At 34.8% G+C, this 121896-nt stretch overlaps 7 protein-coding genes across 7 annotated transcripts; 4 read left to right on the top strand and 3 right to left on the bottom strand.

The window, feature by feature from the left end:
• The first annotated feature begins 525 nt into the window (after positions 1–525).
• On the top strand, positions 526–3133 carry LOC131849549 (histone-arginine methyltransferase CARMER-like). The gene has a single exon (XM_059199633.1). The coding sequence runs from the start codon at positions 628–630 to the stop codon at positions 2224–2226; it is 1599 nt and encodes a 532-aa protein (XP_059055616.1). The 5' UTR covers positions 526–627; the 3' UTR covers positions 2227–3133.
• An 8106-nt stretch (positions 3134–11239) lies between these two features.
• Positions 11240–27200, bottom strand: LOC131849756 (trafficking protein particle complex subunit 12-like). The gene is made up of 11 exons (XM_059199872.1): positions 27007–27200; positions 26665–26918; positions 26339–26419; positions 25450–25530; positions 22589–22769; positions 17181–17338; positions 15883–16026; positions 14820–14966; positions 13452–13618; positions 12773–12896; positions 11240–11585 (listed from the first exon to the last, which is right to left on the bottom strand). The coding sequence occupies exons 1-11, from the start codon at positions 27134–27136 to the stop codon at positions 11337–11339; spliced, it is 1716 nt and encodes a 571-aa protein (XP_059055855.1). The 5' UTR covers positions 27137–27200; the 3' UTR covers positions 11240–11336.
• Positions 27201–27852: 652 nt separating this feature from the next.
• Positions 27853–44555, top strand: LOC131849697 (vacuolar protein sorting-associated protein 35). Its single transcript, XM_059199809.1, has 18 exons — positions 27853–27858; positions 28419–28499; positions 28840–28960; positions 29631–29824; positions 30515–30643; positions 31331–31416; positions 32162–32354; positions 33612–33740; positions 34342–34446; positions 34978–35126; positions 36200–36423; positions 37317–37422; positions 38552–38720; positions 39258–39355; positions 40070–40248; positions 41067–41200; positions 42518–42691; positions 43221–44555. The coding sequence occupies exons 1-18, from the start codon at positions 27853–27855 to the stop codon at positions 43377–43379; spliced, it is 2436 nt and encodes an 811-aa protein (XP_059055792.1). The 3' UTR covers positions 43380–44555.
• A 1405-nt stretch (positions 44556–45960) lies between these two features.
• Positions 45961–56747, bottom strand: LOC131849731 (protein LTV1 homolog). The gene is made up of 11 exons (XM_059199846.1): positions 56626–56747; positions 56392–56550; positions 55244–55363; positions 51983–52136; positions 50708–50821; positions 50243–50346; positions 49207–49347; positions 48510–48667; positions 47345–47492; positions 46366–46556; positions 45961–46141 (listed from the first exon to the last, which is right to left on the bottom strand). Exons 1-11 carry the CDS (start codon positions 56626–56628, stop codon positions 45964–45966), a joined length of 1470 nt encoding a protein of 489 aa, XP_059055829.1. The 5' UTR covers positions 56629–56747; the 3' UTR covers positions 45961–45963.
• A 309-nt stretch (positions 56748–57056) lies between these two features.
• Positions 57057–69584, top strand: LOC131849677 (isoleucine--tRNA ligase, mitochondrial). Its single transcript, XM_059199789.1, has 12 exons — positions 57057–57256; positions 58502–58624; positions 59930–60297; positions 61505–61618; positions 62675–62877; positions 63829–63995; positions 64100–64333; positions 64829–64995; positions 66050–66188; positions 66826–66980; positions 67828–67971; positions 68726–69584. The coding sequence occupies exons 1-12, from the start codon at positions 57065–57067 to the stop codon at positions 69582–69584; spliced, it is 2865 nt and encodes a 954-aa protein (XP_059055772.1). The 5' UTR covers positions 57057–57064.
• A 14635-nt stretch (positions 69585–84219) lies between these two features.
• Positions 84220–87132, bottom strand: LOC131849845 (uncharacterized). The gene is made up of 2 exons (XM_059199971.1): positions 86933–87132; positions 84220–85235 (listed from the first exon to the last, which is right to left on the bottom strand). The coding sequence occupies exons 1-2, from the start codon at positions 87063–87065 to the stop codon at positions 84958–84960; spliced, it is 411 nt and encodes a 136-aa protein (XP_059055954.1). The 5' UTR covers positions 87066–87132; the 3' UTR covers positions 84220–84957.
• Positions 87133–107299: 20167 nt separating this feature from the next.
• LOC131849852 (uncharacterized) lies at positions 107300–114136 on the top strand. Its single transcript, XM_059199981.1, has 5 exons — positions 107300–107427; positions 108008–108171; positions 109303–109442; positions 113214–113326; positions 114021–114136. Exons 1-4 carry the CDS (start codon positions 107339–107341, stop codon positions 113289–113291), a joined length of 471 nt encoding a protein of 156 aa, XP_059055964.1. The 5' UTR covers positions 107300–107338; the 3' UTR covers positions 113292–113326; positions 114021–114136.
• Positions 114137–121896: the final 7760 nt, after the last annotated feature.

Below are 121896 nucleotides of genomic sequence, written 5' to 3'. Positions count from 1 at the left end.
TTGAATTCAAAACAGCAGCATATTATTTAACACTTAATAAACGTATACCAATGGAGGAGAGAGAATGGGTTTAGTCATGGGAACTGACGGCACTATTTTTCGTGGCCCAGCCATTAGTAGCACAGGGTGGATTGTAGGATACCATTCCATTATACTATACATATATTATAATTAATCAAATAAAAAGAAATTACACTCAAACGTGCGGCAAAAATTAAATAAGCAAAATTGTTGTCTTTGGATTATGTGCTGCTTATGGTACTACTGATTGAGTAATGCATCTTAATGTTTTATAAAAAAATTACTTAAAAAGCATTAAAAAATAGTCTACCAATTAAATATAAATTTAAATGTAAAATTTCTGTTGGCAATTAATTTTTATCATTACTATTTGAGATTTAATATCAAAACTAACATAGCTCTATGTAATTATTCTTTTGCCACTACTATATCATGTCATAAAAAAGTATAATAGCACGCTGCCAACCATAGACAAAAGAGGGAGGAAATTTGTAAGTGATCGATTTTACGCCGGCCTCAAACTTCTCAACGGCATTTTTCTTTGTTTGCTCGTAAACGCGTGGACAATAATTAAATAGCATCCGCGCGGCCGGTCCAGCTATTGCAATGGCGAACACGTTTCGCGGAGTTACGGTCTCCGCTGTAAACAATGACGGCACTCAGGTTCCGCGCTTCAATTTTCCCACAAACGTAAACGTGGATTATGATCCACAAGGGCTAAGTGTTAAAGTGATACGTGCTGATCCAGTGTTAGCTCAAGAGGTGCTCGAATTCCCCGTTCACAACCAGAGTGAGTGTTCCCGCGTCGTCGGCCAGTCGTATATTTTTACGATCGACAATGAAACTTTATTTTTCAAGTTCGCTTCTGAAGCCGACTGTCAGAATTTTCACCTGCTCGTCAGTAAAATCAAGGCGGGCCGGTCGTCATCCGTTTTCACAGTGCGCACCGAAGATTCGTCGGCGATGCAGTATTTCCAGTTTTATGGTTACCTAAGTCAGCAGCAGAATATGATGCAAGATTATGTGAGAACTAGTACGTACCAACGAGCTATATTATCTAATATCAACGATTTTAAGAACAAAGTGGTGCTGGATGTGGGCGCCGGTTCAGGAATCTTATCATTTTTTGCCGCGCAAGCTGGAGCGCGTAAGGTGTATGCAGTAGAAGCTAGCAATATGGCGCATCACGCCCAAGCTTTAGTACGCGCCAATGGCCTTCACGATCGTATCACTGTGGTAGCTGGCAAAATTGAGGAGATTGAACTGCCCGAGACTGTAGATGTGATAATTTCGGAGCCAATGGGCTATATGTTGTATAATGAGCGTATGCTGGAGACATATCTGCATGCTAAGAAGTGGTTGAAACCGAATGGCAATATGTACCCAACTCGTGGTGACTTGCACATAGCACCATTTACTGATGATGCTCTGTTTATGGAGCAATACAATAAAGCTAATTTCTGGTACCAAACTTGCTTCCATGGAGTAGATCTAAGTGCACTTCGTACGGCAGCTATGAAAGAGTATTTTAGGCAACCTATAGTTGACACATTTGATGTTCGTATTTGTATGTCAAGATCTGTGAGACATGTTGTTGACTTTCTAAATGCACATGAAACCGATCTACATCGGATTGAGGTACCATTCAGATTTGAGTTGACGCAGTCTGGTACATGCCATGGACTGGCGTTCTGGTTTGATGTGCTATTCGCAGGCAGTACACAGCACATATGGCTATCGACGGCGCCTACGGAGCCTCTAACCCATTGGTATCAAGTCCGTTGTCTGCTTGAAACACCAATATTTGCCAAACAAGGCCAAGCATTGACTGGCCGAGTGCTCTTATTAGCCAATAAGAGGCAGAGTTACGATGTTACCATGGAGGTGAATTTGGAGGGAACTAATATATCATCATCAAACACGCTGGACTTGAAGAACCCATACTTTAGATACACGGGGGCTCCAGCGGCACCTCCTCCTGGTGTTAACACTACCTCACCAAGTGAATCATACTGGAACTCTCTAGAAACTACTGGTACGTTGACGAATGGACAGGGTGTGATTCTTGCAGATGGAACACAGCAGTATTGCTCGACTCCTGACCAAACTATTGCTTACAGTGGCCACCCAAATATGATTAAAACAGTGATGCTACAAGAGGAATTCATCAAGAGAATCGGGATTAGCCAAAATGGGGACATATAATCCGCAAAGTCGCGCCGAGCGCGCCTTAGGGCTATAAGGAACCGTAATCGGTTGTGAACATTCTTCCGTTCAGACTTTGTTAGTGTTTAAGAGAACTTATTTATTTTGAATGAAGCATCACACTGAAGAGGACTGTATTTAGTTAGGAGTTAACTGGCCTTGTCTATGACAGTGAAATGCAATAAAACAGAGCGCCTTCTCCGTCGACATTTTGTTTTTACAGAATGACGCTTACTAGTGTAATTCGATGAAAAATCTGCTTGTATGTTAATTGTGGAAATTTGTTGTAAATATTCTGTGGTGATTAGGAAATAACGGGCCGAGTTAAGGGTTGCTCTAGAGTTAGCTAGAGATGAAGTACACTTAGTATAAGCAATAAGTGCTGATTTTTAATGATAATGCTTATCATTGTCAATACTCATTTATCATTAGAGCAGGCTCAATCATATTAGTTAGGTAGGGGAATCGAGTATTCTATTGAAGGCAGTTGGTGATGTAAGGAGTTTTTCAGTTTGGTCACAATTTGTCTATGGTCCATGTATCTCATAATAATTTGAATTTAGAACGGTATAATTGTGACAATGGCCATGCTGCTAAAACTCTTACTTGAAGGTCTAGGTTGGGTAGGATTCCATGTCTGCCGATCAAAACAAACTCTTGAGATTGTGGATAACATCTGGAGTCAACCACTAGATATTTCAATGATATTTTTATACATAGCCATACATAAAAGTTATGTTTCTGTAAATATTTTAAATGTAAGATAAAGTTAGTGACATTTCTATTTTTTTTTTCGCTGAAATTTATCAGTATTCGTTTGTGTTCCGTACCTTTAATATTTTGTAAGGTTTATTACATTATATAATAGCTATGTACCCAAATGATGATTATAAAATTATCATTAATTGTGATTACTAATTTATGTTGTACATGTGATATCGAATTATTAAATCAATTCATTTAAAATATACATTATTCTTGTCTTCAATACATGACAATATTTGTATAATCTGCATTGCAAAGTATTAAATAAAATAAACATAAAAGTTTAAAGTTAAACACAGAATAAAACATAGAACTTATAAACTTATGTATTACGTACTCAATAATAAAAAATCGAAGTTTATTATTACAAATTCAAAATTATCGTCTAATTTTTATTCATAAACGCTCGAGTCAATGGAAAATCGTGAACGCTTAACGTAATGTGATACGACCTTAATTGTAATATTTTTCCTGTTGTCATTGTAACATTATGACCAGCTGAGATCTACAATCTTACGTCATATAGAATTAAACAATGGAAATAAAATTGGTGCTGTAACTATTTGCACAAATAATAGATTTGTTATAACATGACTACCTCAGGATTTGGCAGACAATTGGAGCTTTTGGATCGTCAAATTAACGTCGAGGTATAAATTAAACATGATCTCCGATCGATCCAACATCCAATTCAAACGGGGATCGAAATTAGGACGGCTTGAGCCGAGGTTTAAACCTAGCGTACCCTCAGACTAAAGTTGTATCCGTCAGGCGGGAGTTGACCTTCAGGCGCTCCATAAGTTCGCGGGTTTGGAGTGTCATCTGCACTCGCTGCTTATCGTCCAGTGAAGCTGTAAAGGCCAGCTGCGGCCAACAGCATTTGAGTAGTCGGAAATAAAAAAATAATTTAACTATTTGGTTAACTTATTAATTTGCATTGTAAATCGTATTAAGTTGCAAAGTAAATTAGCATAAGACTCGACTGATCATAAACGGAAAAATTTTGACAAATGAATTGTATTTACTGTGATTTTTTTTAAATACAACTTTCAGCTATATTTTTGTAACTACACTCATTGGTTTTGCTATTTAAAAAGCAAAATAGTGATTAAAACGAAGGAGTATCATTAAATGTTATTTTTTGAGATTGTTATATTTTACACCTCGACGTTAAGTGATAAGATCTTTATTATAAATCTTAAAGCGATTGTCGGAAGGTCTCTAATAAATTGGCTATGTTAGTAGGGTTGCCACGTTTAGGAAAAATTCGCAGCGTCGTGCTGCCATATCACAATAAGGATTTGATGACACGCTTGTAACTATTATGAAGCATACGTTAGTTTAGTGGTAGGTAGTCATAGAACTTTTAGTTTCACGTCAGCATGAATGGCAACCCTGTTCGTAATACCTATAATAAAGCCAGACTCGCTTGCCATTAAATCAATTATGTTATTAAGAGCAATTCACTTAAACAAGTTAGAATTGTAAGGAAACAATTGAACAGAGTAAAATGACAACTTCATTTTTTTATTAATTAAAAACTAATATGGACAGTGTTGTGAAATGACTGTTTTGTCCCCCAGTCCTCTCCCTCCTCTCTCCCTCTACCCCGAAACCCCTCTCCTCTCTCCCTCTACCCCCAGAGTTTACAATCAATTACAATCTTGTTAATACCAACTTTAATAGATTTTTTTTTAATTAATGCGGTATGGACAGTGGTGCTAAATAACCGTTATGTTCTCCCCATCCCTCTTCCGCTTCCCTCCTAACCTTACTCTATGATCTCGTTGATGGAAACTTCAATGGTTGGATTTTTCGATCAAATTTAGGTTTTAAAGAAAAGCACTCAATGAGCAATGTCTATCAAATAGATATATATTTAGCGGTATTGAAATATTCAAGAAAAGAGCTTATTCCTTTTTAAAAGGCCAACAAAGTACTTGCAATTCCCCTGGTGTTGCGGGTGCTCGTGGGCGGGGGTAATCACTTACCATCAGGTGAAATGTCGTTTACCTCCTATACTATAACAAAAATCCTTTTTCAAAACGTGTGGGTCTTGTTCTTAATTTGTTTTTTTAAAGCACAAACTATAAGTAAATTGCGACTCTGTCCTTTTTTTATAGCACCCAAATAACACTATATCGTGATATTAATTTAACTATAGACAATTTTTTTTAAATGACTGTTCGATTGTTTCTAATAGTTGATTGTATTTCCCATACCAATTCTTTTTTCTTCCGATGTCATATACCGTAGAGAAAAAAAAGAAATAAACGCGAGGCAACGATTTTTATTAGTCATATAGATAATAAGATATCTTTTGTGATACATTGTTTCTTTTGGGTTGCCAGTACCCTTTTTCATCACATTTTTTTTACAGTATTATATACTGTTTTAGACTAGCAGGTCTATAAATAAATTGACCTCATATAATAAAAGAGTATTAAAAAATGCAATGCCATAAACCCCCTGTCCAATTACGACGGCCTGAGACGAGGTTTGAACCCCGAGCGGTGCCCTCAGACTAAAGTCGTATCTGGCTGGAGTTGGCCTTTACCCGCTCTATAAGTCCTTCCGCGGTTTTGGAGTGCCTTATACACTCGTCTCCATACCGTTCGGTACTGTAAACACCAGCCGTGACTTACAGTTTTGGAGTGATTTACAGTTTTGAATCTTCTGATTGGGTTTCAAGAGCAGACGTGCTATCAGCTGTGAATATAGCATCACAAAGATGTAAAGAGATAGTCCAAACGGTAATGAAACAGGAATAAAAAAGAACTGGAATTCCAAAATGGCCGTTTTGAATTGTTCATAATAGGATCTAAAATGATTAATATTAGCAATACATGTAGTTTTATATAGATCGAAAAACCCTAATACACCCCTATTAGGGTTTTTCGGTCACGAAAAAGCGTTACGGTAACACTGGGCACGTGCCCCCGGGCCCGCGATGAATTGCGGTCCCTAGTCTAGTCCGGTCCCTACTCCGTTACCAAACGATAACCGACAGCTACTATATTCTTGCCTGAAAATCAGGCTTAACAAATGCTTACCGACTATGGACAATTTGTTCGTTTTTGTTAAATTTTTTATAAATGTCTATCAAGAACTTGAACCTATGAGGGGTTACACATAACAACGTTTTAAAATTATTTTTGTCTGGTTTGTTTTGAAGGTAGTGTATCCCTAAAGAAACAGGTTCAAAAATGATTTTGTCTATTTTAAAACAATAGAGCTTTATTACTATGGTCATATCGTAATGTGCCCAGACCCCTAATAGCTGAAAGACGGCCCTGTGTACATTATATATCGCGTTATCCGTTGAAGTTTCACTTCTTTGTGTCCCAGCACATATTACTTTTTATAGAATCCGTAAAGTGGGCGTGTTTATATGAATTGCTGATCTCTCTATGACAATTGTTGAAAGAATCTCATTGGTTTATTAAAATGGCTCATTTTGCGGATCGCCTTCTTGATAAATTTAAAGACTGCACTGAAATCGGTTAAGCTGTTTCCTACATTAACGTGCAGAATCTATTATATAAAATTGTCGTGTTACAGTGCTTATTACATATTCACACACGGCTTGGCCTATTCTTATGAAATTTTGAGTGTAGATTCAGTCTGAGATTAGGATGTTAATTATTTTTCAGACTCCTAAGTGACAAGGGTGGTCTACCCCAAAAATTTTACTTATAGTCGTGGACAAAGTTTTTATTTTAATTTTTTTATTACGTACTATCCTATATAAACCATTCTACCAGATACGTACATAAATACTATAAATTGTATTGCATATATCAATCACTTAACAATCCTATAATGAACCGTCTGATTAAGTCTTATAAGAAGGCTTTGAAATAGTCACTTATTATGATTCATTTCATATAACCAACAGAAATATATCCTTCGGCATGGTATAAAATTAAATTTATTTCCAATCAAAAGATTAAAAATCTTCTACATATTGAACATACATAAAAACACATAGCATGAACACCCTTTTTTGAAGTAGGTTAAAATGTAGGGACTATTAACTGTTTGTCTATGTGAAGTGAATCATTTTACGAATCGGGTATGGTCAAGATAATATGTAGGATATTTCCTTCACATTATTGTCTCGTGAGTACACGTAAAGGATACTCATAAAAAAACAGATGTATAATAGTGAGTTGAGTATCAAATAGTTAATATGAACTTGTAAGGGGCTATCCATAACTTATGTTACAGCGATTTCAGTCATTTTTATCCCCTCCCCTTCCTCGACTCAGCCATAAGTCCCTCCCCCCACTCAGCCAGTAGTCCCCGTTCCCCCCACACAGCAAGGAGTCCCATTTCCCCTCTGACGTTTGAATTCCTAAAAAATCGTGTTTTAATATTTAAATTGAAATACGTTGTCACAAAATCTAAGGCTAGAAGGCTGAGAGAGGGGTCCTAGATTACAATGTCACACTTTACTTAATATATGACATCGAAGACTCAAATGGGTGATGACAATGTCACATTTTTTAACGTGTGACATAATTACGGATGGCCCCTGATTGTATTACATATTTAACATGGGTTTTTTTTCAATATGGCACTTTTTATTGAATCAAAGAGTAATGATGGTTGTGTATTTAGGTGAATCAATTGAATTATGAACTAGTCTTTGGGAGTTTGATGCTATGGATTTTAGTACTGGTACTGTTGGATTATGACTAAATATGAGGTCATAATAGTCTAGGATTGCATATTTATATATATTCATGCATATAAACCTTCCTCTTGAATTACTAGCTATGATCGTTTCATTCGCGTGAAATTTATAGCCTATTTGTAATTCTGATGTATAAGCTATGTTATTATAATGTTTCGTTAAAATACATTCAGTAGTTTTTGCGTAAAAGAGTAACAAACATTCGTCCATCCACTCGCAAACTTCCGCGTTTATAATATTAGTAAGATACATTAGAATAACATAGGCTGTGAATTTAAGAAACCGCGGACACAGCTAATAAAAAACATGATAATTAGTGTTTTAAATAAACACACTAAACCCGTTTGTAATGAAAGAATTTATTTATCTGTATTCATTTTAGATTTCGTACAAAATTTCGCGGCCTATCGCTAACAAGTCCTTACCATATCAGTACCGAAGTCTGTACCCATCAATGTGAAAATTGCAGTGTTTATTGTAAATCCTAGTTAAGTGAGCTTCGTCAGTGTAGATTTGTCAACATAAAAATATATACTAGTAATTTTATTGCTTGGGAATATATATTTTTATTTCTACTAATCAATTTGGAGTTGTATTGTTATGACCTTAAAGTTCATGCTTGCTCGTTTGTTCATGTACAAAAAGATATATAGTTTTTTTTTAAATTGTATATTTGTCGTTTGATATTTGTTTAATGGAATGGTGCATCCTTCTGCGCTTACGGTATACGCTGGCCGATCACGAGTGGAGGTGATAAGGCGAACATGAGGTCATATCAGCTCATCGTGACAAATTCACTAGGAATTTATCATGATTTCCAGGGGTGGGAAGCTCGTTGACTTGATTGACATGGTACATTGCTAGCAAGAAGTCATGTGGACTAACCACATTACTAACAATCCATTTCCGCCTTTCGTTTGATATTACTTTGAAAGATCTAGAAACCATTGCATGCCTGTATGTCTAAAATAACAACATCACGCCTTGATGCATGAACTTTACAGGTCTTAAAAAACAGAATAAGAATTAAATTTATTTCGAAAAACTTACGTAACATTTTATCTATGACTCCAGACTAGGCTATGCTCAAATACCAATAATAAATACAGTTATACTATTTGTTAGGGTTTTGGACTCCTGTTTAACAGACTATATATTTTTTTTATTTTTGAAAATAATAGACAAATCTATACTGTGTGGAGAGTTCCTTAACTATCAAAATGACATTAACGCCCTATCTGTGAGATCAATTACAGGACTTCTCAGTGTCCGAGTCCAAAAATTGGCTTGCAGATGCGAGGTTAAGCAATATCACTGCGAACCCAATGGGAGTTAGAACAATTTTTGTTATGTGAATCTATTTTTCAATGATAAAATGAATAAAATTTTGTGCAATCAAGTGTAATCGCACGTATCGAGTCCAGTATTACACTCTTTTCCAAAATAACGCACGTCCATAAACGTTCCTTATAATGACGATTGTATCTTACAATATTACAATATACAGAAAAGTTTGGACGGCAATTTTTGGTAATTATAACAAGTAATGCTATATGATTGTAGTTTGATTTTCACCTTAACAAATAACAGCCCAACCATCAACAACAAATAACTTCAAACAACAACCCAGGTCAATTTACACAGCGCCATCTAGTCACAAGTTAAACAGAGCTTGTGTTAATGGGTACTAGCACCCTTCAACAAATAACAACCCAACCATCAACAACAAATAACTTCAAACAACAACCCAGGTCAATTTACACAGCGCCATCTAGTCACAAGTTAAACAGAGCTTGCGATAATGGGTACTAGCACCCTTCAACAAATAACAACCCAACCATCAACAACAAATAACTTCAAACAACAACCCAGGTCAATTTACCCAGCGCCATCTAGTCACAGGTTAAGCAGAGCTTGTGTATTAACACAGGCTACTAGAGATCTAATATACACAGAGAATAAAATTAAGGCGCATTCGCATATATAGTAGCACATAGTAGCTAGCAAATACTAAATTATTTTTTTAAATACACATATAATAGGCTTATTTTGCAAAACAGCGGAGTAAGATTTGCTTTTCTGTTCTGTACTAAGCATGGTAATTGGCAGCCATATTATAGTTTTTTTTTTTCATAAATCTTCTATACAGATTCAGTCTTTATGATACAGAATTAGTATCTCAGCAGTAATAAAACAATTCATATATCTAACTAATATAAACGCGAGAGTTTGTGAGTATGGCTGGATGTTTGTTGCCGTTTCACGCAAAAACGACTTAGTGGATGGAAAACTGAAAAAATTGCTTATATATCAGAATAAGGGGCTTTAAAAGTCACGCGAGTGAAACCGCGGGCACAGCTAGTTAAAGATATAATAAGATTGTTATTGGAATATATATAAATAATTTAATTATAGGATAACATTACTTAAATTGGATAAGATTACTAAAAATACAGTTATCTAATCATTATATATCTATATCTATGCTTATTTATTAATATATCTATAATATTGGATAATATTACTGATTACCTATAGGTATATAGTATATATATATATATTTATATACTAGCTGTGCCCGCGACTTCGTTCGCAGTGGTTACCAAATACACTTCATATACCTATATTTTTTAGGTAAGGGTGCCAGCGATTTCATCCGCGTTAAATCTTATATATAAAATTCTCGTGTCAGTTTTCGTTCCCATACTCCTCCGAAACGGCTTGACCGATTCTCATGACATTTTGTGAGGGTATTGAGTAGGTCTGAGAATCGGCCAACATCTATTTTTCATCCCTCTAATTTTTTTTTTATTTTAAGGCAAAACAGCCTTTGCCGGGACAGCTAGTTTCAATATAAAATATAGCCTATTTGATGAGGAGAATGCATAAGTAGTTTCATCATAATCCGTTCAGTAGTAGCAGTCCGTTATCTGAAAGAGTTACAAACAGCCATACTCATAAACTTTCGTTTATAATATTATAATATGTAATTGAATGTATATTACATTATTAATTAATTTCATTACATAGTATAAAATAAAGTCGCTGTCGCTGTCTGTCCTTATGTATGCTTAAATCTTTAAAACTACGTAACGGATTTTGAAGCGGCTTTTTTTAACAGATAGAGTGATTCAAGAGGAAGGTTTATGTATATAATACATGTATATGTATTTTTTTTTGTATATGATAATGACATGGTCCACCCGCCTGCCCTAACGGTCTACGCTGGCGGGGCACCAGTGGAGGATGATAAGATGTGCATGAGGTCAGGTCAGTTGGCCCATCGTGACAAATTCACCAGGAATTTAACACGATGGTTTCCAGGGGGAACCGCGTGGAGGTCGACCTGACATGGTACATTGCTAGCGATGGGGTTATCAATCCACGTTACTAACAATACCCTTACCCCCATGTATATGTATTATATATATAAAGCCGGGGCGAGTAGCTAGTTCTTATATATTATATTTTATATACGGTAGGAAAAAAATTTACGTTCATAAATGGCTAAAATGTTCTACATGAAAAAAAGTTTTTTTAATTTGAACAGATCGCTCGACCACAAGGAAATTGGTTAAATGGATTATCAAATCAAATCTGAATTCACATCATTCTTATATATATTTTATTTCAGTCTTGGGTTACATCAATTGAGTTTCAAACACTCTAATACATTTGGCATTGTATCACTCTTATATTTGCACAGCATGTTCAGTAAATGTAGTTTCTTCTCGTGGGTTTTCGACGACTCCAGTTCGTATAAAGTGCAGAGATTGATTAGTAGACTCTCGTTAAGGCCGCGTTCTGGGTCCGAATTTATAGCTTTCTGGAGTACCGCGATCGCTTCCTTGAGACGTCCCATGTATAATAAACATATAGATATATTGTTGGCCACCTGAAAGTATATAATAAAAATTATAACCATAGGAAATACACACCGCCGTCTAATACGAAGATAAACAGCGTTACAGTCAACAGCAACCGTTCGCCATTGTGATCCATTAATGCAGTAAATATATTTTTTAAGTTTGTTATTGTACAATTTTGTTAGTTTGTAATCTTGTTAAGTTATTACCAATTTTTATGTTTACTGTGTTTGTAATAGCTTAGAACTTAACGTGCTATCGTCGTCGTCGATCTCTCATTATATTCATTTACTAATAAAGGCTATAACAAAATAGCAGAGAGGGTGGACTCACTGTCCCCTCTCAGTTATAGACCGTTTTGTCGCCCTCATTACTTTTAAATTTTATTATTGTATGGGTAACAATTGTATTACTTATTGTTTGAGACAAATAAAGATGATTATTATTCTTTTATATATTATATATGTTTTATATATCTCCTTTTTTACGGGGGTAATATTTGTTATTATTATTATTTCAGTGCATACAACGCCATCTAGTTTCCAACTGAGATAACGACCACATTTTTATTTAAATAATTATTTGTACGTAGCTTGTAGTAAACATATAAATAGAAAATATCATCGGTTAATTAGAAAAATTGCACAATTCAAAATGTACATTTTTTAAAAACAAGCATTTAAAGTTTTTAAATTTATAGAAATTATTTTTTCCTTTAAATATTTCAAATTTACACAGAAGTATTATAAATCACTTTAAAAGTATTTAGATAATGTTATGACATAGACATCCGCAAACAAAAGAATTTTGATTAATTCTACCCCCAAGGGGATGAAAGTTTGTATGAATCTCTGTCAATTTTAAACCGATCGGGCTGTGACTTTGCATGCATAAATCTACTATAACGTAAGCATCCCCTAAGAAAGGATTTTGATAAATTCCACCCCTAAGGGGATAAATTAACGCGAGCAAAAGTTAGTACAATATATAGTCTCTTTCTTTGTTTGTAACATTTGTTTTATCGTACAGTAAATACATTTAAAATAACTTAAGATACAACGATCTTAAAAAATAAGTTGTACTATGGTGGATTTATCCCAAATGAGGGATTTCTTCCAGTCAACCTTTGAAAGACTTGAAGGAATAGTGGAGCGGTGGTAAGTATATACATATAGAATATAATATAGAAGTTGTGGTACCGCCCAGTCACACTTACCATGATATTAGTGGGTTCCTGATCTGCAGCTCTGGCGAAATTGGTGTAAGCATCTTGGTACTTGCCGTAGGCGATGTCGATCAAACCCAGGTCTACATACTCCCGCACATCAGGAGTTGGGCATCTGAAAAAAACACCGTCATGAGTGTACCAGATTATTATTGCGCATTCGGTCGCATTTTTTAGATCTTCCTTTGTGTAGGACGATGGGCACAAAGTTGTCCTTTGTGCTCATCATACAACTTGATTCGATATAAATCTTATATATAGATATAAATATATAAGATTTATATCGAATCAAGTTGTATGATTATATAGATATAAAACTCGAAAGTTTCTTAGTATGGATGGATGTTTATTACTCTTTCAGACAAAAACTACTGAACGAATTTTGATGAAATTTTACAATAATATAGCTTATACACCAGAATAACATCATCATCATCATCAGCCCACTGCTGGACATAGGCCTGAATAACATATAGGTTATAAATTTCTCGCGGATTAAACCGCGGGCACAGCTAGTATAATAATAAAATATAACATGTTAGGACAATTCAGACAGCTACATCTAGTCCCACGCTAAACAGAGCACTCGACAACTGATATAAATACATAGATACATTTTTTAAATAACCGCTATAATTTTTTATTGTAATTTAAGCGGGTAAACACTAACAAATGATGCCTGATCTCCCTCGACTGTCCCTGATACACTAGCGCCGCGTCCACATGCCCAGCCAAGAGCCACAGTCTACACAAGGCACTGGTGACCGCCCGTTTCTGTACCGACGACGTGGCCTGCTGCTGCAAGGATATTAGTACTTTAGCAGCTTGACGGTAGTCCTGAAAGAAGAAACAAGGAAAATGTCAAACGAAACTAACACACAATTAGAACATGGTCTTATGATGTTAAGTCCATAATATGCACCTTTATTTTTGTATTTGTGCATCAAAGTTTTAATAAATAAATCATTACATAGTATAAAACAAAGTCGCTGTCGCTGTCTGTTCCTATGTATGCTTAAATCTTTAAAAATACGCAACGGATTCTGGAGCGGTTTTTTTTAATAGATAGAGTGATTCCAGAGGACGGTTTATGTAAATAATACATGTACATCCGTGCGACGCTGGGCTGAGTAGCTAGTTAATTAATAAATAACACAAGAATAGAATAGAAAATACTTTTATTCAAAAAACTCAAATTTAAGCACTGTTGAATAGTTATAATTTTTCTTTTAATCTACCGCTCATTCCGCAAGCTGTCTCATCACAAGAACGAGCAAGAAACTTGTGTGTTGCTCGTTTTAAAGTAATTGTTCTACATTACATTTTTAAGTTAAAATGTGTTAATAAAAACTACCAACTAGCACTAATTTATTATAGTCAAAATATTAAGTACACAATCAACTGATTAAATAATAATATAAGATTAAATCAGTCGTAGTGAATAGAGCAGACCAGTCTACAAGCAGCACTCGTTCACCATGAATGTGGTTTCACACAGCGCCATCTAGTCCCAAGGTAAGCAGAACTTGTGTTATGGTTACTAGATTGTTTGTATCGGACTGGGTGTTTTCTATGTATTTATAAAAAAAACTAGCTTTGGACCGCGGCTTCGCTCGCGTTAATTTATCACCTTAGGGCTGGAATTTATCAAAATCCTTTCTTAGGGGATGCCTACGTTATAGTAGATTTATGCTTGCAAAGTTTCAGTCCGATCGGTTTAAAATTGACAAAGTTTGTATGAAACTTTGTCTCCCCTTGGGGGTTGAATTAATCAAAATCATTTCTTAGCGGATGCCTACGTCATAACATCTACCTGCATGCCAAATTTCAGCCCGATCTGTCCAGTGGTTTGGGCTGTGCGTTGATAGATAACTATGTCAGTCAGTCACCTTTGAATTATATTTAGATATCTACGTATTTATATCAGTTGTCTAGTACCCATAACACAAGTTCTGCTTACAGTGGGACTACATGGCGCTGTGTTAATTGTCCAAGGTTATTTATTTATTTATTTAAATACTCAAAAATGTTGACTCACTTTAAGCATGATACAGCAGTTGACTATGGAATGCAGGATCCTGGTCTCCCGGCCGGTCCACAATCGTAAGGATTCATTGCGGTCCTGATCTGACGATATGAAGGCTGTGCCGTCCTCTGTTTTCCCATTACGTAGGTTTGATAACATCTGTGAACATGATATTGTATTTAAAAACTAGCTGTACTCGCGACTTCGTCCGCGTGGATATTAACAAAAAAATTAATTAGAGAATTTTTCTAAAATAAAAGTAGTAAGTTACTCCTTATTACATCAGCTACCTGCCAAAAAAAGTCCTGTCAAAATCGGAGCAGTCATTTCAGAGATTAGCCGGAACAAACAGACAGATAGACAAATATTGTAAAAAATCTTGGAGTATGCATCCTATTTATATTCATATACATGTAGTAAAAAACGGTTATTTCAATATTACAAACAGACACTCCAATTTTATTTATATGTATAGATGTGCTATTCAGATGTGGCTGTATTACTGTAAATTTTCATCATAATCAGACAATTGATATACATGGATACATTTTCGTAAATACATACATAATATACATAGAAAACACCCAGATCAATGCAAACAATTATACTCATAAATACAAATACTTGCCGTGCGAGGAATCGAACCTGCGACCATCGGAAAGTAAGACGGTAAATTGTACAAAAAATAAAAATTCAATGGTAGAGCTATATAACCTTTATCATTTAGGTATATGAAAATGAATATAAAATTTCATAAAAATCGGTCAAGCCGTTTCGGAGGAGTATTGTATCTTTTTTTTTCCGGACTACTCTAATGCTGTTGGCCGCGGCTGGCCTTTACAGCTACACCGGACGTTAGGGGGCGAGTGTAGATGGTACTCCAAACCCGCGGAAGGACTTATGGAGCGGCTGAAGGCCAACTCCTGCCTGACGGTACGACTTTAATCTGTGGGCAGCACTAGGGGTTCGAACCTCGGCTCAGGCCGTCGTAATATCGATCCCCGTTTCAATTGGACGGGGGATCGATCGGAGGGGTACATTGTCACGAGAATTACATATATTAGATTTAATTTACCTGTTGTACGATATCCAGCATCGCATACAATCTATCCACAGATACTTCCGGTTTGCCAGTGTGCCACGGCAGCTCAGCAATCAGTAGGCGCAATGAGAACGGCACGAGGGTACCCGTTCGATTCTCGTAGGTATCCGGGTAGAACTGGAAATTTATATAGTATTCATATTTTATGTCTAAAACTAGTATATACTTACAATACCTATAAATTTTATACAAAGTTAATTTTGGTAATCTTTATATATAAAAATTACGTGTCACGTTGTTTGTCCGTGATGGACTCCTAAACTACTGAAACGATTGCAAATTTGATTTGCACATTGTGTGCAATGTGATCCAACTTGAAAGATAGGATAGCTTACATCTCAATTTATAGTCGCAATATTATTTTATTGCAAATTATCTAAATATATATAACTCTAAGGTGACTGACGTAGTGATCTATCAACGCACAGCCCAAACAACTGGACGGATCGGGCTGAAATTTGGCATACAGGTAGATGTTAAGACGTAGGCATCCGCTAAGAAAGGATTTTGATTAATTCCTCCCCCAAGTGGTTAAAATAGGGGATGAAAATTTGTATAAAACTTTGTCCATTTTAAACCGATCGGGCTGAGACTTTGCATGCATAATGCTACTATGACGTAGGCATTCCCTAAGAAAGGATTTTGATAAATTCCACACCTAAGGGGATAAATTAACGCGAGCGTAGCCGCGGGTGAAAGCTAGTTTTTATATATAAGGAAACTGTTAGCCACAGCAACGCATGGCCGGGTCTGCTAGTATAATAATAAATCTGGTCAATTGATCACAGCGCCATCTAGTCCCAAGCTAAGCAGAGCTCGTATTATGTGTACTAGACAACTGATATAGAACCTTCAGCACATTTTTTTGTAAATATATCCTTGGAATGTTGTATCTCTGAAATAACACATTTTTTACCATAATATATAGCCATATCATAAATATTTTTTATTACACAACTCCATCTAGTCCCAAGGCAAAAAGCTTGTGTTATGGGTTAACTGATATTTAAAGTTTTTTTTTAAATACATATATAATATACATAGAAAAACACCCAGATCGATACAAATAATCATACTCATGAATACAATGTTTACACCGTGCGAGGAATCGAACCCGCGACCATCGGAAGTAAAACGGTATGCTAAACCGCTAGACCACCGAGGCCGATAAACAAAATAATATAAACCCATTTAATAATGAAATGAACTTCAAAATAACACCTAATTAAAATACATATAAAGTCTACTTTAGAATAAATACAATTAGTTACCTGATAAAACATGTCCGGTTTATTGAAATCCCCAAACGGCTCGGCCTCCTTGAGCAGCGGCTCATTCAGCCGGATCCTGAGCATCACAGAGAATCTTGTGAGCCACAGCTGCAGCGAGCGGGGCGTATGCTTCGTGGGGCGATGCATACGGCCGACGCCTGCGTAATACAACAAAAATATTTATTAGAACTCAAAAACAATATTTTACAAAGTAGGGTAGTGGAAGGATAATACTGGGTGACGGTCAACGCATACCTCCTTAAGACAGGGAAGTTAGCGTTCCGGTAGTTAATAACAATATATATATATATATATATATATATATAATAATAATAATAATAACCTCAGGACAATTCACACAGCGCCATCTAGACCCAAGTTAAGCTAGCTAAAGCTTGTGTTATGGGTACTAGACAACTGATACAAATACATAGATATTTTTTTTCGTAAATACATACATATTATACATAGAAAACACCCAGACCGACACAATCATACTCATGAATATAAATGTTTGTGCCGTGCGAGGAATCGAACCCGCGACCATCGGACCTAAAACGGTGTGCTAAACCAATAGACCACCGAGGCGTCATATATATATTTTATAGCACAGGAGACAAACGAGCTTACGGCTCAGCTGGTGGTAAATAATTACCGCCGCCCATGAGCACCCGCAACACCAGGGGAATTGCAAGTACGTTGTCGGCCTTTTGAAAAGGAATAAACTCTTTTCTTGAAGGTTTCAATATTGTATCGGTTCGTAACAGACGTATATACAGAGTCAGTCAGAAAGGGAAATAATGAAAAATGAACAGGACCTGTTTTGTGAAGGTTTTTTTTTCTGTACAACTTTTATTTAAAATTTTTCTTCATACTTCTTACCGATATCGAGTTATTTTGAAAAAAGGCGTTTTTTAACACTTTTTTTTAACTTTTTCTTCCCTTTCCCGTTAACAAAATTTCTTTCTGATATTATTATTCACGTATTGCAGACTTATTTTTATATATTGCGCCAAAATTGGTCACATCATGTTTAATTTAAAATTTTACTGGACTATGTGGTAATAATAATAATCTTAGGACAATTCACACAGCGCTATCTAGACCCAAGTTAAACTAGCTAAAGCTTGTGTTATGGGTACTAGATAACTGATATATTTACATCGATTTTTTTTTTAATACATACATATATACATAGTTAATCCCAAGCTAAGCAAAGCCTGTGTTATTGGTACTGGACAACTGATAGAACACTTAGATACATTATTTTGTAAATACATACATATATACATAGAAAACAAACAATCATACTCATGAATACAAATGTTTGTGCCGTGAAGGAATCGAACCCGCGACCATCGGTCGTAAAGCGGTGTGCTAGACCGCTAGACCACCGAGGTCAACAAGTTTTGTTCTACAACTTTCCCTGACACCAATTAGTTTTTTCGGTTCAAAATTGGTAACAAAACATGCAGCCCTAATACCAGCTGCCATCAGCTCTACAGTAGTAGGTAAAGATGCAACGTCATTGATATTTTAATAATGTAAAAGCTGCATGTTGTAGGAGGGGACTACGAGGGGATCGGCCCCCTGTCCCATTCTAACGATCGATATTACCCCGGGATTAGAGTGCCATCTGCACTCGCCCTCGTTTTTGTAGTGAAGCTGTAAAGGCCAGCTGCCAACATTAGAATAGACCGAAAAACAAATGCAGTTACACAAATATTAGTCGATCTATAGTCTATACATATAAACATATAAATAAAATTGGAATGTCTGTTTGTAATATTAAAATAACCGTTTTTACTACATGCATATGAATATGAATACGGCACATACACCAAAATTACATTTTTTTAAATTTTTGTCTGTCTGTCTGTCTGTTCCGGCTAATCTCTGAAATGGCTGGACCGATTTTAACGGGACTTTTTTTAATAATATAATAATAATTTATTTGTTCAAAAAACACAGTATAAAAGATTTGCCAGGTAGCTGATGTAATAAGGAGTAACTTAGGCTACTTTTATTCTAGAAAAATAAAGTTAAATTCCACGCGGACGAAGACGCGAGTACAGCTAGTCTTTATATATAAACTTACGTGTCACGTCGTTTGTCCGCAATGGACTCCCTAAACTACTGAAATGATTGCAAATTTGATTTGCACATTGTGTGCAATTTGATCCAACTTGAAAGATAGGATAGCTTACATCTCAATTTATAGTCGCAATATTATTTTATTCAAGAACCTTAGCCACAGCAAGTGGTTGTTAGTAAGTAAATAATTAACTATTCTATTCTCAGTCAAAATATAAATTAATAGTGAATAAGTTGTACTAATAAATATAAAGAATACACTTACGTTGTTCATATTAAAAATGTTTTAAATAAACATACTAAACTGCCATATAATATCCAATTCTGCACCAACAATTAAATAACGTCTTTATAAATATATAAAAAAAAATTTGACACTATAGAATTCACACAAAAATTAAAAACGTTTAAAAAAACACTTCGCAAGCTTCTTTACTAGTACACTACGAGAAATATTTAATAATGCACGAACAATTAAATAGTTTTTATAAATACATCTATAAAAAATGACACACTATTCAATTCACACAAAATTTTAAAAATGTAACGTTGAACAACACTTATTTCAAAGAGCAACACGCAAGTTTCTTGCTCATTCTTCTTGTGATGAGCCTGCGTTCCGAATGAGTTGGAGAATAAAAAAAATATGACTATTCAAAAATGTCTATATTAAGTTTATTTTAATAAAGATTATATCTATTTGAAACTTCATTATTACTGTCAAAATATCACAATCAAAGTAGGAAGTAAAGCGGTGTGAGTGCGCTATACCAACGAGGCCGATGTTTATATGTAGACTACCCTCATATTTATTAATATTTATAAATTTCAATAGTTTCCTAATAGATGTCACTATGTTGTCCTAAAAGTCGATATATTTGTGTTGTGCACACAGTATAAAGCATCCAGTGGATTTCTCCTTGTATAAAATGGTTACACTGTATAAAAAATATATTTCTCTTGAAAGGGCTACAGTTAGTCGACTAGCTGCGGCCTCAATAACACTATTATTATTACAAAAAGAAATAGAAATAGAAATAATCTTTATTCAAATACATTACAAGCACTTTTGAATAGTCATATTTTGATTCTACCACTCCTTCGGAATGCAGATTCATCACAAGAAGAATGAGCAAGAAACTTGTGTGTTGCTCTTTTTAATAGATGTATTTTTTATATATATTTTTTTATATTATTACTTGTTACTATGAATTATTCATTTAATTGGTAGATTTTATAACGTTTTTTTTTAAGTTTTTTCTTAAAACCTACAGTCGACAGAAACAAAAGACAAAACGTTTTAGAGTACAGTCTACTTTTTATTATTTTTGTTTCGTGTTATTTACTTTAATTATGCATTTAAAAGTGCCTACTAAATATATCTATAATCTATACATATAAATAAGTTTTGGAGTGTCTGTTTGTAATATTGAAAGAACCGTGTTCTACATGGATATGAATATAAATACGGTACATTATTTACAATTTTTTAACTGTCTGTCTGTTTGTTCCGGCCAATCTGTGAAATGGCTGGGCCGATTTTGATAAGACTTTTTTTGGCGGATGTAATAAGGATTAACTTAGGCTACTTTTATTTTTAAAAACATATTCTATTTCAGAAAAATAAAGTTACATTCCACGCGGACGAAGTCGCAGGAACAAATAAATAAAATTGACGCGTATGTTTGTAATTTCAAATTTACAACTTCTACTAAATTATGTACAGTACTAACATAAAACGAATGTCTGTCTGTTTGTTCTTGCTATTTTTTGAAACGGCTGGATCGATTTGTATAGGAGACTCTGCTTTTTACTAAATGCGTATGAAAGTAGGTATATATATGATAATTATATAAAAAAATTGTCTGTCTGTTTGTTCTTGATAATCTTTGAAACGGCTGTATTAATTTTGACAGGATTATCACTCGCAGATAGTTCATGTTACAAGTAGAAATTTTCACCCTTCATCAAGCCTTAATTTTTAATAGCGATAACTTAATATTTTATATTTGGATGAATAGCGGTGAGAAGAGATCTCTCTCTCGTAAAATATGTAGTTAGTGTACTACGAGGGTGGGTGCATCACCCAGAAATATTAGAGCAAATTCAGCTATGGGTACCCAATGGTTACTTGGGCGCGCGCCGTCATCCCGTTTCATTCAGTATTCCAATAGCCAGGACCAATTTACTATAATATTCATCTGTAAGCCGTGCTTTAGAGATACTAAACAATATCAGAAATTATATTGATATTTTTGATTGTAGTCTGCCGTAAATCACAGAAGCCATTCAAAAGTATCTAGAATTTTTATAATGTCTATATTATGTAATAAAATATGTTATGTTGTAAATTGATATATATATATATATATATATATATATACTGTACTAAGTTGCAACACCGATTTGGATATACTGTAATGGTGTTGTAATATTGAAATGAATAAATAAATAAAATAAAAAATTTACTACTTCTGACGGTCGCAAAAATAATTGTCTTAAAAAACAATAAACTTAAATTAAAAAGAAAAAGTTTAAAGGGATTAAAACGCCTTTGTCTCCTTGGTTTGTTTGGGCTATTGTCAGGTGCTTGCACCTGTAGCGCTGCGACGTACGTAGATCTATTGTGCTCGCATTTTTCAAAGTTCGTACTTAGACCCGTCAGGTACAAGAATTGAAGGGTGTTCTTAGGAGTGATGGTTTTTATCTCCTCAGTATTAAGTATACACTTTCCAAAGGAGATATTACGTTTATGCATGAGTGGGTACACAGGATGAGTACATGAAAAACCTTTGTCCTTTGTCGGGGACTATTTTTGTACCAAATTTCTTTTATTTATTATTTATTTCATTTAGACTAATAATGGCCCATATTATGAATACCTTACAGTCTAACATACATATATATATGAATGATATTAAAATTAATCTATACATATAAATAAAATAGGAATGTCTGTTTGTAATATTGAAATAACCGTTTCTTACTACATGTATATTAATATAAATATGGTCCAAATACCAAAATAACATTTTTTACTATTTTTGTCTGTATGTCTGTCTTTCTGTTTGTTGCGGTTAATCTCTGAAATGGCTGGACCGATTTGGAAGGGACTTTTTTGGCAGGTAGCTGATGTAATAAGGAGTAACTTAATTTTAGAAAAATAAAGGTAAATTCCACGCGGACGAAGTCGCGGGTACAACTAGTATAAAATGTATTTCAATCGGTTCAATAGTTTTGGCGTAGAAGACAGACAAACAGAACTTTTATACTTTATTACTTTTACAATATTAATACGGATGAAAAAAAATTACCTTGTCCGATAGCGGTGATCAGAACAGCGGTGTGGTTGATAGCGGCACGCAAGTACCCAGTTCTGAGGAGCTCCCTGAGGCCGGCCTCGTCTCGGCTCACGTGTTCAGCTCGGACTACGCCCCGGCTGCCCGCAGCACTCACTCCTAGGTACTTCACTGCCACCTCGTGCAATGCATCTGCCTAGTTGTTAATGTAATATAATGTAAAGCAACGCAATGCAATGTAAAATGGACTCTATTCTCCACACTTATCTCATTTGGCCCGTTCAGCATTGCGTTCGGATTGTTAGTATTGGGAACTAGTAACTCCCATTGCTAGCAATGTACCATGTCAGGTCGACCTCCACGCGGTTCTCCCTGGAAACCATCGTGATAAATTCATCTGGAATTTATCACGATGGGCTAACTGACCTGACCTCATGCTCATCTTATTTTATCATCCTCCACTGGTGCCCCGCCAGCGTTAGTCGTTAGCGCAGGCGGGTGCACCATGTTATTATCATACGGAAAAAAAAACTACCTCGTGCAATGCATCTGCCTAGTTGTGAATGTAATGCAACGCAATGCAATGTAAAATGGACTCTATTCTCCACACTTAGCATCTCATTTGGCCCATTCAGCATGTAGAGCTGTCAAGTATCTTGGCACTTTCTGTTATAGCATCAATTCCACCTTTTATATCATCCTAGCATTTGCCGGCGGCTTCGCTCGCGTTAATTTATCCCCTTAGGGGTGGAATTTATCAAAATCCTTTCTCAGCGGATGCATACGTCATTACATCTAACTGCATGCCAAATTTCTGCCCGTTCCGTCCAGTGGTTAGGGCTGTGCGTTGATAGATCGCTACGTCAGTCACCTTTGAGTTATATATATTTAGATTTTATTGGTCAATAAAGCCGAGACTACTAAAGTAGTCAGTCTCGTCTCAGAAACGCAGCCTCCTGGTGGCACTTTCTGTATATTAATACGTGAAGTAAAACCTTTGAATCCATTTTTACCATAATTGTGCGCGCGGAGGAGTGTGATAGTCGCCCAATTATATTAATATGACCTTGACCATATAATGAAAAATATTTAATAATCTAACCCAATAAAAAACAAATAAAAACGTTTCAGGTTTCTAGCTTTAAAAGTGACGATACTTCCATACAACCTCTCATCTCTTTCAACCCTTCTTTCAACCCCTTACAACCCTTTTTCCTTATATATATTTAATCACCAACCTACGCCCTGACTGCCGGCAGCGCTCACTCCTAGGTACTTCACTACCCCTTGCAATGCATCTGCCTAGTTTTAATATAGTTCAAAATCCAAATATCTTTATTCATTTAAATCTATTACAAACTCTTATGGTATGTCACATTTAACGTCAGTTCGGAATGATTTCGAAATGAGAAGTGACAAGAAACTCAGCTCGTATTCTTTTCAAATAAATCATACTCCTCCGGAACGGCTTGACCGATTCTCATGAAATTTTGTGAGCGTATTGAGTAGGTCTGAGAATCGGGCAACATCTATTTTTCATCCCCCTAAATGTTAGGGGTAGTCCACCTCCAAATTTTTTTTTTATTTTAAGGCAAAACAACGTTTTGCAGGACAGCTAGTATATATATACAATAATACAGATTCATTTTTAAATTCAAAGAGAGAATAGAGTTACCACCAGCTATGAGTATAATAATGGATATAAATATGATAAGGATTACTCGTTATACTGTAATTATTATATAAAATAAAAACATCTATTAAAAAGAGCAACACACAAGTCTCTTGCTCATTATTGTGATGAATCTGCATTCCGAATGAGTGGTAGAATCAAAATATGACTATTCAAAAGTGCTTGTAATGAGTTTATTTGAATAAAGATTATTTCTGTTTCTATTTTAATGGATTTTTTAGACTACTCTAATGCTATTGGCCGGTAGGAAAGGGGATTGTTGGTAATGTGGATCGATAACTGCATTGCTAGCAATGTACCATGTCAGATTGATCTCCACGCGGTTCCCCGTGGAAACTATCATGATTCTTGGTGGATTTGTCACGATGGGCTAACTGACCTGACCTTCATATTCATCTTATCATCCTCCACTGGTGCCCCGCCAGCGTAAACCGTTAACACAGGCGGGTGCAACATTTTAATTATAATCCCCAAAAAAATAGATCTCGTGGTTGCCCCTGGAAACTATCATGATAATTTCCTGGTGAATTTGTCACGATGGGCTAACTGACCTGACCTCGTGTTCACCCTAACATCGTCGTTTGGTGCCCCACCAGCGTATACTGTTAGCGTAGGCGGGTGAGACATTCCATTATCATCCATAAAAAATCTGCCTAGTTTTATTGTAAAGATGATAATATATTTATTGGAGAACTCTAATGCTGGTGGGGGAAAGAGGATTGTTACTAATGTGGAATAAATCCCCACAGCTATTTCTTTTTATTGGGTTGTTTGGGCTATTGTCAGATGTGTGATGTGCACTGCAACCTACATAGATCTATTGTGCTCGTCCTTTTCAAAGTTCGCTACCTAGACCCGTCAGGGACAAGAATTGAAGGATATTCTTAGGAGCGATGGTTTTTATCTCCTCGGGAAAGAGTGTAAACTTTCCAAAGGAGATATTTCGTTTATGCATGAGTGAGCTACAAGCACATAGGATGAGAAGCGGCGTTTCCTCTTCAACCCCATAGCTAGCAATATATGGTAAAATCAGATTGACCTCCATGCGGTTCCAGTGGAAATCATCGGGATAAATTCCCGATTGACCTGACCTCATGCTCATCCCAACATTGTCCACAAAATTCCAAGAACTATTAAAATGAAGCATCTTATCATGATTCTATAAATAATTAATTTTACTTACAAGTTCCTCTTCAAGCACTAACCCTGGCATTGTTAGAACCTCTCTTTCAGGAAAGAATGAGCCTTTAGGTGAAGACTGGGCCTGGAAGAAAATATTGCAAGTTGGTTGGTGGCTACATTAGGTGAAACAGAGATGGCCATTGAGACAACTGTAGTAAGATAATTATCAGATAAGTAAGTAAAGAGAGTAGGAAGTAAGAAAAAGTGAATGTATTTTATCATTTACAAGCTATACCCGTGACTTCATCCGCATGGAATTTAACTTTATTTTTCTAAAATAAAAGTAGTCTAAGTTACTCCTTATTACATCAGCTACCTGTCAAAATCGGTCCAGCCATTTCAGAGATTAGCCAGAACAAACAGACAACCAGACAAAAATTGTAAAATATGTTATTTTGGTGTATGTATCATATTTATATTCATATGCATATAGTAAAAAACGGTTATTTCGATATTACAAACAGACACTCCACATTTATTTATATGTATAGATAAAGTACAGTTATTACACCAATCCTTGCTCGGATGGATTACAAACCTTTGAATTTCTCTGCCTGTTCTATACTATAACATGCATATATTATACATATAAACCTTGCTCTTCAATTATTTAATTATTGACCTATCTATAGCTGAAAACGGCATTAAAATCTGTTGCATAATTTAAAAGATATAAGAGAACAGACAACTACGGAGACTGTTTTATACTATGTAAAGATGTCAAATAGAGTATATCACATTTTCACATTTAGCTCTGTATTTGGAGCATTGCGCATTGCAAGAGCTGACTCTTCCCAGAAGTATTTATTATAAATTGATCCTATAAACAATATATTGTAGTAACTTGATAGTGTATTAACCCCCTAAGACTGTATATGAATTTCCCAAACCTTCATCAGTGTCTTCTTGGCCTCATCATTAGGAATCCATGCATCCCTTCGTCTATCTGCTTCTTTATCAACTGGTTGGTTCTAGAACAAAAATTGAAAAAAAGTTACCCTTTATATGCTCTTAATTTTTATGCCTTTGTCTCATTCTGTACACTTTTAAAAAATTATTGTAGTAAATTCCAAAGAGGCTAAATCTGTATTCTGCTACCCTAGAATTACACTGGTATATCACTAACCAGTGTATACCATTAACACAGGCAGTTGCATCAGTCAATAGTTGTACATAAAAAAAAATGACAATTTAAAATTGGAACACAAAAAAATACCTTTATACTCAGAGCCTCCATGGCATCTGTAAGGAGAGCTGTACTCGTCATGTTATTTTTAGTAGGTCCTATTTGTGGTTCTGGACCTATTGTATCAAAGAACGTTGATGGATCAGGCAGGCTCGTTGCTGGCACGGAAGCAGATCCGCTGACAGTTGCCAAAACACTCGAAAAAGTAACATCTTGCGTATTTTGTTGGTTGAAAGAGGTCGTCATTGGTTGAGGAAAGACTTGGTTTGATGTTACCATGTCACCTATAGATTACAGTGATTAAATATAGTAATTATTTAGATTTAAACATAAGTAAACAATAACAAAAAAAATATTGATCCAAAACATTACCATCGCTTCCTCCTAAATAAACGCTTTGTATCATGTCCGACGGTGACGTACCAATTTCATCGAAAAACTGAGACGCGGGCACCACTTGCATATCGCCAAAATAATGGCTCAATGACGGCTTATTATCCATATTCTTATATTCTCAGTGATTATTTATTTATTTATGTGTTGTGACGCGATTACCTCATCGTAACTTGAATTGACAACTGAATGAATAAAATGATGATTGGCATTAATATCATTCGCGAATATATTTCTTATCTGTGGCTTCAGTAATCTATGGCCAGTGATGCCCGATTGTTTCCCCCAAATTATGTGTGGATGTGGTAAAGAAATCGGAATGATGTAGGAAAAATAATAAAAAATTACACAGATTTTCCTCAGCATGTAAATGCAGATCTAAAAAACACAAAGAAAAAGTTGTCTTATAGAAGTTATCTTAAACTCATCAAAGTAAAAAAAAACATAGAACCACATTACTAAAATGGGAAATGACTTGTTTTATTACGTAGAAATTTTCATTAAAACCAACCAAAAAGTTATCTTTAGTTTTTGTTTAAAGTTTAATTGTTTATTATGTTATATTTTAAAATATTTTTTAAAACTGTTATTTCACATTTAGACTCACTTAACATTTCTTATACACGTTGTATTGGGTTGACTATAAAAGATCATTTTTAGGGATAAGTCGTCCTTTATTAACATATGGATAGAGAAGTGCAATAAGGAATATAATTGTAGTGCAGTAGTTATTCTCATCACTGTAGCGTTATGTATGTTGTGATGAGGTGGCGCTACATAGTATATTATTTAATGTAGTATGTAGGTAGTGAGAATACCGGTAAAATGATTGTACTATTTATTAGACATTATTAAGTTTATTGGTAGTTGCTATAAAGTTTACTAATAACACGTCCAGTCGACGCGGAGTTTGGACGTAGACTGATTTTACAGTTAACTTAAATCTATGTTAATGGAGACGTAAACTAATGGAAGGGTCTCTAGTGTTGACGAAAATATTACAAGTGTAGGCACATAATAATTTATGGGAGAAACGTAGGTTGAGACCTGGTAATACTATCTGTGGTTGCCATTATCATTCATTCATCTCTTAATCTACTGTCAATTTTTCCTATCAATCAGTACAATAACAACACCTACTGGTTTATAGATTTTAATAAAACTCTTATCAGCAATTTCCAATAGCGGTTAAAGCATATTTTAACAGGTGTGCTCAATTCATTATCTCATCGATTCCGCAATCTGCATGTCCACTTACATTAAATATTCATGCCTCAAGTTAATCATCCATTTTTGTATATTTGGTCGAATGTTAGTTTAGTATTCTTTCGCCTTATTTAGTGATGGTTAATAATTAAAAAGTAATAAATAATTGGTTACTTGTTGTTTAGGCACAAATGACGAACCTGGCGTCTCCTGTTGAGGAGCAGGAGAAGCTTCTGGAAGAAGCTTGGAATGTGGTTAAAGTGCAGGTAACAAACTTTAATTAATTAATTTATGACTTATAAATTTTACTCATTTTTAATAATATTTAGAACTAAAAATAATATATATCAAATGTTATGACTTAAAAATAATTACTCTAGAATACATATCATAGATATTCTAATAAAGGTTTTTTATTACTGTTAATATATTCAAACTTGTTTGACGTGGATCTTACTCATGAATACAAACATTTGTATTCATGAGTATGATTATTGGTATTGGTCAGGCCGTTGTCTAGTTATAACACAAGCACTGCTTAGCTTGGGACTAGATGGCGCTGTGTGAGTTGTCCAGGATTGTTATTAGTATTTTTATTTGTTGCAGGCATTTCAAATGAAGAGATGTCTGGACAAATCCAAGTTAATGGATGCTCTCAAGCATGCATCTACCATGCTAGGAGAGTTAAGAACATCACTACTCTCTCCTAAAAGTTACTATGAGCTCTGTATCCTTTTTAACAACACAAACATTGGCAAACGAGTATACAGCCCATTTGATGGTAAATGGTTACCTTAACATATGAACGCGTGAACTACCAGGAAGTAAATTTTTTGCAGACTCTTAAGAAGCCTTGAAAAACTTCAAGCTGTAAATTCTCGAGAAAACCGTGGTATGAAATATAAGTAGAAATAATCTTGATTCAAATAAACTTAATATAAGCACTTTTGATACTACCACATGTATTTAATTCCATAATGTAAGTGTACACAGAAGCGTGACTCCTCCGAAACCTCACTGTTCAAGATCACTTAGGTTTCAGAATGTGGGGATTAATGCCTTGTCTATGGCAAGTGGTGTGATGTTTGTAATTTTAAAAATTAAATCAAAATAGATTCAGTAGTTTAGGATCCCATCCTTGTCAAATAAAAACAAAAATATATTATAAACATGTAAGTTTGTGAGTATGGATTATTACTCTTTCACACAAAAAGTATGGAACCGATTTTGATGAAACTTTACAGTAATATAGCTTATACATCAGAATAACATATAGGCTATAATTTGAAAAAGATATTATATAAATTGGGCGAAATATAATGATAAATGTCAAGGAAGCAGATAAAGTTGTATGGGTCACCTAGTATTAAGAAAAAGACCTTAACTCCAAATATCAGACATGGCAATAACAGACGAGCTCCGTCACCTCGAGTTGTATCTTCTAGAAGAATTCCAGAAGGGCCGTAAAGTCGCTGACTTGTATGAGTTGGTGCAGTACGCTGGTAATATTGTACCTAGGCTGTACCTGTTGATTACCGTCGGATTGGTCTACATTAAGACCAGTACTAACCTTAGAAGAGATCTGTTGAAGGTAAGAGGAATTCAAATATTAAGACAGCCTCGGTGGTCTAGCGGTAGCACACCGCTTTACTCCCGAATGTTGCGGGTTCGACCCTCGCATGGCACAAACATTTGTATTAATTAGTATGATTGTTTGTATCGGTCTGGGTGGTTTCTATGTAATTAATACTATCTATAATATCTATGTATTTACGAAAATAAATATGTATTTGTATCAGTTGTCTATTTCCCATAACACAAGCTCTGCTTAGCCTGAGACTAGATTGACCATGAATTGACCTGAAATATTATTATTATTATTATAAGTAATATTACAATTTGCAAGTATTCAAATGGGTATCGAAATCATAGCACTCTGTCCAAGATTCGAACCCCGTAAAGTCATGTCAGTCAGGCAGGAGTTGGCCTTCAGGTGCACTATGAGTTCTTCCGCGGGTATTGAGTGCTATCAGTACTCGCCCCCTTCTGTTTGGCGAATTTGTAAAGACCAACTGCGGCCAACAGCATTAGAATCGTTCAAAAAAAAGCTTACTCTTGTTTACAATTTCTTCATTAATAATAATAAAGATTTTTAAGATTTAATTAAAAATTCATAATGATTTGCTATTAAATGTAGTCCATTCAATTATATTTGAAATCAGACTATTTTAAGCTAAATCTCAAAGGTATTTCAGTTATTGACGTGGTAAATGGAATATAGGATTTGGTGGAGATGTGCCGTGGAGTGCAGCATCCGCTGCGCGGTCTATTCCTACGGAATTATCTGCTTCAGTGCACGAGGAACATCCTACCTGATATAGCCGAAGCTCAAAACGAGAGCGAAGGCACTGTAAGTATATTTAAATTATTTATTCATGTAGGAAATTTATTTATTGTTAATAATTTTGCAGTTCAAGTTTCTTGTATTAATATTTTTTTCGCTACTATTGAGTTCAGTCTATAGATTCAATTAAGAAGAACTAGTAAGAAAATCTACTCTTAGGTACCCGCAACTTTGTCGCCTTGGAAATAAACTTTTTTTATTAAAATAAATATTATTTCTAAAATAAAAGTCTAAGTTACCCCTTATAACAGTAGCTATCTGCGAGTGAAAGTCCCGTCAAAATCGGTCCAGCTGTTTCAAAGATTACCAAGAACAAACAGACAGACATCTAAGTACTGTCTATACTTTCATACGAAATTAGTGGAAAGCTGTTAATTTGAAATCACAAACGGACACTTTTATTTATATATGTAAAGATTTTGGTTAAGAGATATGATATGATCACTGGAATAGAGTATTATCATGGAGGTCAGATGATAATATGATGGCCATTTATATAAGCATACGGCCCATCCGATGGTATATGGTTACCGTAGCCTTTGGACGCCTGAGATACCAGGGGTGTCATGTGCGCGTTGCCGACCCTTAAGAAACCTTAATAGTGCATATAGCTGACAGTTATTATTTACCATCAGGTGGCCCGTCCGCTTTATTAGTTACCTAAAAGAAACTTATTTATTATCTCTGTTATAGGTCCGTGATGCAATCGACTTCGTCCTAATGAATTTCGCTGAAATGAACAAACTTTGGGTGAGAATGCAACATCAAGGCCACTCAAGGTAAGTTGATATTGAAACCTTCAAGAATAGAGCTTATTTTACCGTGTCCAATTGTATTAAAACATGCAGGACCTTACTTGTATTGTTTTCCTAATTATCGTCTCTCACACACTGCTGTTCTCACTCATCGTTCACAGCTTAGTGCCAGCATGACGCCAGCAGTGTGCGACAGAGGCGACGTAATACATCCTTCTCTTTCCCACATATAGTAGACTATTGAATTATGAACACATTTCTTTTTTAAAATGCGAAGTGACTAACACACGTACAGAATAATACTGTATATTCAGATTATCTATTGTTTATTATTAAAGTCAATCAGAATTAATTATTGTTGATTTCAAATTGGTAGGCGCTCTTAGGTGCCGTGTTTTTTTAATGAGTAAGAATCCCACACAACCTCTCGTCGGCTCTCTGACAGGGGATGGTCTTTTGATATATTCACACAATAAAATTAGACGGCCTCGGTAGTCTAGCACGCCGCTTTATTTCCGACGGTCGTTTTTTTCGATGGGTTTGATTCCTTGCACGACACAAACATTTGTATTCATGAATATGATTGTTTGTATCGGTCTGGGTGTTTTCTATGTATAATATGTATGTATTTACGAAAAAAACTATCTATTTAATTGTATTAGTTATCTATTACCACACAACACACAATACACAAGCTTTGCTTACCATGGGACTAGATAGCGCTGTGTATTTATGTATAAAAGAAGTTAGACCTGATGACGTTTCCCAGGGATAAAGAGCGCCGGGAACGCGAACGTTCCGAGCTGCGTATCTTGGTTGGCACGAACCTGGTGCGCCTCTCCCAGCTGGAGTCGGTCACAGTGGATGATTACCGTCGGCTGGTGCTGCCGGGCATCCTGGAGCAGGTGGTCAGCTGCAGGGACGCGATAGCTCAGGAGTATCTCATGGAGTGTATCATACAGGTGAGCTGCAGACTGAAGAAGAACTATTAGATGTACCTGATGAATAGAATAGAATAAATCAAATCAAAAATCATTATTCATGTAATTTGAATGGCAAACAAACTAACTGTCCAAAGGACCTATCTGGTGGGTCTGTTGAATAGAATAGAATAAAACAAATGAAATAAAAAATCATTATTCTTGTAATTTGAATGGTAAACAAACTAACTGTCCAAAGGACCTATCTGGTGTATCTGTTAAATACAATAGAATAGAATAAATCAAATCAAATCAAAAATCATTGTTCATGTAATTTGAACAGCAAACAAACTAACTGTTCAAAGGAGCTATCCGGTGTATCTGTTGAATAGAATAGAATAAATCAAATCAAATCAAAAATTCATGTAATTTGAATGGTAAACAAACTAACTGTCCAGATGATGGTTAGGGAATAACCATCAGTTCAGTATACAGATTCAATTGAGAAGTACTGGCAAGAAACTGAATTGACTTACTTTTTTTAAAAAAGCTAGTTTATTTTATTGTATTTTATACTGAAATAAACATTCATTTAAACACTTATAAATAGTCATTACCTTTTTTTAATTTACCGCTCATTCGGAAAGCTGTCTCATCACTAAGAAGAACGTGCAAGAAATTCGCATGTTGATCTTTTAAATGATTGTTGTAACTTTACATTTTTAAGTTGAAGTGTGTGAATACAAACCACCAATTAGCACTAATTCATTAGAGCAAAATATTAAATACACAATTAATGGGGTTAAACCTATGTTTATTACCAACCCTATAATAAATAGGCGAATCTAAATAAAATGTTATGGAAAGACTATATAGAAATAAAAGAATGTATAAAAATTGCGAATATTACGTTAGAGATTTTGGCATTTATTTGTGTTCTTATACAAAATATATATGTATATTACTAGCTGACTCTGCAAAACGTTGTTTTGGCGTATATATGTGTTCTTATACAAAATATCCATATTACTCGCTATTTAAAAATAGGCGTTGGTGGTAGAAAGGTGAAAATTTAGGGTTGTATGTCTTTTTTAATGCCACGTGATAAAAAAATTTTAATCAAATAATTTATGGGTGATCCACTCTTATTACTTGGGGTATAAAAATTAGTTATAAACTCAGACCTACTGAATATATATATACATATAAAATGTCAAGTCGTTTCGTAGGAGTATAAATACGAAACCTGTGACACGACAGTTTTATATATTTTAACGTATTTTTATTCTGTGATTGCAGGTCTTTCCAGATGAATTCCATTTGGCGAATCTGCAGCCTTTTTTGAAGTCTTGCGCTGAGCTTCAGCCGGGCGTGAACATCAAGAATATCATCATCGCACTTATTGAGAGATTAGCTGCTTATAGCCAGGTATGAGCTGCATTCATGTATTTCAGTGGCTAAACAGCTTCTTTGTAAACTGTGATTTAGTGGTAAGCAGCGATTTAGCAGTGAAATTAAAAAATAAAAGCTACACATATACCGTGATATCATTCATGCGTGGCTATAGCTAGAGGATTAAGATGGTGGGGTCTCGATACATATTACTTATTTTTCTGAAAGTAACACTAAAATATTTCAAGTGAACTGGATCATAATTTCCACTAAAATAATAATAACATATTTTTCTCATATTTTGTATAATTATGAAATCCCAGTCTTCTTATGTAGGTACAGAAAATACCTGTGATTCAGGAGCCAGTGTCCTCTTCCATAGTATGGTGTACTTGTAATGTGACTTATCGAGTGAATTAATCAGGATACTTTTATCGAATGCTTTGGTAGGCGTGCGTGCGTGCGTGCGTGCGTGCGGGCGTGCGTGCGTGCGCACAAAAAAAAATGTATTTATACCAGTTGCCTAGTACCCATAACACAATCTTTAGCTAGCTTAACTTGGGTCTAAATGGTACTGTGTGAATTGTCCTGAGATTATTATTATAATTCCCATTAAATATCATATCTATAATTTCAGAGAAATGAGGGCAACATAAACCTCAGTGTGGTGATGGAGGATGGTAAGGAACAGGAGGTGCAGCTGTTCGAAGTGTTCTCAGACCAAGTGGCAGCTATCACTCAGGTTTGTTTTTGTGTCTTTTATTATTTTTAGTTTAGGTTTCGTCGTCCCATAATCCGCAGAAGAGTATTGCCTAAAAGCAGGGGCGTACAGAACTCTGCCCCACCTCTATTCCCCACTGGGGCCAGGGTGCATGTTTGCGGAAAGCGACGGCCCAACTAAACGACCCCGAAGGCCTGTGCATGTATCCACACCCTTCCCCAATTGAGTAGAGTGAAATAAGTCGCCCTGACAACGAGAGAGGGCCTGCGTAGGGCTACAGGGCGATCCAACGCCGCCTGAGTTCCGGTAGAATATTAACACGTCCTTGAGACTCTGGGAATGGCGCTCGTAGATACACTGTGTGGCGTTTTAGTGGGTAGGGTTCCCACACACTCTTCGTCACCCTTTTGACAGTCTGTTGAAGATTTTCATACACAATAAATGGACTAAACTGGAATGGATCTCCGAAAACTAACTCAATAAAATATATACATGAGTAATGATAATTTTATTTGGTATTAAATTTAAAAAAAAAATTATTACTTCTACCAGACCCGCGTGGATATGCCGTCAGAGGATATGCTCAGTCTGCAGTTGGCATTGCTCAAGTTGGCACAGCGCTGTCACCCAGATAAACTCGGTTATGTGGACAGAGTGTTAGCGCATACAGATAAAATATGCGTAGACATACACCAGAATAGGTTAGTAAATCTGCACTAGTAATATAAATATTAACATATTTAGCATATCCTTTCGAATGTTCGACGTTGTTGTAGTAATAAGAAAGAAGACTAGGTAAACGGAGAAAATATATTAATAATGATGTATCAAAAACAAGAATGTAATATAAAGACGCACGATATTATAGCTTAATATTATCGCTTTCTACCGTCTACTATTGAATAGGTTAGAACTATAAATTCAAATACAAATTTAGAATATAAAATACATATCTGATTAGCCAGTTACAATAGACGTCTGTCGCAGCGATCGAAAATGAAGAGGCGCCAGCTGTATTTTTTCAAACGCATTTTAATCTTATTTTCTTTTAAATAAGGATAAAATTGGTTAAAAAAAAGTCACAGTTTTGTGGGCACAGATCTGTGATAAGACGGTAATAAGGTTTAAGAGGGGTGCACAGATCTGTGTCAAAACGTTCGAAGGGATATACTAGAGCTGGCAACCATCCTGTTTTTGCAGAACATGTCCTAGTTATTGTAGTATTCTGGGACGTCCTGAATAGCTTTAAGTAGCGTTATGGCTTTTAAACGTTAGTTTTAAAATTTAAAATAAGAGATACATAGTTAATTTTGATTGTTTTATTTCTATTTCACTGCCTCGGTGCATCAGCTTGTGCTAAGACACTAATAAATTCCATACTTCTCTGTCTTTCTTTCATCCGCTTCCTGGGTCCATTCTTATTTCTGATTGGCTGTCCTGTGCACTTCCATTTCAGTTTCTTGATTGTTCTGACTGCATCTGTCAATTTGGTATCTTTCCTTGTATTAGTAACTTTGACTTTGTCTCTAAGTTTGTAATAATTTTCAACATGCTTCTTTCTATGATGCATACTTTTATTTTATTTATATTTTTTGTTATGCATTAACTATGATTACCAAAACGGCTAATGAAATAGAAATAGTTAATAATACTGTAAACATTTGTATTATTCAAGATTCGAATCCACGACCATGCCATCTTGAGGTAGCGTGTTAAACCACTGCACTACCAAGGTAGGTACACGATAAAGTAATAATAAATTTATCACCAACAGCGGCAAAACGCATCTAGAAAACAGCATGCCAGTTTTTAAAGAGCTGATGAAGATACTAAAGCTACCAGCTGACCACTACAAGAATATCCTGACGCTGATCAAGCTGCAGAACTACTCGCCTCTTATCAAACACCTGAACTACACCGGCAGGATCATGATAGCTGTGCACCTGATCAATGATGTACTGGAGACTGATACCTTGATATCCACACCGGAAGATGTGAGTTTTGAACTTATATATAAAATTCTTGTGGCATTATACCGATTTTTATGAAATATTTATATGCACTGTATAGAGCACTGTACATAGTACATTCTATGATACAATTATAAATTATTATCTATATATCTACACATATAAATAAAATTGGAGTGTCTGTTTGTAATATTGAAATAACTATTTTTTACTATATGCCTATGAATATAAATACAGTACATACACCAAAGAATATTTTTTTACAATTTTGACAATCTGTCTGTCCGGCTAATCTCTGAAATGGCTGGATCGATTTTGACGGGACTTTTTTAGCAGGTACCTGATGTAATAAGAAGAAACTTAGCCTACTTTTATTTTAGAAAATAAAGTTAAATTCCACGCGGACAAAGTCGCGGTAACAGATAGTGCACAATATATACGCTGTTTTAGAATTATAATTATTAAAATCCCGTGCATGAACTACTATTGCCATGCACGTTTGTCATTCCAGTAATCATTAACTGTGGACTTTGCTCAATAAATATGATTCAACATATGTATGTATTTACAAAAAATATGTGCTTATAATTTTATTCCTTTGACATGTAAAATAAAATTCAAAATATCTTTTGTAGGTCTATTACATACTCTTATGATATGTCAAATCAACGGTCAGTTGGGAATGATATCGAGATGAGAAGAACTGACAAACAAAACTCAGCTCGTATTCTTTTCATGTACATTGTGATGTACATATTTACAATAATACAGATTCATTTTTAAATTCAAATATGGGAGAATAGAGTGACCAGCATATGCTATTGTGAAAGCAAATAGTCTAACCAGTCGAACCTGAACAGATCAGTCCTCACAAGCAGTGCAGTAAGTCTTGCTTAAATTAGTTTGTTACACACCAGGTAGAGGCAGTGCTGTCCATGTTGGATGTACTGGTCAAGGATCAACCTGATCAGCCAACTACGGAGCCCGATGTGGAAGACTTCATGGAGGAGCAGGGGTTACTGGCCAGGTAATTAACCTTCGGTAGACTCTTACGTCTAGTCATCCTCAAACATATTGCCGAGGTTATGGGAGCGCTTTTGGATGCGCCCAAGAGCCTAGGATCCTATCAAAAAAGGATATGGAGTTCATGGTAACTTTTTCATTGTCAACCAGACCGATACAAACAATTAAACTCAAGAAACATATGTTTGCATTGTACAAGGAACTGAACCCGCGAACATGGGAGGTAAGACAGTAACATCGACCAAATTACCAACGCCGTCTTTGTATGGGTTTAATAGGCACTGTTAATCTTTACATATAAATATAATTGGAGTGTCTGTTTGTAATATTGAAATAACCGTTTTTTACTACTTGCATATTAATATAAATACATACACCAAAATAACATTTTTTACAATTTTTGTCTGTCTGTCTGTTTCGGTTAATCTCTGAAATGACTGGACCGATTTTGATGGGACTTTTTTTGGCAGGTAGCTGATGTTTTAAGGAGTAACTTAGGCTACTTTTTTTTAGAAATATAAAGCTAAATAAGAAATATTAGTTAAGTAAATATAGTAAAATACAAAAGTAAAATCTTATATATAAAATTCTCGTGTTACAATGTTATTTACCATACAACTCTAAAACGGCTTGACCGATTTTTATGAAATTTTATATGCATGTTCAGTAGGTCTGGGAATCGGTTACTATCTATTTTTCATACTCCTAAGTGATAAGGGTTGGATACCCCTAACATTTTTTTTATTTCTGAGCATAATTTTTTATTTATATTTTTTTATTATGTGTCATTAAAAATACATACAACCCTAATTTTTCACCCTTCTATCACCAACCCCTATTTTTTTTTATAGCGTTATTAATTTATATGGCAAAACAACGTTTGCCGGGACAGCTAGTATGTATATAATTGGTAAAATAAAAAGGCTCACAATATGCCAACGAAAATTTATGAACAATAGAAGGCACCTACACTACCTTTCTAAATATAAAAATTCTAGTTAATTTTTCTATCAGTAACGGCCAAATATAAATTAACCAAAAGTTCCAATAGTCATACCATCAAAAGAGGTGTTAACTAGCCATTTAAGTAACATAAAAATAAATTCAAGAACTTGAACCTATGACTATTGCAGATTAATCCACCACCTCAAGTCGGAGTCAGCGGACCAGCAGTATTTGATACTGAGTGCAGCTCGCAAGGCTCTGCAAGGAGGCGGAGCTCGACGTATACAACATACCTTCCCACCGATACTGTTCCATGCGTACCGCCTCGCATTTGTGTACAAAGATCTTAAGGATCAGGTAAGAATTACGAATATTTAAAATCCATATTAATATTAATAATTGTGGCAAATCTAGGTGGGGTATCTCCACCTGCCGGGAAGAGATTTTAGATCTTGTTATGTTACATTTACTGTTAAACTACTTGGTTGAACATTTGGTAGGTGTTTAAGAATTACTAAAATTATTTAAATCGTGAACACTATAAAAGAAAAACAATGAATTTTAATTAACTTAGGCTACCGTTTACCATCTTTGATAATCTTATTGTTAACAATGTACCATGTCAGATTGATCACCACATGCTTCCCCCTGGAAACCATCGTGATAAATTCTAGGTGAATATGTCACGATGGGCTAACTAACATGACCTCAGGCTCATCTTATCTTCCACTGGAGCCCCGCCAGCGTAAACCGTTAGCGTAGACGGGTGCACCATTTCATTATCGTCCACAAAAAAATCTGTTTACCTTCAGATGGGCCGCATGCTTGGTTGCCATCATCATAGTATAAAAAAGAGCATAAAAGTTAAATTGAAGAATATGATTCTGTTTCCAGGACGACATGTGGGAGAAAAAATGCCAGAAAATTTTCCAGTTCTGTCACCAGACCATCAGCACACTGGTGAAAGCGGAGCTAGCTGAGTTGCCGTTAAGGTACATTTTATTTATTTATTTAACTTCAATGCGGCGTTATCTTTATTTCTGCTTTATTTTTAGATTAAAATAGACGATTCTTAATTTAAATAAACTTATATTTAAGCACTTTTGAATATTATTTTTAAACTAATCTGTCATTATGAAAGTTGTTATCATAAGATCAAGCAAGAAACTTGCGTGTTGCTCTTTTAAACAATTGTTGTGACTTCACGTTTTTAAATGGACATGTGTGAATATAAACTATTAACTAGCAGTAATTCATTAGTATTAAAGTGATTAGAGCAAACCAGTCCTTACAAGCAACCCCGCGAACACACTCGGAAGTAAACGGTGTGCTAAACACACACACCACCATCGAGGCCGTAAATGAGCTGTTTAACACTAAAATACCATAGAGACAACATAATGCCATAGTATATATATATATATCCACTTTTGTTCTGTCTCTCTAATTATCCATTCTCAGACAGATACTACTGTTCTCTCTCCCAGTTCTCAGCTTAATGGCCGCATGACGTCAGCAATGTGCGCTAAAGATAACATAATGCTTTCTCTATCCCACATATATATGTAGTACACTATTAAAATATTTGTCTTCCTAATTATCGGATCCCCGTACATTTCAAGTTTAATGGCCGCATGACGCCAGCAATGTGCGCTAGAGTAGACATAATGCTTCTCTTTCACACATATAGTATAACTCTCTTACAGATTGTATCTACAAGGTGCCCTAGCTATAGGCGAGATTGGATTCGCCAATCACGAGACAATAGCGTACGAATATTTATCACAAGCGTTCTCTCTATACGAAGACGAGATATCCGACAGCAAAGCACAGTTGGCTGCCATAACTCTCATCATAGCGACATTCGAGCAAATTAACTGCTTCGGTAAGTAAAAACAATAAAAATAATTTATTTTAATAAAAGACACGGTGACAATGTTATAAATATGTTTTTCTTTAAAATCTAATCAAATTCAAATTAAAAAACTCATTTATTCATATAGGACTTTTTAGCCGCTTTTGAACGTCTATTTTTTTTATATATTTTATATATTTTCCTACCGTCCAGTTCAGTATATAGATCCAATTATTATTTTAATTTGTTTACTTGAATAAATATAAAAATATATATATATTTTTGATTGTACCACTCTTTTGGACCGCAAACTTGTCACAAGAATGAGTGGAGCATAAATGACAGTATTCTATAGCATATAACCTTTTTACTGAATAATAATATCCCTGGACAATTAACACAGCGCCATCTAGTCCCAAGCTAAGCAGAACTTGTTTTATGAGTACTAAACAACTGACAGAAATACTTCTGGACAATTAACACAAGGCCATCTAGTCCCAAGCCGCGACCTTCAAAGCAGAACTTGATTATAATAATAATAATAATAAAAAACCAGACAGAAAAAATACTTAATTTTTTGTCACACAGTAAATATACATATTTTATAGGTATATACGAATACATAGATTTTTTTTTTTGTATACATACATATTATACCAGACCGATATAAACAATCATGCTCATGAATACAAAACAAATCTTAATCATACAAGGAATCGAATCTGCTAGACCTTCAGAACCGAGGTCGTCTGACTAAACCGAAGTCACTGATTAAACTAGCAAGACCATAAAAAGAAATGTTAAAATAATCTGTTTATTTGTTTGTATTTATGTTCTTCCTCATACAGGTGCAGAAAATGCAGAACCGATGCGTACTCAATGCGCGCTCGCTGCCAGCAAACTTCTAAAGAAGCCGGACCAAAGCCGCGCGGTTGCTTTATGCGCTCATCTCTTCTGGAAGGGCCCTAAGGATGGGCAGCAAGTACGTTTTTTATTTAGTGCTATACGCTCTAGTAGAATTTTATAACACCATGACCCGGCCTGCTGTCTCGTATAGATCAGAGTGCTGGCCCGTAAAGGCGACGGATGAAAGACGACTGCATCCAACTGAAATGCGAATGTTGAGAGGGATGTGTGGTGTGACAAGAATAGAATAGAATAGAATAGAAAATCATTTATTGAAATAAACTTAATTTAAGCACTTTTGAATAGTCAACATTTTTTAAATCTACCGCTTATTCGGAAAGCTGTCTCATCACAAGAAGAATAAGCAAGAAACTTGTGTGTTGCTCTTTTAAACAATCCTTGTTAGTTCACATTTTACAAGTCGAAACGTGTGAATACAAACCACCAACCAGCACTAATTTATTTAGGCTCAAATATAAAAACACAATAAGATTAAATCAGTCGTAGTGATAAGATAAGAATGGATAAGATAAAGAATTAATACATTAGATGTATGAATGTGGCGCCGGTGTCGTAGAGGTTGAAGAGTAATCGTCTATCGTGGTATGGGTACGTAATGCGTAGGAATGAATATAATATTTTACATATGAATGTGGATGGTTATAAGGGCAGAGGAAGGCCGAAAATTAGATGGGCTGTGTGAAAGATGATACAAGAAAGCGAGTAAATAGTGAGATGCTTGCGAACAGGAATGAATGGGAGAGAAAATCATTACGCCGACCCCAAATAAATGGGATAAGAAAGAAGCAGATGATGATGCTCCAGTAGGCTTGTAATTATTTGTACCTTTTACCAAAGGTGGTAGGCCGTAAATAAACGTTTGTGTGCATACCTCATTCTTAGCTCTTGCTAAGAAACTGTTCTGCAGTTTGGCGAGTCATTGTCTAAAAAATAAAAAATTTAATGGGTGACAATGGAAGAGTGTACTCGCCTGAGCTAACGGTTTGCGCTGGCGGGGCACCAGTGGAGAATGATAAGATGAGCATATGTACAGGTGAGTTAGACCATCCTTGTAAATTCACCATGAATTTATCACGATGTATTTTTGAATCAGTTGTCTAGTAGCCATATCATTTAGAACTAGATGGCGCTGTGTATTAATAATTTATTCAGATAGGACATTTTAGCCGTCTAATATATTACATTAATATTTTACCCTACCATCAGCTTCAATTAAATCAATCAAAATCTCTTTAAAATGTCTTTATTCATGTAGGTCTATTCCAGACTCTTATGATATGTCAAATCTACCGACAGTCTCAGTGCTTTCGAACTGAGAAGAACTGGCAAGAAACTCAACAATTATGTGTATTACTGAATTTATTTTCTACAGTGGTCGTTAAACGAGCCGTCCCGCGCTCTCGACTGCCTGAAGAAGGCTGCGCGTGTGGCGCAGCAGTGCATGGACGGCGGCGTGCAGGCGCAGCTGCTGGCCGAGCTGCTCGGACGGTACGCGCTGCTGAGAGAACGCGGCAACCAAGCCCTCACCACCAACCTCATCGACGCGGTAACTATCTTCTTTCTACTTGTCGATTCGTCCTCAAGAGTGAGGACGACCCCCAGCCTTGAGGAGGCCCATCCGGAGGCCACCAGGAACATTTTGCATCCAAATATCTCTAGGCATCTCTATACTGTGCCAAGAGGACCTACTTAACTATGCCACCATGTCGGTAATTATGACACCATGTCGGTAATTATGACAGCATGTCGGTAATTATGACAGCATGTCGGTAATTATGACAGCATGTCGGTAATTATGACAGCATGTCGGTAATTATGACAGCATGTCGGTAATTATGACAGCATGTCGGTATGACACCATGTCAGTCACCATTGTGTCATAATTATGACACCATGGCGGTAATTATGACACCATGGCGGTAATTATGTCACCATGTCGGTAATTATATCATCATGGCGGTAATTACGTCACCATGGCGGTAACTATACCACCATGTGAAACTTGTATATAGACTGTAAGTTCTTTACGTTACCTTTTTTGAATGAATATTTTAGTCTTTCTTCTCTCTTCTTAGGTAATACAGAAGATTCGAGAAGAGCTTGCGAACCTCGACCAATCCGAGGAGGTGGAACAGATCACCAAGCATTTCCACAACACGCTGCAGCATCTCAAGAACAGAATGGAGTGTCCCGACCCAGACGGGCTCGGCTACGAAGGCCTAGTACTCTCTTAGAAGTAAATTAATATTTATTTATTCCTCAAGTTTTATTATTATATTTCTTTATTACTGACTAATGAAAATAAGCCATGACTATTTGTCATCTAGAAAGGAACTTCTGTATTCGCCTATAATATTCAGTCCACATATTACTTCTAAGCAGAACTTTCAATTATACATAATATACATAGAAAACACCCAGACCGATACAAACAACCATACTGATGAATACAAACGTTTGCACCGTGCAAGGAATCAAACCGACCATCGCAAATAAAGCCTGCTACACCACGAGGCCGTCACTTAGTTTAAATAATCGTTTTCTACACACTTGCTCGTAAAGTTTATGTAATTTCACCGGTTTTCGATATAAAAAGCAGGTCATAAAACACGCGTGCGTTAAAAACGCAAATAGTGAAGTTATATACCATAATCGCATTATTTGTTATTATTTTAAATCAAATTTCGAATTGACTGCGAAAACAGTCAGTAGGCAACGCACAGATTTTTTTCAAAAGTGAAATGACTGGAAAGCAACAGTTTGTATCACAGTATTATGGTTATTTAATCAAGTGTGTTAAAAAACGTCGTACGTTATATGTGCGTATTTAACACTCTAAAACGTTCTATTACGTTCTCGTCTTCGGTGCGGGTTGAAATTCCATCCAGTAACCATCATAACGCACACTTATATCGTAGTATACTATTATAACAGTATTATATAATCGAAGCTACTAGTTTCCTTGCTATCAATATGTGAACTAATTAATATAGAGGCATAATACCTTAGTTATTTAGGAATGGACAAAGCCTTAGCGACATCAATATTACAATACACTGAGATCGCCATTTTAAACTTATAGTTATAAATTTTTCTTTTTAAAAACACATGGTAATGGAAGACATAATCATATAGAAGAGTGTGATGTATCTAACATATGATTTGCAATGCTTACTAGGTCCCAACACAGTTATTGTAATCAAATTGTGTTTTTTAAAGAAATAAACATGTTTTAATTTTTTTTTAAGTATATTCTGAGAAAGCTCTCTGCCCTCTTTATTAGTAGACTAGGCTGTACGGTCTAAGAGCCTTTGCCTGTCCATCAGTGAAAAGGAGATGAACGAATATGAAAAAAAAAACTATGCTTTTTTTTGTTCTTCATAGATAATACATGACAAGTAAGCAAGTCATGTACGATTATATTAATTGTTTGTACAATACAATTAAATTTTATAATAAATATATTACTATTATTTTGAGAATGAACCAGTAATGTTTTTATGATAATCATGTAATTTATAATGCCATAATTATAAATTGGCGCCAATAATAACGATCTATATATATAGGAATGTATGTTTTTTAATTTTATTTTTAAAAATCGATAATGGTTTGTTTTTGAAGCACACAGTTTATCCCATTGTAAAAAAACTGTCAACTTATTCGCTTCTGTGTGAAGGTATAATTATATATTATTTAAAATACTTATACCTGTAAACATAAAGAATAGTAATTCATGACCTAATTTAATTCTGTTAAAAGTAAATTCATGACTTAATTTACAGTAATTCTGTTTAAATGCATAGTCTTATCCTATATTTATGGCAGTATGTATATATTGGAGTGTCATATAATAGTACATTCCTACTAATGGATTCTTAATATTTATGTTCGATCTGTAACTTGTGTAAATATCATTAAAAAGGTGTAATTAGCAAATGTAAGTCCAATTAGTTTTAATGGATTTAATAAAGCAATATATTTAACGTTATTTGATTTTTATTTTATCCCAAATATTGAGTCTAGTAGATTGCCTATTCAGAATTTAGTCCTGAATTTGAACCTGGTCGAGATAACAAATCAGCCGGTGATGGAGACACCGAAAACAAAATAAATTATGGGGTAGTGCTTTTATTTTATCCCAAATATATTGAGTCTAGTAGTTTGCCTACCAACAATTTAGTCATGAGTTTGATCCTGGTCGAGACAACAAATCAGCCGGTGATGGAGACACCGAAAACAAAATAAATTATGAGGTAGTGTTTGTAGGGGGAATGTTCTGCTCTGATAACTATTATTGATTTATTTTGTTACTTAAGTAACGATTTATTTATGCCTACTTTGTTGATTTTCAGTTTGTATTCTCATAAAATTCTTAATAATGTAATTCTAAATATTTATTTAAAAGAGCAATATCTCTTTCTCTTCTCTCTTCTTCTCTTTCATCATAAAGTAGTCCACTGCTGGACGTATGCCTCTTGTTCCACTTTGTTCTATCTGTAGCGCATCTTGTCCAGTTCGGCCCTGCTGTCTTCCTGATGTCATCAGACCATCTGGCAGTAGGTCTGCCTACGCTTCTGTTTCCCATCCTAGGTCGGACATTAGGGATCTGTATGTCCATCTGTCGTCATTAGCAATATGCAAGTTTCTTTCTCGTCCTTCTTGTGATGAGTTTGCGTTACGAATGAGTGGTAGAATAAAAAAATGTGATTATTCAAAAGTGCTTATGTTAATTTGAATTAATTATTTCTATGTGTAGAAGTGAAGAACTGTCCATTGCTTTTACAAATATTTAAAAAAAATACAACAAACATCTCTTTAACATATTTTATTCCCCTGAATATTATTTCTATTGTTTAACATAATCTTCTCTTGCCGTTTCTTTTCTTCTTTAAACGCTTCCTTGTTCGCCTTCTTCTCTATTCTTCTCTCTTTTCTATACTCTTTGAGAAGGCGTTTTCTTTCTTTTTTCTCTTCTGCAGATTCATCTTTAGGTCTGAAAAAAAATATGTACAATGTTTACTATCTGCATACCAAATTTCAATTATTTTTCAGTTCTTTTGGCGTGAAAGCGCGACAGACAGACAGAGTTAAATCACTGATAAGAGCTCGCACATTTATAATGACTACTCATTCCACACAAAAATTACTATATGGTATTAATTAGAATAGTTAGGTTTGTTTCCTTTTTTTGATATAAATGTACATTGCATTACCAACCTTATGGATAGTACACTTAAAGTCGACAACACTGATTCCGCGTGTGTCTTCCCCTCGTCGTCAGATTCGTCACTGTCATTCTCATTCATAGCGTTGAATTTGGCTAATGATTTGATAGTCAGCTTATTGTCTTTGCCCAGTGTATCCATTGGCAATCCGGATTTTGCATTTATTTGGATTTTTTTCGGTTTCTGAAAAAAAAAGACTCTTGAATCCACATACTTTTATCGATGTATATATGGCTATAATGTACATAATCTCTTCATTCCTATACGTCTATTACACTTAGTTAGTCATGTCGAGTTACACACCTGTCCGCCGCGTCTTGTTTAAACCTGCAATAGGATCGTTTGCATTTTATGTTTGCAATAAATTTCATATATTTTTTATTCTAATATTTATTATAAACAAATTTTTGTACATTACTAAAAGTTAGTACTTTATGAGCGGCCCGCCAAAAAGTTTTTAAATTTATATTGGCCGTTGATTAAAAGGTTGATCACCCCGGGCTCGTTCGTATTACGTAAGCAGATTTATTACAATTATTTACTTCCCCCCCATCCCCCTTATCAGCAATAGTAAGCAAAGCTCTTACCCCCTCCCTCCATGCTTACGTAAACATTTTTCAATTAATGTATTGTTTTTTTTAGCAAAGATCGCAACCCTCACAGTGTGAGGGTTGCCATTTATGTAAAAAAGTAAATAATTACCGATTATGTAATCATCAGCTAGACTCCCCCCCACATGTCATCCAAAATAAGGAAAGCAAAGACCCCCCCCCCTTCATTCCATAGTGCATACGTAATCCTTGAACGGGCCCTAACATATAAACGTTATACAGATAACATATATATGATACCAGTATCTCTCTTAGAACATATCACTTACTATCAAATTAAAAACTCTTGAATAGTTTTTTTTTCTAGCACTCATTCGGAAAGCAAACTCAGCTCAAGAAAAACTTGTTATGAAACGATACCTTGGGTTCCTCGATGAGTTTGGGATGGTTGTACAGGTTGGAGTATGTTGACAGTATGGTCTCACAGTCCCATTTCTCTTTTGGTTCCACTTCCATCGTGACCAGGTCGTCTTCGGACTCCTCTTCAATCTCTTGCAAGTGTTTCATTCTGTATAAAAAAGAACAATAGTAATATATCTATCTATAATAATATCTTGCAGGAGGTCTGCCAAATCTTATTGATAATATTATAATTGCGAATATTTGTGAGTATGGATGTTTGTTACTCTTTCACGCAAAAACTACTGACCGGTTTATGATGAAACTTTACAGTAATATAGCTTATGCATCAGAATAACATATGACATGTAGTAATTATCATCTACAAATATGAATACAGTCAGAGATGCAGTCGTTACACAAATTAATGCAAGTATATTTTCTATTATTAATTTACACCCAGCCCGAGTGGGCACGTGAGCAGCGCGAGAGTGTAAACACGAGTGGAAACACTTCCCATGCCATTGGCGCTGCCACTCGCGCTACCCGGCGCTCCCTCGATTGTCGGTTTTTCGTGCGCGAGTCAAAGGACTGGCAGCGCGAGTGGCAGCGTGTTTTTACATTCAGCCCTCTCGCTCAGTTGTTGCCCGGAAATATTTCCGGCAGGGGAAGCGGCTAAATGTAAACGTAGCATTATAACAGGGATGGTAAATAAACTGATGATCTTACAACCGAAACAGCTTACAAAGCTGGTTGGCAGCTGAAATAGCTGAGACTGAGGTACACACCCAAACTTTTGACAGTCTACCTTTAAGACTATAATTATTAACAGGAAGTAGATAATTTTAAAAGTACTATTCACTATGTATTTCAGATGTTGAACCATCTGATTTTCTTACATATAACATGACTTCAGGGATATGGGATTGTTAATAATGTGGAGTAACAACACATTGTTAACAACGTACCATTGGTATGGATGCACCATACCAATATAATGCAATAAAAAAAAGGAATGTATGCTGTGCCACATAGTAGAAGTGAAACTTGAACGGACCACGCGATATGTCGTCTACCCCACACGACGTTAACGCCTTTCCGTAACCGAAAAATCCTAATATTAATCCTAGACGCAGTGTCTATATACAAGCTTCACTTGAAATACAATATGGTTTCCTTAACATACCTGGCAACCTCCTTCTCTTTATCCAGGTGGTACCGTCTCCGCGACTCCTCGAAGTCCTCAGCCGCCCTAAGCAGCATATCGTGTGTTTCAGGCATGAAACCTTCGATCTCTTCCAAATCTAGCGCTCCCAGTTCCGTGTCATCATAGTCGGCGTACATCTGTTGGAGGTTTTTTTTTATTGATGATTTTGGGCTATTTTTAGGTGCTTAGATGTGTAGCACTGCGACCTACATAGATCTATTGTGCTCACCCTTTTTCAGAGTTCGCTACCTGCCTCCCTGACGGGTAGGCAGGAATTGAATTATATTCCTTAGAAGCGATGGTTTGTATCTCCTCAGGAGAGTGTATATTTAAGATACTATATTTATAAACCAAATAGACATATATAATATATGAATAAATATATAGTACATATTGAAAGGTATCAGAAAGAACATGAGCTATAGAGATATTAATATCGTAGTATAAAAAATATATTAAGTAATCGCTTAGTCGATTACTTAATATATTTTTTATACTACGATGGTGGGAAACAGACATACGGCATTTGATGGTAAACGGTTAATATTGTAATATGAGGATGATATGATAAAACAGGGAGTAAATAACGAGATGACAGGGTTGAATGGAAGAGAAAAACATATTACGGCGACTCCAAACAAAGGGGATAAGGGAGAAGCATATGACGATGACGAACCTTTTCGAATCTGTCGTCGAGCAACGTCAGACCCTGGTTACGACGAATAACGCTGGATGACATGGAGTATTGAGAGAAACGGGACTTCGTCTCTTCTTTAGCGTGCTCATCCCACGACGGCATCCGGCCACGTCTCCCTTCCTGTGAAAATAAATAAAAATAAATAACATGGCACCTCAAACTGATGACAGAAAACGTTTTTTATGAGATTATTTTTTTTTCGGACTACTCTAATGCTGTTGGCCGCAGCTGGCCTTTACAGCTTCACCGGACGTTAGGGGGCGAATGCAGATGGCACTCCAAACCCGTGGAAGGACTTATGGAGCGGCTGAAGGCCAACTCCCGCCTGACGGATACGACTTTAGTCTGAGGGCACCGATCGGAGGGGATCTTTTATAAGTACACATCAAAATAACATAGCCCCTTAAACTATATACATAACGACTGAAAACGTTTTTTAGTACCAAATGAATTATACATATTTATATTAATACTAGCTGACCCCGGCGAACGTAGTTTTGCCATATAAATTAAAATCACTATAAAGAAATAAGAGTTGGTGATAGAAAGGTTAGAATTTCACAGCATTTTTAAGCAGCAGATCCTGGAGTGGACACTTCGTTATCAGTTCCCACACACAAAAGATCTGTTTATTCCAGGACTGATTGCAGATAGGAAAGAATAGAACATTAAAACTGGAACAACACTACCCTAAGTCCCTACAAAGAAGCAATATTATGAAAATTCGCAGCATTCTTAAGGAGCATTTCCTCCCGCTGGGGCTGGAGACTCCGTTATCGGTTCCAACACTCAAAAGATCTGCTATAATCTCAGGACTAATTGCAGATAGGAAGGAAGAGAAAAAATAAAATAAAATTTAACCAACAATACCCTAAGCGACATTATGTAATGTTTCACAGTGTTCTTAAGGAGCAGTTCCTCGCGCTGGGCTGGACACTCTGTTATCAGTTCCCACACTCAAAAGATCTAGTATTCTAGGAGTGATTGCAGATAGGAAAGAAGAGAAAGAACTCACCTGTGAATCATCATCATCGGAATCCAGGTCCGAAGCGAAAGCTTTCTCCGAATTATCATCGTCCGACATGCTATCACTATTTTCGTCTTCCTCATCACCAGATCCTGTAGAACAAATAGATTTTTAATACATACAATTGAATGTGCAATTAAGCTGTTTTTTTAATTGGAACCATTGTGTACATAAATAAAAACTTTAAATTAATTAATTACTAGCGGTACCCACGACTTCGACCGCATGGTTTTTAACCTTATTTTTCTAAAAATAAATCTAAAATAAAAGTAGCTTAAGTTACTCTTTATTACATCAGCTACCTACCAATAAAAGTCCGGTCAAAATCGGTCCAGCCATTCCTGAGATTAGTCCGAACAAACAGACAGACAAACTAGTAAAAAATGGTTATTTCAATATTACAAACAGACACTCCAATTTTATTTATATGTATATATTAGCAAAATAACTTACCTTCACCCATAGCCAACTCGATAAAGTTGTCCTCCAGTTCATTGTTAGGATCATCGAAATCAAAATCTTCGTCTAGAGCAGCTACCACTTCAGGATCGAGGTTCAGACATAGACCTGTAATCAAACAATTCTTTTTATAGCATTGGAGACAAATGGACCAGAAGCTCACCTTATGGTAAATTATTACCGTTGCCATTTAGCACTTACTTATTAGCAATTGCCACACTAGGGGAATTTCAGTGTGTTACCAGCCTTAAGCAGAATAAGCTCTTTTCTTGAAGGTTTCAATACCGTATTACAATTCACAGTATAAAAAATCCAGAAGTTTAAATCTTTGTGCTATTGTTTTTCTTAATTAGTTTGATTTTTGTATGAAATATTGTAACTTCTTTTTTAAATTGAATTTAAAAAAGATATATAAAACGTCTGTAGAAAGGTCTCTACGCTGTGTAGATAAAAACTATCATTCCTAAGAACATTCTTCAATTCTCTAGGAACTAGTCTGCTCGGATAGCTATGACTAACTTATTTCGTTACTGAAGTAGCTATTACATTTATTTAACATGTTCATGTTGCTATTTGTCAGTTTGTATCTATATGATAAACTAAACAAACATTTACTTAAATGAGCAACACACAAGTTTCTTACTTCATTCTTCTTCCAAAAGCGCAATAGAATAAAAAAAAAATTATATGACTATTCAAGTGTTTATATTAAATTTATTTGATGTATTTTAGTTTGACTGGTATTGAATTGGTGGTGATATGGGATAAATTAAAAAAATTTCCATTGTTACCTCAAAAAAAAATTCTGCTTTCAGAATTTACCAAGTCGCACATTGTGAAACAGGGTATTTGTTTTATTAAAAGGTTTGGGCTATCATTCTATGCAAAATATAACCTGTAGCTCTGTAACCTGCATAGATCTTGTAGTTGTCTGTCACAATATTTATTAGACACTAAAATGTTCTCTTTACAAAAATATCTAATAAAATTCTTAATAGCAAAAACACAATATATGAATTATAAAGGTATGTAATCAGTAACATGGGTTTTTTAGAGTTCATTGCCTAGGCCTGTCATTGACAAGAATTGAAGGATATTCTTAGGAGCGATGGTTTTTAAACATAGTAAGCACAATGCATCTCTATAGATTGCAGTACATATGTAAATAGTTGAAAATGACCCAAAATCCTAATAAAAAATAGACAACAACTTTTGTTTCCTTCATTTAGGTAAATAAAAAAAGTAGTGTTAATTAATCTGTGGTCATACCTTGAGTTGCAGCCTTGTTTAGTAATCCCACATCTTCCTCTACTTCCGATGCAAATACTGAACTAGGTAATTTTATATTATCTGTTATTTCTTTCTCCAACTTCTCATTTTCTTCCGTGTTCAAGGTTTTCTCTTTTCTCTTATGGGATGCTTTCTGTATAAAATAATAATACGTTCAATTAAGCTAATCACAAAAAGTTGTTTCTTTGCTACAGAAGCTGCTTCTAGCCTCAGTGTTCTAGGGTTTTAGCACACCAACTTACTTCTGATGGTATCATGTTCACTTCTTCACTCATATATTTTATGTGTATTTAACAAAAAAATGTATTTAAGTAATTCTATTAACTTCTTTAGTTAACTCTAAGTTAATGGTAAATAATAATAAAGCAGAGGCAGACAGACAAAGCAATGGGAAGATGACATTAACAAGGTAGCAGGGAAAGATTGGACTCAAGTGCAAGTGATCGAACGCTATGGAAATACTTGTGGGAGGCCTATGTCACATGGCAGACTGTTAACATTCACATGTGGGGAAATTTTTTTAATAAATATAGTCTAACAGGACCACAGTTACTGCCTAAACACATAGACGGCCTCTGTGGTCTAACGGTCTAGCACACTGCTTTACGTCCGATGGTCGCGGGTTCGATTCTTCGCAGGGCACAAATATTTGTATTCATGAGTATGATTGTTTGTATCGGTCTAGGTGTTTTCTATGTATATTATGGATGTATTTACGAAAAAATATATATATATTTACTTGTATTGGTTATCTAGTACTCGTAACACAAGCTTTAGCTAGCTTAACTTGGGACTAGATGGCGCTGTGTGAATTGTCCTGAGATTATTATTATTATTATAAATTTGTATAGTTAACAGTAAATAAAGGCTTTTATTATTATTATTATTTATTACCATTAACAATAATACAAATTCTGTTTAGCTTGCTACTAGATAAGGTTCTATGAATTGTCCATTGGTTTATTATTATCTAGACACGCGGCAGCGTGTCAAGCCGAGTTTCAAGTAAACTGGCTTGCAGCACCGTGTGTATATTTACACGAACCATTTGGAGCCACTTTTGACCCCCTCATAACTCAAAAACTCTATCACACAAACCTGTCAAATTTGGTTCATATATTGAGACTTGCGATATAAATATGTGTTCCAAATTTCATAAACATATCTCAAACGGTTATTTAGATATTAATGTCCAAAAATCGTCATTTTTATCACTGATCAACTATAGATCAAAATTATAACCCACTTCCAGATGACCTAGGAAGTTCAAATTTGGCATGGAGATAGGTAATTAGGAGAATATAAAGGAAAAAATCTGAAACTGGTAAATTGTTATCATTTTACTACAATTTTTCACTTTAATTGATTATATTTCAACTTATACTGGACGCATACTAAAATTCTATGAAAACGTCGATAGCCACCAATTGACATTGATCCCTGGCGAAAAATTTCATCTAGTACTGGACGGAAAGTAATATTGTATGAAAACGTCGATCATTACCAATTTACGTTGACCCCTTCACATCAGTGTCGATAACTAGCAAACTTCAAATATTGCATTGAGCGGTAAACACTAGTTGCTATAATTTAGATTCTGTCTAAAATATACTCGTACTTATAACTAGGAGTATAGTCGAATTTCGTATTTATTATGTTATTAACTGAGATTTGGTATTAATTATTATTTCAATATTTAGCGCACATCGATAGTGTAAAATCATTATTTTTATAAATAATTATTAAATAATAGGCATTTCGGTATAGGGCACCGCGGCGCCGTGTGGGAGCGGTGCGATAAAACGTTGACGCGAACCTGTCCGAGCGAATGGCAGCCGCCCTCATATGTCTCAATGTTTTGTTTCTCGATATCTAACCTATAAGGTTGCGATTTATGCTACGAAATTTATAGCTTTCTTAAATTATACTTATATATTTGTGGTTATATTATTATTACATTATTTTAGTAAATACGTATGGTATAGACAATAGTTTAAACCAAAAATTAATAACAATTTTAGTATAGTTATAAGTAGGAATGTATAGTTAACTCGAGAATGAGAACTCATTGGTAACAAATTGTTTTCTTGAGAATTCAATAGATAACAGTCAATTTGTTACATAATCATCTTTACGAACTATAACGTGTCAATACGAAGTTTCAGATATTAAATAATGTATATGTTGAAAGAGAACAATTCCGTATTTGCTTAACATATGCTATTACTATCCACAAATCACAAGGCCTTAGTTTTGGCAGTCCTCTTCTCAACATAGGCTCCTCCATATTTAATAAAGGGCAGGTTTACGTTGGACTCTCCAGAGTTAAAACCTTAGATGGGGTACGTCTTAACAATTTAGATCCAAGTCACGAGAGCTCTATTGTAGAGTACAACCATCTGTGGACGTTATACCGCCCCGATTTGCCCAAAAATTCCTGATACTGAATTGGCTTTGGACTTCAACATTTAAAAGTTACAAGAAAATATAGAAAATAACACAAAAAAAAGACAATTATACCCCGTAAATATACGAAAATACAGTAATTTATCAAAAATAATTTGGTATTAATTTAGTTATAAATATGTACCTAGTATAATTTATGTACAAAAAGTAATGATATCCCATCAAAAACATAAATGTGAAATGATAGCCGAGTTTAATATTATGATATATGCCTTGATTGTTGACTTCTACGACAAAAGAGATGAGATCTAAATGGGTGCCAAGTTCAATGGTCTGTCCTGAAATGTATTTATAACAATATAAAATATCATTTCTTCTTATAACTTAGGATAATATACTGTAGCCTAAGGTCTAACTTGGCTAGTTTTCATATACGAAATATACTGTAGCCTTCGCAAGTTCTAAACATGTTACTTGTCGGTTCCTATTTTAATATTAATAGTAACTAGCAATCGAAAGTAATAATTGGTATATGAGAACTGGCCAAGTTAGACCTTAGGCTACAGTATATTATCCTAAGTTATAAGAAGAAATGATATTTTATATTGTTATAAATACATTTCAGGACAGACCATTGAACTTGGCACCCATTTAGATCTCATCTCTTTTGTCGTAGAAGTCAACAATCAAGGCATATATCATAATATTAAACTCGGCTATCATTTCACATTTATGTTTTTGATGGGATTATACAATGTACACAGTGTACATTCCTTAAAAGTCAAATTAGGTCTCTATGGTATAACAATAAATATTTTATGTCAATGAACTCACTGGCTGCATGACCATTGTGACCTCTTGGGTGTCCTTAAGATGTTGTAGGTAGTTGTAATCATCATCAAAGTAGATGCCATATTTCTGTTGTTCCTCTCGCCGTTGTTCTGGAGTTAATTCCTGTAAAAAAATATTTTTTAGTGATTGCACAAAGATTTAGTGTTTAGTGGTTTCTATGTTGATTGTTGCATTTCTAATCCCTGTTAATGTGTACTCACTTATTTGCATGCGGCTCTTTTAAATAATAACATTTATTTAAAAGAGCCGCACGCAAGTTTCTTTATCTTTCTTCTGGTGATGAATCTGTAGTTGGAGGGGGATTGTTAATAATGTGAAACCATCATGATAAATTTCCGGTGAATTTGTAACGTTGGGCTAACTGATCCTAACATCTTCCACTGGTGTCCCGCCAGCGTAAACCGTTAGTGCAGGTGGGTGCACCATTCCATTAACATCCATAAAAAAAAATATGTTCCTAATGAGTGGTAGAATAAAAAAATATTATTATTCAAAAGTGCTTATATTAAGTTCATTAGAATACAAATTACTTCTATTTATTTGTCTGTAACAGCAAACATGTTAATGGCCTACTTGATAGAAAAAGATAGATAAGTAGAAACAATTTCTGTAACCAAAAGATCAAAGTGTGCCAAAGGACCCAACAAGCTTTTTATCATATTATATTTTGAAATTTTAGTTCTATACTTTTGACAAATGTACTGTTTGTACGAGTTTACTCATTGTACTATGATTGAATATATATTTTATTAAGATGCACATTTTATCCTTACCAGTCTTTTTATTATACAATACTCTTTCACAGTTTTATTGACAACTAGCTATGTCCTTACATGAATATGTGTTATTTTAATGTATAAACTATATTACTGTAAAGTTTCATGAAAATCCATTCAGTAGTTTTTGCGTGAAAGCGTAACAAACATCCATCTACAATCACAAACTACCGCGTTTATTATTTACTATTATTAAGACAAAAATACTGTTTAATTGAAATTTAGGACGCTGACTGACGCCCGTCCAATATCAGAATTTAAGTAATTTGAATTCCACCAAGTGAAATTCGAATATTCGAAAATTCGAGTGAAAGTCGATATATTATTATTTGGTATAGTACAGAATACACTTACTGGTTCCTTTTCTTTTCTCTGTGGTATATTGGCGTTTACAGGCACTAGTACTCGTTGCGGGGCGGTCTCGTCTGCTACAAGAGGATCTCTCTGCGATCTATGCACCAAATTGAATGTCACAGACTTCTTTTTGTCTATAAATTTCTTCTTCGCTTTAGGCTACAAAGAGGTTATAATTATTAAAAAACAACAGTGAGCATTAATCTGACAGTCTCTACTAATTAAAATATTTACCATTTTGTTCTAGTTATATTGAACTAATAGAGGATATAAGAAATCAGATTATAATATGAGATATTTTTATTTTTAATGTTCACAATGCATGTTATTATGGAATGTGGACAGAAAGGAATTTTCTAAACACGAGCAAATGACGTATTGACATGACAACAATGACAACGTCAAAGAAATGTCAAAATATAAAAGTGACAACCTTCGTCCAGAATTTAGGGTTATGTAATTACTAATTTTAAAATAATTAAATTCACTACACAATATAAATAATTAAACTATACACTTTATTTAAACATTAGTCTACTATGATTTATGTGTAGAATATCTTTTTCAGACTATATATATATATATATATTGCAATACATTCCATTCTAAAAATTATGAACGAACGATAGAATTTTAAGTTTTAAATGTCAAAACAAACCAGATAACCTCAAAAATGTTATATATCAGCAATTCCAATATCTTGTGTTTTCATTATCGAAAATTATTTACAAAATGGTCTTACATGAATTCTATACGGTCAAAAAGTTCCGCAGAAACAAAAAAGAAAACATATTCTCATACAATACTTACACCAAAAACAAATTTTCCAGCTCGATCCAAAAGCGCAAAGGAAGATCTCCAAAAGGTAATAACATTTAATTAACACTTATGCAATTTTATGGGTACAAAATATTACACAAAATTAATAACGGAAATCCGATATACATAAAACCAATTATTAGACTTGCTTCATTTTTAAACGTCATTTTTTTTGTATATTTCATTCCTAATTTAAATTTTGCTTTAAGTACATTGAGGTATTATATATTAATGTACTAGAGAAGACCCAGCGAGTTTAGTGGGAGTTATATGTATGCCATATCTTTGTCAGTGGACCAAGATAATAATAATAATAATCTCAGGACAATTCAGTCAGCACCATCTAGTCCCAAGTTAAGCTAGCAAAAGCTTGTGTTATGGGTACTAGGTAACTGATACAAATTCATATATTAGTATATATGATACGAAACATTTTTTTTCATAAATACATACATATTATACATAGAAAACGCCTAGACCAGAGGTTCCCAAACTTATTTGTGTCATAGACCCTTTGCCCTATTTTTTAGTTTAGGGTAGACCCCCCATTCTAACCTGGTATTGATTTTTTGTAAATTTCTAACTGTAGTAAAGTTTAGTGTTAAAAACATAAAGTAAAAACAATAAGATGACCGCTGTTATAGACCCTTGGGGGTGATATAGACCACTTTGGGAATCACTGACCTGGACCTATTCATGAATACAAATTTGAGGGAATTTATTAGTAATAGTCTCTAGTTATGTACAACCTCCATGCTGTTACCTCTGGAAACCAATGCAATTAATTCCTAATTATTTAATCACGATGAGCTAACTATCCTGAGCTCTTGGGCATTTTATCATCCTCCACTAGTACCACGCTAGTATGTACCGTAATCACAGGTGATGCACCATTCCATTATCATAAATTAAAAAAAAATGTACATACTATCTGGTAGACCGTCAGTTTACGGTTTTAAATACATAAAACATCTTTCAAACTTTCATACATGCATTATATATATGTATGTATTAATATATATAATGTATTGTGTATAGGTATATGTAAATTATTATTATTTAGTACTAACTTTTTTTTATTACTCTAGTCCATTCTTGCGCCATCTTCGCCATGGAGAGAAGAAAGAAAATGGTACTTTCTTTCTTCTCTCCTCTACCCAAAGGTTGTCTGGAAGAGATTGTAAGACCGCCTCTTGTACCTTATTACTTCTGTATATTTTCTTTGTAATATACTTTTGGTGCCATAAAAAGTAAATAAATAAATAAAAATAAAAATATGTACCTTTGACAGACTGCACAATTTTCTGAGCTCTACAACTGGCAGAGAGAACATTTAACTGGTCCTGAGTATGTGTTACATGATGGCCCACCATATGCCAATGGGGATTTACATATGGGTCATGCTGTTAATAAGGTAATTTTTCACCTATATACTACATAAATCCTTTGCTTTATAATTTGTTTATCTCATTGCTTTCTTGATTCAATTATTTTAGAAATATGGAAGCGTAGCGGTTTTTGTATTGATTGCCGCATGCATTCTTATGTGAAATGTGAATACTATAACCATCAGATGGCAATTGTGAGTAGCTATGACGTGGTCTGGTGTTTTGAATAGTCATGCTCACTAAAATGTCCAGACTTGTAGCGGCGTGGTGGGCCGGGTCATTGTCCCTAAAATATGGTCGAGCGCAGTGGTGGCTGGCTCATCCGTCTTACTCGTGAACGGGTGCTGCTTGTGTGGACTGGTCTGCTCTAATCACTATGACTTATTTTCTCTTATTAATTGTTTAACCAGTTGTTGTATATTGAATGTGTTTTCTATTTTATTATTTCATTGAATTAGTGCTAATCGGTGGTTGGTATTCACACACTTAAACTTAAATTGTAAGTAAGAATAAATTATTGAAAAGAGCAACACACAAGTTTCTTGCTTGTTCTTCTTGTGATGAGACAGCATTCCGAATGAGCGGTAGATTTAAAAAAAATGTTATGACTATTCAAAAGTGCTTCAATGTAAGTTTATTTGAATAAATGATTTTCTATTCTATTCTATTCTTGCATTTTCTTCCTAATAATGTATATTTTATTAAGTTTTATTCCAATAATATTAATATGTCAGCGTCACCCATGATCGTATTTATGAAGTCAATTATTCAAGTTTTTTAACGACATACTTTATCTTTTCTTAACACTGAACATGCTGACCCCATTCAGCGCCTGTGTGCGAAACCTATCTAGCTCCTATTTTTTTTTTACAAATCGTCGTATATTAATTTATTATAATTTATTATTTGTTAATTTTGACCAAAATAAATGGAAATAAATTGCTATAATAGTATTATAATGTTAAATAAATAAGTGAGCGAGTGTGTGAGTAAGTTCTGATTTAAAATTTGGTGTTGCTATTTGCTATAGTTTAAAATAATAAAAAGTGTATAAAATGTAACTTTTAATTTCATTCTTGTATAATTAATAATTTCATTATTGTACCTTAAACCTTAAAATCATTCATTCACATAGGACCTTACAGCATTTGTGCACATTTTTTTTATCACTAACAAATTTAAATATCTTCCTGTGTGGGCACTTTCTGTCTCCATGTTGATCGAACCACTGCACATATATCATCCTCCCAATTGATTTCCTTTTTTCTTCTCTTTAAATCTTCTGTAGTTAGAAAAGATTAATCAAATCTACTCACAAAATTTTTCCACAGATAATAAAAGACATAAACAATCGAAGTCAGGTACTACAAGGGAACAGAATCCACTACATACCCGGATGGGACTGTCACGGTCTTCCAATAGAATTAAAAGCTTTGCAAAAGGCGAAAAAGGTGTCAAAGCAAAATGAACCCAATGACCCTGTACATATAAGGAAACTGGCTAGAGCCTTCGCATTGGAGACGGTCAATAAACAAAAGGCCACATTTAAAAGCTGGGGAGTCATGGCTGATTGGGATAACTGTTATTTGACACTAAATAACAGTTATGTGCAGAATCAGTTACGGCAGTTCTATAAAATGTACAAATCGGGACTGATATACCGTGCTTTGAAACCTGTTTACTGGTCACCTTCATCAAGGTGAGTTATGTTGTATTGAACATTTTGTTGATGATAATGGTATGGTGCACCCGCCTGCGCTAACGGTTTACGCTGGCGAGGCACCAGTGGAGGATGATAAGATGAGCATGAGGTCAAGTCAGTTTGCCCATCGTGATTAAATAACCAGGAATTAATCACGATGGTTTCCAGGGGAACCGCGTGGAAGTCAACCTGACATGGTACATAGCTAGCAATAAGATCCACATTAAAGAGAATACCTTTTCCCCAGGTGAGTGATGTTGTATTGAACATTTTGTTAGTGGGTGATAATGGAATGGTGTACTTGGTTGCAGTAATGGGTGGGGCATGAGGGAATTATGATATAAATAAGTAACTTCTCAATTATTCTATTTAATTACATTACAATTTGCTTGTGTGAAAGCACAAATATTCAGTGTGGAAACTTGCCTTCCATTACGACCTTCTCTAATGGTGATCAAATTCCGACCATTATTGAGTCTACATCCATATTGCGACACGTGTCTTGCCTCTGAACGAGGCATCTTCAGGCGTTGAAGAGTTTGGATATTGCTTGTAGCTTGTTAGAGTTCACATCAATGTTGTAGAAAAAAATCCGATATTTAAAAAAAAAATAATAAAAGAAGGTAGTTTGTGTTTAGTACTAATGATGTACCCTATGTAAAGATTATTACAAATATTGTAAATAGCGCCATCTAGTATTTATAGACCGACCTACTACACTGACTTCTGTCTATAAATATGGAGGTCGGTAGTTGAATAAACCTCTTTCGTTGGGTGAGCCGCGGCATTCAGTCGATGAGCGCAGAGCGTGCCGGTTGTGTTTTGGATACTAAAGTGAATTGTATTAGGAATGGGTTTATCCCGGTCTTAGTTGGGTCTGGGGGGAAGCTGCAAGTAAAAGGGCCTTTTAAACCTACACCCGTGTCACAAGTCACCGGCGCTACTTGGGGTTTCCCTTGCGGTAGCCGACTTCAAAGCCTAAGTCGTCATAATTAATTAGTGCTTCTTACACTTGGAAGCCTAGCGTTGACTGTTCGGCGACCTAACAGCGACTTCAAACTGTCAACACCAGGCTTCCAGGTACAGAGAAAAGAAGGAACATTTGTAATCTCATGCTTATTGTAGCAGAATTGAATAAAATATTATAAATCCATTCAGTTGTGAATCTTCACTCGGATCCTTATATATTAATAGTATGTTTCAGAACAGCATTGGCAGAAGCCGAATTGGAATATGATGCTCAATATAAAAGCAAAGAGGTCTACGTTTCATTTCCTGTACAGAATGTTCCCAGTGTCCTCCAAAATGTGGCAGCAGGGTAAGTTTTTTTTTCATAATTCAAGAAAGCAAGAAAATAATTGTTAACCAGTAATATACATGTTTAAAATTACATTGAACACTACATAACACTAAATATAATGATCTCATGACAATTCAAACAGCGCCATCTAGTTCCAAGCCAAGCAGAGCGTGTGGTGTGCGTAGTAGACAACTGATATACACATGAATACAAATGTTTTGACCTAGTGAGATATCGAATTTGCGACCATTGAAGTAAGGTGGTGTGCTATACTGTTAGACTACCAAGACAGTCAATTACTACACAAAACAATAAATAGACAGATAGAGAATTTTACTAATATTATAATCCGAAAGTTTATGGGTGTGTTTCTCAGTGGTTGGATTTTTTAAGGATGATTATTACGGCTGGCAACGGCAGTGAAGTAGGGTAAATAAATAAAATTACTTACCAAACTTGAATGATGTATTTAGTGGTAGAATATATGACACAATGTAGCAAAACAATATAATAAAAACTATATGTCAAAAATTGTATATAAAAAATATATGGTTTAAAAATAGAAATATCTATAAAAAGAGGTATGTCGCCAACAATGATAATGGAATGGTGGACCCGCCTGTGCTAACGGTTTACGCTGGCGGGGCACCAGTGGAAGATGATAAGATGAGCATGAGGTCAGGTTAGTGAGCCCATCGTGACAAATTCACCAAGAATTTATCACGATGGTTTCCAAGGGGAACCGCGTGGAGGTCAACCTGACTAACACCCCTTCCCCCCAGTGGATGGATTATCCATAGATAGTTGGATGTATGTTACTCTCTCACACAAAAATAATTGAATGGATTTTGAGGAAACTACAGTAATATATAATCAGAATAATAACAGATCTTCACACAGTAGTATAAAACACTGAACAAAAACTACTAAACGTATATTAATGAAAGTTACTGTAAGTAAATCAAGTCAAATCAACACTTCAAACGCATGTAAATTAACCATATAGTCATTTTTACTTAAGTTATTAGATAATAATGAGAGTTAAAGTATGCAATATTGAATCAATATTTCTAGGAAGAATATCTTCGCCATCATCTGGACTACTACTCCATGGACCCTGGTCGCCAACAAGGCGATCTGCTACAGTCCCCAGCTCAAGTACAGTCTGGTCACACTGGCCAGTAGACCGGGAGATATCTTCATAGTCTGCAGCACACTTGTAGAGGCACTGGAAAATATATTAGGAACTGAGATTAAACAATTAGTTGAATTTGATGGTAAGTATTGTAGATGACGGTCCAACGTAGTTAAATATATATATAAAAATAATTTTTTTTTCGGAATACTCTAATGCTGTTAGCCATAGCTGGACTTTACAGCTTCACCAGGTAAGCAGCTTAAAGGATCAAGGTTCAGGCCAGGTAGACATGTAATCAATTTTTTTTTATAGCATAGAATACAAACGAACTTGCGGATCATCTGATGGTAAGTGATTACCGCCGCCCATGAGCACCCGCAACACCAGGAGAATTGAAAGTGCGTTGCTGGCCTTTTAAGAAGGAGCTCTATCCTTCAAGATATGATATAATGTATCTATTATCAAATTTTATTCAAGTCTGTCTATTAATTTTTACATTTTGTACATTTCATTTATAACTAGGTAAATTTAACTTTATTTTTCTCAAAAGTAGCACATCAGCTCTTCCCGTCAAAATCCCTCCATTTCAGAGATTAAACAGACAGACAAAAATTGTAAAAAATGTTATTTTGGCATATGTACGAGTACCTTATTTATATTCGTATATGCATATAGTACAAAATGATTACGTCAATATTACAATCAGAACCGATTTTATTTTAATGTATAGATGACCACTTACTAGATCTTCGTTGTTATTTGAAGTGGCAGCGGGCTGGAGAACCGATGCCGGCACACGTACACATGTTCTAGAGTGGAGACCGCGAATTGGCAAACGTAGTGTACGCCCCGCAGTTAGGTGGGGCGACATACGTAGGGTTGCGGGTAATAACTGGAAGAGAAGGGCTGAAGATTGTGCCCAGTGGCGTACCTTGGGAGATGCCTATGTCCAGCAGTGGACTGTAGTGGGCTGATGATTACCTTACATTCTTACACGTTTATAATATTTATTACAGTTGGTAGTCTTCATAACGGTGACCACTTACCGTCACCTTGTTCGGAGTTCTATTCACTTTAAATGCCTTACCAGGTCATCAACTTGATGGGACCACATACAAGAATCATTTAGTCAACGAAATACTGCCATTCCTGGAGGGAGATCACGTGACAGCCAGCAAAGGGACAGGTCTAGTACACACTGCGCCTGCGCATGGACCCGAGGACTTTCTAGTTGCATTGAAGAACAACATGACTGTGGTTAGTTTACAGTATAACGTCATTTTATACCTATGTAGTTTAAGCATTATGCAATGACTGTCTTTGCCATCATAAAATAAAAAAAAGATACATATTTTTTTTAGCAATGCAACGTTGATGAATCTGGTCGCTACATTAACTTGACCCCTGAATTCAATGGACTCCAAGTACTATCTGAAGGCCAAGATCTGGTGGTCGACCGTCTTGGGGAATCAGTGATACACCGTGGAGTCTATGTACATTCGTACCCTCTAGATTGGAGAACAAAGAAACCAGTTATAATCAGAGCAAGTAAACAGTGGTTTGTGGATACGGCCGCTTTGAAGGAGAATGCATTGGTGAGTTCTTTTTTTTTCTTCGGCTTTAAGGAGTCACGTTTTTAAAACAATTATATTCATATTGATAGTAATTTACAACAACAGTACAATTTCTTTTTTATTTTAAACTAGTTATAAATAAAATTGGAGTGTCTGTTTGTAATATTGAAATAACCGTTTTTTACTACATGCATATGAATATAAATACGGTACATACATCAAAATATATTTTTTTACAATTTTTGTCTGTCTGTCTGTCTGTCTGTCTTTTCTGGCTAATCTCTGAAATGACTGGACCGATTTTGACGGGAATTTTTTTGGCAGGTAGCTGATGTAATAAGGAGTAACTTAGGCTACCATTAAAATTAGAAAAATAAAGTTAAATTCCACGCGGGCGAATTCGCGGGAATAGCTAGTTTATACATATCTATACATATTTCGCCCAATTTAGAAATACTTGTGTTCTCTCGTCATCTACAGTCGTGATGAAATGTTTAACACTAGTTTAAATTCCAGGCGTCTCTCGACAAAGTACAACTGCTGCCGGCGTCTAGCGCGGAGCAATCGCGGCAAGGGTTCCGTAGCCAGTTGGAGCGACGTCCGTACTGGTGCATATCACGACAAAGAGCCTGGGGTGTGCCTATACCGGCATTGTATCAGGGAGATAGTGTTATTGTTGATGAGTAAGTATATTCGACTACCAGCTAGTGCTGTTTTTATATAATTGGATTGAGAAATAACCTTAGCCTTGGTGGTCTGGCGGTTTAGCCCAGTGCTTTACTTCCGATGGTCGTGGCTTTGATTCGTCGCACAGTACAAAGATTTATATTGATAATACTTCTTTGTATTGATCTGGGTGTTTTCTATGTGTATTATGTTTTTTTTTGGGATATATCTAATTCTGTTGGCCGCAGCTGGCCTTTACAGCTTCACCGGACGTTAGGGGCGAGTGCAGATGGCACTCCAAACCCGCGGAACGACTTATGGAGGGCTGAAGGCCAACTCTCGCCGATACGACTTTAGTCTGAGGGCACCGCTAGGGGTTCGAACCTCGGCTCGTAAATAAGTTAATTATATATATATATATATATATATATATATATATATATATATATATATATATATATACAGGTGGTAGGTGGTGACAACTACCATGCATAAAAAAATATCTCATCTATGATATCACTCATACGTTACTATTCTAGAGGACTAAGATGTCACGCCTCTTATCCTGCCTAATCTCTAAAACCGAAACAGATTACAAAGCAACTGGCGGATGAAATGGATGAAATGGACGAGACAGATGTACCTACGTAGACTATTTTTTAAAGAGTCTACCGAATAACTGTTGATATAATATTTTCTTCTATCGATCCTATTAGTAATAATTTGATTTTCTTCTCGGCGAATCATAGACAATCTTTGCTCTACCTACGCAGACGACTTAATACAAAGTCTATCTTGATGACAATACTATTGTTGTAATATTTTATTATCTGTGCTATTTTATAATTTTCTCCTTCAAGGCGAATCATCGATCCGACTATTAGTATCTTGATAAATTTGATTTTTATTATCTGTGCTATCAATATAATTTTCTCCTTCAAGGCGAATCATAGACAATCTTTGCTCTACCTACGCAGACGACTTAATACAAAGTCTATCTTGATGACAATACTATTGTTGTAATATTTTATTATCTGTGCTATTAGTAACAATTTAATTTTCTTCTTCTAGGCGAATCATAGACAAGCTTTGCTCTCTCATAGAGACTGAAGGGCCGGACGTTTGGTGGACTTGTGACGCGAAAAAATTGCTACCGGACGATGTTATAAAAGAGCAGAAATTGGATGTCAAAGAAGTTGTTAAAGGCCAGGTTTGTTATCTGCATTTACTGCAGTTAAATAAATAATTTACTTTAGTTAAAAAATTAAAAAGACCTTTGAACCAACAATAATACTTAAACAAAAGAGTATGTACGTGTGTCTGTGTCAATAGCACGGTAGCCTGTGTGATGTGTTTTATTATTCACTAGCTTTTGCACGCGGCTTCGCTCGCGTTAATTTATCCCCTTAGGGATGCAATTTATCAAAATCCTTTCTTAGAGGAGGCCTACGTTATAGTAGCTTTATGCATGCAAAGTCTTAGCCTGATCGGTTTAAAATTGACAAAGTTTCATACAAAATTTCATCCTCTATTTTATCCCTTTGGGGGTAGAATCAATCAAAATCCTTTCTTAGCGGATGCCTACGTCATAACATCATTGCATGCCAAATTTCAGCCCGATCTGTCCAGTGGTTTGGGCTGTGCGTTGATAGATCACTATGTCAGTCAGTCACCTTTGAGTTATATATATTTAGATTTAATTTATTTTTAATGCAGAATATAAAAAGAAAATAGCATTTTCACTCTACATAAACTATAAGATTGCGAAATTTCATACTCGTCCGTCCTCCCAATTTTCGTAAATATGGGTATAAAGTTTTTGGTGCACGTATTAATATTTATTCCAGGACATTATGGATATCTGGTTTGATTCTGGCATATCGTGGACGACCCTCGGCGGGTCTAAAGCGCAGTTGTATTCAGAGGGCTACGATCAGTTGACTGGCTGGTTCCAAACATCGCTGCTCACGTCTGTCGCTTTGACAGGGGAAGCTCCGTATCGGTTAGCAAATTTGTTTTTACAAGCAATCTAAAATACCATCTTGATCATCTAGATCAGTTCCCAAACTTTTTTGTGTCGTAGACCACTTATTTGGTTATAACTATTTTATATGCTTTATATTTCCAATACCAAAATTATATTCTAAATTGTCACATATTTTTCGGTTTGTGTGATACATATTAATATATACCCTACATTCTTAACTGGTATTGATTTTTTTTTGTAAATTTCTAACTGTAGTAACGTTTAGTGTTAAGATAAGTAGACCCCTTGCAGTTTGTCATAGACCCCCATGATATAGACCACTTTGGGACTCACTGATCTACATGAATAGCGATCCCCCACACTGCAGTTTTCTAGAAACTTTTTGCCACACAACCACAAGTTAGAGTTACCTTCAAAGCAAAGGTATTTCCGAACCGATACGATATTGTTGATATTTAGAAGGATAATAAGGACCGTAGGGAACAAATTATAATACAAAACAATTTGACGTTCATAAGCGGCTAAAATGTCCTACATGAAAAACCGATTTTTGATTGTATTTGATATACGAGTTTTGTTTTAATCGATGATAATGGTATGGTGCACCCGCCTGCGCTAACGGTTTGCGCTGGCGGGGCACCAGTGGAGGAGCATGACCTCATAGGTCAGGTCAGTTAGCATATCGTGACAAATTCAGGAGTAACTTGTCACGATGGTTTCCAAGGGGAACCGCGTGGAGGTTAACCTGACGTGGTACATTGTACATATTACTAACAATCCCATTTCCCCTAACAGGTATATGAGTTCACTATCACCAGATTGATCGAAGTCAATTGATCGTTGTTACATTCCTTGTTTCTAGATCTGTATTTGTACACGGTTTCGTTGTGGATGACAAGAAAAGAAAGATGTCGAAGTCCATTGGCAACATAATAGAACCCGCTACCGTTATACACGGCGGCAAGGACAGGAACACTCAGCCGGCATATGGGGTAGATACATTAAGGTGCGTTATATGACAATAATTATATATTATGCTGGAATAACAAACTGCTAAAAACATTACTCACGAAATACAAGAAATTCAAATAGGCAGGTTATATAAGTATATGAAAAATAGCTACTAATGCAAGTAAAATTGCACTACATTGTTATAGAAAGATTTCGTTATTATATTTGAACTATGTCAAGTTTTCTTATATGTATTTAATAATAATAACAATAATATTAATAATAATAATATCTCAGGACAATTCACACAACGCCATCTAGTCTCAAGCTAAGCAGAGTTTGTGTTATGGGTACTAGACAACTGACATAAATACATGGATAATTTTTTTTGAAAATATATACATATTATACATAGAAAACACCCAGACCGATACAAACAATCATACTTATGAATAGAAATGTTTATACCATGCGAGGAATCGAACCCACGACCATCGGATAGTAAAGCGGTGTGCTACCACTAGACCACCGAGGCTGTCATATAATCCTGAACAATTAACACAGCGCCATCTAGTTTCACGGCAAGCAGAGCTTGTGTTATGGGTAAATACTTAAGAGTCCTTTTTTTCATATATAAATACTTTATATATACCCAGATCGATATAAACAATCATACTCATGAATACAAATACTTATACTATGCGAGGAATCGAACCAGCGGACATAAAAGTCAAATAAATTATTATTATTATGAATGAATGTATTGTCCAACTGGTGTTTAAGTTTCTAATGATTTTTTTCTTTCATAGATGGTGGGCAGCAAGCCATGCAACTCAGCATTCTCAAATAGTCATTAGCAAGAAACTCCTCGACGATTGTCAAAGTGAAGTCATTCGGATACGAAGCATAATAAAATATCTCCTCGGCGTGATAAATGACTTAGAAAAATCTCATTTCAATAAAACCCCATCTTTAAATTACTTAGACGAATACATGCTGAGTGAAACTTATGATTTCCTTAAACAAACAAACGAACATTACAATAATTTTAGATATAATCATATAGCGCAGTCAACACTGTTTTTTATAAGCAACAAAGTCTCTGCACTCTACTGTCATTGTATAAAAGATAGGTTATATTGTTCTCATAAGGAATCGAACGAAAGATTATCGGCTCAGTTAGTTGTTCATACAATTTTGATATCTTTGTGTAAAGCATTAGGGCCCATTTTGCCACATCTAATAGAAGAAGCATGGCAATATCATCCGTTGTATGAAAAACCGTTTTACTTTACAAGAAACTTGTCACTTTTGCCGCCAAAAACAGTTGACACTTCGCTTATGGTCGCCATGTTGGAATTAAAAAGAGACATTTGTTTGATTACAAAAAATGAAAATTTAAAGAAGTTCAACGTGAATATTAAATTAGAATTGAATTTATATGATAAATTGAAGGAATTAAATAATACTAGTGATGCGAGTGATAGTGTATTGTGCGAAATATTAGAAGTGTCATCTGTTAATTTGGAGGTTATGAATGGCGGGAAAAATTGGCATATTGAAATGTCAGAAAGTGACAGAAGTCAATGTTTGCGGTGTAGGAAATATAATGCTTTGGAAAATAGTGATAAGTGTTCGAGATGTGAGGAAGTTGTTAATGTATTATAGAAGAAAATATTTTTCCTGTTTATAGAATATATAAGAGCTTAGTTAGAAATAATAATATCGTTTTTAGACCACGATGGAGAGCAGGATAAGAGGCATGACGTCTTAGCACTGTAGAATGGTAACGCATGAGTGATATTTCGTGATAAAGTAATGTCCATAGTGCTATTAATGTATATATGCGACGGTTACTATTTACCATCAGGTGGGCCGTAAGCTTGGTTATGGCCATTGCAGCTATTCTGATTAGATAAAAAAACCTACTAGTTAGATCTTGATCAAATTTAAATGGAACTTTACGAGTAGTATCAGATTTTAAATAAGAGAATAGATATAAAAAATATTGTCAATACACATTAAAAAACTCGATTTGACAACATACTCCTTCCTTGAAGTCGGTTGGTAATTAGAAAAAATCGAATTGTCAGCATCCTCCTTTCTTGAAGTCGATTGGAAAGGTACATTTAACATTAATTGTATGCGAAATTTGACAAAATATTCCTGAAATAATTTCCAAAAACTAAATTAATTAGCTTATTATATGATGTATTAAATTATTAACTTATTTTAGATATCCTAGCTTTACTTAATAGTATATCTATATTTGTTTTTATAGTTGTATATATTTGTTTTTACAAAGTTAACTTTGTAAGTGAGATTTAATTTTAATAAAAATAAATGATATTCAGTAGTTTAATTATTTAATTATATTATTATTATATGACGGTAAAGTTAAACATTTTTATATAGCAAATATTTCAAAAATATCCTAAGTCACCTCTTTTGGTTAGGTCTTTTTACCGAGTTGTTTATTTAGTAGTAAACCGATACAAACAATCATACTCATGAATACAAATGTTTGTGCCGTACGAGGAATCGAACCGGCGACCGTCGGTCGTAAAGCGGTGTGCTAACCGCTAGACCACCGAGGTCGTCAAAGGTTCAAGAGGAAGATTTATATATATAATACATGTACACCCCATTTTCTATGTCACAAAGTGTATTCGTCAAAAACATCTTTGGGAATTTTTTTCTTATAGATAATAATGGAATGCAACTGCCTGTGCTAACGGTTTACGCTGGCGGGGCACCAGTGGAGGATGATAAGATGAGCATGAGATCAGGCCAGTTAACCCATCTTGGCAAATGGCAATTTAGCACAATGGTTTCCAGAGTGGTAGTAACACTGCCATGGCCAGTTAGCCCATCTTGGCAAATGGCAATTTAGCGCAATGGTTTCCAGAGTGGTAGTAACACTGCCATGGCCAGTTAGCCCATCTTGGCAAATGGCAATTTAGCACAATGGTTTCCAGAGTGGTAGTAACACTGCCATGGCCAGTTAGCCCATCTTGGCAAATGGCAATTTAGCACAATGGTTTCCAGAGTGGTAGTAACACTGCCATGGCAAATCTTGGCAAATGGCAATTTAGCGGTTTCAATGTTTGTTAACCCATCTTGGCAAATGGCAATTTAGCACAATGGTTTCCAGGGTGGTAGTAACACTGCCATGGCCAGTTAGCCCATCTTGGCAAATGGCAATTTAGCGCAATGTTTTTTAGGGGCAACGTGGTAGTAACTGCCATGGTACATTGCTAGCAATTATCTAGCCCCTGTTTCGATATTTGGAAAGGCGGAATTTTGAGTGAAAACGGATTTTTAATTAGGAGATCAGACAAATTAAGATAGAAATTGTAAGTAATGTCGCGAGAATTATAATGACTAAAGAAAACAGCTTATTCCCTCTTCAAAGGCTGGCAACGCACTTGCAATTCTCCCGAGCGAAGCCGCGGGAAAAAGCTAGTCTTATCCCCTTAGGGCTTAGGGGATGCCTGCGTCATAGTAGCTTTATGCTTGCATGCAAAGTCTCAGCCCGATCGGTTTAAGATTGACAAAGTTTCATACAAACTTTCATCCCCTTGGGAGTAGAATTAATCAAAATCCTTTCTTAGCGGACGCCTACGTCATAACATTTACCTGCATGCCAAATTTCAGGCCGCACCGTCCAGTGGTTTGGGCTGTGCGGCCTAGTTGTTTTATATGTATAATATGTATGTATTCACGAAAAAAATATATATCTATGTATTTGTATCAGTTATCTAGTACTATAACACAAGGTTTAGCTAGCTTAACTTTGGTCTAGATGACTATGTAATGATAATGATTAGTATCTTCTGCAATGAAACACAATTAAAGAAAGAGAGGAGTGAAGCTCGGTTGCCCGGGTACTGCGTGATAATGATAATCAGTTATCGATCAGCCCACACGTTCCTGTAGGATCTGATTGCCTTTGTGTGGAATATGGAGCGATTAATATCAAATGTTCATTGTACTGTGCAAGTGCAGTAAGCAGGCTAGGGAACACCTACTAGAGATATATATATATATATATATATATATATATATATATATATATATATATATATATATATATATATATAAACATAACCGGATGAATATGCGATAAAAAAAAATATAACGACCTCAAATCAATATTGAAACATTTGTGACGTGTGAAAATTGTATGATATGAAATGATCGGAAAACTTCATGTCATTGTCGGTTCCACGACAGAATCATGCTCTCGCTCTTACACTTGATTCGTTCATTTACCAGTTGAATACTTCCAACTCGAGTTGGCAGAATTCAACTCGAATTCAGCGCAACTCGAGTTGACACATCTCTAATACCTACTGATATTACTATTGATTTGCTAGTCAATGCACCTAGTTGAATTCGAGAATTACCTAACCACTGGGTTTTTTTTGAGGATGATAATGGAATGGTGCACCCGCCTGCACTAACAGTTTACGCTAGCGGGGCACCAGTTAAGGATAATAAGATGAGCATGAGGTCAGATCAGGTAGCCCAACGTGACAAATTCACAGGGAATTTATCACGATGGTTTACAGAAGGAACCGCGTGGAGGACAACCTGACATGGTACATTGCTAGCTATGGGATCATTAGACCATATTCTACCGCATATATCACGGGGAGTGTTCTAAGGAATTGTTCGGATTAATACCAGCTGCTGAGTTTCACCACCGTACCACCCGCCAGAAACTAAAATACCATCCTGAACATCTGGATGACATAATAATTATGATGATTAGCGGTTTTCTAGAAACTTTTTGCCTCGCACAACCACATTATGGAATCACCTTCCAGCAATGGTATTTCCGAACCGATACGATATGAAACCTTCAAGAAAAGAGCTTATTCCTTTTTAAAAGGGCGACAACGTACTTGCAATTCCCCTGGTGTTGCGGGTGCTCATGGGCGGCCGTAATCACTTACCATCAGGTGAGCCGCATGCTCGTTTGTCCCCTGTGTTATAAAAAAAAAAAATATATTACTAACGATCCCGTTCCTTCCAACCACTGGGTTAGATTAGGTTCCCAAATAGTTTTTGCTGCGTACCATTTCAAAAAAGATCTCAAACCTCAAAAATATTAGTGTGATTGGTTGATTGATTGACAATAAGGGGTCCTATTGTCAATCAATCAACCAATCACACTAATATTATAAATGTGAAAGTTTATGAGTGTGTGTGTTTGTTTTACTGATAGCCGCAAGTACCTCTTGATGCAACTTCACGGACCCCTGGGGGTACGTGTAGTATTAATTTGGAAACACCGACCTAACCCATTTGCAAATAGAGATTTCATCATTGTTGAGGCTGTATAGGGCCGTCCTATCTCTCAGTGGCGTAACTGTACCGTTTCAGCAGTGTTTTTCAATCTGTGGATCGTGACCCCCAGTGTGACGTATGCTTATTCTAAATTCGAATTATCGCTAAGTAACATGAAAAACAGATAAGTCAAATATTATATATTCAGTTGCATTTTTTCCTATAAGTAATAAAATAGTTAATAAAACATTATTTGTAGTTATATTTGCAACACCCAGGGGAGTCGCGAAGCCTTACTCGGGGGGTCGTACGTACAAATGTATATTATGTTTAAAATAACAATATGTTTAAACGTAGACCAGGCTGTATGGTCTAATGATCTTTGCCTGTTCCATCATTTAAAAAAGATGGACGAATATGAAAAAAAAAGTCTATAATTCACAACTTTACAAGAATTATATGAAAGCAATAATGAATAAACTTACATAAGAATTGGCCTTTGGCTTCATCACTTATACAAATACGAAGAAGTTTAAACGTAGACTAGGCTGTACGGTCTAATGATCTTTGTCTGTTCGATCATTGAAAAAAGATGGACGAATATGAAAAAAAAGTCTATGATTCACAACTTCATAAGAATTATATGAAAGCAATAATGAATTAACTTACAGAACAATTGGCATTTGGCCTCTTCACTTACACAAATACGAAGAAGTTTAAACGTAGACTAGGCTGTACGGTTTAATGATCTTTGCCTGTTCCATCATTTAAAAAAGATGGACGAATATGAAAAAAAGTCTATGATTCACAACTTCACAAGAATTATACGAAAGCAATAATGAATAAACTTACATAAGAATTAGCCTTTGGCCTCTTCACTTACACAAATATGAAGAAGTTTAAACGTAGACTAGGCTGTACGGTCTAATGATCTTTGCCTGTTCCATAATTGAAAAGTAGATGGACGAATATGAAAAAAAAATAGCTTGTTAAAGATAAGTCAAAAGATTTATCAATAGAATACCTTTTATTTTTGAATTAACGAAAAAGAGTATAAATACCTGATTTTTACCCAAATAAATTGCCATTTAAAACGCAGCAGAGTGTAACAGGTAATAAATTACGTTTCAAGTTTCATTAGATTTATCGTAGGCACGCTACGGGTCTTAGGGACCACGATACATCTTGATGTCGATCGCAAATCAGACGGTCGACGTGCGACCACACAATTTACTATTACACAGTTAATATTGAAATTTTGAATTTTATTAGGTACAACACTAGCTGTGCCGAGGGCTTCGTCCGCGTTAAATTTCAGTATGAAATATAGCCTGTGTTATTCCGATGCATAAATATAAAGTTTCATCAAATACCGTTCAGTAGCTGTTTTATATGATATTTTATAATAATATGCAGTCTATATTTTATATTTAATATTTATTAGGAAGCTTATATACTTACACAATGACAGATAATTAACAAGAGAGAAAGTAACATTAATAGATTAATCAACATCACACATTGACATTGACATTGACTTTGACATACTTCACCTTCCCCTTTAGCTTACAGATCTAACACCCTTCTAGGCTTAGTAGTTCTACCATATCTAGTAGTTACACTTAGTGGTACTTGATTCCTACAGGTTATTACAGGTCTAGGTGAAATGGGAACATTTAGATTTATATCAGATTCCTGATCAAAATCTTCATTATAATTAGATAAAAAAGGATTGAGTTTATTTGCACTTTTACAATCTGAAAAAGATTTCTTTATATGTTTAATATTCCTTCTTATTTTCCTATCTTCTCCCTCCTTTTGTATCCAATAAGATCTAGGTTCTTTACATTTTCCCACAATAATACCTTTTCTCCAAAATTTGTCTTTATCAGTCTTATGAACTACCTTATCTCCTATTTTATATTCCATTTCCTTTTTCTTAACAAACTTTTCTTTTGACATAGGCAAGTGTACAGTAACAGAATGTACTATTTGTGACATTTGATTATCATTTTCTGTAATACTTAGACAATTTCTTGATAACATGTCAGCGAAATGTAATAACTTTCCTGGTACATAATATACATTCAAATTATATGTAAATAATTTTAATCTTAAGCGTTTCAAACGAGGAGATCCTATTTTACAAACTGGTTTTGACATAATTGATACAATTGGTTTGTGGTCTGTTTGAACATCAACATTACAACCATAAACATATCTATGAAACTTTTTTATACCAAAACATATTGATAATAATTCTTTTTCTGTCTGACTATAATTAAGCTCTGAATCATTCATAGATCTAGATGCACATGCTACTAACTTTAATATATTTTGATCATTATTCTGAAATAGACAACAACCTAATCCACTTTTACTTGCATCACATTGTAAAATAATTTTCTTTTTTGGATCAAAAGGTGTCAAAGATGGTGCTGAACATATTTTTCTTTTCAGCTCAGTAAAAGTAAGACTATGAGCAGGTAACCATGTAAACTCAGAATTTTTCTTTAATAAATTGAAAAGTGGTGCCATTATATTTGCCATGTCAGGCACATACCTTCGTACATAATTGAAAGATCCTAATATTTGTCTCAACTCATCTCTATTACTTGGTTCTTTTAAATTAACTAATGACTCAACTCTATCCTGATCAAGTGACATTCCATATTCATTAAAAACTTGGCCTACATATTTAACCTCTCTTTGTTTATATTGAAATTTATTTTTATTGAAAACAATACCTAATTTCTTTGCTTTCTGGATTACACTCTGCAATGCTAAATCATGCTCTTTTTCAGTGTTTCCCATTACTAAAATATCATCAGCCCAAATAATAACATTTGACAACTCTGAAAAATGACTTTCAAGTACATCCTGAAATAATTCTGGTGCATTCATTAAACCATATGGTAAAACAAGATATCTATAAACTCCATAAGGTGTAGCAAAACAACACTTCCAAGATGACTCCTCAGACAAACTTAGATGATGAAAGCCTTCAGTTAAGTCTAAAACAGAGAAAAACTTCTTACCCTGTAATTTAAAACTTAAATCCTCCAATGTGGCTAAACTTTTAGGTTTTTTTACAATAATTTTATTTAAGTCTAATGGATCGAGACATAACCTAACTTTACGATTTGGCTTCTCTACTATTACCATTCTGTTTATATATGCATTTTCACTAATATTATTAACTTTAACAATTGATTTTCTCTCTACTAATCTATTTAGTTCTGCTTTTAAAGGTTCAAGCAAACAAGATGGTAATCTCGGAGAAGGATGACAAATATATTCTTCTGTAGCTCTGGTAGGAATTTCAACTTTTCCTGGCAACCTTCCTATTCCTTCAAAAACTACTATATTATTATTTACAAATTTATCTTTATCATTATTTGTCACCTGAACACTATGAATTCGTTTCACCAAATTTAATGAGACACATGCCGGCAAACCTAAAAGTATGTTACTTGCTTCAGCTATGACAAAATTCTCATTACATATTTTATTTTTATACTTGCATTTAAGATTTACAATGCCTATTGGCTTAATATTTTCTCCAGTAAAAGATTGTACTGTTAACTCTGTCTTCTGAATTTTACAATTTAACTTATAATTTAATTTATCAAATACACTCTTTGGCAGAATACTCACATCCGCTCCTGTGTCTAGCTTGCACTTAAAAATTTTGTCCTCTATTTGTATATTTTCTTCCCACTCACTTCTATTCTTTTTTATATTTGACAACACTACTCCACAAAATAACTCTTCATTTGATGAATTTGATTTATTACACACAGCTTCACTTATTTTCTTCACTTTACAGCTCACTGCGAAGTGATTTAATATACCACATTTTGCACATTTTTTCCCATATGCAGGACACTCTCTCGGACCATGCTGACTTTTACAACGACGACAATCAAATTTATTATTTATATTTCTTTGAAACTTCTTCTCAGTTCTTTTATTTCCATAACTCTTTACTCTATTTACTTCAATACAGGTTGGATTCATTTCCATTACTTGAGAACGGCTAGCTTCTGCTGCTCTGCATCTACTTGTAGCTTTGTCCAACGTCAAGTTCTCGACTTTTGGAGCAAACTTTCTTGTAATTGTTTATCGAAAATGCCTTGAACGATACGATCTCTTAGTAAATCATCCTCTATAGACTCTATATAATTACAATTTACAATCAGTAACCTTAAATTAGTGTAAAAACTTTCAAAATTTTCACCTTCCAATTGTTTTCTTTCATTAAACTTGTACCTTTCAAAAACGTCGTTAGATTTAGGCTTGACATAATTCTCAATTTCTTGTAACACTTTATTGTAGTTTTCACTATCTTCCTTTGATAACTTAAACGATAATATGATTTTCGTCGACTCAGGACCCATCATGTTCCTCAGCAGAGATAATTTAATTTGGTCTGTAGCCTTGTCACTACCGACAGCCACTAGATAATCTATAAACATGCTTTTCCAAGCTCTCCATTCAGTTGCTGCAGATTGAGCTCGAATGTCGAAGTTTGGGGGCAATTTCACCCAGCTACGCTCCATGTTGTTTGAAATTTTAAACTGTGGTAAGCTTCAGATTTGATATCGTTATAGCCGAAATACACTGTTTAGACTTACAGTAAATACCACTGCGCCATGTTTTATATGATATTTTATAATAATATGCAGTCTATATTTTATATTTAATATTTATTAGGAAGCTTATATACTTACACAATGACAGATAATTAACAAGAGAGAAAGTAACATTAATAGATTAATCAACATCACACATTGACATTGACATTGACTTTGACATACTTCAGTAGCTTTTGCGTGAAGGAGTAACAAACATACTTACAAACTTTCGTGTATATAATATTTCATTTTAAATTTCAAATTAAAATATAGTCTGTGTTATTCTGATGCATAAGCTATATTACTGTAAAGATTCATCAAAATCCGTTCAGTACTTTTACAGTTTTGCGTGAAAGAGTAACAAACATACATACTTACAAACTTTTGCGTTTACAATATTACTAGATTTTACCCGCGGCCTCGCTCGCATTGAATTAAAAATATTTGTTTTTTTAATACCTCCAAGAACATGTGTACAAAATTTCATGATGATCAGTTTAGTAGTTTTTGCGTGACAAACATCCCTACTTTCACATTTTATTTACATTATTAACCGGATCTTGTAACTTAGATAATTTTAAGTAGATGTTAATTGAAATTTTGAATTTTATTATACAATTATAGAGCAACAAGCAAGTTCCTTGCTCGTTCTTCTTGTGATGAGCCAACTTTCCGAATAAGCGGCAGATTAAAAATTTGTGCTGGCTATTCAAAAGTGCTTAAATTAAGTTTATTTAAGTATTTTCTATTCTTTTTATTTATGTTGTAAGTGTAGTAAGGTCTTGTAACGTAAAAAAATTTAATAACTAAGTTAATCATGTAACCTGTATGAATAGAACGAATTCCACACAACGCCATCTAGTCAGAGCTTGTTTTATGGGTACTAAGCAGTTGTCAGATATACTTAAATACATTTTTTTGTTAATATATACATATTTAATATACATAAAATATAGACGAATAAACCCACAGCTAGCAGGGGACTTCCACGAGGTTCCCTCTGTATACCACTGAGATCCTTGGTGAATTTACCACGATCAGTTAGCCCTAACTGATCTGAGCTCATGCTCATATTATCATCTTCCACTGGTGTCCCGCCAGCGCAGATATGTGCTTCATTCCGTTTCCATCAATTAATATATATATATACAAAGAAAACCCCCAGACCGATACGAACAATCATACTCATTATTACAATTTATTGTATTATAAGAGGAATCAAACCTACAACCATCGGAAGAAAGTCGCTGTGTTAAACCGCGAGACCAACGACGTCGTCAAACATTCATCTTGTGATTTTCATTATGTACGTGGCTCCTTCATTTGCAATTTCAATGGCGGATATACAGAGAGAGAGTTGAAAAAATCCGATTTAAATTAATCGAGCCAATAAATTACAAGGGTTCAGCCATTGCATTAGGCACGTGGAATGAGTTTTCATTACTGTAAAACTCAAGAGAACAGGTAAATTCCAATGAAGAAACATGATGTGCATTTGAAATGAATTGATTATTTCTACAAAATTATATACTTTTAGTATTGAGTCTAGTAATTCAGAACAACAATACGATTCTTTTAGAAATAGAAATAATATTTATTCAAATAAACTCAATACAAGCACTTTTGAATAGTCATATTTTTATTTTACCACTCATTCGGAACGCAGATTCACCACAAGAAATGAGCTATAGATAAATTACTCTGAGCAATGAATACAGCGCCATCTAGTCTTACGGTAAGCAGAGCTTGTGTTATGGGTACTATACAACTGACAACAAATATTTACATACTTTTTTTTTGTAAATATATAATGCACATAGCAAACATTCAGACAGATACAAACAATCATACTCATGAATACAAATGTTTGTGCGTTGCGAGGAATCGAACCCGCGACCATCGGTCGTAACGCGGTGTGCTTGACCACTGGACCACCGAGGTCGTTATCAGCATATTATATTATTATTTATTTACATAATAAAAAGTTAATCTTGTATATACATACATAAATTGTTGTGGTTACGCGCCCCATTATAACTTATCAATATAAAACAATCTAAAACTGCCCTTCAGTCTAAACACATTTCACTGTTGCAAAAAAGTAAAATATTAGGTCCTTACATATGAAATTAGTTTCGAAATTTGGATAACGTCTTGCAAGGAAAAAAATCAATTCCGAAGGGACAGTCCAAAGCGCCTTTAAAGATTTTCTTGATTTCCGTCCGAATGGTTTTTTTTAGTAAAGGGACTACCTATGGAAAGTGCAGCCTCAAAAATAAGTTTCAAGCTTCTAGCTTCAACAATGTCGAATTTATATAAAAAAATGATCCCCTATTTATTCAACCCCCTTAAGGGTAAAATTTTTAAAAACTTTGTTTGTTATATTTAATTAGTAGCCTCAAAAATAAGTTTCAATCTTCTTGCACCAAAATGACGATTCTTCCATACAATCTTTCGTCCCCAATTTCAACCCCTTACAACCCTTTTTTCGCATTAAAAAGCCTATGTCCTTTCTCAGGGTCTAGTCTATGTACCAAATTTTATTTAAATCGGTTCAGTAGTTTTGATGTGTAAGCGAGACAGACAGACAGACAGAGTTACTTTCGCATTTATAATATTAGTAAGCAGGGATGTTAGGGTACTCCGTAACTGTAACCGAAACTACCGGATATCCGATATAATAAAATATTCGTAACCGTAACCGAATCCGAAATAAAAGTTTCGGATAATATCGGATAGGGACGGAGTCTAATTGAGACACGTTATGTAACAATTTTTTTAGCTATTTGTGTTTTACTTTTGAAATTCCTTAAAAAATTAATATCCGTAACTGAAATTATCCGAAACTAACGGATAATCCGAAATAATTTCATCCGGTATAATAATCATTCCTAAATCCGAAACCTATCCGTATCCGAAATTTCATATCTAAAACATCCCTGTTAGTAAGGAAGTAAGGATTTTGAAAAAATCGACTTTAGGTTACTCCCTTACAAAACGCCAGTTTCATATATAAGGCCCTAATAGTAACGACAATAGTAACAGAGGTGCTTTATACAAAGTCTACTTCCGTGTGAGAGCACAGATAATATTACGTATGAATAAAGCTGACTTGACAAACAATAAGAACCACCTAGAATTCAGGCTTTGCTCCGATTTCGTGATACCGTGCCGGTTATCAAATCCGGCCGGAGTCCCGGAGTCAATACAGGTTGATGTAGATTGATGCGCCGACCATCGGGCTGTACCTACGTGAGCGTTTGCTCTAATTGACACTGTGTACCGTTGGCAACACAGATCTTTATGTTCATTTCTTATTATAAGAGGCAAATATTCTCACCGTTGCTTCTCAATTTATATATTCAAATGCCCTGTATGTTCATAAAAATCTTGACTTATTTCCAAAAAACAGCAATATTCATAATATTAATACTAGATTTAAAGACAAACTTGCTGTCCCCAAGTATCGTTTAGAAAAAGTTAATAGGTCTTTTATGGGAATAGGTATAAAAATTTACAATAAGATACCAAAGTATATGTTGGAATTACCCTTAAATAAATTCAATACATCTGTTAAATCATATTTACTGAGCAAAGCCTATTACTCACTAAACGACGAGTGTGCATGGCAATAGTTGTTCATGCACTGAATTTTCATTTAATGTTAGACATAGACACCTATATAAAAATACATTGTAAATAAACTGGCTTTTAAAAAAAAAGTAATTCAATTGAGTTTCTTGCCAGTTCTTCTCAATTGGATCTATATACCGAATTTGACGGTAGGGAAAAAATAAAATTATAATGTAAAAATTTGACGTTCATAAGCGGCTAAAATGTCCTACGTGAATAAATGATTTTTGAATTTGAATTTATTTATGTCGCGTTTTTAGCCACGTCTTTTGCACCTGGAATAAAAAACAATGTAACTTCAAAAATTAATGTAGTCTAAGTTTCTCCTTATGTCATTAGCAACAAAGTTATTTAAAAGCAACACGAAAGTTTCTTGTTCATTCTTCTTGTGATGAGACAGCTTTTCGAATGAGCGGTAGATTAATAAAAAATGTGATGACTATTCAAAAGTGCTTCAATGTAAGTTTGTTGAAGTAAATGATTTTCTATTCTATTCTATTAGCTATGATTATATTCGGGCGGCTATCAGGCCGTACTTACATGAGCGTTTGCTCTAATTGACGTTCTGTATCTATAACAACACAGATCTTTATGTTAACTTCTTATTTATTACCAGCTGTGATTACCATTTCAACCGTTCGCGAGAAATTAGAATAAATAATTAATTTCTGAAATTAATATAGTCTAACTTTCTCCATATGACATTAGCTATCGAAGTGAAAGTCTCGACAAAATCGGTCCAGACGTTTCAGAGATCAGCAATAAGGGACAGACAGATAGGCCATCGGGCCGTACCTACGAGTGTGTTTGCTCTAATTGAACAGTGTACCGTTGTCAACACAGATCTTGATGTTCGTTTCTTATATATAAAACATCATCATCATCATCAGCCCGGGAGACGTCCACTGCTGAACATAGGCCACCCCCAAAGATTTCCACGACGATAGGTCCTGCGCTGCTCGCATCCAACGCTTTCGAGAAATCTTCACCAGATTGTCAATCCACCTTGCTGGAAACCTTCCCATGCTGCGACTTCCGGTTGGTGATCGCCATTTGAGGACTTTTCTGCCCGAACAGCCATCTGTCCTACGAGCTATGTGCTTTGCCCATTGACACTTAAGTTACGCAATTCTTCGGGCTATGTCGGTCACTCTAGTTTTTCTGCGGATCTCCTCACTTGCTGACCGTACTCTGTACTAGTATATATCTGATCCGGAACTAATGTAAATATACGTACAATTCCTAGGTAATTGTGCGCCAGTGAATTGATTCTAGAGCTGCCTGCGGGACTGAGCTGCAAAGGGTTAACCTGCATAATAGATCTAGACATTCAGATAAACTCGCCTCCCTGGGCCAAACTAACAACGATTTCTGATATTGGACGGACGAGAGATATCGCTCTGGATACTAAATAATAAAGATGCCTTAAAATGATCTTAAAATGACCTAATAAAGATGATCGTGTTTTAAATAACGTGTAGTATATACACGTTATTTAAAACACGATCAAGTGCACACACTGGAAATCCAGTGAGGGCATTTCTGAGTGATTGATTTAATTATACATTTAAGTATTTTCTATATTTTTACATTTCAGACAATTCACACAGTGCCATCTAGTCCCAAGCTAAGCAGAGTTTGTGTTATGGGTATTAGACAATTGATAGAAATAAATAGATACTTTTTTCTTACAAATGCATACGTAATATACATAGAAAACACCCAAACTGATACAAACAATCATACTCATGAATACGAATCTTTATGCCGTGCGAGGAATCGAACCTGCGACCATGGAAAGCAAGATCTGGTCTTGACAATTTTTCCTTATCTGAAAATTTAGGGTTGTATGTATTTTATAATGCACTTTATAAAATATATATATAATAAATTTTCTTCAAAAATAAAAAATAAATAGTAGGGGTGGACAACCCTTATTACTTAGGGGTATGAAAAATAGATAGTAGCCGATTCTCAGACCTACTGAATACGCATATAAAATTTCATAAACATCGGTCAAGCCGTTTCGGAGGAGTATGGTAACTAACATTGTGACACGAGACTTTTATATACATATAAGATAATATCGTGACCAGGAGAAGACTGTCTGTTTGTCTATTAGTGTTAAGGTTTTAAGTAAAAACTACTATAGAAATTAGGAAGTTTTTTTTTGTTCTTTAATTTGTCAACAACAGATGACGTCTCCAAATGTTTTAAGTTACTCCACTAGTTTTATATAAAAACCATCTACTTATGTTATTATGTGTGTATCTTATGTATTGTCTTTTTTTTATATAGCATACGCTGGTGGTCACTCTATACACCCAAATTTGAATTTAAATGAAATAGTATTATTTTAAATTAATTAAACATTTAAAAAATACGAGTTGAGTTTATTGTCTGTTCTTCTCATCTCGAAATCATTCCGAACTGACGGTAGATTTGACATATCATATCAGTCTGTAATAGACCTACATGAATAAAGATATTTTGAATTTTGAATTTGAATTTTGTCAAATTTGTATACTTACATATATTTATACCAAACTACCCGCCCCGGCTTGGCACGGTTGTACATGTATTATATGTACATATACATTCGTGCAAAGTTATTAAAGTATGTTGTTAAAAACAGTGTCTGCTTGAACGTTTACTTATGTCTAACTATTAACACAATGTCATGGTAATATTATACTATATCTAATGTTTATATTAGCAACTGAATGGTTACACTTAGTTCATTATAAACAGCGTAATAATACCTTATACTAATATTTAGCCAACATACAACTAAGGGCAGATCCAGCTTTGGCGCCAGGAGGGGGTCACATAGTCGTGGTCAAGTCAAGAACTTATAATTTAATTTTGATAACAATAGCTACAAGTAAAAAGTAGGTATTTTATTAATGTACGTAAGTACTGTACTTAAAAATATTTATTCTTTATTGTACACTTAACACATAATAACTTGTACATATATACGTACATATCGCCACCTTCTCTTGAAGACATTCAGAGAAGCACTATTTAAATATAATTAATAAAATATTGACTCAATTAGTGGTCCACCTAAGTCCTGGAACCAGCTCAGGGGGTCATGACCCCCATGACCTCCCCCTGGATCCGCTGTTGCATATAACAGTATGCATAGTTAGTTAAAGTATATAATTTCACACAAGGTCTTTTTTTCTTACATTCACCCTTAAATACACACACACTCATCACACATATAAACAAAGAAAAGCTGTGAAAATGGAGAGAAACTATAATAATAATCATGTAACCGGCATAATAAAATACAGAGAGTGAAAAATATAGTACTTAAATCTAATATTCACTCTATAAACTGAAAGATCCTCCACTCGCTGCCGCAGGATGTCAGTGCCAAAGAGTAAAGTAAATATACCAAAAGAAAGTCAGTGCTGATTTTAAGATGGAGGGCGTTTCCTGTTTAATATTCATCAGTAATCTGAATCCTAACTGTATTCTTCCTTCTCCCTATGACGTACTGTAGTCGTCACTTCCTTCCTACGGACCATTTTTGTATTGTTCCTCTTTTTCGCGATAGCTCTTTTTTTCTGTTGACATGTACAAGTTCTAGGTAGAAGTTCTTTCTTCATGAAATCCATGAGTTTATAATTTGCCCATTTGGAATCTCTTTTTCTACCACATTTTGCTTTATATTTAATCTCTTTAATTAGTTCCTGCAGATGTTTTTCATTCATGTCTTTCCACTCTTCTTTTAACTTTTTAACTGGAATAAAAAATAATCTTTAAAATCTTTATCACTACATAGTATAAAATATAGTCGCTGTCGCTGTCTGACCGTCCCTATGAATCTTAAATCTTTAAAACTACGCAACGGATTTTGAAGCAGTTTCCTTTAATAGATAGAGTGATTCTAGAGGAAGGTTTATATATATATATAATACATGTACACCCGGGTGAAGCCGGAGCGAGTAGCCAGAATAGTATAAAACACAGTCGCCGCCACTGACTGTTCGCGTATATCTTTTAAATTACGCAACGGATTTTAATGCAATTTTCAGTAATAGATAGAGTGATTCAAGAGGATGTTTTGTGTTATATATATAATACGTGCGTGTTATAGTATAGAACAAGCCGAGATATATAAAGATTTGTAATGCATCCGTGCGAAGCTGGGATGAGTCGCTAGTAAATTATAACAGAATGTCGTCCCCGCTGATTGTTTGTTCTGACTTTTAATGCAGTTTTCAACAGTGATTCAAGAAGAAGGACATGTAAGCTTATTACATGCATATTATAGTACAGAAACGTCGAGAAATGCAAGCCAGTGCAAAGCCTGGGTGCATATTATGAACTCTTTAAAATCCAGTCAGTTTCCAGTTCAGGTTAAGCCGTAAACTGAATGGGAATAATAGTTCATAATACTCCCGCTGGACGTATTGCTAATATAAAATTAAATGTAATAAAAAATAGTAACCTAATGGTTTACTACCTTGACTTACGTTGAAAGGGTCGTGCCCCAACCTTCACGCCTCTTAAGGGCCCGGATGACCCGTATCATGTCAACCCACATTATATTCTGTTATTAAAATGTATTTTTATATATGTAATCATGACTTAATAAATATCAATAATATAAAAAAATATGTGGATGATTATAAGGGTAGAGGAAGGCCGAAAAAGAGATGGATGGACTGTGCGAAAGATGGTAAGAAAGGGAGTAAATAACGAGATGACTGCGAACAGAGATGAATGGAAGAGAAAACATTACGCCGACCACAAATAAGTGGGATAAGGAAGAAGCAGATGATATTGAATATTGGGCAAAAGTATGTTCTCCGACTAATTAAAATGTATGCTCTACAAGCAGGGTGGAAGACACAAGGTATATAGAAAAGCAGGGGAAAGATCGTCTTGAAAGACAAAGTACTGCGGTGGTGGATCTGTACTTGTGTGGGCCGGAATTTCATCTGAGAGTCGTACAGAACTCGGTTCATAGAAAACGGCTTTTTAATTAGCGTAAGATATGCGGAAGAAATCCTTAATGAACACGTTGGGCCATTTATAGTCGATTTGGGCGAGGATGCTGTTTTTATGCATTTATATGTTGACCCCAAGGAAGTCGATAAGGAAGAACCAGATGATAAATATCTATACATCTACATCTATATATTATTATATACAAATAAAATTGGAGTGTCTGTTTGTAGTATTGAAATAACCGTTTTTTACTACATGCATATGAATAGAAATACGGCACATATATCAAAAAAACACTTTTTAAAACTTTTGTCTGTCTGTCTGTCGTTCTGTTTGTTCCGGCTAATCTCTGAAATGGCTGGACCGATTTTAACAGGACTTTTTTGACAGGTAGCTGATGTAATAAAGTGTAACTTAGGCTACTTTTATTTTAGAGAAATAAAGTTAAATTCCACGCGGATTCAGTTAGTAAAAAATATATACCACTTATTTTCAACACTTTCTTGATAGCCCGCCATGCAGCAGCAACCATCTGCTTATTACTGTGCGTAGGATAACTCCTGTTCCATATTACTGGTCTTTTTTTTATTTGCATAATAATTTTAGCGCCTTTCATTGTAAAAAAATGTCTTTTTTCGTTATAATGAAATAAAATACATGATCACTAACACTCGGAACTGTGTGGCGACTATGATAACTGTATTGACGTCTCCCTACCATACAAACAATTATCTATAATAAATATGGATAATTAATCAGTACCATGATAACATTATCTCTACAATCGATTTTATAAGAGACTAGCTGTCGCAGTAACCGTTATTGTGTATAAAAGTAAGTACTATTGATGTCTGATGTAATCGCGGCCGATTTCGGCCACGGTAAGTCTTTGGTTCGACTCCGGTTTTGCCGTTGATGTGCTCGCATGGGCTTTTGTAGCCAATTTTGTTTATAAAAATCTCGCACATTGTGTGCATTTCACCATTCAGATAATTACAGCTGATGGCCGCAGGTGATCGAGCTTTCAGCTCATCGCTCGTCGCATCCAGCTGAAGGAGCCACCGGTTTTGAAGTACTTATATCGCTATTAAAAATAGGGATTGTTGATAGAAGGGAGAAAATTTAGGGGTGTATGTATTTTTTAATGCAATATAATAAAAAAAAGAAAAATATTTCCAGAAAATAAAAATAAAATTTGCGAGAAAGAGTAACAAACATCCATACTCACAAACTTTCGCGTTTATCTTATTATATTAAGATTAATTCACAACAAAAAATGTTTTTATTTTATTTATTTGTTTATAACTCTTTATTGCACCTTAAAAAAATAAAAAACAAAAACAATATTCATAGTATACAGAAAGGTAGGCTAGGTACAAAAGGCGGTCTTATCGCTAAAGCGATTATATATCCATGTATATATATTAGTTATCGAGTAACACAAGCTCTGCTTAGCGTGAGATTAGAGGGCGCTGTGTGAATTATACTGAGAAGTTATTATTATATATATTCTGCGCTGACCGTACTCCGTACTAGTATATATCTGATCCGGAACTAATGTAAATATACGTACAATTCCTAGGTAATTGTGTGCCAGTGAATTGATTCTAGAGCTGCCTGCGGGACTGAGCTGCAAAGGGTTAACCTGCATAATAGATCTAGACATTCAGATAAACTCGCCTCTCTGGGCCAAGTAGCGATTTACTAGACTCGATATTAGACTCGATACTATTGGAGTGGGAATTCGGAATATCGACTCGGATTCTAAATGATAAAGATATTATAACATCTGCTTTTATTTGTTTTTTTATATACATATAATTTCTTATATATATACTAGCTGTGCCTGCGAACGTTTGCATGGTTGTCAAAAACACTTCATACATATTTTTTGGGTAACTTGTCCCCGTTTTTGCAACATTTTTCACAAATGTTTCGATTCTATTGGTCGTAGAATAATGTTATATAGCTTAAAGTCTTCCTCGACAAATGGAATATCCAACACAAAAATAATTTTTCAATTCGAACCAGTAGTTCCTGAGATTAGCGCGTTCAAACAACAAACAAACTCTTCAGTTTTGTAATATTAGTATAGATATATACCTATATATAAAAATATATCATTCAAAAACTTTGACGACCTCAGTGGTCTAGCGGTCTAGTACACCGCTTTACGTCCAATGATCGCGGGTTCTATTCCTCGCACGGCACAAACATTTGTATTCATGAGTATGATTGTTTGGATCGGTCTGGGTATTTTCTATTTATAATATGTATGTATTTACGAAAAAAAAATCGATGTATTTGTATCAGTAATCTAGTACCCATAACATAACTTGGGTCTAGATGGCGCTGTGTGAATTGTCCTGAGATTATATGTATATAATTAAATAAGACAGTTTGTGAATGGTTCTAAATATAAATCTTCTAAACAAAAGACAGACATACAGCTGTGAGAAAACTCTCACAGCCAACGTTGTAATGAAAGCAACGAATCTTTTTTTACTCTTGTGTTTACATATTACTAGATATTATCATACAAATTAAAATCGCTATTAAAAAATTGGGGTTCATGCTAGAAGGGTGAAAATTTAGGGTTGTATGTATTTATCAATCCTAAATAATAATAAAATGAAAATAAAATATTATGTCGAAAAAATAAAAAATATATATTTAGGGGTGGATATCTCTTAGGGGTATGAAAAATAGATAGTGGCCGATTCTCAGACCTACTAAATATGCATATAAAATTTCATAAAAATCGATCAAGCCGTTTGGGAGGTGTATGGTAACTAACATTGGGACATTAGAATTTTATATATAAGATTTTGGTAAAAAAAGGTATTTACCTAAAATAAGGCGGGATACCTTCAGCCGCTCCATAAGTCCTACCGCGGGTTTGGAGTGCCATCTGCACTCGCCACCTATCATCCGGTGAAGCTGTAAAGGCCAGCTGCGGTCAACAGCATTAGAGTAGTCCGAAAATTATATAGCCTAGGTGTTATTCTGATGCATAAGATATATTACTGTAAAGTTTCATTGAAATCCATTCATTCATTTTTGGGTGAAAGAGTTCCATTCATTCATTAGACTTCCGCGTTTATAATATTACTAGGTGTGCCCACGGTTTTATCCGCCTTGAAATTCAATATAAAATATAGCCTATCTGTAATTTTGATACATAAGATGTTATATATATATATATATATATATATATATATATAAAATATCCCCTTGGGCACTTTGTGGCTCAGACGTGCCGTATAGGTAGTTTTTTGTTGATCCTTTTTCACTTGTTGATCCGGAGGCCTTTTGTTGATCTAATGCCAGCTGACCATATATAAATGTTGATCCGTTTTGAGCCACAACTGTCACGACGAGTAATAATAATAATTACGCGATTTATACACGATTTTATACAAATCCACCTTTTTGGCATACGAGCAGTTCTTGATCCAATTCAAACGGGCCAATCAGGGTGCAGCATTTGCCAAGGGCTTCCTCATTGGCACGTTTGGGCTACTACATTATGGCTACAGTAACTTAATAATGTCTAGCTAGTATTTCAAGAATAATAGTCTATCTAATCTAAATATTTATAGAAATCTGTCTGGAGTAACGTGACTCCAGATCAAACCTCAATACTTGTTATTTTTTGGACGGGAATCTTTTCTTTTGTAACAACGTTACTGAGCGAATAAAGAGAAGACGCAACGGCGGATCCAGGGGGAGCGTCATGGAGGTCATGGGAGTCATGGGGGCGTCATGACTCTCCCCCCCTTAGCCCAGGACTTAGGTAGACCACTAATTGAACTAAAAAATAATGAAACAGCAAATTTTTTTGCACGATCGGAGTGTTGGTGCAGTAGTATTAATTATAATTAAACATTGTTACTTAAAACATAACAGTTAAAGTACTATAACCCTAAAAGCAAAATAGGTATTTTCAAAATACTTTTTCAAAATAAATTACCCTTTGAGTTTTTGTCCAAACCTCAGATATTTTATTTATTTTAGGTATATCAATCATTACATAGTATAGTATAGTATAAAACAAAGTCGCTGTCGCATCTAACAAGTACATAAATAAAGAAAGAAGACTTTTTGGCTCTGAATATATTTCAAAAATCAATTACTTGTGTTAATCAATTTATATACTCGTTCTTATTTCATAGTACTTGTTTTGATCCGAATATATACAGATACCGTAACGGTCTATTAATTATGAATTTATTATACCTAACCTAGATATTTTATTTTGACGAAACTCCGTGTAGTAGTAGTATCCGATAAGGGTATGCGAACCCTAAGTATTATTACAAAATGACCAGTAATTTCGAAGAAATAAGCCTTTGAATTTCAAATCAACTTACCAAACGGACGCTCAAGGTTCGATTCCCGCCATAGAATTTTTTTTGTTTTGACTTTATGTTATATTTTAAATTAACTATTTTAATAATTAAATGAATTTAATCGAACAAAAAGTTGTCAAGTATTAAATTAATTTTAATTTACATTAACTATTATACTTTCTGAATTGTAAAGCAGCTAACAATTATAGTAAGATCTTATAAATAATTAACACAACAACATTTCAAATGTATTTTCTTTATTATTACAAAATATTTTTTGTGCATGCTATAATAGTTAATGTCACTTAAAATTTATTTAATATTAAACAACGTTTTTATCGATTAAATTCATTTAATTATTAAAATAGTTAATTTTAAATATTACTTTAAAAAAAAAAACAAAAAAAAAGTCAATGGTGGGAATCGAACCCGGGGTGTCTGTGTGTAAGTTGGTACACAGGTACACTCCTAACTAGTAAAATTAATTTAATACTTAACTACGTTTTTCTCGTATAAATTAATTTAATTATTAAAATATTAAATTAAAAAAAAAACAAAAAGAAGTAAATAACAATAGTCAATGGTGGGAATCGAACCCGGGATGTCTGTGTGGTAAATTGGTACACAGGTACACTCCTAACTAGTAAAATTAATTTAATACTTAACTACGTTTTTCTCGTATAAATTAATGTAATTATTAAAATATTAAATTAAAAAAAAACAAAAAGAAGTAAATAACAATAGTCAATGGTGGGAATCGAACCCGGGGTGTCTGTGTGGTAAGTTGGTACACAGGTACACTCCTAACTAGTAAAATTAATTTAATACTTAACTACGTTTTTATTATAAATTCATAATCGTATATAATCATAAATTAATTATTAAAATACAAAATAAAAAAAAAACCAAAAAAATAAATAATAAAAAAAAAAGTGTAGGATTCGAACTCGGAGTATTACATTATTATATATATTAGGCATACGACTAGCCTTATGACTGTTACTTTTTTTTTAATCTATACATCTATACATGTAAATAAAATTGGAGTGTCTGTTTGCAATATTGAAATAACCGTTTTTACTACTTGCATATGAATATAAATACGGTATACACCAAAATAACATATTTTACAAGTTTTGTCTGTCTGTCTGTCTGTTTGTTCCGGCTAATCTCTGAAATAGCTGGACCGATTTTGACGGGACTTTTTTTGGCAAGTAGCTGATGAAATAAGGGGTAACTTACGCTACTGTTATTTTAGAAAAATAAAATAAAATTTCACGCGGATGAAGTCGCTGGGGCCAGCTAGTCTATAGATATACCGAGATTTAATATTTAAGTTGCTATTATGTTGTTGACAAAATTTTACTGTAATGTTACTATTACGTTATCCTACACAATTTGTATTATTTTGGATGAATAAATAAATAAATAAATAATAATCTCTACATCTATACATTTAATAAAAATTGGAGTGTCTGTTTGTAATATTGAAATAACCGTTTTTTACTACATGCATATGAATATATATAAGGTACATATACCAAAATAACTATTTTTATAATTTTAGTCTGTCTGTCTGTCTGTCTGTTTGTTCCGGCTAATCTCTGAAATGGCTGGACCGATTTTGACGGTACTTTTTTTTGGCAGGTAGCTGATTTATAAGGAGTAACTTAGGTTACTTTTATTTTAGAAAAATAAAGTTAAATTCCACGCGGACGAAGTCGCGGGAACAGCTTGTTTTTAATAAAAACATCTTTTTCGTGGTACTTGAGAATGTTGAAGCCTGTTGTTTGTAATATTGAAATAACCGTTTTTTACTACTTGCATATGAATATAAATACGGTACATACACCAAAATAACATATTTTACAATTTTTGTCTGTCTGTCTGTTTGTTCCGGCTAATCTCTGAAATGGCTGGACTGATTTTGACGGGACTTTTTTTGGCAGGTAGCTGATGTAATAAGGAGTAACTTAGGCTACTTTTATTTTAGAAAAATAAAGTTAAAAACCACGTGGACGAAGTCGCGGGAACAGCTAGTGTATAATATATTAGAGATACCTACGTGTTTTTTTATTGATGACTAGCTGTACACGCGACTTCGTCCGCGTGAATTTAACTTTATTTTTCTAAAATATAAGAAGTTAAATTCCACGCGGACGAAGTCGCGTGTACAGCTAGTTGTCGGTAGTCTAGCGATTTAGCTAGCATACTGCTTTGATTCCTGCTTGGTGGTCGAGGGTTCGATTCCTCGCACGCTGCAAACATTTGTATTCATGAGTATGATTGTTTGTAACGGTCTGGGTGTTTTCTATGTATAGATAATATATATGTATTTACGAAAAAAAATCTTTGTATTTATATCAGTACCCATAACATAATCTTCAGCTAGCTTAACTTGGGTCTAGATGAAGCTGTGTGAATTGTCCTGAGATTACTATTATTACTATAATAAATCTTTTCAAATCAACCGATGTTTATTTTTGCCATAATACGTGCTGTTACCATGTGATAATATTACGTACGTACGGATTAAACTATTAACTTATTATTAAATTATTAACTATTTATACTGTTTTAAATGTGATGCGTTCATTATTTATATTTCCTTTGAATTAAAGACAAATGTATATATATATATATATAAACATACACTTGCACACTTAGTTGATCCAGCCACGATCCGTAGATATTGCTGATTCCACTGTCTCTCTCTTTCTATCACTATCTTTGTATTCTAATATGCGATGTTGCCGTTCCGGCCGAGACCATGCGTTGTTGCCAAATGTATTCGTCGATAGTAGTAGATACCTATACTCGATATATATTTTTTCAACAATTTCCTGCAATAGTGAATCCGTATCGGCAATTTTTTTTAAATATATTTTTTGGCTCTGAATATATTTAAAAATCATTTACTTGTGTGTTGATGAATTTATATACTAGTACATGAAGTACCTAATACTTGTTTTGATTTGAATAGGTAGCGATATTATGAATTTATTATACGTAATCTAAAGATTTTGACGAAATAAAAGTAATTAGTTATCTGTTAACCTTGACTTCATGCTGGCACCAGTATTATCAGATGATGAACATACTCTTCGAAAACTTACAGCAGAAATATCGTGTTTGGACTCATTAGATAGGTCTCGATGAATAGAGTTTAAAAAACTTAAAATAAATGGTAAATTAGAAATAATGTATAAATACCCCTTACGTAAAATTCAACCACTTTAAACTTAATAATAATAATAATTAGGAAAAGAGAAAAGCTATACATGCACTGAAAGTAATTGATGCCTTCCACACAATATTTTCAGTATTAAACAACTCTGTTTGTTCAGTAAAAGTGTAAATACACTGGTAACCTTTAATCATATTTTATATGCAAACATTACATATACAAACCCTAAAGTTTTATTTCAGAATGGCCAGTAGTTTTCAAGAAATAAGTCTTTGAAATTGTAAGTGTAACTTATATATATACTAGTTTTTTCACCATAACAAACAACACCAATATGGCCTAGTTAGTAGTTTACCTGTGTACCAATTAATAATAATAGTAATCTCAGGACAATTCACACAGCTTCATCTAGACCCAAGTTAAGCTAGCTGAAGATTATGTTATGGGTACTAGACAACTGATATAAATACAAAGATTTTTTTTGTAAATACATATATATTATCTATACATAGAAAACACCCAGACCGTTACAAACAATTTAATAATAAGTTAATAGTTTAATAAGTACGTACGTAATATTATCACATGGTAACAGCACGTATTATGGCAAAAATAAACATCGGCTGATTTGAAAAGATTTATTATAGTAATAATAGTAATCTCAGGACAATTCACACAGCTTCATCTAGACCCAAGTTAAGCTAGCTGAAGATTATGTTATGGGTACTGATATAAATACAAAGATTTTTTTTCGTAAATACCTATATATTATCTATACATAGAAAACACCCAGACCGTTACAAACAATCATACTCATGAATACAAATGTTTGCAGCGTGCGAGGAATCGAACCCTCGACCACCAAGCAGGAATCAAAGCAGTGTGCTAAATCGCTAGACTACCGACAACTAGCTGTACACGCGACTTCGTCCGCGTGGAATTTAACTTCTTATATTTTAGAAAAATAAAGTTAAATTCAACACGGACGAAATCCCGTGTACAGCTAGTCATCAATAAAAAAACACGTAGGTATCTCTAATATATTATACACTAGCTGTTCCCGCGACTTCGTCCACGTGGTTTTTAACTTTATTTTTCTAAAATAAAAGTAGCCTAAGTTACATCAGCTACCTGCCAAAAAAAGTCCCGTCAAAATCGGTCCAGCCATTTCAGAGATTAGCCGGAACAAACAGACAGACAGACAAAAATTGTAAAATATGTTATTTTGATGTATGTACCGTATTTATATTCATATGCAAGTAGTAAAAAACGGTTATTTCAATATTACAAAGAACAGGCTTCAACATTCTCAAGTACCACAAAAAAGATGTTTTTATTAAAAACAAGCTGTTCCCGCGACTTCGTCCGCGTGGAATTTAATTTTATTTTTCTAAAATAAAAGTAACCTAAGTTACTCCTTATAAATCAGCTACCTGCCAAAAAAAGTACCGTCAAAATCGGTCCAGCCATTTCAGAGATTAGCCGGAACAAACAGACCGACAGACAGACAGACAAAAATTATAAAAATTGTTATTTTGGTATATGTACCTTATATATATTCATATGCATGTAGTAAAAAACGGTTTTTTCAATATTACAAACAGACACTCCAATTTTTATTAAATGTATAGATGTAGAGATTATTATTTATTTATTTATTTATTCATCCAAAATAATACAAATTGTGTAGGATAACGTAATAGTAACATTACAGTAAAATTTTGTCAACAACATAATAGCAACTTAAATATTAAATCTCGGTATATCTATAGACTAGCTGGCCCCAGCGACTTCGTCCGCGTGAAATTTTATTTTATTTTTCTAAAATAACAGTAGCGTAAGTTACTCCTTATTACATCAGCTACTTGCCAAAAAAAGTCCCGTCAAAATCGGTCCAGCTATTTCAGAGATTAGCCGGAACAAACAGACAGACAGACAGACAAAACTTGTAAAATATGTTATTTTGGTGTATGTACCGTATTTATATTCATATGCAAGTAGTAAAAAACGGTTATTTCAATATTACAAACAGACACTCCAATTTTATTTACATGTATAGATGTATAGATTAAAAAAAAGTAACAGTCATAAGGCTAGTCGTATGCCTAATATATATAATAATGTAATAAATTCATTTAAACAGAAATTGCGGGAACATTATTTAAATTTGTAACTTTTTTACTGTCCTTCTCCTTTTTTCACATCTTTCTGTTATATCCCTATAGTTCTCTCTATATTTTCTGTTTTTCTTACTTTCAATTTGAGACTGTACTTATAATTTGATTATCGGATCATTATGTATTTATTTATACATTTATGGGTTATATACATAATATGTATGTATATTGTTATAGAAATGTATATTTTGCTTATCTTTATAAATCTTTTTTTTTGACATTTCTTATTTATATTAGTGCACCGCCAATAATCTTTCGCTGCACCACTCATGGTTGCCTGGTAAATAACGCGGCAAAATATTAAGTCCGCCACAGGTACAAATTTTTTTGTGCATTAAAGTTAAATAAATAAAAAAAATACAATACTGTTTAATGAAAATGCGTATTGTCTAGTGCTTTGAGATGTCTTAAGGATAACCAACAATAACCATTTTTTATCTTTTACATTTTACGGGAATTTTTTTTATCGTATGTTTCCCTTAAAATCATGTAAACTATGTTATTATGTCATAATCTAAAGAAATAATAATATTTTATAGTGAAATATCCACTATAAAATACTAAAAAGTAGCAATGTAATTCGTTACGCGCGAATCGGCTGTTATAAGGTCAAAGGTCAGTGCACCCCGCGTATTTGATAAATAGTGCTTCTCTGGATGTCTTTAAGAGAAAATGGCAGTATGTACGTGTACTAGTGTTAAGTGTTAAGTTTTTCAAATGTACAATAAAGAATAAATATTTTTAAGTACAGTACTTACGTACATTAATATAATACCTACTTTTTACTTGTATCTATTGTTATCAAAATTAAATTATAAGTTCTTAACTTGACCACGACTATGTGACCCTCTCTTGGCGCCAAAACGAGTGAAAAAATGAACAGCATACGACGACGACGCAGTACCTATAGAGTGGAGCAACTGCTTATTCAGTTTTATTCAACTATTTCGTCCCTCCACCGTTACAATGAATAGAGGCGGATATTACAATGTATGTAGCATTGAAAATATAAAAAATCTTTTAGGTATAATAAATTCATAATTGATAGGCCGTTACGGTATCAGAAAAAGTCTTCTTTCTTTGTTTATGTACTGTTAGATGCGACAGCGACTTTGTTTTATACTACACTATGTAATGATTGATATACCTAAAATAAATAAAATATCTGAGGTTTAGACAAAAATTCAAAAGGTACTTTATTTTGAAAAAGTATTCTGAAAATACCTATTTTGCATTTAGTATTTGAAATACAAAACACAAAACTATTTTTGTTTTTAGAGTGACATTTCTATGAATTCACTGTCGATAGCGAGCGGTGCGATGGAAAAAGATAACCGTTTATAAAAATATAATAAATAGCCCTGGACAATTAACACAGACTGATACTGAACTGATATAAATAGATATTTTTATTTTGTAAATACATATATAATATACATATAAAACACCCAGACCGATAAAAACAATCGATGACCGATGAGTACAATTGTTTGCACCGTGCGAGAAATCGAACCCACGACCATCGGATGTAAAGCGGTGTGACCACCGAGGCAGTCGAAATATATAAATAATCTTATGAATTTAATTTATTCTAATTTGTTTGTGTGCGCGGGGTGCGGTGTACGGTGCTCCCCCTGCCTCCACCGTTGCTGGAGCTTGCATGTATGGAGCATTGCGAATATAAAATATCTAGATTAGATTCATAATTGATAGACCGTTACGGTATCTATATATATTCGGATTAAAATAAGTATCGCAGTAAGGACCAGTATATAAAGTGATCAACATAATTAATTGATTTTTGAAATATATATACAGAGCCAAAAAGTCTTTGTGTATTCAAAAAATATCTAATTTGTTTGTGTACGCGGGGTGCGGTGTACGGTGCAGGGGGGACCCTGCCTCCACCGTTGCTGGAGCTTGCATGTATGGAGCATTGCGAATATAAAATATCTACATTAGTAAATTAATAAATTCATAATTAATAGACCGTTACGGTATCTATATATATTCGGATGAAAGTAAGTATCGCAGTATGGACGAGTATATAAAGTGATCAACATAATTAATTGATTTTTGAAATATATTCAGAGCCAAAAAGTCTTTGTGTATACCAAAAATTTAGCCGTTCGGAGCCAGTCATGCACGAATTATTAGTAAAAAATGTGTCGAGTATATCGTACTATCGACGAATATATATGGCCACATCGCAAAATAGAATGCGACGTTGCCATACCGCCTGAGATATACGCGATAGGAGTCAAGTTATTCAGTGCAAAAGGTGGAATCAGCAAGTGTTTAGGTTGTGGCGTGATCAACAAAGTGCCCAAAGAGGTGTTTATATATATATATATATATATATAAACTTCTGTATACATTTACGCATGCCGTGGCAACCAGTAATTAAGTCAACACTATATACCTGAACTTTTTGTTGAAGTGATAATAATTGTAACCTCAAAGTGTGTCTTGTTGGTCGCTCAAATAAATAAATAAATAAAATAATTAAATCACTGTAAATTTTCATCAAAATCCGTTCAGTTGTTTTTGCGTGAAAGAGTAACAAACATCCATACTCATAAACTTTCGCGTTTATGACATTAATTGATAAGATTAAGGTAATGATAATATCTTATCTGTGGATTTAGATACTAAACTGTTTATAGTTACTATTATATAAGTCAATTTAATTTAAACATCATTTAGTTATCTGATGCCTATTGAATGGGACTAGCGTAATTAGATGTTTCAGATATTTTTGTCGTACAATTTATCGTCAACAGAATTGAAATGATTTAATTTATTTGCGAAATATTGGTACAGTATTATAATTAACTAGCTTTTGCCCACGGCTTCGCTCGCGTTAATTTATCCCCTTAGGGGTGGAATTTATCAAAATCCTTTCTTAGGGGATGCCTACGACACAGTAGCATTGTGCATGCAAAGTATCAGCTCAATCGGTTTAAAATTGACAAAGTTTCATACAATTTCATCCCCTATTTTATCCCCTTAGGGGTAGAATTAATCAAAATATTTTCTTAGAGGATACCTACGTCATAACATCTATCTGCATGCCAAATTTCAGCCTGATCCGTCCAGTGGTTTGGGCTGTGCGTTGATAGATCACTATGTCAGTCACCTTTGAGTTATATATATATGATGTTACATGAAATTGATTGATCAGCAATATTTACTATACAGGCATGTAAATTACGTGAAGGTGTTTGTGTTACTTAAATATTCTTGGACACTGTAAAATTACCAAGTGACAGCCAATTCTTTAGTTTGCGTTTGAATAACGTATGAGTTCTCAGTTCTTTAATCTCTCTTGGAAGATTGTTGTTCACTTTGATTGCTATACATTTCTCTTATGTAAGTCTAATCGACACATTGGTGTGTATAGTTTGTCATTAGGTCTCGTTACTAGCAGTGTTGTCTGTTAATTTCTTAAAATAGTCAGGATGTTCCCTTACAAATACCTATATAAATGTCTTTCAGCCGCTTCCCCTGCTACTCGCGCTGTCAGAAATATTGCCGGGCGACAACTGCGCGAGAGCTCGTGTTTTTACATTCAGCCCCCTCACGCTGCCACTCGTGCTGCCAGTCCTTTGACTCGCGCACGTAAAACCGACAATCGACGGAGCGCCGGGCAGCGCGAGTGGCAGCGTCAATGGCATGGGAAGTGTTTCCACTCTCGCGCTGCTCACTTCTGTGCTCACTTCCCTGCCCACTCGGACTAGTGTAAATTGGACATAATATACATACATGGCAATGGAAGGATGTTTAATGTTTTAATAAGAGGTCAGATTGCGTTACTAGTTTTGAATAAAAAGCTATGTTAAATTTGTACATTTATTTCTTTACTAGTATGCATCTAAGAGAATTTCCGGAATAATTGTCAATATTTATGACTAATCTGAATCGTAACGGTATTCCTCGCGATAACGTACAGTAGTTGTCACTTCCTTCTTACAGACAATATTTTGATCGTTTCGCCTTCTCGCTATAGCATTTAACTCTCTTCGTTTCTGTAGACTTCCACTAGTACCCAACACTTCCCTCTTCATGAAATTCATGCGGTCATAATTCGCCCAATTGGAATATCTTTTTGTACCATATTTCTCTACATGTTCAACGTTTTTAGTTAATTCCTGGCGATATCTTTTTTGAGAATCATGCCACACTTCTTTCAAGTCTCCAACTGAAATAAAAATAAAATTCTTTATAATTTTACTAATATTATAAAATCGTAATAAACGTTAGTTCCATACAGCGGGCAAAAGAAAACCAAATTATGTTTAAATTGAATAGACTTTCTTAATAGAAACTGCAAACACTTTAGTCTTAATCTTAATTATATTATAAACGCGAAAGATTGTGAGTATGGATGGCTGTTTGTTACTCTTTCACGCAAAAACTAATGGACGGATCTTGATGAAACTTTACAGTTACTTAGCTTGTACATCAGAATAACATATAGGCTGTAATTTAAAAGATAAGTAAATTGGGCGATATACAATGATAAGTGGACGAAGTCGTGCGAGTCAGCTAGTCACTCCGCAGTCTGTCCGTCCCTATGTATGCTTAAATCGTTAAAACTACGCAACGGATTTTGAAGCGGTTTTTTTAACAGATAGAGTGATTCAAGAGGTAGGTTTATATATATATAATACATGTATATTCGGGCGAAGTCGGGGCGAGTAGCTAGTAAACTATAAAACAATATCATCGCCGCTGTCTGTACTCTTATATCTTTTAAATTACGCAGTTTTCAGCAACATTCATGTTATCCGTCATACTAGTGAACGTGTGCTGCTTGTGGGGACTGGTCTGTTCGGGTTATGATCACTGATCAGACATTTTGCTTTGGCAATAGCATATGCTGGTGGTCACTCTATTCTCCCAATTTGAATTTACAAATTAATCTGCGTTTTTGTAAACATGTACAACATTTATTTGAAAAGAATACGAGCTGAGTTTTTGTCAGTTCTTCTCATCTCGAAATCATTGCGAACTGACGGTAGATTTGACATATCATAAAAGTCTATAATAGACCTACATGAATAAAGATATGTTGTTGAATTTGAATTTGAATTCAAGTGAAAGGTTTAAAGCATAATACATTCATATTATATATAGTACAGAAAAATCGAATTCTTCGATTTTCGAAGTAGTCATCTTTCATAATAAAAAAAAACTGAAAGATGAAAATTGAATGTTGCACATTTTTTAAAAAGGATCTCATATGTATCCTTTGAAAAATGTTTCACTCGTAAATATTACACCATGAAAGTTTCATGTTAATTCAAAATATCTATTACTATAGAACGGCAAATTCATACATTAACCCCTATTATATATTTTGTAAATAAATACATAATATACATAGAAAACACCCAGACCGATACAAACAATCATACTCATGAATGCAAATGTTTTCACCGTGCGCGGAATCGAACCCGTGACCGTCGGAAGTTAAGCGATGTGCTAAACCACTAAACCTATCTATGTATTTGTATCAGCTACCTAGTACCCATAACTTACCCACATACCCATACTCCTAATCAAACAAATGGACTCTATAATTTTTTTTTTCTTTTCCTCATTTTTCTTGTATACTCATTACTTTGATTTTTTTTTCTCTCTACACTGTGTTAAATAAAAGTTCAGTACAATCTAGTATGTCAAAAAGAATAGCGTCTCTTTTATACATTTTTTTTTGTATTCAAAAGTATTTAAGTTTTTTTTTTCATTCCTTTATATAGTACAACTGCAGATGTACCAAAAAATGTTTACAGAATGTTAGAGGGAACTGGTTTTCGTGGCACAGGTTCACCTAAATCGAAAGCCAGGGCTAACTATATTTAATTGTACCGTGCATTTATGAATAAAGTTTATTATTATTATTATTATTATTACTATTTTTATCCAAAAATTGTCATCTCCCCTCTCAAGGAGAGGAGATGGCAACATACCCCCGGCAGAAGCACAGTCGGCCGGGGTTCAGGGCCCCAGGGAGAGAAACCGGCGTACAATGCGGGCAGAATCTAAGAGCACCGCTTTCTGCATCTTTCCCGGGAGTGAGCCGCCTCGGAATCCCAACCGTCTGAGATGTTGCTCCAGACTGGTTGGGATAAGACCGTTCACCGATATAACGATTGGAATGATTTCGGTGGACATCACCCCCCACATTTCGGTCACCTCGTGAGCCAGGTCGAGATATTTTCTCTTTTTCTCAGTTTCGGCTTTCAAGAGGTTCTCGTCATGCGGTATGGTGATGTCCACCAAAAACACCCTCGAGAGTGCCCGATCCATCACCACGATATCAGGTTTGTTCGCAAGAACGGTCCTGTCCGTGATGATGGATCGGTCCCAGTAGAGCCTGACGCTGTCGCTTTCGAGGACCGGATGGGGCTCGTACTTATAGTACGGCAACCTCTCATTCGCGAGGCCGTACTTCAGAGCAAGTTCTTGATGGAGTATTTATTATTATTATTATTATAATAACATAAGCTTTAACTAGCTTAACTTGGGTCTAGATAGCGCTGTGTTAATTGTCTTGAGATTATTATTAGTATAATAAATATGAATAATATAATAAAAATATACCATTTACATCCAACTCCTCCTTAATATCCCTCCATGAAGCAGCAATTACCTGCTTATTATTGTGTAGAGGATGATTCCCATCCCATAGTTCTCGTTTTTTTCTAATTTCCGCAATGATTTCAGCGTCGGTCATTGTAAAAACCGTTTTGTTCTTGATTCTAATTTCACACACGGAATTGCGTCGAACTGTGACAATATTATATTTACGTCCACTTATATACAAAAAAATAATAATCAATATCTAATTTCAATAGTTAATCAGTACTAGTATCTTATCTTACCAACTGACTTATCAGAGAATTTACTGTTATACCTAGGTAACGATTTTCTTTTATCTTATTTATATTATAAACGCCAAAGTTCGTGAGTATGGATCGATATTTGTTACTGTTTCACACTAAAACTATTGAACAGATTTTGATTAAACTTCACAGTAATATAGCTTCAGAATAAAATATGGGCTATAAATTTTAAGTGAGTGAACCTGTGCCCGGGCACAGGTAGTATTTAATATTTTTCTATTATGTTCAAAAGTCTCAGGATGTTTTCATATTCTTGGGGTTTTTATTTATGTAGATTTTAATTAGTACATACTAATTAAAATCTACATAAATAAAAACGCCTAATTGTGAATGCGCACAACAAATAAATAGTTGGTAATAAAAAACATCTTTCTTACTTTCTTTCTTGACAATCAACGGCTGCTGTCGTTAACAATAACAAATAATAGTAATAATAATCTCAGGATAATTCATACAGCGCCATCTAGACCCAAGTTAAGCTATCTAAAGCTTGTGTTACGGGTACTACATAACTGATGCAAGTACATAGATATTTTTACTAATACATACACATTATACATAGAAAACACCCAGACCGATACAAACAATAATACTCATGAATACAAATGTTTGTGCCGTGCGAGGAATCGAACCCGCGACCATCGGTCGTAAAGCGGTGTGCTAGACCGCTAGACCACCGAGGTCGTCAAATGAAATATAACATTCAAAGTTAATAAAAAATTTACTCTTATCGGGATGAAAGTTTGTATGGACATACGTCATTTGTCGTCTATTCCACGCACATTTAGTAAATAATCACCACTTTATCTTTGTTTTATAATATTAATAAAATCATTATTGTGTACAGAGCAGAAACAAAACATAGGCAATAAAAAAAGTTTGAGAAGAAATAAATCAAATACAAAAAAAAAACTTTTTCTCTATATATATATTTTTATAGATAATAATAATAATAAAATCATTATTGTGCACAGATAAGAAAAACATAAAAGGCAATAAACAACCTTTTTTAATTTTTATTCTTTCTCGCTCTCTCTCTCTCTCTATATATATGTATATGTATATATATAGATAGCAATAATAAATTCGTTATTGTGTACAGTAAAAAAACCTTCTTTTTTGTTTCTCTCTTGATAATAAACCGTGGGCTGCTGTCGTTAACAATAGTCTTTAATGAAATACTAACAAATCTCGATTGCGTTAACTCGACTTAAAACAAATAATTCTATTAAAACAAAAGAACTTCTGTATCAAATAAGTTTCGGCCAATTAATACGGAACACCTTGTTTGAATACACAAGCGGACGACTTTTTAAATTATTCCAGTTATACATAATGTGACTACGCATCCTGGTTTAGGCGGGACAATCCCGGTTTGAATTTGTCTTTCCCATTGACCATAAACAAATAAATAGACTAACGTCATGTTTTGTATAATCTAATACATAAAAATTTCGAGTTTCGTGTTTATAGTCCTCCTACGCTTGACCGATTTTGATTAATTTTTATATGCATATTCAGTAAGTCTGAGAATAGGTTTGTAACTAATTCTTAACACCTAAGAGTTAAGGGTGGCTCACCCCAAAAAAAATTTTTATTATAAATTTACAGGCATTAAAAAATACATACAACTTTAAATTTTCACCCTTCTATCAGCAACCCCTATTTTTTAAGTGCAATATTAATTTATATGGCAAAATAACGTTTGCTGGGACAGCTAGTTTATTATAATATCTGTAATAATTAATATTGGTAGATGGTAGAAGGCTGACAATTTGGGATTGTATCTATGTATTTTTTAAAGGCGAAACATAAAAATTTTTTATATTTTTTTGTTAATAAAGAAGAGTAGAGGACTACCCTAATCGTTTGGGGTATAAACAATTGATAATAACCTATTCTCAGATCTACATTTAGAATTTCATTTGGCAATTATTAAAATAGAGTATGACTATTATAAACAATCACAAAAAACAATCATTGTAATCCAACGCGGTACATCGAGGCAGCGAACCCGAGACAGTATCTTGGGTACGCTGCCTCGACAGCGTACCCAAGATACTGGCAGCGTTGCCTCTTTGAATGGCCATACTTAACCTTTGGACAAAGTAGCTACCAGCTCTCGGGTCACAAGTAACCTCGATGAGCCCCGCTGAAATATATATTAAAAACAATTTGGCTTCCTGGCTCCATGGGCCCAACTTTCTTTACGGCAAATGGTAAAAACCAATACGACACCTGATTCGTATATATTTGTCTTTTTAAAATTATGATGATGATCCAGACACATAACTTGGTGCCAATGTATCCACACACGTGGCATCCCGTACTAAACATTTTCCGAGTTTCCACAGGACCAGGGTCATACCATCAGGCCGTTTCCCGTCTTCGGGGACAATGCCGAGCCGAGGTTCAAATCCCTAGCGGTACTCTCAGACTAAAGTCGTATCCGTCAGGTGGGAGTTGGCCTTCAACCGCTCCATAAGTTCTTCCGCGGGCTTGGAGTGCCATCTGCACTCGTTCTCTATGGTCCGCTGAAGCTGTAATGGCCAGCTGCTGCCAACAGCATTAGAGTAGTTTACTTTTAGCCACGCATAACCACATTGTGGAATCACCTTCCAGCAAAGGTTTTCCGAACCGATACGATATTGAAGCCTTCAAGAAAAGAGCTTATTCCCTTTTAAAAGGCCGACAACGTAATTGCAATTCCCCTGGTGTTGCGGGTGCTCATGGGTGCCGCCCAATAATCACTTACAATCAGGTGAGCCGCATGATCGTTTGTCCTCTGTGTTATAAAAAAAAAGTCCGAAAAGAAAACAGTTAGTGTCCCACTTTGATAAAAATAAATGGTCATATCATTTATGCCACTAAATTTAGAATCGCTTCTAATTCTTTTGATTACTCCATTCAATGATTTCGCGAGTTTTGCACGGAACCAAGCGCTGGTTTGGTAGGGTTGTTCTTTTTTCAAAATATTAAAATTCTTGAAATTCAGTTTATTTTGAAAGCGCAAGCTTCTTTTTTAATAATTTTTTTTATTTTTTATATTAAAATTTTTCCACAGACATTTTCTCATCTTTTTTCTTTATTATAATATTTATTTAATTTATTTTGAAAGCTTTTCAGTGCTTCGTTAGTAGATGAATGAACGAGAATGCTTACTAATATCACAGATAACATAATATTACATACTAATATTATAATGTATAAATGCGAACGTAAGTCTGTCTGTCGCACTTTAACGCCAAAATTACTAAACCGATTTGAATGAAATGTGTACCAAACACAGATCAGTCTAGACACTGAGAAAGGAGATACTAATTTTTATTACGAAAAAAGGGTTGTAAGGGGTTGAAAGGGAAATCAAATATTGTATGGAGGTATCGTCATTTTCAAAACTAGAAGCTTGAAACTTATTTCTTAGGCTGTTGATTGAGTTTCAATAACGATGAAACTTTTTTATTTGACTTTTATTGTTAGACTACTACACATTTCATTATTTGGTCAAGGTCACTCTTTTAAGTGGACGAAGTCGCGGATATAACTACATAGTATATACTGTAAGTGTGTGAAATTTAATACTCTTCCATTTGCGCAATTTTCGTAAAAAGGGGTACAAAGTTTTTCCTTCACGTATTAATATAATGATTAACATATAGCTTTTACAATAAAATTTCAGAGTCTGTTATAAATCTACCAGAAAAAAGATTTAAATGTCAAATAAAACATTTCCTTTGCAAAAAGCTTAGTATAAAATTGAAGAATTCGTTAACGATAATAATGTTTTTAATAGAAAAACTTTAAATCCATAGCACTGACAATATTATCTGATTACACTAATAATGAGTGCGTAGCGATTTCTATGTTGATTATCACATGCCTCTTACTCTGTTTTCAAAAGAGCAACACACAAGTTTCTTGCTCATTCTTCTTGTGATGAATCTGCATTCCGAATGAGTGGTAGAATCAAAATATGACTATTGAAAAGTGCTTGTAATGAGTTTATTTGAATAAAGATTATTTCTATTAATTTAATATGTAAGAAATATGACCTGTTTATTAATCCAATAAAAAAAAATACTATTCATTGACACTTAAAAAACAAAGCCAACCTATGTATAACTAGTTTATCAGCAAACTTAATAATCCTGAAAAATGTAGGATATATATAGTTATTAAAAAAATGGATGTCATCAGCTAATCATCACTATCATATCATCACAGCATCAATTCATCACGCAGTACTGATTCGTCTCACAAAAATGGGTAAATTTTCGCATTTGTATATAGATTCTGAAACTGATGACACGTCTAGCTCTATTGAGAATACAAAGAAGAAGAAGAAACTTTCGTAAGTTATTTTTATTATAACTTTTGCCCGCGATTTCGTCCGCTTGGAATTTTCCTTATAACTAGCAGACCCGGCCACGCGTTGCTGTGGCTAATAATAGACAAATAATTTGCAATAATTTTGCATATTGCGACTATAAATTGAGATGTAAGCTATCATATCTTTCAAGTTGGATCAAATTGCATACAATGTGCAAATCAAATTTGCAATCGGTTTAGTTGTTTAGAAGTCCATCGCGAACGAACAATGTGACACTTAATTTTTATATATAAAGATGATAAGTACAATTTTTAAAATAAAAGTAACCTAAGGTTCTCTTTATAATTTTAGCTATCTGCGAATGAAAGTCCCGTTAAAACAGTTAGTGGTAATAGTTAGTGCAGAGATTAAAAAAATCATTTTTATTTTGAATCGAACTCGCGACCATCTGAAGTCAACCTATATGCTACACCGCTAGACCGTCAAGGCCGTCATATGTACTCGTATGTAGCTGACGGATATAACTTACCATTAAGCGGCCAGCTGTTTACCTGAATAGTAAACAGTTGACAGCTTAAGCTTTACATAAAATATCTTCTAGAATACTCAAGTGTAAAAGTGGTAACATAAAAAAGAAGAAGTGCAGGTTACATTCTAAATCGGAACCTGATGACTCTGACGGCCGCAGTCGCAGTAGAAGCAGTAATAGAGTTAGGTACAAACTTCCTGGTATATTGAAGAGTGGCAGGGAGAAGGATAGAGAATGTAAGTATTCATTCGCAATTTCATTACTATTTATCTCTTGTTGGTGGATCTCGTGCCCTTTTCCACGATCTTCAATCAATCTCTTTAGTTCTTGATACTACACGACTCCTTTTCTTTAATCTGCTTGATATAAGTATTTAATGGATTTATATTCTTTGCATATGTGACCACAAATATTAAGTGCGGAAACTTGAGTACAGGAATCTAAATCCATATTGCGACACGTGTATCGTCTCTGAACGAGGCATCATCAGGCATTGGGAGTTCGGATATAGCTTAGAGGCCTGTTGAGTATTCTTTGATCAAACTGCGACTGTTTGTGGTCTCACACGTGCTAATTGTAGCGGAAATAAACAAAGTAATATACATTCTACTTTGTTTATTTCCGCTACAATTAGCACGTGTGAGATGGGTAGATGATGAGATGAGTAGGTAGTGAAATGGACTTCCTTAAAATAACTAGGTAGGATATACACTAGGTTTAATAACGATGATTGTTAGGAGGTACCGCATTGACCTGTCATGGTACCATTTTTATGCTGATATGATGGAGCTTGGAAGCCTAGTGTTGACTGTTGGGCGATCAAACACAGTCAACACTAGGTTTCCAAGCTATTGCAGTTTTATTGGACAAACCACTTATTCCCAATTTTAAGGGGAAAGCGGCTTATTAGTAATGTGTACTAATAACCCCATTGCTAGCAACATATCATGTTAGGATGACCTCCACGCGATGATAAATTCCTGGTCAATTTGCTATGATGGGCTAACTTAACCTCATGTTCATCTTATTAACTGGTGCTCCGCCAGCGTAAGCCGTTAGCGCAAGCGGATGGACCATTCCATTGTCATCCAATAAAAAAACCCTTTTTTTGGACTACTCTAACGCTGTTGGCCGCACCTGGCCTTTACAGCTTCTCCGGATGATATGAGTGCAGATGGCACTCCAAACCCGCGGAATGACCTAGGAAGCGGCTGAAGGTCAACTCCCGCCTGACGGGTTCGACTTTATTCTGAAGGCCGTCGTAATTTCGATCCCCGTTTGAATTGGACGAGGGATCGATCGAAGGGGCATTAATAAGTATTTGCTCCCCCACAGGTCTATCTATTGTAAATATTGACTATTTGCAGCATCCGAAGATGACAACTGTGATTATATCAATCCATACTACTCTCGGGACAGGTGTCTAGTGGGACGAGTACCACTGCCCGCGGGGGCGAAGCCCGGCCGTGGAGGAGGCGTGGCTATTGTTGTCAAGAGGAACATTAGTGTGTGTATCTTGTTTTCTATTTTACAGGATATTTATAATGATTTGATATTTATAGTGTGAGTTTTCTAAATACCATCATCATCTGCTTCTTCCTTATCCCATTTATTTGTGGTCGACGTAATATGTTTTTCTCTTCCATTCATCCCTGTTCGCAGTCATCGCGTTATTTACTTCCTTTCATACCATATCATCTTTCACACAGTCCATCCATCTCTTTTTTGGCCTTCCTCTGCCCTTATAACCATCCACATTCATTTGTAACATCTTCTTTAAAATATTATCTTCATTCCTACGCATTACATGTCCATACTACGATAGACGATTACTCTTCAACCCCTCCGACACCGGCGCCACTTTCATACTTCCTCTGATGTATTCATTCTTTATCTTATCCATTCTTGTCACACCACACATCCAACTCAACATTCGTATTTCAGTGGCATGCAGTCGTCTTTCATCCGTCGTGTTTTCTAAATACCATTTCCATAAATATTCACGTATTAACACAATGATTTGTGTTAATACGTGAAGCAAAAACTTTGTACCCCTTTTCACGAATATTGCGCGGACTTAGGAGTATGAAATTTCGCACACTAATAGTTTACTAGCTGACGTCGCAAACGTTGTTTTGTCATATAAATTAAAATCGCTATTAAAAAATAGGGGTTGATGATGGAAAGTGAAAATTTAGGGTTGTATGTATATTTAATGCCACATAATAAAAAAATAAAAAAAATGTTAAGGATGGACAACGCGACAACCCACACTTAGGGGTAAAAAAATTGATAATAGCCGATTTTCAGACCTACTGAATATGCATATAAAATTTCATAAGAATCAGTCAAGCCAAGTCTTGGAGGAGTGTGGTAACAAACATTGTGACACGAGAATTTTATATATAAGAAATAGAAATAGAAATAGAAAGGTGGTCTGTATGTGTAATAATAGGGCAATAACTTTAATACTCATAAAACAAGCTATACTTAGCCTCTGATTTAATAGCTCAGTGTGGATTGCCCAGAGTTATTATTAAGTTAGTCGCAATTTTAGTAACTATACGCTCCCGTTACAGAGTATTTTTTCAATAATTCTAAGAATATTATAAACGCGATAGTTTCAATATGGATGTTCGTTACTCTTTCACGCAAAAACTACTGATCAGATTTTGATGATAGTTTACAATAATATAGATTATGCATCAGAATAACATATGGGCTTAAAAAATATTAATGAAATGTAACGTGGGTGAAGCCGCAGGCACAGTTAGTATTGTTATACATAAATACTCTGTTGATCCCCACCTCTTTTACTTGTCACGTGATTTCTGGATAGGCCCCTAAAGAAGTAGAAAAAGGCGTTGTAATGATAATTATAGGCAGTGATATCAATATATTCTCATTACTAAATTCCCACAGTTCTCGTCAAATAAAATGACGGTGATAATGTAAGTACATAATCTGGCCATCTTTCTACAAGAATATTCGATGCGACTACTTGAAAATCGGATAGGTACAGGCCCCTAGTTGACTATTGACTATCAGCAGCTCCATTGGATTACTAATAGTGCTAGAGTAGTCATTGAACTAACATTTTTTAATAATTTAAAATGACAAATAAGCTGATGATAAAGTTACTACTTTATCATATAAGTATAAAACACTACAGCCGATGAAATACATACACAGGAACTCAATATACCAATCATAGATGTTACGCAAAGTGGGAACCTGCTACTACTTATTACCTGCGTCCACCAAGGCTAGAAAACCACGAATAACGAAATAATGCATAACAATAATAATGAAGTTGGATAATTCACATAGCAACGATTAGACCCAAGCTAAGCAGAGCATGTGTAAGTATAAAACATTACAGCACATCGGCTGTAATGTTTTATACTTATATCATCATACACTGGAACTCAATATACCAATCATAGATGTTACGCAAAGTGGGAACCTGCTACTACTTCTTACCTGCGTCCACCAAGGCTAGAAAACCACGAATAATGAAATAATGCATAACAATAATAATGAAGTTGGATAATTCACACAGCAACGATTAGACCCAAGCTAAGCAGAGCATGTGTTATGGGTACTAGACAACTGATATAAATACTTACATGCATTTTTATATACAGGACACACACAGTCCGATACAATCATACTATAATTCAATTTCAAGAAATAAAATAACATTTTAAAGTTTGTGTACCTTTAGAAACTTGCTTTTTGATAACTGTGCACTGGAATTAGTGTTTTTAATAAATAATATATTAGGCTAGATTGCTAAAACTTATCTTTACAGTCAACGTGTTAAATATATATATTTTAATACATTACAATCTTCTTTGTAACATTAGTTTAGGAAAATAAAAAAATGTCTACTCTAAAGTTTTTCTTGTTCCACGTATTTTACACGCTATTGAAAGGTAGTTTAGAGCTCTCACAATATTTTCTCCTCTAAATCCCCCCTGTGGGGCAACACGTAAGACCCCTGACATACGGAGGGTAGCCAGTTCAACTCCCAGAAGTAATGGATGGGATAACTTACGTGTATTATGAAGCCGATATGTTTTATGTGTTGTGGGTACTAAACAATCGTTACAAGTACTTAATTAATATTATTTTCTTAGTTATTTTTATAATTATATACTTTTTGCCCCGCACAACCACATTGTGGAATCACCTTCCAGTAATGGTATTTCCGAAACGATACGATATTGAAACCTTTAAGAAAAGAGCTCATTCATTTTTAAAAGGCCGACAACTCACTTGCAATTTACCTGGTGAGCCGCATGCTCGTTTGTCCCCTGCGTTATAAAAAAAATATATATTTTTACTTACTGCTATTTGCATGTCACCCACTATTTCCTATAATAGTATCAATTATTGAAATCTCCAACAAAAATAGTTATTTAAACCTCTTTAGTAATTTATTTCAATATATATTTTAACAATAAACTAAAGAGTATATATGCATGTGTGTCAAATACATACATACTCCTCCGCAAATGGTTCCCCCCTGGAAATCATCGTGATAAATTCACGGTGAATTTACCACGATGGGCTAACTCACCTGACCTCATGCTCATCTTATCATCCTCCACTGGTGCTCCGCCAGCGTAAACCGTTAGCGCAGGAGGGTGCACCATTCCATTGTCTCAATAAGTACATTTTTTTATTGGGTTGTTTGGGCTATTGTCAGATGTTTGTAGCACTGCGACCTACATAGATCTATTTTGCTCGCCCTTTTTCAGAGTTCCCTACCTAGGACCCGTCAGGGACAAGAATTGAAGGATATTCTTATGAGCGATGGTTTTTATATCCTCGAGAAAGAGTGTAAACTTTCCAAAGGAGATATTTCGTTTGTGCATGAGTGGGCTACAACCACATGGATGTGTAGTGGCATAAGTACATACTCTATTCGTGCAATTTTCCTAAAAAGGGGGTTTTTTTTTGTGTATGATAATGGAATAGTGCACCTGCCTGCGCTAACGGTTTACGCTGGCGGGGCACCAGTGGAGGATGCCAAGATGAGCATGAGGTCAGGTCAGTTAGCCCATCGTGACAAATTCACCAAGAATTCATCACGATGGTTTCCAGGGGGAACCACGTGGAGGTCGACCTAACATGGTACATTGTTAACAATGGGAGTTACTAGTTCCCATTGCTAACAATCCCCTTCCCCCCCCTAAAAAGGGGGTATAAAGTTTTTGCTTTACCTATATATTAATATAATGATTATGATAAATTTTTATTTTGATCATAGAACTTGCAAGCTCAGCAAAGCACAAGTAGCACCAAGCGACACCATACCAAGCGGCTGAGACGAAAACGATCCTACTAATGAAAAAAAATGCAATGCAATTCCTTCGAATAAAGGTATCTAAATATATATAACTCAAAGGTGACTGACATAGTGATTTATCAACGCACAGCCCAAAGCACTGGATGGGTCGGGCTGAAATGTGGTATGCAGGTTGATGTTATGACGTAGGCATCCGCTACGAAAGGATTTTGATTAATTCTACCCCCAAGGGGATAAATAGATGATGAAAGTTTCCACTTTTGAAACTTAGAAACTTTGTCAATTTTAAACATATCGGGCTGAGACTTTGCATGCATAAAGCTACTATGACGTAGGCATCCCCTAAGAAAGGATTTTGATAAATTCCACCCCTATGGGGATAAATTAACGCGAGCGAAGCCGCAGACAAAATCTAGTTAAAACAATAAAAGTTTGATAGTTTGATCAAAAGTAATAATATTAATATGACAGCATCATATTGATTTTTAAACCCCCTCCGATCGATCCCCCGTCCAATTCAAACGGGGATCGAAATTACGACGGCTTAAGCCGAGGTTCGAACCCCTAGTGGTACCCTCAGACTAAAGTCATATACGTCAGGCAGGAGTTGGCCTTCAGCCGCTCCATAAGTCCTTCCGCGGGTTTGGAGTGCCATCTGCACTCGCCCCCTAACGTTCTGTGAAGCTGTAAAGGCCAGCTGCGGCCAACAGCATTAGAGTAGTACGAAATAAAAATGATTTTTAAAGAAAGCGTTTAAATTTCCTGCAGACTCGTCTATACAGTAGCTCGGTGTAACGAAGCGGATTGGAATATATTGAAGGCAAGGAAAATGGATGCATCTCAAAATTGAAAGTCAGAATTGTATTGTATAATATATAAAGTTTATATAATACAAATAATTATTATAACTGTTTTAAATTCGACTCGTTCATTATTTATACGTATAATTAGGAAAAATCACGGGGACTTAATAAAAAAAAACGTGGTAAACGTTTTTTAATACAATTGCCATAACAGGGTCTAGGGCGAACCGCGTGGAGGCAACCTGATATAGTACTTTAATAGCAAAGGGTTTATTAATCCACATTACTAACAATTCCTTTCACTCCAATCTTGTGTATATTATATATGTATATACTATAAAAAATATTTATTTCTTGCACTTTACAAACATTTGTATTCATGAATATAATTGTATCGGTCTGGGTGTTTTATATATATATATATATAACCAGCTACTCGCCCCGTTTTCGCACGGGTGTACATGTATTATATATATGAACTTTCCTCTAGAATCACTATGTATTAAAAAAACCGCTTCAAAATCAATTGCGTAGTTTTAAACATTTAATCATACATAGGGCCGGACAGACAGCGACAGCGACTTTGTTTTATACTATGTAGTGATAATGTATTTACAAAAAAAGCATGTATATATTTTTATATCAGTTGTCTAGTACATAACACAAGCTCAACTTAAATTGCGACTAGATGGCGCTGTGTGAATTTTCTTAAGTAAGTACAGCAACACAAAATGTAAGTAAATGTTCTAATTAAATTGTACATTAACCAAGTCCAGTTACTTCTTAAAAACATTTCCACAACTCAAAAGAAGACATACATAGTCAGCAATGGACGCCAACATTTTATGTAATTTGAGATTTTATACCCCCCCGGGAGTGAATGAAGCTATATACAAGAGCACAATGGTTTCAACTCTAAAACTGCTTTATTGGCTTTAGAGTATGTATTAGACCACTGCAACTGAGGAGTTGGTCACAAAGATGTTCCTATATTTTTATATTTATTTATTTTATTTATTTATTTCAGGTTACTAATAGCCTATATCACAAAATACCTTATACATGTAATAAATAATAATAACCCCTGGACAATTAACACAGCGCCATCTAGTTCCACAGTAAGCAGAGCTTGTGTTGTAGGTACTAGACAACTGATATAAATACTTAGATATTTTTTGTAATTACATCCAAAATATACATAGAAAATTCCCAGACCGATACAAACAAAAATACTCATGAATACAAATGTTTGCACTATGACCATAGGAAGTAAAGGACCGAAGCCGTCTAATTACATATAAATTAATAACTGGTCATGGCGCTGATGACGGAAAGCTGCCACGGTAGCACCGATACGCCCCTTTCTGCCAGAAGTGAAGGAAGATGAAGGAGCCTTCATGAAGATGGTCAGCATGTAGGTGGGGACCAGGCCATAAAAGCCTTGAAAACGCGTTGTGACTCGACTCCAGCTGCGTCACCCTTAATTCAAATTCAAAAATCATTTATTCATGTAGGATATTTTAGCCGCTTATGAACGTCAAAGTTTTTATATTATATTTTTTCTCTACCGTCCAGTTCAGTATGTAATTGAGAAGAACTGGCAAAAACTCAATTGAATTTCTTTTTTTTTAATTCATTTATTTACAAAGTATATTTGTATAGGTGTGTTCAAAATCTACCCTGTATCATCGTAAGCACAGATATTATATTATATTAGAGTCCGTTAGTTTTCTGTTCCCGCGCATTCCCTTCCCCTCCCTTAACTAGTAACAAACGGACCGTACAGCGGCCTTGACGCGCGCGCGCATTTATTGTGAATTAAAATAAATTAGAACTGTGTTAAACCTACTGTGAAACCTACTGTGAAACTGGAAAGCTAGCGAAGATACCTTCGAGACCCTGAAGCCCAAGAAATCCGCAGAACCATACAGGTACGAAACTGACGCTGAGAGTAAATTCCCTAACATTTTGGTAGCAGAGTAGTTTCCCAAACAAGGTGTGTCATATCGTGTGTATGTCTAACATTAAATGAAAATCCCATATATGAACAACAATTGCCATGCACGCTCGTCATTCAAGTAACGTTTAGTGAGTAATACGCTTTGCTCATTAAATATGATTTGACAGAATTCCAGTATATCCTTTGGTGTCTTATTGTAAATTTTTATACCCATTCCCATAAAAGACTCATTGATTTTTCTAAATGATACTTAGGAACAGCAAGTTTGTCTTTAAATTAATCTAGTATTAACAATATGAATATTATTGTTATTGGTTAAAGTTAAAGTTAGATATATAAATAAATAAAATTGACTCAGGTTTATAGTATTAGTGGTTTCACATCACGTCGACTCAGACATGGTACATTCAATCTTGTTACCAACGCCATAAAAACCTTTTTATTTTTGTTAACAACTGTAAAGAGCAGTCTTACCAGTATTTTCTAGAAGCAATTGCATTATATTTACTACACTGGGGATTCAGTGCGTCAAAATTTGGCTGTACGCTTTTCATGTCTTTGCTTCCATAAAAAGTAGTTTTATTTCGCAGTCAGTATATATTTTTTTAAATTTTTGTGTAATATGACACTAAATACTTACTTGATAACGACTTTCACTGAAGACAGTTAAAAGATACATACTTATAAGAATAAGTATGTATCTTTTAAACTACGCAACAGATTTTAATGCAGTTTTTAACAAATGGTCAGTTATTCAAGAGACAGGTTTATATGTAGAATACTTGTATAATATAGACTAAAAAAGTAGATGACTACACTAATAAAAGCTTACGTAATGTCAACAAACTAGTTTTACCTAAGTGCCGTTTGACGAAAGTTAGTAATTCGCTTTATGGAAATTGCGTAAGGGTTTACAACAAACTCCCAGAGTCTGTACTCAATTCGCCAGAAAAAAATTCAAATGTGTTATAAAATATTTACTTTGTAAAAAAGCTTACTATAAAATTGAAGAATTTATAAAAGATAATAATGTTTTTGTAGAAAATGTCTAACTTAAAATTCATAGCGCTCACAATGTTATCTGACAGAACAGAGATTAAATGCGTAGCGGTTTCTATGTTGATTGTCGCATGCCTAATCCTTATTGTTAATTAAATATAATTATATCAGTATTTATTTAAAAGAGCAACACACAAGTTTCTTGCTTATTCTTCTTGTGATGAGTCATTCCGAATAAGCGGTAAAATCAATAAACTTGATTATTAAAAAGTGCTTATATTATGTTTATTTGAATAAAGATTATTTCTATTTCTATTTCACACACCCGTACGAAGCCAGGGCGAGTAGCCAGTTTAATATAAATTAAGATAGTTTATATATGTAAAATTGAACCCTATTAGTAATACCTGGCTTACTGACGACCTGACGATATATTTATATACAGCGCTACCCACTATATTATCATAAATGTCAATATTTATAGTTCAATCTACAATATCTACTCGAGATGACGTAGAGGAGCAGAATTATATGACATTTTAAAAGGTCTCGGTAGCTCAGTGGTTTAGCACACCGCCTTACTTCCGACGGGATCGAGTTCGATTCCTCGTGTAGTACAGACATTTGTATTCATGATTGATTGTATCGGTTTGGGTATTTTATATGTATATTATGATTGTATTTCAAAAAAATATCTAAATATTTATATCAGTTGTTTAGTATGCTTAATAAGCTCTGCTTACCGTGGAACTAGATGGCGCCGTGTTAATTGTTCTGTACTAACTTTAAAAATGACGGTACACCTCTACCACCCGTTATCTCCTTTTAACCCTTTTTTTTATATACATTCAATCAAAAGCTAAAAATAAGTTTCAAGCATCTAGCTTTAAAAATGACGATTCTTCCATACAACCTTTCCCTTTTCAACCCCTCACAATTCTTTTTTCGCGTTAAAAAAATTTTTACGCATTAATGTCCTTTCTCAGGGTCTAGACCGATGTTTCCCAAACTTTTTGGCGTCATAGATCCCTTGCCATATTTTTCGGTTTTGGGTAGACCACCCCATTCTTCCCTGGTATTGGTTTTTTGTAAATTTCTAACTGTAGTAAAGTTTAGTGTTAAAAACATAAAGTAAAAACAACAAGATGACCGCTGTCGTAGACCACTTACGTTTGTCATAAACCCCTGGGGGTCGATATAGACCACTTGGGAACCACTGGTCTAGACTATCTGTGTACCAAATTTCACTTAAATAATTTTGGCGAATTCAGTAGTTTAGGCGTGAAAGCTAGACAAACAGAGTTACTTTTGTATTTGTAATATTGGTAAGGACAGCTTTATAGATGCTGTGGTATCGAGATAAATGATTTTTGCATAACACCCACCGCTTCCTAACGATACGGGAACGTTCAGAGTCCTAAGTGAAACATTTTATTAAAGAAAAACACGAGGATGTATGAAACACCGCATCTGATAGCTGCCGGGCGTGGAACCAGGGCTGCCAACACCACAATCAATCCTCGTACAAATATTAGATTTATTTCTTACTAGCTGAAGACGCGACTTCATCCGCGTGGAATTTAACTTTATTTATCTAAAATAAAGTTAGCCCAAGTTACTCCTTATTATATCAGTTATCTGCCAATAAAAGTCGCATTAAAACCAGTCCAGCCATTTAAGAGATTAGCCGGAACCATCAGACAGACAGAAATTGTAAAAAATGTTATTTTGGTGTATGTATTCATATGCATGTAGTAAAAAACGGTTATTTCAATATTACAAACAGTCACTCCAATTTTATTTATATGTATAGTTGTGTTATATATATAGATTAGAGGAAAAAAAATATATTTCTTTATTTATTTATAATCCTTTATTGCACCAACATTAAAAGTAGATATATAGAAAAATATAACAATATATTAAAGAAAGAGAAGTACAGAAGGAGGTCTTATCGCTAACGCAATCGTAGGCGGCACATAAGTGAAAATAAGTTAATAAGAATTAAAAAAAAAAACATTAAATAAAAATACTTACATAAATAAATTACAATTAAGTGTACACATGTATACCGGAATATATGTATTAAAAGGTTTATTAATTAAGTATAATTAAAAGAGGTTATATAGATAATAAAAAATGTAATAAAATAGTTGAGGTAACATCTATACGAATTTTTGACCGATTTTTAATTTCTTTATACGAGACTTAGTATTTGAATGTTGGCAACCCTGCGGGGTACATATCGCGAGGCCGTTGTTTACAATATAACGCAATTACGTTAGCGAACTGTGAATTAATACAATTACATTCTACCTAGACAATGTTACGATGAATTATGTAGTTAAAGTAGTAGTAGATTAATTTATTCGCGTGTTATTAGCCCGAGGCACAATTTGAACAAAGTTCAGGAGAGTAATATTGAATAAAAATCAAGAGAGATGCGTTGTAGACGTTTATAACAACAGAGCGCAGTGATAGAAGTGATATAAAACAAGTTATATAGAAGGAATACTCATATTTGAAATATGGATAAACAAATATACAAAACTGTGCAACACGCAAGTTTCTTGCTCGTTCTTCTTGTGATGAGACAGCGGTAGATTAAAAAAATGTAATGACTATTCAAAAGTGCTTCAATGTAAGTTTATTTGAATAAATGATTTTATATTCTATTCTTTCTCCTTGTAGGTCAGGTATAAGGAAGCAGTCAATTGCGCAGGAATATTTAGTACTAATAATTGTAGTGCACATACTCGTTCACACACACTCTCGTTCCCTCTCCAATCGATCCCCCATTCGATTCAAACGGGAATCGAAATTACGACAGTCACGTGTTTCGAACCCCTGGCGGTGACCTTAGACCACCGCCAGACCTTAGTCGTATCCGTCAGACTGTTGGTCGCAGCTGGCCTTTAGAGCTTCACCGGACGATAGGGGGCGAGTGCAGATGGCACTCCAAACCCGCGGAAGGACTTATAGAGCGGCTGAAGGCCTACTCCCGGCTACGGATACGACTTTAGTCTGAGGCCACCGCTAGGGGCTTGACCTCGGCTCAGGCCGTCGTAATTTCGATCCCCGTTTGAATAGGACGGGGGATCGATCAAAGGGGCAATCCGGGGCGCCGGTGAAACAACTTAGTACTCCGAAATGGTAGGCATGACGACTAGGTGAATTGATCACATGCTGTTCATGTATACAGGTGGCCCAGGCGGTTACCTCTTACCATCAGATGGGCCGTAAGCGTCTTCACTAATTTAGTTACTTGAAAAAAGACGATATCTTTTTATAAACTAGTTGGACCCTGCAGTTCTATATTGTCCCCGTCCGCGCTCTCACCTTGTTTTCGCTCCGCACTTCTTCTGAGTTTTTCTTTAAAACCAAGGAGGAATGTAGCAATTATTTATTAAAGATCGGTGTGAGTTGCGGTCGTTTTTGTTGAGAGACGCTGCGTGTTAGCGTCTCGGCTCCTGAGAAATTGCATTTACCAATACACCTCTTACGTCGAGTAGATAACGTATATTTTATGGAATATTTGCATATAATGAATTAGAGTTCGCTCCACAGTTTTTAGAATAGAAAAGAATATAATTAAATGTAGACTCATCACAAGAAGAATGAGCAAGAAACTTGTGTGTTGCTCTTTTAATGCTCTTTTAAATAATCTCCCCGAGATTAAAAATCACGAAATTCGTGTGACGATTCGTGTCTGATTTATGGATAGTCACTTTCAGATGTGAAACTCACAACTCATGAACCATGAACCCATTTATAAGTTTACGTCGAAATATCGATCCCATGATTACTATATGTGGTATAGATCTAAAAATCTCTAATTTATGGATGGTCACTATTTATATGTACACTAGCTGTCCCGGCAAACGTTGTTTTGCCTTAAAATAAAAAAAAAAATTAAGGTGGACTACCCCTAATATTTAGGTGGATGAAAAATAGTTGTCGGCCGATTCTCAGACCTAGTCAATATGCTCACAAAATTTCATGAGAATTGGTCAAGCCGTTTCGGAGGAGTATGGGAACGAAAACTGTGACACGAGAATTTTATATATAAGATTTTAGAACTGCCATGAACCCATTTCTGAGTTTACACGTGATAATGGCGGTTGAAACATTGTCGAAATATCGAAATATCGATCCAATGTTTTTTACTTATTATACATATATATAATGACCGCGTTAAATTTAAAACAGTATATAAAAACTAATTTGAGTCAAATGCGTGATGTATGCAACGGCTGCTAGTATTTTCATGACCTGCGGCGCATTATGAAACTGTGATGACAGCCGACCGACATAATTTCCCGCGGGATGCTGCGTTACTACGGAACTGAGGGCCTTTAAAAACGGAGCAATCTTGAAAAATGAGAATAAGTTTTTACTTAGCCGCCTATATACCTATACAAGCGGCAACAGCGGGTACACCTAGTATAGGTAACCCGCGGTTTCACTCGTGTGAAATTTATAGCCTATATGTTATTCTGATGTATAAGGTATATTACTGTAAAGTTTCATTAAAATCTGATTAATGGATTTTGCGTTTTCACTATATTTCATTATATTTGAGCCTAAATAAATTAGTGCTGGTTGGTAGTTTGTATTCACACGTTTCGACTTGTAAAATGTGAACTTACAAGGATTGTTTAAAAGAGCAACACACAAGTTTCTTGCTTATTCTTCTTGTGATGAGACAGCTTTCCGAATAAGCGGTAGATTTAAAAAAATGTTGACTATTCAAAAGTACTTAAATTAAGATTATTTGAATAAATGATTTTCTATTCTATTCTATTCTATTCACGCATGGATGGATGTCTATCACCAACCCCTATTTTTTAATAGCGATTTTAATTTATATGGCAAAACAACG

Source organism: Achroia grisella, unplaced genomic scaffold, assembly GCF_030625045.1.
Source record: "Achroia grisella isolate CSIRO2021 unplaced genomic scaffold, CSIRO_AGI_Agris_v1 utg660, whole genome shotgun sequence".
In the NCBI taxonomy this organism is placed as follows: Eukaryota; Metazoa; Arthropoda; class Insecta; order Lepidoptera; family Pyralidae; genus Achroia; species Achroia grisella.
This window is presented reverse-complemented; position numbering and strand designations above follow the sequence as displayed.

Excerpts from the sequence above, each read along its gene's own strand:
- LOC131849697 (XM_059199809.1), top strand. Across the intron at positions 34,447-34,977 it reads AAGTGGCAGCTATCACTCAG|ACCCGCGTGGATATGCCGTC; the intron begins GTTTGTTTTTGT and ends TACTTCTACCAG. Across the intron at positions 42,692-43,220 it reads CCACCAACCTCATCGACGCG|GTAATACAGAAGATTCGAGA; the intron begins GTAACTATCTTC and ends CTCTCTTCTTAG.
- LOC131849845 (XM_059199971.1), bottom strand. The coding sequence starts at position 87,065 with ATGAAAGGCGCTAAAATTATTATGCAAATAAAAAAAAGACCAGTAATA. Across the intron at positions 85,236-86,932 it reads GAAAGTGTTGAAAATAAGTG|TTAAAAAGTTAAAAGAAGAG; the intron begins GTATATATTTTT and ends TTTTTATTCCAG.
- LOC131849756 (XM_059199872.1), bottom strand. The coding sequence starts at position 27,136 with ATGGATAATAAGCCGTCATTGAGCCATTATTTTGGCGATATGCAAGTG. Across the intron at positions 22,770-25,449 it reads TAGTGCTTGAAGAGGAACTT|GCAGATGCATTGCACGAGGT; the intron begins GTAAGTAAAATT and ends ATTAACAACTAG. Across the intron at positions 11,586-12,772 it reads AGGAACCCACTAATATCATG|GTGGCCAACAATATATCTAT; the intron begins GTAAGTGTGACT and ends ATATACTTTCAG.
- LOC131849731 (XM_059199846.1), bottom strand. Across the intron at positions 46,557-47,344 it reads AACTCATCGAGGAACCCAAG|AAACCGAAAAAAATCCAAAT; the intron begins GTATCGTTTCAT and ends TTTTTTTTTCAG. Across the intron at positions 46,142-46,365 it reads TTAAGTGTACTATCCATAAG|ACCTAAAGATGAATCTGCAG; the intron begins GTTGGTAATGCA and ends ATTTTTTTTCAG.
- LOC131849677 (XM_059199789.1), top strand. The coding sequence starts at position 57,065 with ATGTTATATATCAGCAATTCCAATATCTTGTGTTTTCATTATCGAAAA. Across the intron at positions 62,878-63,828 it reads ACAATTAGTTGAATTTGATG|GTCATCAACTTGATGGGACC; the intron begins GTAAGTATTGTA and ends ATGCCTTACCAG. Across the intron at positions 64,334-64,828 it reads CTTTGAAGGAGAATGCATTG|GCGTCTCTCGACAAAGTACA; the intron begins GTGAGTTCTTTT and ends TTTAAATTCCAG.
- LOC131849852 (XM_059199981.1), top strand. The coding sequence starts at position 107,339 with ATGGGTAAATTTTCGCATTTGTATATAGATTCTGAAACTGATGACACG. Across the intron at positions 107,428-108,007 it reads AAGAAGAAGAAGAAACTTTC|AATACTCAAGTGTAAAAGTG; the intron begins GTAAGTTATTTT and ends AATATCTTCTAG. Across the intron at positions 108,172-109,302 it reads CAGGGAGAAGGATAGAGAAT|CATCCGAAGATGACAACTGT; the intron begins GTAAGTATTCAT and ends GACTATTTGCAG.
- LOC131849549 (XM_059199633.1), top strand. The coding sequence starts at position 628 with ATGGCGAACACGTTTCGCGGAGTTACGGTCTCCGCTGTAAACAATGAC.